This window comes from Gigantopelta aegis, chromosome 13, assembly GCF_016097555.1.
Source record: "Gigantopelta aegis isolate Gae_Host chromosome 13, Gae_host_genome, whole genome shotgun sequence".
In the NCBI taxonomy this organism is placed as follows: domain Eukaryota; kingdom Metazoa; phylum Mollusca; class Gastropoda; order Neomphalida; family Peltospiridae; genus Gigantopelta; species Gigantopelta aegis.
The window spans coordinates 7,286,265-7,430,443 of record NC_054711.1 but is presented as its reverse complement, the minus strand read 5'-3'; the positions used below and the strand labels follow the sequence as shown (position 1 = coordinate 7,430,443).

Below are 144,179 nucleotides of genomic sequence, written 5' to 3'. Positions count from 1 at the left end.
CAAGCACTTTACCACTGGACTACATCCCGCCCCGTTAGATTAAAATGCTCAAGCGTTTATCAAAAATACATACTACACTGTTCTTCTATGTTCCAGTAGGCACAAGTTAAAAAATATTTTGGTTTTCCTGCCAACGATAGGCACGACTCAGTCATGAATGGACAGACCAGGTCATTCATGTTAACAGCACGACCGTTGCTTCCGTAGACCATTGCGTTCTTGACGTGTGATAAAATACAAAAGACCAAGCAGACGTAATCTGTATGGTCCATCTGAGCCGTTTCTATGGCAATGCTGAACATCTCCGTGTCTGTCGCATTCTTGTGAAAATTCACAATCCAGTTGTTTTCATTAAAGATTCCAGCCAGCTCATCTGCAATAAACATAAATAAATGTTCATATAGACTTAAAAATAAATAAATCGAAATACATTAGTTTCAATGCGAGCGTTTATAATCCGTTACATATCATTCTATAAAAATATTTCCATGCGAGCGTTTATGATCCGTTACATATCATTCTATAAAAATATTTCAATGAGAGCGTTTATGATCCGTTACATATCATTCTATAAAAATATTTCAATGAGAGCGTTTATAATCCATTACATATCATTCTATAAAAATATTTCAATGCGAGCGTTTATAATCCGTTACATATCATTCTATAAAAATATTTCAGTGCGAGCGTTTATAATCCGTTACATATCATTCTATAAAAATATTTTTTGTAAATAATTTCAGTTTGGTCTGACGTAAGAAGACAAGTAAAAGTGTTTTGAAAATAACTAAAAAAATACAATTTTTGTGTTCATTTAGAAAAAGAATCGGATCTGGAATAAATAAGTTGTAGTAAATATTATAGCATGAGAAAAGCCGTTCAAGGTGGAGCGGTCTATTCCCGATATGCGAAGTTATCAGTAATGATTAGAGTATCATTCCTTGGCAACAGGTATAGAGACAACTTATTGTGAAAGTGGTAAACTTTATATACGAAACAGAGTTAATACACTTTCCACAAAAACGACTGTGGAGGACATTTTAATCCTTAAAAGAAAGAAGAAATGCAGCTTTCTAATTAATTAAAAACCGCAGGTGGTATGGTACAAGACATACGATCACCTTTTATTATAAAAAAAAAAATTTTTTTCTTTCTATTTTCTTTTTTAAAAATTCTTTTCTTTTCTTTTCTTTTATTCTTTGTCTTCTTTTCGTTCGCTTAACAACTACTTGTTGAGGACAGCTGTGACTATGAATGATGTTGTCCTCAGTAGATCACTCTTGGTACTGTACAGCTTCTTCTGGAGTGTTGTGGTAGTTGTCCAGGTGTCCCTCAGTAGCTGTAGATTGTTGCAGTCTTGGATGACATGTTCGGTTGTCTGTTCCGCTTCTCCACAGGGACATGTAGCTAAAAATCTTTCTTAGTGCATTCTCTAACAGTGTGCCAAAGCTCATGCTTGTATCATCAAAGGCACAATTCATTCACATATCTGCCTCACTATTATGCATATGCTGGTTTAGCCTGCTGTGTCCAGTCCTAAGTCGGAATATAATCACCTGTTCATGCCGAGTTAGCTGGAAATAACCATCAATTAGTTTGGGAGATCTGTAGAGTGATTTAATATTGGATTTCATCTCTTCATATGTTACCCAGTTATCCTCCTGTTCTTTAGCTGCACCCAGTTTTGCTAGTCTGTCTGCATTCTCATTTCCAGGTAGGCCTATGCCACAGTGAGTAGGGATCCATTGCAGTATGACTTGATTGACACTGCTGATAGGCTGTAGGGCTTCTGAAAGTTTATCAAGCTTGCTGTTTTCAAGAGCCTGGAGGACAGGAAGGGCATCTGTCATGAAGACAACCTGTTGACAGGTTTCCTCTCTGGTGCTGATGATGTTGGCAGCATGGATGAGAGCCTCAAACTCTGTAGCATAGTTTGTCCAGTGTTTCCCTATAGGTTGCATTATATCAAACAAGAGAGATCAGTATCAAAGTTCGAGGTGCACCGTCAAATATTTACGGAGTAAAAGCAGCTGTGGGTGTGATTGGTAGTAATATGTGACATTGATTATTTGTGCAAATACTATTATCCATTGACAATAAATAAATACACTTTTATTTGTTATACAGTTGTTATGCAGTACACACCAAAGGTTGAAACTAATGCGGGGTACTCCCCAAAATGAGTGCGAGTGCGAATAATTTTTACATGCTCATATACCACTAGAGTTTCGAGCATGTCCGTCCCGGGGTCTGTCTCTGGATAGCCAGGGGCTTGTTCCGGGACAGAAAAAAATGAAGGGGACAATTTTCAAATTTACCTCCAAAAATTAAATAGTGGGCCTTTAAAATTTTGATGCGCATCTCTTATTAATATAATTAATAAAGAAAATTCTACTCATTAAATTTTGTCGCTAGATTAGATCGGGCGGTCAAAAAGAAATTAGATAAGATCGGTGGCCTGACTCGGGATGGGGGAGGGGGAGTGGGGTAGATTTGAAAATGGGCAGAATTTTGAAAATAGCGATTAGTAAAATTTAAAAAAAAAAGAAAAAAAAAAGAAAAAAAGTTACAAGCCAAAAATAAAAAGAATTGACTACTCGGTCGAATATTTATATAATTTGGAGCATTTTAGAAGGACAGTCCAAAAATAAATAAGAGAAAGAAGAGAGGATCGGACTATTTAATAATATTTAAAAAAAAGAAAGTAATTTCGACATAAACTTTTGAACGAAGGTCTAAAAGTTTAAAGTCCGATCTATATGTCCACGTGAGTGGCCTCGTTAAGGCCGTTAGGGTGCACAGCTTGTAGGGACAAGATGGGTTGCATCCCGTCAAGAAAACCCCTAGACTGACAGTCAATAGACGTTGAAGGTGTAGTGCTGCGCTGAAATACAGATCTTGAGAAGCCGGATCCGTCTGAACGAGAGAATCAGACTAGGGTATAGTCCAGTCGTCATGGGTTGGTATAGTGGTGCGGACGGGCCCGACTCCGGAGGATACGAGATGGTATCACAATAAAACAAAGTAAAAGAAAGAAGTGTTTTATTTAACGACGCACTCAACACATTTTATTTACGGTTATATGGCGTCAGACATATGGTTCAGGACCACACAGATTTTGAGAGGAAACCTGCTGTCGCCACTACATGGGCTACTCTTCCGATTGGCAGCAAGGGATCTTTTATTTGCGCTTCCCACAGGCAGAATAGCACAAACCATGGCCTTTGTTGAACCAGTTATGGATCACTGGTCGGTGCAAGTGGTTTACACCTACTCATTGAGCCTTGCGGAGCACTCACTCAGGGTTTGGAGTCGGTATCTGGATTAAAAATCCCATGCCTCAACTGGGATCCGAACCCAGTACCTACCAGCCTGTAGACCGATGGCCTGCCACGACGCCACCGAGGCCGGTAAAAAAACTAAGTAAAGTCTTGAAAAGAGTAGTAGGGGCCGACCCCGCTTCCTATTTCTTCTTAGAGTGGGGCGGTCAATCTTCCAGTGCTGCTAGGACAGGATCGGACATGTAGAGACTAAACACGAACAGCCGTGGCGTTTTGCAGAATGGCCGTCATTCGAGTCACGAAAAAAACAAGTCGACATAGTCAGCCGGAGAAATAACATGAAGGCAAGGAATCTCGCTAAAAAAGAATCCAACCTGGTGGTGCAGACTGTCGAAACGAGAAGCGTTCCAGTGTCCAATCAGTTCCAATGGCTGCATACACCCCAGTAGAAACCTTCACTTCGCTGACAAAAACAACGAAGTGAAGGATACCCAAGTCGAGCACACGAAAGCACGTGCAGTGTGCACACGCGAAACAAACACGTCTTACCGCGTCGAGCGCCAGACTGGGAATGAACTCCATTGGTAGCATTTTTTCTGTCATTTGATCATGGCTGCCATTTTGAAATCCTAAATAGCCATCATATGTTAGGATATTTTACATGTATCTTTACTCCCAGTTAACATAGAAACACAATTTTTGTGTAGATTTACAATTTTGAGGACAATGATAACATTTTGTTTAGTCATTTGGACATGACCGCCATCTTGAAATTCAAAATGGCCGTCATTTAAATATATTTATGTATATCTTTACTCTCAATTGACCCACAACAACAATTTAGGTATTTCTTTACATTTATAAGCTCATAAGCTCAGCAAATGAATTTGTGCAAAAAGAAAATTGTTGTGTGTCCTAGACAGCCATCTTGGAATTAAAAATGGCCACCATTTTAACATATTTTTCCATATATTGCAAATCCCGTTTAACATAGAAACACAGTATTTTTTGTCTATATACATTTTTGCAGTCATGAATTTATTGGTAACATTTTTATAGTTATCCAATAATGACAACCATCTTGAAATTCAAAAAGGCTACTATTTTAATGGTTTTGGGAGTTTTGTTTTGTATATCTTAACTCCAGGTTGACGTAGAAGCACAATTAGTTTTGTCTATGTACATACGTAGGAACAATGAATTAATTGGTGACATTTTTATAACCTCCAGTCATAGCAACAACCTTGACATTGAAAATGGCAGCCATATAGAAATTCAAAATGGCCACCAATTTAATCATTTGGCAAACAATTTTCCTCCTTGTCCACATGCATTTTATATCAAATGATTATACTATTATATTGGTGGGGCTCAGATATTTTCTTAGGGTTTGTGCTCTTTGGGTATGATGTTTTCATATCTCAGAGATATGTGGCAGTGTTTCCACACTTTGGTTTGGTGATGGCTTCTTAAACTTCTTTCCTCTCAGAATAACTGCATCAATTGTACAAATGACCCTTGAGCTCAATACCATGCAGTAACTTTTTCACATTTTTACTGACCTCTTTGTACAGTTCATCACCAATTCCAAACTGGTTAAGATTTTCAGATACAGGTTTGGTATTTGGTATAACAGTAAAATAACTATTGACCACAAACCTATATATTATGAAAACTATATTAAAACTGGAGTCATATTTATTCAAGATTTACTGGATGAACAGGGTAGTTTTTTTTAACTTATGAAACATTTAGATTTAAATTTCACATACAATCGAACTTCTTAGAATATGCATCTTTAATCAAAGCAGTTAAAACGTTTATAAATTGGACTTTGTCAAGTATCAACAATCAACAGGTTAACATCTTAAATCCTATAGTTCCTTTTAAATTGGAGTTATTTTTAAATACTACTAAAGAATGCAAAGAAATGTATACTATTTTAAACAAATCGACAATAGTGCCAACCTCCAAACAAAAATATTACAATTTAGGTTTCATACTATCGTTACAGGAGTGGGAAAGGGTGTATAATTTACCATTTCTATGTTTAAAAGATACAACTTTACAGTGGTTTCAATATAGAATTCTACATTGAATAATCACGACAAACACGTTTTTATATAAAATAAAATACATAGAATCAAAAATCAGCGATTTTTGCCATAGACAACCAGAAAACTGGAGCATTTGTTCTATGACTGCTCTAAAGTCTTTCTTTTATGGAAGAAATTGAACGATGGATCCAGGACAAAGATGAACATACACAACTCGATAAACAGACAGGCTCATTATTAATGTTAAATACTATCTATATATATATATATATATATATATATATATATATATATATATATATATATATATATATATACATATGTATATGTATATGTATATGTATATGTATATGTATATGTATATGTATATGTATATATATATGTATATATATATATATATATATATAAAATCTAAAATGCAGAAACATGAACCTAACATATGCTTTTTAATTGAAATTGAAAAATATATACTTTTCAAAAATTGTCTATTTCAAGAATATGAGGAATATTGGGCACTTTGGTCCAGATACCTAGAAACAAGACATGACAATACAATGTTCTAGAGGTATTTCAATACAAATATGATTTCTCTTTCGAAATTAAAACATTCAATTCACTCTTTCTTTCCTTCTTCCTTCCTTATATTCTCTTTTCTCCATTTACCATTCTTTTTAAATCTTTCCTCTATCTCTATCTTCACTTCTTCCTTCCCTGCCTACTCTTTTCTCCCTTTACCATTCCCTTTAAATATTTCCTCTATCTCTATCTTCACTTCTTCCTTCCCTGCCTTCTCTTTTCTCCATTTACCATTCCCTTTAAATCTTTCCTCTATCTCTATCTTCACTTCTTCCTTCCTTGCCTTCTCTTTTCTCCCTTTACCATTCACTTAAAATCTTTCCTCTATCTCTATCTTCACTTCTTCCTTCCTTGCCTTCTCTTTTCTCCCTTTACCATTCCCTTAAAATCTTTCCTCTATCTCTATCTTCACTTCTTCCTTCCTTGCCTTCTCTTTTCTCCCTTTACCATTCCCTTAAAATCTTTCCTCTATCTTCACTTCTTCCTTCCTTGCCTTCTCTTTTCTCCCTTTACCATTCCCTTTAAATCTTTCCTCTATCTCTATCACCACTCCCTTCCTTGCCTTCTCTTTTCTCCCTTTACCATTCCCTTTAAATCTTTCCTCTATCTTCACTTCTTCCTTCCTTGCCTTCTCTTTTCTCCCTTTACAATTCCCTTTAAATCTTTCCTCTATCTCTATCTTCACTTCTCCCTTCCTTGCCTTCTCTTTTCTCCCTTTACCATTCCCTTTAAATCTTTCCTCTATCTCTATCACCACTTCATTCCTTGCCTTCTCTTTTCTCCCTTTACCATTCCCTTAAAATCTTTCCTCTATCTCTATCTTCACTTCTTCCTTCCTTGCCTTCTCTTTTCTCCCTTTACCATTCCCTTAAAATCTTTCCTCTATCTCTATCTTCACTTCTTCCTTCCTTGCCTTCTCTTTTCTCCCTTTACCATTCCCTTTAAATCTTTCCTCTATCTCTATCTTCACTTCTCCCTTCCTTGCCTTCTCTTTTCTCCCTTTACCATTCCCTTTAAATCTTTCCTCTATCTCTATCACCACTTCATTCCTTGCCTTCTCTTTTCTCCCTTTACCATTCCCTTAAAATCTTTTCTCTATCTCTATCTTCACTTCTTCCTTCCTTGCCTTCTCTTTTCTCCCTTTACCATTCCCTTAAAATCTTTCCTCTATCTCTATCTTCACTTCTTCCTTCCTTGCCTTCTCTTTTCTCCCTTTACCATTCCCTTTAAATCTTTCCTCTATCTCTATCTTCACTTCTCCCTTCCTTGCCTTCTCTTTTCTCCCTTTACCATTCCCTTCAAATCTTTCCTCTATCTCTATCACCACTTCATTCCTTGCCTTCTCTTTTCTCCCTTTACCATTCCCTTAAAATCTTTTCTCTATCTCTATCTTCACTTCTTCCTTCCTTGCCTTCTCTTTTCTCCCTTTACCATTCCCTTAAAATCTTTCCTCTATCTCTATCTTCACTTCTTCCTTCCTTGCCTTCTCTTTTCTCCCTTTACCATTCCCTTTAAATCTTTCCTCTATCTCTATCTTCACTTCTCCCTTCCTTGCCTTCTCTTTTCTCCCTTTACCATTCCCTTCAAATCTTTCCTCTATCTCTATCACCACTTCATTCCTTGCCTTCTCTTTTCTCCCTTTACCATTCCCTTTAAATCTTTCCTCTATCTCTATCACCACTTCATTCCTTGCCTTCTCTTTTCTCCCTTTACCATTCCCTTAAAATCTTTTCTCTATCTCTATCTTCACTTCTTCCTTCCTTGCCTTCTCTTTTCTCCCTTTACCATTCCCCTTTATCTTTCTCATCTTCACTTCTTCCTTCCTTGCCTTCTCTTTTCTCCCTTTACCATTCCCTTTAAATCTTTCCTCTATCTCTATCTTCACTTCTTCCTTCCTTGCCTTCTCTTTTCTCCCTTTACCATTCCCTTAAAATCTTTCCTCTATCTCTATCTTCACTTCTCCCTTCCTTGCCTTCTCTTTTCTCCCTTTACCATTCCCTTTAAATCTTTCCTCTATCTCCATCTTCACTTCTTCCTTCTTTGCCTTCTCTTTTCTCCCTTTACCATTCCCTTTAAATCTTTCCTCTATCTCCATCTTCACTTCTTCCTTCCTTGCCTTCTCTTTTCTCCCTTTACCATTCCCTTAAAATCTTTCCTCTATCTCTATCTTCACTTCTTCCTTCCTTGCCTTCTCTTTTCTCCCTTTACCATTCCCTTAAAATCTTTCCTCTATCTCCATCTTCACTTCTTCCTTCCTTGCCTTCTCTTTTCTCCCTTTGCCATTCCCTTTAAATCTTTCCTCTATCTCCATCTTCACTTCTTCCTTCTTTGCCTTCTCTTTTCTCCCTTTACCATTCCCTTTAAATCTTTCCTCTATCTCTATCACCACTTCATTCCTTGCCTTCTCTTTTCTCCCTTTACCATTCCCTTGAAATCTTTCCTCTATCTCTATCACCACGTCATTCCTTGCCTTCTCTTTTCGCCCTTTGCCATTCCCTTTAAATCTTTCCTCTATCTCTATCTTCACTTCTTCCTTCCTCGCCTTCTCTTTTCTCCCTTTACCATTCCCTTTAAATCTTTCTTCTATCGCTATTTTCACTGTTAACCCCACATATTAGAGAACTCCATGTGTTCATGCTTATTAATATTATTACATGTATATTGATTCTAATTACACTATATTATATATATATATATATATATATATATATATGTTACAGTCAATGTATAAAACCAGGCAATCTGTAGAATGCCTGAAAATTTCAGGCAATCTGTAAAGTAACTGATTCACTCAGGCAATCTGTATATTGCCTAAATAGTTCAGGCAATATACACATTGCCTGACTTTTCAAGGTAATTTCTAGACACATTGCCTGAAATAAAAGATCCACCATTCACTGACAGCAACTGTTGTAAAGGTAAACACACCTAATATTAGTTAAAATGATGTAATTTATTTCGAATAAAAATCTCCACAAAGATATTCTCCAAAAACAAAACACTGACAAAAAGCTTCACATCAAAGTAATTAAGATTCAAAATATTGCTTTTAATCTCACACTGTCTTAATCTGTTAATTCTACCCTTTGAAAGAATAATCGTAACGGTTAATTACCTTAAAATAGATTGGTTTTTTCCAATGAATTAGAAGCCTGTTGAACATGCATTCATGATAACTTTTGATGTCAACCTGTCTTAATCTATTAATTCTATACTTTGAAAGAATAATCTTTTAATGTTCGCATGTCTTTTAATGTTTTAATGATGTATGTGATGTATGTTTTAATGCATTTATCTCAAATCCGTAGCAAACATATTCAAATTGTTTTAATGATTTGCATCTATGTATGTTTTAATGTATTTATCTCAAATCTGTAGCAAAAATATTCATGTATGTTTTAATGTATTTATCTTAAAACCGTAGCAAAAATATTCAAATTGTTTTAATGATTTGCATCTATGTATGTTTTAATGTATTTATCTCAAATCTGTAGAAAATATATTCATGTATGTTTTAATGTATTTATCTCAAATATGTAGCAAAAATATTCAAATTGTTTTAATGATGTGTATCTTGTGATTAATTATCAATTATGTGTTTGGTTTAGATTTTTACTTGTTTTAATGTCTTCATTTCAAATCCGTAGCGAATTAAATAATATTGCATTTTGTCACTAGTTGTATTTACCTTTATTACAATTGCTGTCAATGAATGGTGGATCGTTCATTTCAGGCAATGTGTCTAGAAATTATCTTGAAAAGTCAGGCAATGTGTATATTGCCTGAAATATTTAGGCAATATACAGATTGCCTGAGTGAATCAGTTACTTTACAGATTGCCTGCAATTTTCAGGCATTCTACAGATTGCCTGATTTTAAACATTGACTGTAACATATATATATATATATATATATATATATATATATATATATATATATAGTGTCAGGGTTGGGGGCCCTGATTTCACTACCTTACATCCATGTTTTAAGTACATATGAACATTTTATATATACATGTATATAACATGTTTATATGTACTTAAACATGGATGTAAGGTAGTGAAATCAGGGACCCCAACCCTCACACTACCATATTTGTCTCTTGGGTCAAAAAAAGAAAAAAAAAGAAAAAAGCTTCAGATATAGCTGGTGGATCATTCCTGAATACATCCAATAATATATTTTGCCAATGCCACCAATTTGTCTTTTGTGTCATATCCAGTTACTGCATGAAAGCCTTCTAATGTTGAGGTTCTTTCTGAACCCAGTTTATCATAAATTAGTTCAATGTTGATCTGTACCTATAATTATGTATTGGGACCCATTTGTGTAACTTTCCCAGGATGAGAACCCAACAGTCTGTGTCTGGTGTAGAAATTCACTTCATATCTGTTAGATATGTCGTCAGTTGTCAGAAGCATTTCCTCAATTCATTGATTCACTATTAGATGGAAGATTTATCTTTACAACAGAGCAATATTTATGGTATTTCCACTAACTAGGCTACAGATTTTCGAAGTTATCTTAGCACTACGATATCATATAACTATCAAAGGCCACGACGTGACAGTGACATGCACCACTATGCCATTATGAATTATAATTTACAAAAAGTATGTTCCTTTATTTCATTAGTTTAAAATATCAAACATAAAAGTAATAGGTATTGCAACATTTTAATTATTTCACCCAAAAATATACATAGGAACACAAAATTGGATTTGTATGTGGACTAAGAGAAACTTTATTTGCCAAATGATTAAATTGATGGCCATTTTAAATTGCCATATGGCTGCCATTTTAAAGTTTAAGATGTTTGCCTTGACTAGTTGGCTATAAATCTAAACAATTAAGATTTATTAACTACTGAAATGTACATAGACAACAAAATTGTGCTTCTATGTTAACCAGGAGTTTAGATATAAGAAACTTAATAATATTATATTAAAATGGTGGCCATTTTGAATTTCAAGATAGTTGACATGATTGAATGACTAAAAATGAAACCAACCAACTGACGGACTACAGAAATGTACATGATCAAAAACAATTGTGCTCCACCGGGAGTTTGACAAATATATATTAAAATGGTAGCCATTTTGAGTTTCAAGATGGTTGCCAAGATCAGACAACAATTTTTTTTTTTTTTTACAAAATAATCAACTGAGCACATAAAGGTAAACTGCCAGCCGCAATGAAATAATCTTATAGGGTGTATATGTCCAAAACGCAGGCCGCAGATACATCAGTCGGAGCGCACGCACGTGCCAGTCTATATGAGTCGCAAATTTTCCGAGGGCGAGCATAATGCTAGTTTAAAACTACCAATTGTCACGATGAAGTTGCCCAACTCGACGATTGCTTTTTAATTTCCACAATATACGACGGGTGCGCTCAGATTAACAAATAAATTGGTTATACGACGAGAATCGAGTTGTAAGAGAGCTAAGAGAGATCGGCGAGTTGGCCTACTTCATCGTGACAGTTGGTAGTCTGAGCCTAGCATTCGGCTGTTAAAAAATTTGTTTTGTTTAACGACACCACTAGAGTAAATTGATCAATTAATCATCGGCTATTGGGTAGCAAACATTTGACAATTGTGACTCGTAGTCATTAGACGAAACACGCTACATTTTTAGGAGCAAGGGATCTTTTATATGCACTTTTCCACAGACAGGAAAGCAAATACCACGGCCTTTGACCCGTTGTGATGCACTGTTTGGAATACGAAATAGTCCAATGGGCCCACCGACGGGGATCAATTCCAGACCGATTGTGCATCAAGCGAGCACTTTACCAGTGGGCTACGTCCCGTCCCACACCATCCTTAAAGGCATACAGTCACAGATCATTGTCTTTTGTATTAAAGCGACATACCCTAGTTTTTAAACACTACGATGTATGTTTTCATTACTAAAGCTGTTTATGATATTTTAAATCAGTAGTTCCATTTTATTGTTGAGAATATTCATTTTCATAATACCTGAAGTGGCTCTGGTCATTCAGGTTTTTGTAATACCCCAAAATGCACTTTTCATAATTTTAAAAACGCACATTCATCTGAGAAGTAATGGTTATGGAGACGAGCTCTAGTTATTGTTAGACAGTATTTCCTCATTTAAACATCACATACTTTAATTTGACTCTGTTACGACTTTATACAAATGGGTTGCAGGTTTGTATATAGATTTACTAAACTTAGTGTCCATTTTCACGGGATGAAACTGGGGTCTGCGCTTTTGATAAGCAATATACATGTTGTCCAGAATAAAAATAGCATAGCATACCAATTTCAGCAGCAGCTTCATTCCTGGTAGGAAGTTCAACTGCCTCTGGATCATTCTTGTCTTTTTTAAAATATTTGTTGCTAATTATTACACACACACCTAAAAGAAAGAACATATTAAACTAGCTTCAATGTCCTCTAGCAATGGTCTATATTTTGACCACAGATAGAGGACAAAGTATAGACCACAGATAGAACGACAAAGTATAGACCACAGCTAGAGGACAAAGTATAGACCACAGATAGAGGGACACATTATAGACCACAGCTATAGGACAAAATATAGAGTGCAGATAGAGGGACGAAGTACAGACCACAGCTAGAGGACAAAGTATAGACCGCAGACAGAGGACAAAGTATAGACTACAGATAGAGGATAAAGTATAGACCGCAGACAGGGGACAAAGTATAGACCGCAGACAGAGGACAAAGTATAGACTACAGATAGAGGACAAAGTATAGACCGCAGACAGAGGACAAAGTATAGACTACAGATAGAGGATAAAGTATAGACCGCAGACAGAGGACAAAGTATAGACCACAGCGAGAGGACAAAGTATAGACCGCAGACAGAGGACAAAGTATAGACTACAGATAGAGGATAAAGTATAGAGCGCTAAGAGCACAGCTAGAGGACAATTAAAAGTATAGACCACAGATAGGACAACGTATAGACCACAGATAGAGGACAAAGTATAGACCACAGACAGAGGACAAAGTATAGACCACAGATAGAGGACAAAGTATAGACCACAGATAGAGGGACAAATTATAGACAACAGCTATAGGACAAAGTATAGACCACAGATAGAGGGACAAATTATAGACCACAGATAGAGGGACAAATTATAGATCACAGCTATAGGATAAAGTATAGACCACAGATAGAGGGACAAAGTACACCACTAGTATCACTTTGCAGGAGGAGTGACTATGTTATCTTGCAAGGCAGGACGTAGCCCAGTGGTAAAGCGCTCGCTTGATGCGCGGTCAGTTTAGGATCGATCTCCGTCGGTGGGCCCATTTGCTATTTCTCGTTCCAGCCAGTGCTCCACAACTGGTGTAACAAAGGCCGTGGTATGTACTATCCTGTCTGTGGGATGGTGCATATAAAATATCCCTTGCTGCTAATCATATAGAGTAGCTCATGAAGTGTCGACAGTGGGTTTTCTCTCTCAATATCTGTGTGGTCCTTAACCATATGTCTGACGCCATATAACCGTAAATAAAATGTGTTGAGTGCGTCGTTAAATAAAACATTTCCTTCCTTCTATGTTATCTTACTTGTAAAGTCAAACCAACCTTTCATGGCTTGTGTAGCTTGGTCAAATATCTTGTAATTCAGTTGATGATTAAGCCATTGATCAGCTTGTGTACGTCCGTCCACCTTTGGCTGTCTTTAGAAGCAACTGGTAAGATAATCTGCAGTGATTATATAAAGGGTTGGTGAATTATAAGTAAGCAACATGATCAGAACTAGAACAAAACGTTTTACTGATATGAAATCGATTCTGAGAAAAATATAACCTTCATTGGCGTCGGAGATGGGTGTAGAACGAGAATCATTGCCCCTCCCTCCAAGTCTAAACATTAGGCATAATCCGGCCCTCCCCCCCCCCCCCCCCCCACACACTCCTCGTCGGTCCAAGGACTGATATATAATACAGCACAGTGGCGTAGGAAGGTGCCAAAAAGTGTGAGGGGGTGGCACACTTTTATATTTACACACTTTTACACTATTATAAAGCAAAATATCTTAAAAGTGGGGCACATGCCCCCTTGCCGCCCCCCCCCCCTTTCCTACGCCAGTGCAGCAGACCTACCCCAACTCACAACGCCACCCTGCTGCTGGCATATTCCAACATCTATAAAATTGTATATATGTTACAGTCAATGTGTCACGGAACATGCGCTTAAAATTGTTTCGCCTGTGGCGATTTTAATTGTGTTTAGAGGGCCGTGTGCAGTTTATTGCCCGTAGCCCAGATGGGCAACTTGTTACGTAAGACTTCTGCGCGACCGTCCTCGATCGGTACGCCTAAAACACACTTAGTCCAGCTGTGGAGGCCATGTGGCGAGTAGTTACGTAATATCTCCGGTAGTGCTGTTTATGGCCAGGAGATTGCTCGCGGTTGGCGACAACCAGACTGACGATCAGAGAGAAATATACCGACTCTAGTAAAGTTAGAATATGAGATGATACGTGAGGTACCGCCTTGTACCCCCAGGCAAAATCCTGAATTTTGAATAAATAGCTAGGATTTAGAGAGATCTAGGAGAACGAATTAGGAAGCTTCCTGGGAACGTTAGTCCGTTTGGACTTTGGTAAATATCATTTCTGCTCTGTGTATAACCTTGATGTGATTGATGTGACTTTAAATATTTTAATACTGTATTATATCAATATTCTTTAGACAGTGTCTTCGGTCATCTGACGAAGTAAATCGTAGACTTTTTGTTCTAACATTATATGAGTATTTGGTAATATAAAGCTTAGCCAGTCATCCTAGAAGACCCTAGGTACACTGTAGGTTATTGTCTTTATTGTGATAAGTATTAATTCTGTGTTACAAGATTACTGAATGAGTAGTTAGGGTTAATTAAAAATTAACCCGTTAGGAATAGAGCTGTAATTCCTTTATTAATTAAGTTCCCCAAGAAGCGTTCTAAGTTATCACACGTTACTGAACGAGTAGTAAGGGTTAATTAAAAATTAACCAGTTAGGAATGGTGTTGTAATTCCTTTATTAATTAACTTCTCCTGTAAGCGTTTCTCAATTATCACACGTGTGGGTGTGGTGTAACGGTGAAGTGATTCGCATATTGTGTAACTAGACACCTAGAGATTAACTAATTAAGTGATCAGTTCTGGGTTGTTGTTATTATTGTTGTTATTAATTAACTACTACGGCTGTACATTTGTCAGCGTAGATTAATACAGATTCCAAAGTGTATTGTGTTTTTGTTGTGTTTTCTAGAGAACTAACGTGCTATAATAATATATACTTTATATAAGATCGTTTCTCTGATCATACCTAGGGACGAGCCACACTAGGATTAACCACCTGTTACAGAGAGAACTAATAGATATACAGTTAGGAGAGATATTTTGATAATCGTGTTTTATTCAGTTACGGGAATTATAGAATCCCCGTGACAGGAGTAGAAAATTGGGGCGCTCGTCCCGGATCTGAAACGGGACATGCATATTTAAAAAAGTATTGTTTGTAAATGGGGGCTTTATAAATTATTTTTACAATTTACCAGAAGTAGCACGTTGTTCACTAGAAAATTAATTAATAATAAGTGCGTCATATCTAAACATGGATAAGAATTTGCTGGATAGGCCTACGCTCAGTGTAGTGGAGATTAAGCGAGCACGTAAGGCCGAGTTAGTTGAAATCGCGGGTGAGCGAGAAATTGATTTAACATCAGCTAAAACCTTAGGTGATATAAAGACAATTATTATCCAGGAAGTTTTTGGTGATAGGCCTGTTATGGAAGACAGTGAGATTGTTCCAGAGATAGAGATAAATGAGTTAAGTGTGGAACAACAATTAACTTTTAAAAAGCTTGAGTACGAAAGAGAGGAACGTGCATTAGATAGAGAGAGAGAAGAGAGAGATAGAGAGAGAGAGGGATAGAGAGAGAGAGAGAAAAAGAAGATAGATATAGAGAAGATAGAGATAGAGATAGGGAAGATAGAGGGATAGAGAAGATAGAGAGAGGGATAGAGAAAAGAGAGAGAGAGAGAGAGAGAAGAGAGAGATAGGGATAGAGAATTCCAGTTAGAAAAATTAAAAGTGGAACATGAGTTAAAGTTGAATACTGAAGAAGTCAGACGAGAAGCCGGAAATGGGTTTAACATGTCGGAGGCTTATAGATCAGTGCCGGTATTTGATGACCAGGAGGTAGATATGTTCTTTCAACTTTTTGAACGGGCCGCTAAGCAGCTAAATTGGCTGCAGTCTAAGTGGACATTGTTAGCCGTGTCTAAGTTTAAGGGGAAGGCTAGTATAGCTTATAATTCAATGAGTGATGAGCGAGCAAGTCAGTACGACTTAGTTAAGGCTGCAGTGTTGAGGGCGTATGAATTACGACCTGAGGATTATCGTTTACGGTATAGCGAGTTGAGAAAAACGCAGGGTCAGTCTTATAGTGAGTTTGTAGCTAAGAAGGCAGGGATGTTTGATAAATGGGTGGTGTCTCATCAGGTAGAGTCATATACCGAGTTACTGGAGTTGTTGATCTTACAGGACATTAAAAATGGATTACCAGTTAGTTTACGTATTCATTTAGAGGATCGTGAAGTCAAAAAGATAGAGGAGGCAGGCATAGTGGCAGATGATTACGTGTTAATACACAAAGCTCAGGCAGTACCGGGTAGCTCTTTACAACAGGGTGATAAGTAGAAATTTCAGCCAGGTTTTTCCCGGGAAAGTAACTATCGGGGAGAGTCATCTAGTTGGTCAGCTAGTCAGGCAAGGAATGCACCTGGTGGGCAAAGTAAGGATAGACCTGCATTATCAGCCAATGCACGAACCTTTCGTCCACATTGCAGTTACTGTAAAAAGGATAACCATCTTATCGGGGACTGTTTTAAAAGGAAACGCGATAATGCGCAAGTGGTCGGTTTAGTGAGGTCAGCTCCGTTAGCGAGAGAGTTAATGGTTATTAATCCCATGGCAGAGAAAGTAAATCCGTATGTGTCCACTGGCATGGTTTGTGATGTGAAACAAGAGTTGTGTCCTAAGGCAATATCAATCTATAGAGATACCGGGTGTAGTCAGAGTCTGATAACGCAAAAGTGTTTAGCTGGTATTGAAAATTCAGATACAGGACATAGTTTGGCTTTAAGCTCGGTTACTGGAGAAAAAATGGTTGTCAGGTTACATAAGGTTTTCTTGTGTTCGAAGTTTGTGACGGGACCAGTTGTTATGGGTGTTGTGAAGGACTTGCCTGTTGAAAACATAGGCGTTTTGTTGGGTAATGATTTGACTAGTCAGTGTTGTCAGCCGAAATGTGACCAATTGTTAATTAAAGACAGCACGTTACCAATAGAAGAGTGTGAGGTTGATGAGATTAAATATCCTGCGTGTGTAATGACTAGGGATATGACCAGTAGGTTAGCACAAGACGCAGAGGATATTTGTGATTTGTGTGATACGTGTGTGAGCCATGACATTGGAGTGGATGAGGTTATCAGTAAAATGGTAGATAAGTCAACTGAGGAATTAAATGTGGTGGAACCTGTTGATCTCCCGCAGAGGGTAAATGAACCAGTTGTGTTTGATAGAGGGGACTTACCTTGTAATAGACAAGAGTTAGTTCTAGAGCAGGGGGCTGATCCAAAATTGTTGGCAGTTCGCACTACATTGTTAACTGAGAGAGTATTGATGAATAAAAGAGTTAGGGATAGGAGGATGCCGGCGACCGAACTAGCTAGGAAGCAACTGAGCCATGCTCAGAGCAAAATAAAATCAGTGTTTGATAGGAAGACTAAGAGTCGGGAATTTAAACCAGGGGATAAGGTGCTGCTGTACCTTCCCATTAAACGGGGTTCTGTGCAGAACAGGTATTTCGGGCCCTATGTTGTGCACAAACGGGTTAATGAGACAGGGTATGTGATAAACACTCCTGATAGGGTTAGGAAAAGTAGGTATTGTCACATCAATTTGCTAAAAGGTTATTTTGACAGACTGCCGATAGTTCCAGAGAGACCGGTCCAAATTGAGAGACACTCAATTTCCTGTGATGACGTCAAGACTGCAGAGGTCAAGTTGGCCAACGGCCAGATTCTAGCAGACTTGAACCCCCAGCGAGCAAAGCTGACTACATTGACACAAGACAATGTTTCCATTTGTCAGAACCTTCCAACGGTTACCAACACCTTAAGCCAAGATGTGCGCTTGGAACCCAACGCTACACCGCGTCGACAGCATGCCTATCGGAGAAAACCTGGAAAACGTGCGACGCTGAGAAAGAAGGAAACGTGGTTCCATTGGTCAGGTGAATGCGAGAAGTCATTCAACCGTATCAAGCAGATGCGCTACTCGTCTCCCGGGATGGCAGCACCAGACTACCGAATGCCGTTCAAGCTAGCTGTGGGTGCCAGTGACGTGGGTGCTGGAGCTGTGCTGTTCCCAGAAGACGAAGACGGACTGGACCATCCTAATGAAAGCCTCCAACCAGAGAGTTTTGAGATGGAGTCTTCTTCTGCAAGAATACCCAATTACCATTGAACATGTCAAGGGCACATCCAATGTAATCGCTGATGCCCTGTCCCGAAGTTGAACGTTATGATAATGTGTTGACATTCTTTATTTCTGTTTTGTTTATATATAGTTTATTTGTATACCAGGGACTCAGAGACTCAGTGTGATTACTGGTAGTCACCTTATTATTACATGTGTTATAAATGTCCGTATGCGTCGGTTAACGCACCTTTTTGTTTTAATGTAGTATATTTCCCTATTCCTAGAGTAGAGGAAATATCCTTTTTGAGGTGGGGGTGTGTCACGGAACATGCGCTTAAAATTGTTTCGCCTGTGGCGATTTTAATTGTGTTTAGAGGGCCGTGTGCAGTTTATTGCCCGTAGCCCAGATGGGCAACTTGTTACGTAAGACTTCTGCACGACCGTCCTCGATCGATACGCCTAATACACACTTAGTCCAGCTGTGGAGGCCATGTGGCGAGTAGTTACGTAATATCTCCGGTAGTGCTGTTTATGGCCAGGAGATTGCTCGCGGTTGGCGACAACCAGACTGACGATCAGTGAGAAATATACCGACTCTAGTAAAGTTAGAATATGAGATGATACGTGAGGTACCGCCTTGTACCCCCAGGCAAAATCCTGAATTTTGAATAAATAGCTAGGATTTAGAGAGATCTAGGAGAACGAATTAGGAAGCTTCCTGAGAAGGTTAGTCCGTTTGGACTTTGGTAAATATCATTTCTGCTCTGTGTATAACCTTGATGTGATTGATGTGACTTTAAATATTTTAATACTGTATTATACCAATATTCTTTAGACAGTGTCTTCGGTCATCTGACGAAGTAAATCGTAGACTTTTTGTTCTAACATTATATGAGTATTTGGTAATATAAAGCTTAGCCAGTCATCCTAGAAGACCCTAGGTACACTGTAGGTTATTGTCTTTATTGTGATAAGTATTAATTCTGTGTTACAAGATTACTGAATGAGTAGTTAGGGTTAATTAAAAATTAACCCGTTAGGAATAGAGCTGTAATTCCTTTATTAATTAAGTTCCCCAAGAAGCGTTCTAAATTATCACACGTTACTGAACGAGTAGTAAGGGTTAATTAAAAATTAACCAGTTAGGAATGGTGTTGTAATTCCTTTATTAATTAACTTCTCCTGTAAGCGTTTCTCAATTATCACACGTGTGGGTGTGGTGTAACGGTGAAGTGATTCGCATATTGTGTAACTAGACACCTAGAGATTAACTAATTAAGTTATCAGTTCTGGGTTGTTGTTATTATTGTTGTTATTAATTAACTACTACGGCTGTACATTTGTCAGCGTAGATTAATACAGATTCCAAAGTGTATTGTGTTTTTGTTGTGTTTTCTAGAGAACTAACGTGCTATAATAATATATACGTTATACAAGATCTTATCTCTGATCATACCTAGACGAGCCACGCGGGTTGAACCACCCGTTACGGAGAGATCTAATAGATATACAGTTAGGAGAGATATTTTGATAACCGTGTTTTATTCAGTTACGGGTATTATAGAATCCCCGTGACACAATGTGTAAAACCAGGCAATCTGTAAAGTAACTGATTCACTCAGGCAATCTGTATATTGCCTAAATATTTCAGGCAATATACACATTGCCTGACTTGTCAAGGTAATTTCTAGACACATTGCCTGAAATGAAAGATCCACCATTCATTGACAGCAATTGTTGTAATGGTAAACACACCTAGTGACAAAAGACATTCTCCAAAAACAAAACACTGACGAAAAGCGTGACATCAAAGTAATTAAGATTCAAAATATTGCTTTTAATCTCACACTGTCTTAATCTGTTAATTCTGTACTTTGAAAGAATAATCGTAACGGTTAATTACCTTAAAATAGATTGGGTTTTTTCAGTGGATTAGAAGCCCGTTGAACATGCATTCATGATAACTTTTGATGTTAACCTGTCTTAATCTATTAATTCTATACTTTGAACCCAGGAGACAACGTGACCATATAGACCGTGGTAGACCGTGGTAAAGAGGATCCTCGTAACATCATGGGTGTGATTGTTGATCGAGATCAAAATGACTTTTACTGCAGTTCACGCAGGACTACTTAAAGGATGATATAGCAGGAACCAGTTTGATTTATGTAACCAAAAGTTATATACTTTAAGTGACATGTGTACTGACATTGAGGTGGGACTCAGACATGCAGTGAAAAACGAGTCATTGGATGGAGGTCAAGGCTACGCAAAATGTAATTGTGCTATTAGTGGCAAACGATGCTCATCAAACCGCTGCAAGTGCTACAAGGCAGGTGTAAAGTGCAATAGCAGATGCCACTCCAGTCTGACCTTAAAATCCTTAAAAGAAAGAAGAAATGCAGCTTTCTAATTAATTAAAAACCGCAGGTGGTATGGTACAAGACATACGATCACGTTTTATTAATTTTTATATATTTTTTTTCTTTCTATTTTCTTTTAAAAAAATTATTTTCTTTTATTTTCTTTTATTCATTGTCTTCTTTTCGTTCGCTTAACAACTACATGTTGAGGACAGCTGTGACTATGAATGATGTTGTCCTCTGTAGATCACTCTTGGTACTGTACAGTCCTTAGTCGGAACATGATCACCTGTTCATGCCGAGTTAGCTGGAAATAACCATTAGTTAGTTTGGGAGATCTGTAGAGTGATTTAATATTGGATTTCATCTCTTCATATGTTCCTCTCGGGCAGCATGGAAGAGAGCCTCAACCTCTGTAGCATAGTTAGTCCAGTGTTTCCCTATAGGTTGCATTATACCAAAGAAGAGAGTTCAGTGCCAAAGTTTGATGTGCACCGTCAAATATTTACGGAGTAAAAGCAGCTGTGGGTGTGATTTGTAGTAATATGTGACATTGATTATTTGTGCAAATACTATTATCCATTGACAATAAATAAATACACTTTTATTTGTTATACAGTTGTTATGCAGTATACACCAGAGGTTGAAACTAATGCGGGGTACCCCCAAAAATGGAACTGCAATTTTCAGCAAAAATGATGGTTGCTATTTACAACATTAATTAAATCTCTTAAATGGCATGTAACCCCCCTCCCCCCAATTTTCTTGCAAGTAGGTTAGATGTGAGGTGCCACACTTTTTATTGCTGTACTTCCTGGGTGTGTTGATACGTTGCTTATATCAGTTTTATTAGTAAATGTTAACATTATCGGCAATAGGAATTGATTTGGTCTATTAGAACCTGTAGGAAAATATGCCTCCTCCCAATGTCCAGTAGGGTCTTGATGTATATCCCAGCCCTAAATTTTCCACAGCATCTGTTTCAGAACCGTTGGTGTATACCTGTGTCCATAATGTCTGAGAGAGAGAGAGAGAGAGAGAGAGAGAGAGAGAGAGAGAGAGAGAGAGAGAGAGAGAGAGAGAGAGAGAGAGAGAGAGAGAGAGAGAGAGAGAGAGAGAACTAAACATGATTGCAGTTATTACTCTTATAAAATGGTAGGTTTTTGTTGAATGTAGTAGTCCAGGGAATAAATTTACACTATCCAGAATTAGAAATCCATTGGTAGCATTTGTTCGGTCATTTAATTACGGCTGCCATCTTGACATCAAAAATAGCCATCATGTTAGGGTATCTTACATGTATCTTACTCCCAGTTAACATAGAAACACAATTTTGGGGGAGATTTACAATTTTGAGGACAATGATAACATTTTGTTTAGTCATTTGGACATGACCGCCATCTTGAAATTCAAAATGCCACCAATTTGTCAATGTGTCACATCCAGTTGCTGCATGAAAGCCTTGTACGATTGAGATAGTTGTAAAGATAGTTGACATGATTGAATGACTATAAAAATTAAACCAACCAATTGACGGACTACAGAAATGTACATGGACAAAAACAATTGTGCTCCACCGGCAATTTGACAAATATATATTAAAATGGTAGCCATTTTGAATTTCAAGATGACTGCCAAGATCAGACAACAATTTTCTTTTGTTTTACAAAACAATCAACTGAGCACATAAATGAAAACTGCCAGCCGCAGTGAAATAATCTTATAGGGTGTATATGACCAAAACGCAGGCCGCAGATGCATCAGTCGGAGCGCACGCAAGCGCCAGTCTATATGAGTCGTACATTTTCCGAGGGCGTGCATAATGCTAGTTTAAAACTACCAATTGTCACGATGAAGTTGCCCAACTCGACGATTGCTTTTTAATTTCCACAACACATGTGCGCTCAAATTAACAAATACCCCGGTAAATGGCTTATACGATGAGAATCGAGTTGTAAGAGAGCTCAGAGAGATCGGCGAGTTGGCCAACTTCATCGTGACATTTGGTAGTCTGAGCCTAGCATTAAGCTGTTAAAAAGTTTGTTTTGTTTAACGACACCACTAGAGTAAATTGATCAATTAATCATCGGCTATTGGGTAGCAAACATTTGTCGATTATGATGCGTAGTCATTAGACGAAACTCGCTACATTTTTCCATAAGCAGCAAGGGATCTTTTATATGCACTTTTCCACAACCAGGAAAGCACATACCATGTCCTTTGACCCGTTGTGATGCACTGTTTGGAATACGAAATAGTCCAATGGGCCCACCGACGGGGATCAATCCCAGATCGATTGTGCATCAAGCGAGCACTTTACCAGTGGGCTATGTCCCCTCCCACACCAATCTTAAAGGCATACAGTCACAGATCATTGTCTTTTGTATTAAAGCGACAGACCCTAGGTTTTAAACACTACGATGTATGTTTTCATTACCAAAGCCGTTTATGATATTTTAAATCAGTAGTTCCATTTTATTGTTGAGAATATTCATTTTCATACACCTGAAGTGGCTCTGGTCATTCAGGTTTTTGTAATACCCCAAAATGCACTTTTCATAATTTTAAAAACGCACATTCATCTGAGAAGTAATGGTTATGGAGACGAGCTCTAGTTATTGTTAGACAGTATTTCCCCATTTAAACATCACATACTTTAATTTGACTCTGTTACGACTTTATACAAATGGGTTGCAGGTTTGTATATAGATTTACTAAACTTAGTGTCCATTTTCACGGGATGAAACTAGGGTTTGCGCCTTTAATAAGCAATATACATGTTGTCCAGAATACAAATAGCATAGCATACCAATTTCAGCAGCAGCTTCATTCCTGGTAGGAAGTTCAATTGCCTCTGGATTATTCTTGTCTTTTTAAAAATATTTGTTGCTAATTATTACACACACACCTAAAAGAAAGAACATATTAAACTAGCTTCAGTGTCCTCTAGCTATGGTCTATACTTTGACCACAGATAGAGGACAAAGTATAGTCCACAGATATAGAATGACAAAGTATAGACCACAGCTAGAGGACAAAGTATAGACCACAGCTAGAGGGACAAAGTATAGAGCGCTAAGAGCACAGCTAGAGGACAATTAAAAGTATAGACCACAGCTAGAGGACAAAGTATAGACCACAGATAGAGGGACAAATTATAGACCACAGCTAGAGGACAAAGTATAGACCACAGCTAGAGGGACAAAGTATAGACCACAGCTAGAGGACAAAGTATAGACCACAGATAGAGGGACAAATTATAGACCACAGATATAGGACAAAGTATAGAGCGCAGATAGAGGGACGAAGTATAGACCACAGATAGAGGACAAAGTATAGACCACAGATAGAGGACAAAGTATAGACCACAGATAGAGGGACAAATTATAGACAACAGCTATAGGACAAAGTATAGACAACAGATAGAGGGACAAAGTATAGAACACAGCTAGAGGACAAATTATAGACCACAGATAGAGGGACAAATTATAGACCACAGCTATAGGACAAAGTATAGACCACAGATAGAGGGACAAAGTACACCACTAGTATCACTTTGCAGGAGGAGTGACTATGTTATCTTGCAGGGCAGGACGTAGCCTAGTGGTAAAGCGCTCGCTTGATGCGCGGTCAGTTTAGGATCGATCTCCGTCTGTGGGCCCATTTGCTATTTCTCGTTCCAGCCAGTGGTTCCACAACTGGTGTAACAAAGGCCGTGGTATGTACTATCCTGTCTGTGGGATGGTGCATATAAAAGATCCCTTGCTGCTAATCAGATAGAGTAGCTCATGAAGTGTCGACAGCGGGTTTTCTCTCTCAATATCTGTGTGGTCCTTAACCATATGTCTGACGCCATATAACCGTAAATAAAATGTGTTGAGTGCGTCGTTAAATAAAACATTTCCTTCCTTCTATGTTATCTTACTTGTAAAGTCAAACCAACCTTTCATGGCTTGTGTAGCTTGGTCAAATATCTTGTAATTCAGTTGATGATTAAGCCATTGATCAGCTTGTGTACGTCCGTCCACCTTTGGCTGTCTTTAGAAGCAACTGGTAAGATATTCTGCAGTGATTATATAAAGGGTTGGTGAATCATAAGTAAGCAACATGATCAGAACTAGAACGAAACGTTTTCTGATATCAAATCGATTCTGAGAAAAATATAACCTCCATTGGCGTCGGAGATGGGTATAGAAAGAGAATCATTGCCCCTCCCTCCAAGTCTAAACATTAGGTATAATCCGGCCCTCCCCCCCCCCCTCCCCCACACTCCCCGTCGGTCCAAGGACTGATATATAATACAGCACAGTGGCGTAGGAAGGTGCCAAAAAGTGTGAGGGGGTGGCACACTTTTATATTTACACACTTTTACACTATTATAAAGCAAAATATCTTAAAAGTGGGGCACATGCCCCCTTGCCGCCCCCCCCCCCCTTCCTACGCCAGTGCAGCAGACCTACCCCCACTCACAACGCCACCCTGCTGCTGGCTGAAAATTTCAGGCAATCTGTAAAGTAATTGATTCACTCAGGCAATCTGTATATTGCCTAAATATTTCATTCATTGACAGCAATTGTTGTAATGGTAAACACACCTAGTGACAAAAGACATTCTCCAAAAAACAAAACACTGACGAAAAGCTTGACATCAAAGTAATTAAGATTCAAAATATTGCTTTTAATCTCACAATGTCTTAATCTGTTAATTCTATACTTTGAAAGAATAATCGTAACGGCTAATTACCTTAAAAAAAAAAAAAATTCAGTGGATTAGAAGCCCGTTGAACATACATTCATGATAACTTTTGATGTTAACCTGTCTTAATCTATTAATTTCTTTCAGTGTGTCTAGAAATTACCTTGAAAAGTCAGGCAATGTGTATATTGCCTGAAATATTTAGGCAATATACAGATTGCCTGAGTGAATCAGCTACTTTACAGATTGCCTGAAAATTTCAGGCATTCTACAGATTGCCTGGTTTTACACATTGAATGTAACATATATACACATGTATATACTTAACCTAAAACGTTTAGCAATTAAATAGTTTATTATATTATGAAGTCATTTATGTTGTTTTACTTGAAAAACAACATAAATGACTTGATAGTATAATAAACTATTTAACTAAGTGTGACGGAACATGCTCTTAATTTTGTTTTCGCCTGTGGCGATATTAATTGTTTTAGAGGGCCGTGTGCAGTTCCAATATGCACTTAAGCCCAGGTGGGCACTTTGTTACGTAATACCTCTGCGCGACGGTCGTCGAGCTCTTTCTAATACACACCCAGACCAGGAGCGGAGGCCATGTGGCCAGTAGTTACGTAATACCTCCGCGAGTGCGGTTTTTACGACCGTGATTTTGGCGACTAGGCGTCAGTAAGTCTGGCCATCTAAGAAAAATATGCCGGCTTGGTCGCTGTGGAAATATCACTTGATAGGGGGAGGACCGCGTTGTACTCCCAGGCGATATTCGGATTTTTATGATAAATAGCTAGGGTTTTAGAGATATGGAAAGAAACATATTGGAAGGCTTCCAGGGAACGCGTCCGTTTGGACTTGGTAAATATTATTTCTGCTCTGTTGTATACCCTTGATGTGATTGATGTGACTTTAAATATTTTAATACTGTATTATACCAATATTATTTAGACGGTGCTGCCGGTAATCTGACGCAGTAAACTGTAGGCTCACTGTTCTAATATATATATAAAGCTTAACCAGTCATCCTAGAGGACCTAGGTAAACTGTAGGTTATTGTCTTTATTGTGAGTACCAGTATTAATTCTGTATTATAAGGTTACTGAATGAGTAGTTAAGGGTTAATTAAAAATTAACCAGTTAGGAATAGAGTTGTAATTCGTTTATTAATTAAGTTCCCCTGGAAGCGTTTTTTTAATTATCACACGTTGTGTCACGGTGTCACGGTGAAGTGATTACAATATTGTGTAAACTAGATACCTAGAGATTAACTAATTAAGTGATCAGTTCTGGATTGTTATTATTTGTTGTTGTTAATTAACTACTGCGGCAGTACATTTGTCAGCGTAGTAGTAATACAGATTCCAAAGTGTATTGTGTTTTTGTTGTGTTTTCTAGTGAACTAAACGTGCTATATTACATATACTTTATATAAGATCTTATCTCTGGTCATACCTAGACGAGCCACGCGGGTATAACTGCCCGTTACAGAGAGATCTAATAGATATACAGTTAGGAGAGATATTTGGATAATCGTGTGTTTCATTCAGTTACGGGTATTATAGGATCCCCGTGACAGGAGTGAAAATTGGGGGCTCGTCCGGGATCTGAAACGGGACATGCATATTTAAAAAAGTACTGTTTGTAAATGGGGGCTTTATAAATTAGTTTTACAAATTTACTAGAAGTAGCAACGTTGTTCACTAGAAAATTAATTAATAATAAGTGCGTCATATCTAAACATGGATAAGAATTTGCTGGATAGGCCTACGCTCAGTGTAGTGGAGATTAAGCGAGCACGTAAGGCCGAGTTAGTTGAACCCGTAAGTGAGCGGGAAATTGATTTAACATCAGCTAAAACCTTAGGTGATATAAAGACAATTATTATCCAGAGAGAAAGAGAAGAGAGGGATAGAGAGAAAGAAGATAGAGATAGAGAAGATAGAGATAGAGATAGAGAAAGACAAGAGAGAGAGAGAGAGAGAGAGCGAGAGAGAGAGAAGAGAGGGATAGAGAGAAAGAAGATAGAGATAGAGAAGATAGAGAGAGAGGGAGAGAGAGAGAGAGAGAGAGAGAGAGAGAGAGAGAGAGAGAGAAGAGAGGGATAGAGAAGATAGAGATATAGATAGAGAATTCCAGTTAGCAAATTTAAAGGTGGAACATGAGTTAAAGTTGAATACTGAAGAAGTCTAGTAAACTAAACGTGCTATATTACATATACTTTATATAAGATCTTATCTCTGATCATACCTAGACGAGCCACGCGGGTATAACTGCCCGTTACAGAGAGATCTAATGGATATACAGTTAGGAGAGATATTTGGATAATCGTGTGTTTCATTCAGTTACGGGTATTATAGGATCCCCGTGACACTAAGTATATTTCAATTTGCATCAATAGAACGAAATGGGGTTATAGTATTTTTCTCTCTTGAAAAAATCCAAAGGAAAAAAAAGCATATTATTAGGCCTATTGGTAGGGTGCATTGGAGCAAAAACGACCACACACGAAGTAAAGTTTGTTTTATTTAACGACGCCGCTAGAGCACATTGATTTTTTATCTTATCATCGGCTATTGGACGTCAAACATATGGTCATTCTGACACTGTTTTTAGAGGAAACCCGCTGTCGCCACATAGGCTACTCTTTTTACGACAGGCAGCAAGGGATCTTTTATTTGCGCTTCCCACAGGCAGGATAGCACAAACCATGGCCTTTGTTGAACCAGTTATGGATCACTGGTCGGTGCAAGTGGTTTACACCTACCCATTGAGCCTTGCGGAGCACTCACTCAGGGTTTGGAGTCGGTATCTCGATTAAAAATCCCATGCCTCGACTGGGATCCGAACCCAGTACCTACCAGCCTGTAGACCGATGGCCTGACTACTCACGATACCCAAGTTATAATTTTCTTCTTTTTTTTGGACTACGTAATTGGACAGTTTTGTAATTTTAGATGGGAAAGTCTACTTAATGAAGGGTTTTACAGACTTACAGTAACAAAGCAGGAATGCTGATAATGTCCATTACTAATTATAGGGGTGGGAGCACGGCTACCCCACAATAACCTGTGATCTTAATAAAAGAGGCACGTATGTTTAGTGTGTCTAGACACATTGAGTCTGGGGACCGTCTAAATATACACCTTTCAATCGGGAACCACAGGTACAGGCCACGGAAAGAAAATACCAATTAACTAAGAAAACACTCAGATTCCGTAGCTGGGTTAATTTATGGACAAAACATAGGCCTAATACAGTTATTTCAACATTTTGACAATGGTGGTTTATCTTGTATTGAAACATAATATATTATTATTGCTGGCTTACTGGGATGGATATTATTACAGAACCTTGCGATGCATCTGCAAAAATCAGGTACGTTTTTTGTCTTCTGTTCTAAGACTAATTCCTGACATAACACATTAAGTATTACGTAACCATTGGCTCGCCAGAGGGCGTATTCACTGGAATGGTACAAAATGGCTGCGCCCGTTATATATAATAGCCGTCACATTTAACCGTTTTATTAATTAACTATACGATTACACTTGTTGATATTAAGCAATAATATGTATTATATATCGTTGAATATGCATACCAGGCCAAATGCCTTAATTTAAATGCCCCCTCCTTTAATGCAAAATGGTTACGATTATTATTTAATCCCGTTGCCATAGAAATGAATCAACATTCGGCCATACAGTGTTAAAATAACTATCAGTACTGATTATTTTAAGCACATGACTTATGATCTCAAACGCTCTACTTATCTTGAGTGCTCGACCTATATTATCTCAAGAGTTTGACTGATTGTCCTAAGTGCTCAACTTATTATCTCGAATTTTAAGATTGGAAATAATACATTAGAAAATGTGAAAAATACACATACTTAAGAATAAATTTTACAAAATTAAACAACTTTCGAATTACTAAGAATAGACTTAAATAACAGGTTACCAAGGCCATGTACTTTGTACTCTCAAAATTAAAGGAAAACCGAATGTAAACTTAAAATGTTCGATTCAGTTGTTCTGCCAGTTTTATTATATGGATGCTAAATATAGGGATATGAAAAGGTTGATATATTTAATTCAGTACAAATAAACTTTCTAAGACACTTTCAAAACAGTTGTTTTGCATTGGGATAAGCATGCTAACTATGATGCTAACTATGAAATTTCTGGTCATAAAGTTGAAAAATGTTCAAAATCGTTGGTTTCTAGAATAATATTTTGAAAATTTACCTATTAGATATAATAATGCAATTTTTGTCTGTTTTGGAGCAGAATATAGTAGTTAGCATTATAAAAACTATTTAAGTTATTGACTTCAATAATATTTCGATTTTTGGAGGCTAAAAAGAGAGAAAAAACTATTTTTGAAAATGTACCTATTTGATATACGGAAGCAAATTTTGTCTGCTTTCATCAGAATATAAAGTATTTTACCAAACAAATATTAAAGTTATTAACTTTAATAATTTGTTTGATTGTTAGGGTAACAAATGAAACAATAAAACAAACAAAACTATTAAAATTTACCAAAATCGCTCATTTCTGTACCAACTTAAAATAATTACACAATACATAGAATGATGAAAGTGTTGTCTTTTGTTAATCGAAATACGATATTTTATTTATAAAGTTTAATGGGGTCCCCCCCCCCCCCCATTTTAGGCCATAAACAGCTCCCTAAAAATTGCTTATTTCTTGAATATGAAAAAACATTACTTATTAGACGTGATGATGCAAATTGTCTGTTTTTAATCAGAATACAGTATTTTAGTTCAACATAAGATTAAAGTTATTAACTTGAATACTTTTTCCACTCCCAATAGAAAATTAGTTGTATACATCAAAAGAAATCTCTTGACTCTTTAAATGTTCAACACATAATAGCTGTACAGTCAAGATATGTGCATACCATATGCCTAAACAGTTCATCAGTCAACATCCATTTGAGGGCGTCCAGCGTTTTCACAGCTCATCCCCCTTGCATATACAGCAAGCTGCACTACACACCAGTCCCACTTTTCTGCAACTGCACATTTTGGTTTTGCACTCTTTCTTACAAAGTGCATCTGATAACCCTCATCAGTGAATCTGGAGCTGGTGGCTTATCAGTTTTCAGTGGCTTCAAAACACCACAGACAACTTCCCATCCTCAGTCTGTTGGATCTACACCCTCCTCCTCCACTTTCCATTCCTGGATCTGTAAGTATACACGTAGGCTGTGGTACCTTGCCGCATCTGATGTTGATGGTGACTCTTTGGGGTCAACAAAACTGGAGCTTTTCGCAACCTTTTTTTGTAAACTTGCTAACCCGTAAGCTGTCCAGCCCTTCTCTCGTGTCAGCTATGTACAGACACTGTAGGGCGGACTCTCCAGCCTCTGCAATCTATTCCTTCGTCACCTCTCTAGACTTCCTGTTGAACACAGAGGCAGCATTTCTGAACACTATACTTTTATCGTACACATTGAGAACACAACCCTTCCCAAAACCAAACACCTTCGATGTGGTGTCACATCCTAGAATTGCATGGAGAAACAGGATTTTGCAGCAGACGCCTTCTCCTCGGCAAGCACATCAGTACCAGCAAATCGGTATCATCCCCAACCAAGACCATCCCTTATCGAAATAACCTATATTTTTCACTTATACGTGAAGTATAAGTAACTTACAAGTAAACGATTAGGATTTTGTATGCAAATGAGGTATCACTTATACAAAGTATATGTGACCTATAGGTGAAGTGTTAACCATATATATAAGTGAAGTGTAAGTCAAGCTTATACTTAACAGAAGTGTTAGATATATATAAGTGACTTATAAGTGAAGTATAAGTGAAATATAAGTGAAGTATGAGTGATTGATTCACTGATATTTTATGAAACAAAAAAACAAAAAAAACACGCTGTATAAGTGAAATATAAGTGATTCACTGATATATATATATATATATATATATATATATATATATAGAATACTATACGAGTTTTCGCTATATATCATTTTTACGAAACGAGTGAACTTCCCAAACTTATCTGACCGAACGAAAGTGAGGTCAGATAAGTTTGGGAAGTTCACGAGTTTCGTAAAAATTATATCTAGCGAAAACGAGTGTGGTATTTTATTTATTACCCTCCTTTAAATCATGCAAATTATGAAAAATAAATAAATCAGTCAATCAATTTTGCATTTCAAGACCGGATGTTGATTTGCATAACTAGCCGGTGCACGACTACGTACCGCCGCATTGAGAAATAGTTCGTTGTACTTCCGCTACTTCTCAGTGACGTTTTCAGGGGAGTGATGTAGACGTACTTCCCCATAAATTTCCATCGGGTTTCTTTTTTTAATTTAAAGAAAGCTGTAAGGTACATGCATAAATATATGTTTCTTTTCATATCGGGAGAAAAATGGGTAAAACTAATGCATAATTCCATATTTTAACAAAACGCCCCCAAGAAACAAATGTTCCCGTTACGCCACTGGTTATGCTAATAATGCTAACTCCGTATGACCATATATTGTAACACTTTTATGTATATTAAATAGCATCTGATACATATATTACAACAAATAAAAACATTAATTTTAAAAAATCAATGCTTTTGGGTCAATTTTAGAGGGGTTTGGCGGGTTGTTTTCTATTTTTAGCCCTCAAGATCGAAAAAATTACTAAAGTCAACAACTCAAATGTGTTATAAAATACAAAATACTTTATTCTAATTTAAAACCGACAAAAATGTCTTTATTATATGTAATAGTTAAATTAAAAAATATATTTCCAGAAATCAGCAATTTTGTTTAATTTTTGGCCCCAAAAGTCATATTTTGCATCATAATTGGAGGGAGGATTTTGAGTATGTTTTAGAGAAGCCTTAACTAAGTCCAATAAAAGTAAAACCATTTCTGTTCTAATTGTTTTGGGTTAAGCCGATTTTTTTTTATTTCTACTGGACTAACATCATACCTGTTAAGAAAGCAACACCAATATTTATGCTTTATGGAGAGTTAGGGAGAATGCCAATCAAGTTAACTATTTATAGAAAAATGGTATGTTACTGGGCGCGACTGATATCAGGAAAACAATCAAAATTGTCTACTCTTTTATACAAACTTATGTTAAATGATCACCTTACTAACGGAACTAACTATAACTGGGTTAATACTGTTAAAAACACTAAATAACTTGGGAATGGGTGATATCTGGATAAGACAATCTGTCTCTCACAACAAATTAAACAAAGACAATGCGATCAGTATTTACAAACATGGAAAAATAACATATCATAGTCATCGAGAGACAACACTTACCGATTATACAAAGAACAACTATTTTTCGAAAAACTACATTAATAAACTACCAGAAAAACTGTGGACAACACTTAAAATTTAGAACGTCTAAACATTACCTACCAGTTGAAACTGTACATTGGAATAACATACTTATAGAAGATAGAATTTGTACATTACGTAATGTAATGGACATTGGCGACGAGTTCCATTATCTTTTCATTTGCCTTTTTGCATAATTCAAAAGTCCAGTTGCTACACCTATATTATTTTACGCGACCAAGTACGTATACATTTAGAGAACTAATGGAGAATAAACGAATTAGTACCCTAAAGAAATTAGCATGTTTCATTAATATAATAATTAATTAATTCAAACGCCCTTGACTACAAACACCATCAAAACCAATACTATTTAATAAAATGTTACCATTATACACTGCACCATATACACGTTTAACAATCTATTCGTTTATAAGTACTTAGATACCCGTACATCTGTATTAAATATCTGTATTATTACATAATATATTGATTTGTATGTGTTTATGTATGTATTGTAATTAATATATTCACTGTCAACCATCTTGTCACGTGTATATAACAAAATGTTTTTGTATATATTCTTCCTATGCCGTTGTGTAACGGCCCGAGTGTAAATAAAGTCTTGTCCCGTCTTGTTAAACTTAAAAGAAAAAACAAACTTGTAGACCGATCTCGCCAGTACATTAAAACATGTTTTATTTTATAAAATAAATAATTTGTAATGCAAAATTGAATATTGATTTAGTTCTTTAAAAAATAAATTAAACACCTGGAGTTATATATTATATTGCAGTTGAGCAGTCGTCTAACCCGGGCCCATACGTACTGGTATGGTTCGCGATACGGCGGCCGATATTTTTAGAATTTGTATGCTTTCCGAATAACGTTATAAAAGGCGAAGTGTGATTGGTCGATATTTAAATTATTATTTATAGACAAAATGTCACCTGGACATGGGAGTCCACGCAATGCTAATTTTAATCAAAGACCCAGATGATTGGTAACTACGCCGTGTGACGTCACGCCGGTTCCGAGAATTCCAGACATACACCGTCTCATCAGAAGCATGAGCCGACGTTGTACCGTTGTCACCATGCAACGTCCAAAGTGCTTAGACACGTTACTGGCAATTTCCACATTTTAGTGTTAGTTTTCATCGGTTGAAACTAGGGTCTGGACCTTTTTTGTATAGGGGAGCCCGGGGCTGGTTGTCACACTTTTTAATATCGTTACATTTTTACAATTTATAAAATCTTATTGTCAGCTGATTTTCTTGTAAAATTGAAGTCATTTATATCAGCCATATAGTGTAAAGGTAAATTTTGCCCAGCTTCATTTAAATATAGAATTCGGGCCATTGAAAATATTAACATTATTGAGACAACCTGTTCCGTTATGGGGTTAGTTGTCACAGGTCCTGAGGTTGGTTGTCACTATATGTTTAATGTATGAAAATACAGTAAAACACAATAAACTGAAGTTCTTGTGATTGGATATCACAACTCAATGTTGTCAAATTTAAGACTTTTATTAATTTAAAAATAAAGAATATTTTCAACAAAATAATTATTTAATATGCCATACTTTAAACAATAACGATATGTTTTAATTTTCAAAAGTATATGTATGTATGTAAAATTATAAATGTATGAATATCTTTATATTGTATACATGTCGGATTTACCAGGCACGGGGGATAAAAATCTATTTTGGTCTCAGATTGTCTCTCATGCCGTTGCCTGAACTCAAACATATGGCACCCAATCGCACGCATCTCCTTGACCACCACGAGTACCGCTTGGTCACTGAGACATTATAAAATAGAATGTTAACCTATGATGTACATGGAGCCCACAAACATGTATATAAAATTCCTTCTGGCCTCATGTGTATGTATGTATGTATGTATGTATATATGTATGTACAGGGCAAAAAATTTAAATTTTTCAGAGAACCAATATGTCGTTCGTGTGGCTTTTGTGTTTGCACGAACGATTTTCTTCAGTAGTTGGGATACAAATGGAATGGTTATGGACAACGATATTCAAACAAGAATCTGAGATGAGCGATTTTTGTAGCTTTTCTCCTATCATAAATACGAAAACATATTTTTTGTGTTCTAGGACTAACTTAAAAGCTACCAAGCGAAAATAAAAATCAGGTTTGTTTGTCCTAACCCGACCAAGCCAATCCAAGCCAATAAGTATTTACATGTTCATACACCACTAGAGTTTCGAGCATGTCTGTCCCGGGTACGGTCTCTGGATAACCCGACCAACCTACAAAAATCAACCTGTGTCAAAATCGTTTTTGACATCTTTTGGGGATTTTTTATTATTATTTTATTTTAATATTTAACCAATTTCAAATTAGGCTTCAATAAGTATAAATTTGATCTGTTGATGATATTTTAAAACCTCGATATAATTAAACCGACATTTATTAACGTCAGTTTCGATTCGTTGGAAATTAGAAATTCTATAAAATGCTATTCATAGTGACGAGAGCACAATTTTCTCGCGACTGTGGCACGAGATCTCGCACACCGCGGTGCATGGTCGTAGTACATGGTTCCATTAGACCAAATAAATTGCTATTGACGACCATAGTAACAATTCTTAATAAAACTAACAGAAGCAACGTTTCAAACCACCGGGCCAGTATATACACTAACAGTGTGGTACCTCCCATTGATAATTATTCGAAAAAACTCTACTGTCACGTATCGTTTTAAGCACTTCCAGGAAGTTTACAGTACCCACCGTCTGGTCCGCACAAAATGCCAGTGGACATTTTTATTGTCACCCCAGTTATTGACAAGTACACAATGTCACTAGAGTAATAATTGTTCACGTAATAAAACATGTGGAACTGATGGGGCATTTGTCATACCATTTGCACAAATAACCAGTGTCACATATATCCACCAATCACGGCCATAGTTACGGTTTACTCCTTAAACATTTGACGGTGCACTTCGAACTCTGACATGACAATCACATGATTGGTACATTACAACCTATATTGAAAAATTTTAAAGTTCAACAGGTGTGCAATCACATATTTTTGAGAAGGTTATTTTCTTGTATACCCCAGTATGAAATGATATTGTCAGCAGAGTAAGTGGAACTACAGAGCAGCGTCTTCAATAGTACCTACCAAAATGGATCCACAGCATAATAAATATACATGGGAATGAGGTACATCATATTTTATCCTTGTCTGGTATGTAGTACAGCGGAATAATATAACACCCATGTGGGTTTGTATACTGTATAGGGTACATACTCCAACCTGAGCTATTCAGAATACCCCACACTAGAAGAACTTTACATGGAGATGCTATGTACTGAGTGAACCACAGAAATCAGGAAAATAATCCTCATAACATCAAAGTCGCACCCAATTAGTGACCAAACCACTGATGAGGCAGCTGTAACTAGTACCCAATTAATCACTGGAAGCAGTGAAAGACTAATGTCCATTGTGGCTAAGTGTACAATATACACAGGGAGAATGAGTCAAAAATGAAGTGACAACGTGTCGACATTACGAAATCTGGCTAATTTGGGGGGTAACAGATGTGTTTGCATGTATCAACACATGGAAATAAATTGCCTTCATTTAATATTACTATCCATGCACCAGCAAAGTTTGTCATTTAATTTCTGAACTCAGACTGACAATCATCATAGTTTTAAGCAAACCATTACACATTGATTACAATGCCAGCAGTGAAAAAATCATTACAATTTGGTTTCAAGAAAGGACATGTTTCATACCACAAGAATGGAAGACCAGTCACAAGGGGGTGGACCACAGCAAAAGTGAGAGAGAGAGTCAGACTTACAAAGTCAATGACTGAAAGGGTCTTACATATCAGTGCTCATGGTGTACAGGTGATACAAGTTCAGGCTGCGGATTCCTGTCGGCTTTTGCGTGGACTGCGGAATACCCCCAACACAGCTGGAACTGTGTTCTGTGGCTCCCGCTGGTGCAAGGTAAACAATTACCACTGCATGACACATTGATTACAGAAAATAAAATCACTCACTGAACATGCATGTAGCATATTAAAACCCTTTCAGGGCTATTTTTACCAAAAGTTAACTAAAATTATTACACAGACCACATTATCTGGCCTAAGAATAAATCGCTGAGGTTTTTCGGGCTTAACATCACCAATTTCAGATTAAATGGATAAGTGTCTGCATGAAATTTACATCTGCAAGTATCAAACTATGATAAAACATCAAAGAGTAGGAATGTTGCACTATACAAAATACACACTACAGTGTAAGGGGAGATAATCTTCATGAAAAACTACATGAGAATAAATGCATGAAAGTGTAGGGAATACAGTAACAGTGGTTACTTACTGTGACGGTACATGCTCTTAAATTTGTTTCGCCTGTGGCGATTTTAATTGTGTTAGAGGGCCGTGTGCAGTTTCATTTCCCGTAGCCCAGGTGGGCAACTTGTTACGTAATACTTCGTGCGATCGGACATTCCAATATGCACTTAGTCCAGCTGTGGAGGCCATGTGGCGAGTAGTTACGTAATACCTCTGCGAGTGCGGTTTCGACGACCGTGATTTGGCGACGATGGCGTCAGTAAGTCTGACGATCAGAGAGAAAAATACCGACTCTAGTAGGTGAAATATCAGATGATAGGGGGAGGTACCGCCTTGTACCCCCAGGCGAATTCTGATTTATAATAAATAGCTAGTTTTTTAGAGTTAGGGGGAGAACGAAAAGGAAGCTCCCAGGGAACGTAGTCCGTTGGACTTTGGTAAATATCATTTCTGCTCTGTGTATAACCTTGATGTGATTGATGTAAATATTTTAATACTGTATTATACCAATATTCTTTAGACAGTGTCTTCGGTCATCTGACGAAGTAAATCGTAGACTTTTTGTTCTAACATTATACGAGTATTTGGTAAAATAAAGCTTAGCCAGTCATCCTAGACTGTAGGTTATTGTCTTTATTGTGATAGGTACCAGTATTAATTCTGTGTTACAAGATTACTGAAAGAGTAGTTAAGGGTTAATTAAAAATTAACCCGTTAGGAATAGAGCTGTAATTCCTTTATTAATTAAGTTCCCCAAGAAGCGTTCCTAAATTATCACACGTTACTGAACGAGTAGTAAGGGTTAATTAAAAATTAACCAGTTAGGAATGGTGTTGTAATTCCTTTATTAATTAACTTCTCCTAGAAGCGTTTCTCAATTATCACACGCGTAGGTGTGGTGTAACGATGAAGTGATTCGCATATTGTGTAACTAGACACCTAGAGATTAACTAATTAAGTGATCAGTTCTGGGTTGTTATTATTGCTGTTATTAATTAAATACTACGGCTGTACATTTGTCAGCGTAGATTAATACAGATTCCAAAGTGTATTGTGTTTTTGTTGTGTTTCTAGAGAACTAACGTGCTATATTAATATATACTTTATATAAGATCGTATCTCTGATCATACCTAGAGACGAGCCATACTAGGGTTTAACAGCCTGTTACAGAGAGATCTAATAGATATACCGTTAGGAGAGATATTTTGATAATCGTGTTCTATTCAGTTACGGGAATTATAGAATCCCCGTGACACTTACACTGAAGTTAAATGAGGGTACCTTTGATTAACAGGCCTGAGGCAGACTCCTACAGGCTGATTCACATGGGCAAGCTGGAGGACATTATGAACAGAGTTTGGAGAGAACATGCCTGTGCCGTTCCCAACTGCAATTCAGATCGACTAGAATTCAACTTTGCCGCAGAAGAGCAAAGAGGTGTCTGCACCCGCCAGCAAGTCCACTGCACATCATGTATGTACAAGTCACCAACATTTAATCTGTACACCGAAACACAGACACACACACAGAGGGGCATGGGCAGACGACAAGCACAACCTAATGTCACAGTACAGGTAGGCCTCACAAATATGCTAATAAGTACGACCTATTTTCGGTTGCTGTGTACCTGCTTAAATATCCCACCACCTTCACATAAGGGCTGTCAGAAAAATAGCAATAACGAAGCTGACACAATCGCACAAGCAGATCAAGAAGACGTATGCCAAACGGGAGGAACTTAAAGTAATTAACACAGTCAAGGGTACACAATCCAACACTATCAACATTCAATGTGACGGCATGTATAACAATGCCCTGTATTCTGGCATACGCAAAACGCCGTTCCAACTTGCCACGCAAGTGGTAAATACTGCTGTAAAACACACTACAAAAGACAAAAAGGTTACAGCAATTTCCACAAAAAATAAATTATGTTCAAAACGGCACAGTATAAATGATTAGCAAAAATATGCGGAAAATATGTCATGTTCGTGTGACATTCCCATGGCAATGTTGATAGGAAATGAAAAGGAATGGGCTAAAGATTTTTTACTACAAATTAAAAGTGAGAACAATTTAGAAGTACAATACCTGACGACAGATCCGGACACGAAAAGGTTTCAAAGCTGCCACTGAACTGTATCAGGAAAATGTCACCAAAACCGAACCGCATTTTCTTCTCGACACCAGGCATCTTTCTGAAAACCAAAGAAAATTTGTCAAAAATTCTAAATCAGTAGAAACAATGATGCCAGGTAGAACAAAAACAGAGAGAGTTAAATTACAATCTAGGTTTTCCAATGACATTGCCATGAGATGTCAGGCTGAATATGATCAAGCCTTTAAAATGCATGCGGGAAATATTTCTAAATTCATGCGTGCAATATCCTACACTTGCGAGGCCATTGTATCCTGCTACCAGGGCTTACACGACAAGTGTAAAAGATACTCACATGTCTGTAGAAATATTACACACAACTGGATCTCTAAGAGTTTTTCCTAAATAATAACTTTCAAATAGACACTACAGAAGAAAACACCAACACTTTAAGAGCATGTGTCGACTACCGCCTAGGCCCAAAGATACTGCAACACACCAAATTCAACACGAATACACAAAAGTGTGAGGCAGTAAACAGATGCCTAAGACATTCTTTACCGAGACACACAACATTCTCTAGAACTTTTGCCGGCAGAGCTCACAGCGCAGTACACAGCATCAACAACGGGCCCGCTGAATCTGTAATACAGCTGTCACAGCGTATGGGTTGCAGCTTCTCACCTGGAAGTAAAGTTGTAAAATCTTTTTTAAAAATGCAAGAGTACAAATTTGGGCAGCGGCTTAAAAAGAAATCTATTGAGTATAAAAGAAAAAGATGTCAAACTAGAAAATCTCTGTATGCACTCTTTGAGATTCAGCAGGAACAACAAACATATCAGAAAGGCATTATGCTACAACAAAGCACGAAACATAAAAAAGCCGAGTATAATTACGCAATTTTTTTTTTTTTAATTAGACAAATAAAAATTAAATAGTAAAAGAAAACATTGATTTTAAAAGCAGTTCACCTCACAGAAGACAGTGTGGTACATGCTGTTGGTTACAAAAGCCTTGCAGTTTGCCTTCTTTTCTGCTGTTATTAGCAAGCCTGGATTCCAAAACCAGGTGACGTGCATTTACGCAACAGCGAACATGACATAAATGGCTTATTTCAAAAATCTCATGGTACACAGCCATGTCTGTGGGAAGTAATTTATTCTGTGCCATGTAGGCCAGCCGATGGGCCCTCTCAACTTTTGCTCCTGGGGAAGAAGGCCACACAATTCTTTGTCTTCCATACCCATCGGGTGTGACACTACCCTGCCAGACAGTGCATTTGAATTGTCCAACATTAAATTCGCTTTTTTTATCAAGCAGATATTTCAAATGGTGCCAAAAGTCATCCATTGTGAATAGTCCTGGCCCTGCAATGGAGTGCCGTATACACTTTCTTAGGCATAGACTTTGACACTTGATTTGAGTATGGGCTGCCCCAGGCATAAAAAATCTACTAGGTGAAATTCCGAAATTTGTAGCGAACACCGGAAATCGCCATTTTTCAAAATGGCCGCCATCAGGCCAGTGCGAGAAACAGAAATGTATTTAACTTTTGACCAGAACGTAGTAGATGGATGATTTTGATGTCTATTATTGGGTTTCTGTGTATTCCCGACACACTGGTGACGTCATGAAACATCTTAGATGTTGCTTAGTTACCAAAATCCAAGATGGCCGCTGCCCAAAGTCTGTCAAACATGAAAACGTGTATAACGTTTAACATAAATATAGTAGAATGATGATTTTGGTTGTTTTTATGGGGTTTTCAGGTATTCCCGACGCAGTGGTGCCTTCAAGAAACATTTTAGATGTTGCTTAGTTACCGAATTTCAAGATGGGCGCCATCCACAATCAGTTAAAAAATAAAAACGTTTATTAATGTTGACAAAAATATAATATAATGATGATGTTGGTGTCTTTTGTGGTCAGTCATGGTATGAATATTGTATAGCTATGATTTCAAGCACTAAGAATGAAAATATAGTGTACTAAGAATAATGACAATAATAATAATACTAATACGTTTATTGATAAAATTCACACAGGTACATTACAAAAAAAAAAAAAAAAAAAAAAAATGGCCTGATTTATAAATCCAATTAACACTGATCACTTAACAAGCCCATTGCTAATAAGACAAACTTAAATTCTTACTTATTTACTGTTTTCTTTGCATACTAAATTAAATCATTAATATATGAAGAAATTAAAACATTAGTAGTAAGTTATAATCATGTCCTATCTCGACATTGGATGAACAGTCCACATTTATTGCGGTGACCTATCTTTAATACCCAAGATGTCACTGACCTGTTAGGCACTCTACTTATTTTGACACACTGATTTTCGTTCCTTGTGACAAAAGATCATGCAGTTTTGCACTGCCTTTTTGCATGGACAGTGCTTCTTGTCACACTTTCCCATGCATTTACAAATGACAAGCTTCCCGTGGGGTAGTGGATTTAGACACTTTGCAGGCAGCAGGATGTCATTATCAATCACCCATCCGTAATTCCTTGGGTCTAAAGTTGAGTGGGGGTCATCGAGAAGGCACATGGCCTTACGCACAACAAAAAATGCTCTCTGGGTGTGGCCACGAATGACACTTGATGGGGGGGGGGGGTAGGGCTTCCAGTGGCTTCGGCGTTGTAGCTCGGATATGGCACTCCACTCGAAGCTGGTTGAAGGTCCGAGATTCTGACTTGGACTTTGCACCAACCCACACATGAACGAGATACTCCTCAGCCTTCTGCGCGACCTCTTCGGTTAATTGATTTGACTCTGCAAAATCGGCTAGGAACGTCTGTGGATCACATAAGAGAGATGCGTGTTCTGTGCCAATCTTACTGAGTGCATCATCGCCAGTAAGGACATGTGCCTTCACTATAACCCTGCACAGTCCCTCTCCCAACTTATCTGTGAGGACATGCAGTGGTATATGACGCCTATTCTCACTGGAGCCAAACTCGACCCACAACTCTTGAAGACCCATCAATTGCAACTGAGGGATAAAGCGAAGTAGATGCACTATTGTGTCGGTGTCATTGGATATCACAAGCAGCCGACCACACCCATGATCCACCTCCCATGCACAGTGAACAACTAGGCGTTCGTCAGCTTCTTCCATATGACATGTCAGAGCTTCGACAGATTCTGAGGTTTCAGCAGACGGTGGGGATGACGATCTGCCTGCAAGCAGCAACTGTGCTGGCACAACTTTCTCATCTGTGATGAATCCGCTGAGAACGACAGTCAGTTTGACCAGCTCATGAGTTGATGCCAGCTGGCGGGTAAGTTCCTGCAACTTAGTTTTGTTGGTCGACAATGTCCAGAACTTGTCAAGCTGCTGTGATATGGGGATATCTGCAGTGATCTCAGCAAGATCAACAGAACCCACTCCGCCAGAACGACGGAGCCTTTCACCAGCTTTAATGGAGGACTCCAGGTAGCTGTCAAATACGATGTGGAGGCTGGTACTGGAACAAATTGAACGGGCCGCAGATAGAACACAGCTAATTGCGCGATCGAATGTTCCAAAAGATGCTAACTTTGGAAATGACCTAATTTTAGACATGAAGTCTAAGATAACGGAAACGTTTCCCCCAGGAAAATGCATTTCACCATCCGTTAAATACTTCTCCAAATCGGCAATCAGTGTGCTCTTGTCGGGTTTGGAGGGGAGGTCACCTTCAAATCTGGTAGAAATGGGGATGATATCATGGACATATATAGATTCGAGTGCCATGCCCCGCTCTTTGATGATCTCAGTGTCACGCTGAGCTGCTGATATCAGCTTGGGTGACACAGTTACAGGAGCTGTAGTCGTTGCCTCTAGGACCTTTGTTGATTGTAGATAAAATGAGCCGTAGCGGAGATAATTCAGACAGTCCCTTTCCTTGAAGTTCGGAAGAGATTTTTCTACGGAGGCCATATGTAGAGGGAAGTTTCCTTCTCTATCTGATGAAACAGCATGCTTAATGATGCTAGCTATGTGTTGAAACACTTGCAAGTACTGGCACATCTCAGACTTGGCACAGCACTCCTTGAGAAAGTACTCAAATTTGTCCTGAAGCTCTGAGGCTTGATGGACAAGTTCTGCAAATGTTTCTATCGACCTCTTCTTTTCGCAGAGAGCCCTGTGCACCTCGGTCGCACATGCCATTATGTTATCATTTACTTTGCTACCACTCTGAGCCAACCACTGCCAGAACGCCTCCCACGTCAACAAGCTGATCAGGTCTGAAACCATCATTATCCCATGGAAGGAACGAACATAATGGCTGCCTTCCAAAACTGAGTTTAAGGTCAGTTTACCATACGCTTCCGTCTTAATCAGAGCATCCTCAATATCGGAACCTTGCAGATACCGCCTAGCACACTTCAGCAGGATCTTCACCCAGTGAAACATCCCCATCATGCCATGCACGTCAGAGAATTCATTCGGCTCAGCCATCATGATGTCAGCCACAGTATGAAACACCCTCATCACAAAATACAGCTGTGAGGGACTGAGATGGGGTAAGTTGCCGACGGACACTCTGGAAGTTTTGAAAACCCTTACGCACAGTAGCATAGTCAGTCACAGGGGATGGGATCACCGGCATAAACCCCACTCGCATCAAGGTCTACTGCTGCAGTAGATAAAAGAGCGTGTGAACCACCCCATGTAGGCAGAGTACCACAAGTAGCATCAACCTTCGGTAGACCACACCTGATAAAGGATATAAGAAACTCGCGCTTATCTGCTTCACGGAGGGCAGACATACAATCAAGATTAGAATTGATGCTTGTTTCCTCTATAACTTTGAAGTTAGGGGGAAGGCTTGGTTTCATCGAGGGTATGGGGTGACGGGGAACTTCTTGGCATGGTAATTTCACAGGCAAGCATGCGCTGCTCTTCTGTAAGTTCCCATGATTTGGCAGTTTTTTGGGTGGCGGTCATATTGAATTTGAATGCATAGGCAATGCCAAACGTTGTTTGTGACAGCACCTGCAGCTCGAGCATACCTGAAAACTTCATAAAAGACACCAAAATCATCATTATATTATATTTCTGTCAAAAGTTATAAAGGTTTTTATTTTTTGACGGATTCTGGGTGGCGGCCATCTTGGAATTCGGTAACTAAGCAACATCTAAAATGTTTCCTGAAGGCACCACTGTGTCGGGCATACCTGAAAACCCCATAAAAACCACCAAAATCATCATTCTACTATATTTGTGTCAAACGTTATACACGTTTCATGTTTGACGGACTTTGGGCAGTGGCCATCTTGGATTTCAGTAACTAACCAACGTCTAAAATGTTTCGTGACGTCACCAACGTGTCGGGCATACACGAAAACTCAATAATAGACATCAAAATCATCCATCTACTACATTCTGGTCAAAAGTTAAATACATTTCTGTTTCGGCACTGGCCTGATGGCGGCCATTTTGGAAAATTGCGATTTCCGGTGTTCGCTACAAATTTCGGAATTCCACCTAGTAGATTGTTTATGCCTGGGGCAGCCCATACTCAAATCAAGTGTCAAAGTCTATGCCTAAGAAAGTGTATACGGCACTCCATTGCAGGGCCTGGACTATGCTAATAGACTGGTACCAGTAATGCTAATTAACAGACAAACCTGAATATTAATGATAAATTTTATTTTTTATGGATATTGCTGTATATTGAAAAAGTTTAAATTTCAAAAGGTGTCCAATCACATATTTTTGAGAAGGTTATTTTCTTGTATACTCCAGTATGAAATGATATTGCCAGCAGAATAAGTGGAACTACAGAGCAGCGTCTTCAATAGTACCTACCAAAATGGATCCACAGCATAATAAATATACATGGGAATGAGGTACATCATATTTTATCCTTGTCTGGTATGTAGTACAGCGGAATAATATAACACCCATGTGGGTTTGTATACTGTATAGGGTACATACTCCAAACTGAGCAATTCAGAATACCCCACACTAGAAGAACTTTACATGGAGATGCTATGTACTGAGTGAACCACAGAAATCAGGAAAATAATCCTCATAACATCAAAGTCGCACCCAATTAGTGACCAAACCACTGATGAGGCAGCTGTAACTAGTACCCAATTAATCACTGGAAGCAGTGAAAGACTAATGTCCATTGTGGCTAAGTGTACAATATACACAGGGAGAATGAGTCAAAAATGAAGTGACAACGTGTCGACATTACGAAATCTGGCTAATTTGGGGGGTAACAAATGTGTTTGCATGTATCAACACATGGAAATAAATTGTCTTCTTTTAATATTACTATCCATGCACCAGCAAAGTTTGTCATTTAATTTCTGAACTCAGACAGACAATCATCCTAGTTTTAAGCAAACCATTACACATTTATTACAATGCCAGCAGTGAAAAAATCATTACAATTTGGTTTCAAGAAAGGACATGTTTCATACCACAAGAATGGAAGACCAGTCACAAGGGGGTGGACCACAGCAAAAGTGAGAGAGAGAGTCAGACTTACAAAGTCAATGACTGAAAGGGTCTTACATACCAGTGCTCATGGTGTACATGTGACACAAGTTCAGGCTGCGGATTCCTGTCGGCTTTTGCGTGGACTGCGGAATACCCCAACACAGCTGGAACTGTGTTCTGTGGCTCCCCCTGGTGCAAGGTAAACAATTACCACTGCATGACACATTGATTACAGAAAATAAAATCACTCACTGAACATGCATGTAGCATATTAAAACCCTTTGAGGGCTATTTTCACCAAAGGTTAACTAAAATTATTACACAGACCACATTATCTGGCCTAAGAATAAATCGCTGAGGTTTTTCGGGCTTAACATCACCAATTTCAGATTAAATGGATAAGTGTCTGCATGAAATTTACATCTGCAAGTATCGAACTATGATAAAACATCAAAGAGTAGGAATGTTGCACAATACAAAATACACACTACAGTGTAAGGGGAGATAATCTTCATGAAAAACTACATGAGAATAAATGCATGAAAGTGTAGGGAATACAGTAACAGTGGTTGCTTACACTGAAGTTAAATGAGGGTACCTTTGATTAACAGGCCTGAGGCAGACTCCTACAGGCTGATTCACATGGGCAAGCTGGAGGACATGATGAACAGAGTTTGGAGAGAACATGCCTGTGCCGTTCCCAACTGCAATTCAGGTCGACTAGAATTCAACTTTGCCGCAGAAGAGCAAAGAGGTGTCTGCACCCGCCAGCAAGTCCACTGCACATCATGCATGTACCAGTCACCAACATTTAATCTGTACACAGAAACACACACGGAGGGGCAGGGGCAGACCTGACAATCACACATCTGGTACATTACAACCACATGGCATGCTTTTGTGACAGGCAAAATGGGTTTTATCTAAATCAGTATAACGGTAGCTGCATAGGTACTTTCGCGTGAGCCAGATGAGGCTAATGTATTGGCATGCTCTGACAGTCACAAAGTTAATATCAGCGGTCATTTTGTCCGACACTAGGTACAGTCGATAGAATGTCATCGCGTTTGATATTAATAGACCTGATTCAGTCCGAAAGAAGCTATACAAGTGTTAACTCCGAGGAGAATCCGCAATCGGCTGACTTACTCTGATTGGCTTGGAATAGCTGTGAGAGACATTTTCATTACACCCTCCAAACGAAATTTGAAATAATTAAGTCATGGGAAATCCCGAATGTTTTTATGCGTGTAGTATTTTACATTTAAAACATGTTTAAGATAAGACATTGTTTAAAAAAAATAAAGAAAAAAATAGGACATGTTTATTTTGTTTTGGTGGGTATGTGTATGTTAGTTCATCAAGATAAACGTCTCCGGCACGATATTTATTATTGCGATGTTTATTGCTGTGCCGTAACGTTTATCCATTCGATCGAATTTTCCATTTGCAATCAGGATTTAATAAAATCAGGCATATGTGCTTTATTTAAGAGCCTCAACACATACAACCACATATTATAATACATTTTAGACTAAAATATTAATTACAATACCTTTGGTAACCTTTCCAGGATTAGATGTTTGAAGATTACACATTTTCACATTTGAAAGTTATTTTTATCCTGGCACATCGAAAATGCGGAATGAAAATATGGCGGAACGACAATTATTCGTATCAAGCATATTACGTCCATCTATTTAAAAGAAATATATCGGAACTGAATGGAATTGATTATTTATTTTGTTATTTTTGTTTCCATATCAGTGCTTTTTTCGTGGGTTGCATTACGGTATATGCATTATTAATATTTATGCTATTAAAGGTGTGTGTGTGGGGGTGGGGGGGGGGGGGGGGGGGTGGGGGGTTTGGTTAAGTTTTGGGTTTTTTAATTCTTGTTTTATTTTTTATTTTTTTACAGGTCATTACGGTACTTATTTTAAGGCTTTCATTATTTACTTTTTAAAAATATATTATTTCCTATAGTATTTTTTACAAAAAAATTAATATTATTTCAAAAGTTTTGTTTTTTTCTTTTTATCTTGTTTTTTTACTTCTTTAAAAATAAACATTCTTTGTTTAATTATCATTGCAGGTCAGTTATTTTAAGGGTTTTATTTATTTATTTATTTTTCAGTTTTTACTTATCTTTTTTGTTTTAATTATATCTTTAGTTATCATTACTGCAGGGGACAATATTTCTAAATCTAAGGTAACCGGAAGTCGGTTCACGTGGTATTTACCTAGGTAACCAATCGTTCGGTTATGTGAATTATATTTGCGTAACCTGTGGATTACCTGATCGGTTACCTCAAAGTTACGTTGAAATTATATTTTAAATACATAATTTTTAGCTCAAACATAAAGCTAAAACAAAATACAAAAGAAAACGTTTTATAAAACAGTTTCTTTAATGCTTGCAAATCGAAAGAAGTGACTTGTAGATGTTTCTTTTGTTTTCGTACCATCGTAGTGTTGTAGATTTATTATTATTATTATTATTATTATTATTATTGACCACTTGCCATCGGGATGGGCAAAAAGTGATTTTTAGTTGCCCAAATCTAAAAACTACTATCCTTGGGCATCGGGCCACAATATTCTAGAACCTCTGTGCATGATTAGACTAATAATTTTCTTTTATAAATAACAAATAAAGGTTACCATTTGTCACTATGTAAAATTTAGTATACAGCAGATTTAAAAAAAAAACCCACGAAAAACCCAAACAACAAATGTCCAGTTCATTTGAACTATAAAACAGGCTACTCATTGGTGCATGATTAGATTAATAAAAATAAATCTTATAATAACATAAAAAGAAAAACCACAATTCATGGGCGTCATTTCGGCTTTAAAAGCGGGGGGGGGGGGGGGGGGGGGGGGGGGGGGGGGGGGGGGGGGGGGGGGGGGACGTGTGTGTGTGTGTGTGTGTGTGTGTGTGTGTGTGATAAAGGAATGTCAATGAAAATCATAAAGCTACACATTAGTGGTTAAACTTTTTTTTTTTTTTTTGTTGTTGCTGTTGTTGGTGGTAGTGGTGTCGTTGTTGTTGCTTTTGGTAAACGAAAAAGTGGGGTGGGGAGGGGGACATTTATATAGATTGTCCCCCGGCGTTGGAAAGTGAGGGGGACGTGTCCCCCCTGTCCCCCACCGATCGACGCCCATGCCACAATTTGACACTGATATTTTGCAGTGGCGATGCAACTTTCACTTTATCGATGGTACTTCTATACTACAGTGACGTTCCAAATATTTGTTATTTAAAGCTTTTGTGACATTTTTGCATTTTTATTTACGTTAAAACCATTTTCAACCTTTGTAAAATTATAGGCAATCCAATAGTATGTCTACATATATTCCTTTAGTACGGAAGCGTATTAGTGCCACCAAACGCAATAAAATAGCAGCAGATAATTTAGGTGTCTTAGCGGTCCGTGCACATTTCGTTAAAACGTTTGGCTCGTCTCTATTCTGAGCCTTCGATCGCAAATTACAGCCGTTGCAATATACCGTTGTCTACTGGTTTGCCGCGCATCAAGTATCTAAAAATCAGTCTAAAACCTTTGTCAGAAAGAAAGAAAGAAAGAAATGTTTTATTTAACGACGCACTCAACACATTTTATTTACGGTTATATGGCGTCAGACATATGGTTAAGGACCACACAGATTTTGAGAGGAAACCCGCTGTCGCCACTACATGGGCTACTCTTTCCGATTAGCAGCAAGGGATCTTTTATTTGCGCTTCCCACAGGCAGGATAGCACAAACCATGGCCTTTGTTGAATCAGTTATGGATCACTGGTCAGTGCAAGTGGTTTACACCTACCCATTGAACCTTGCGGAGCACTCACTCAGGGTTTGGAGTCGGTATCTGGATTAAAAATCCCATGCCTCGACTGGGATCCGAACCCAGTACCTACCAGCCTGTAGACCGATGGCCTAACCACGACACCACCGAGGCCGGTCCTTTGTCAGAATACTAGTAGTATGTCTGCATGAATAAACTTCCTGTAATCGTGAAGTCTGCAAGTTTTAATTTCTGAACGTCTAAAGGTCACAACGTAACCGATTTGCGGTTCACGTGAATTCAATTTTGCGTAACCGACACGCGAACAGAACGCTACGATCGTACGAAAACAAAAGAAACATCTACAAGTCACTTCTTTCGAGGATTCCTACTCGAGACAGCGCAGAATGCGGTTGTGTTTAGCAAACGTCGAGGTTTCTCCCCCCCCCCCCCCCCACCCCACCCCACCCTTGGGGCTGTGCTGAACGAACTTGGCCGCTTGGCCAAGTATCGTGTTGAACACAATGGGAGCACGGCTATTGTCACCTTTTATTATGGTGACAATAAATAGAAGAGATCGGGAAGTAGGAGGAGACGTCGTCCCACGGCAGCTCAGGGGGGACCAAACCGGGCGGCTCAACCGCCAGGGGCGGTCCCTCCTGCTTCACAGAAGAAGACGAGACCGGCAGGGGCGGTTCAGGGGGAGCCAAAACCGGCAGCTCAACTGCCGGCGGCGGCCCCTTCTGCGTCGCCGTCCCCCACTACTCGGAAGCAGCAGACGCCAGGAGCGGCAAAGGGGGAGCCAAAGCTGTCGGCTAAACCGGCAGTGGCGGCCCCTCCCCCTGCAGCACCAACGCCGATGGAAACAGGAAAAGTGTCGTCCGCACCAACCAATCCACCGGCGTCTCCACGAGTTGTTGCGACAGCGGTTGCAGAGCGTGAAGCCAAGAAGAGGAAGGTGTCGGTCCAGGACTTGTCCGACACACAGCCCACGACTTGGCAGATCGCACGCAACAAGCTTCCTGGACGGTACCGCAACTGTGTGAAGGGGGAGTTCACTGCGACCTCTCAGCTGCCAGGCCCCTTCGTCACCAAGAGCTGGAGACCAACACCAACTGGTCAAGGGCGGTACCAGTTCCAGTACGTCGAGGGAAGTCGCACCTACTACCTGACGTCGGAGCGGAACGGGATGTACCGGCAAGGCTTACTGAAATCAGACATGGATAATCCAATCGTCCATCGGATTATCAAGCTGATACTTCCGGAAGACTACTCAGCAATACTTCGGGGAGAGTGCTACATCGACCTGCCTCACTTCTTCCCGAAGTTCCGAGCCGATCATCCCATCAACTCGCCATGAGTTCCACTGCGTACCCTCTCCTAGGACATGTACTTCCTTTTTTAGGGCTCAGTTGGACTTTAAAAACATTTTTGGCCGCAGTTCAAAATTTTATGTGTTTTTTTTTGGTTTTTGTTTTTTCTTTTCTTTGTAAACAGTCCGACGCAGTTTATTTTGGCAGCCCGTCTAAATTGCTCAAATCACCTCAAAACCTTTTCGGTCGAGCACTCTAATTTTATTGTTTGGACTTAAATTTTTGTAGCACATTTTGGTCTTCGTTTTGGTTTCGACCTAACTACTAAATTTGTATTCCAAATTCCCTCCCACCTCAAAAGTACCCCACCCCCCCCCCCCCCCCCCCCCCCCCCCCCCCCCCCCCCCCCCCCCCCCCCCCCCCCGCCCCCCCCCCCCCCCCACCCCCCCCCCCCCCCCCCCCCCCCCCCCCCCCCCCCCCCCCCCCCCCCCCCCCCCCCCCCCCCCCCCCCCCCCCCCCCCCCCCCCCCCCCCCTCCCCCCCCCCCCCCCCCCCCCCCCCACCCCCCCCCCCCCCCCCCCCGGCCCTGACCATATAGATCGGACTTTAAACTTTTAGACCTTCGTTCAAAATTTTATGTCGAAATTACTTCTTTTAAAAAAAAATATTATTAGATAGTCTGATCCTCTCTTCTTTCTCTTATTTATTTTTGGACTGTCCTTCTAAAATGCTCCAAATTATATAAATATTCGGCTGAGCAGTCAATTCATTTTATTTTTTGTTTGTAACTTTTTTTTTTAATCCTACTAATTTCTTTTACTAAGTGCTATTTTCAAAATTCTGTCACTGGCTATCCAGAGACAGGCCCCCTGAGGGACAGGTTTTCGAAACTCTAGTGGTAAACCACCACCCCACCCCCACATGTTAAAATTATTCCCCACTCGCACTTTTTCCAACCAGAACTGGAAACCATCGCCAGACGGATGCCACTACGAGCTCCACACACTCAGGTTGCAGGAAAACAAGACAGGACGTCATTAAGACGCCACGGGCGGTTCTAAACACAGGTTACGCAAACCCCCCCCCACGTAACCGAACGATTGGTTACCTAGGTAAAAACCATGTGAACTGACTTCCGGTTACCTTAGATTTAGACGCCATTGACACCACGGAAGGCCCCTGTTTGTCGCAGGACCGATCAGTCGCTGTTGCGAAGCGGAAGGCAACCGTTCAACAGAACGAGCAACGAGACAAGCCACGCCCTCCTCTTAGTCAACTGCCGCAACCCGACATGAGACAAGCCGAACAGTGGTCACTACAGGCCGGCAAACTTCATCAGCGCCACCAACGGCTTGTCAAGTGCAACAAAGAGGACGTCAGGCAGCTCTTCAGCGTTCCGGAACACGAGTTATACCAGCCGCTTCCAACTAACCGTGCAGAGGGGGACTTTACATTACACAAAGTATTGCTAGAGGGCGATTCACCAGCTTTGTGTATTACCGTCCGACGGTCAGGAGTCTACCATCAGGGGCTACTGCTATCCAACATGGACAACCCGATGATTCATTGGATTTTAAAAATCATTGAATATGAAGCCATGACACTTTATTTCGGCCAGAAGGCATGCCCCTTCGACCCATTTCACAATAATTACTTGCGCAAATCGCGACGAAATCGTTTCGGCCCCGCACTCTAATTATTCTCCATATTTGGGTTTAGGTATTTGACCTTTATCTAAATTATACTGCAAATTCTGCCCATATAGATCGGACATATAGATCGGACTTTAAACTTTTAGACCTTCGTTCAAAATTTTATGTCGAAATTACTTTTACTTTTTTAAAATAGTATTAAATAGTCCGATCCTTTCTTCTTTCTCTTATTCATATTTGGACTGTCCTTCTAAAATGCTCCAAATTATATAAATATTATGTCGAGCAATCAATTCTTTTTATTTTTGGGTTGTAACTTTTTTCTTCTTTTTTAAAATTCTATTAACTTTTTTACCAATTGCTATTTTAAAAATTCTGTCCATTTCAACTCTAACCCCCCCCCCCCCACCCCCGTATCCTCATCCCGAGTCAGGCCATCGATCTTAGCGGAGGTCTGACTCTTATAATGGGCGTGACGAACCCTAGTATATGAACACGTTAAACTGTCATCTATCTATCTATCGAGCTATTTGCCATTTGTTTTACCTGATTCTTTTGTTTGGGTGGACTGGCCACAGGTCGTGGCAAAGTTAATTTTTTGTTGACAGAGCGGTTTTGGAGTGTTAAGCACTACGTTGATCCTGTCATGAATGTTTTTTCTTAAATCTATACTAGCTGGTTTTGGCAGTGGTGTTATCACTGAGCTAATAAAAGTTGGGTTAGTCCCTGGTGGAATTGAAACTAAAACCAGTCTTACCATGGCTGGTTCCTCAGAGTGAGGATCAGCGTTGATTATAAACAATGTGCTGAGATTGTTTAAAGCCCCTTCCTCGCCTTTAATAAAGGTGTCTCCATTGGTAAGCCTGGTGTGGTATATGACGTCTGTGACGCTGTTTTCAGTTTGTTCTTCCAATATACTGGTTATGGCCTGCTGCCAGTAGATATACTGGTACAACGTAAGGTTCGTACCGTTGAACGGGACTTGCCTAAGGCCCGAGATGTTGTCTGCTTTAGGCGAGGGGGCTGGTTTACTGGCTAGTGCTCCATTAACGTGGGTTTTTTTTCCTAAGACCTGAAATTTGTTTCTAAGTTCTATCTCTGGGTGAACGTCGTTCACCACGTCAATCTCCTCGTCAATCTCCTCGTCTTCATCTGCGCTGATCTCTAAGTATCTTTTAGTAGCGCTTTTGGGCGTGTTACGTTTCCCTACTTCTGAAGATTGAAGACCCAATTTAATGGTTTTGTCGACCACTCGCAACTTGGGGCAAGTGGGGACAAACTCTACGTCTGGGTGAATGTTTTGGTCAGTACCCGCACCGACGGAGTACGCCTCCACGTTGGCGACCCGTGGTGTGGTGGTCGTGGTCTTAACCTGGGTGTGGATGGAAATAGGGCAACCTAGGTGACGTCGCTACCAGTAAATATCCGGACCATTTTGGCTTACCTTTCTACTCTCGGCATTTCTGCAGGGCTAGGCCCTTGGTCCCAAAAACTGGGGGTTGATCGTGATAATGTCTCCATTATGTTAACTTTCCGATGTTTATGAAATAACTACCAGAGAAAAAGAGTGTTCACCTTTGGGGGTACGCTAATCGAACTATTAGTGCCTAACACTTGTGGTTTGAGTATCCAAAATAATATAAAAACTAAATAATGTCTGAACATAGAAAGACAAAATTTGCAAAATGAAATAGCTTACAAGAATTGATAACACAAGTAATCGTTAGTCCAGAGTACAAGTACAGTACCTACCATCTCTCTGGTCCAAGTTTCAGTCGAGAGGGGTGGTAGAATACTAAGCCGGTATGTCATATATATACGATATAGCCGTGCTTAACGTGTGACTTTTTCTTGACAAACCGTGATTGGTTTCGGATATCTATTGGAGAGGGCAGGCGTGCAGTCAGGTAAGCCAGTGTGATTTTGTCTTAAAAATCTTTGGTTGATGTAAATGATTTAAAGTTTAATTATCGTAGGTGTCTTAACATGACATATTTATTAATCATCGACTATTGGATGTCATGTATGCAGGTATTAATAATTAAATAAATATCCGACGCCATCTAACGGGGAGGGGGGGGGGGGCAGGGGGCAATTCATTATCTTCAAAGTGGGGGCTGTGAAGCCATCTCTATTACAGCTTTCAACTAAAGAACTAATTTAAATTTTGAAAAACGACAATAAAATAATTTTGTGATTTATTTTCATTGTTATATCAAACAAGGATCTTAAATATCATTATCATGAGATGGAAATGTTCCCGGATGTAAAATTACATATGAAGAGTTCAGGCGCAAAAAGCGATATAAACCTTTTTTCTTTTCTTTTTTTAGTTAAAGCCATTATTGTATGTCAGTAAGGGCTAATACGTAGGCCCGCTTATTTGCCGCAAAATGCGATTGATCCTTATGAAATTGTATTGGGTAAATCCCGGGGTTTTTTGGTATCAAAACGCGATATACGCCAATTAAAAAAAATTACGTTTACTGAAAATGAAAAAATTTGATATATTGCGTTTTGCGCCTAAACTCTTCATATATATATATGAAATGAAATTTCCTGCATTCTGAAAGTAAACTAATTACGTACATGTCAAACTTTTCTATAGAAATATTTTCAAATTTAGAAAACATTACAGCCTTTTATTTTATTATTATTATTTTAAATAATGTTAGTTCAGCCAGCAGCCATTATTAGTGTTGAAGACAAGTCAAGTCAAAACCTTTAATATAGCAGGTGATTAAAAACCAACCAACAAATAAAAATAAATAAAACATAAACATTTTAAAATCTTGGAAAAAATGGGCTTAATACCCGTTAAATTGTTGGGGAAAAATAGCACGGGATCTTTTATAAGCACCATCCCACAGACAGAATAGCACATACCACGGCCGTTGATATACCAGTCGTGGTGAACTGGTTGGAACGAGAAATGGCACAATGGGCCCACCGACGGGAATCGATTCTAAATCGACCACATATCAAACGAATGTTCTACCACTTGGCTACGTTCTGCCCACTCCAATAAAAACACACCAGTTAAATTTTGTAGTTGTGAAAAGGATATAGAGAAGACAAAATAAAATATTTAATAGATTTTGTACAATTGGATGTATTCTGGTAAACAGTACCACTGGTCTAAAATATACACGGGTTAGGTAATATATAGTACTTCGTATTTTGGGGCTAAAGTAGGCCTAATAATTGTTATGCTCCCTAGCCTAAAAATTGGAGAAAGCGCCCGTTGGATTTGGTCCCCACACGGTCCGATGTTAACCCTGGGCCACTTCTGCCAGAACGAGCAGAAAAACTTATGCTAGCCTCTTTGTTGGTTGTTCGGACGCTTGCATAGTATGGCCTCAGATTACAGTTATCTTCCCATTTGGTTGTCGAAAATCCGGAAATTTGACCGCGCAAGTAGTCTGCTGTTTCATGGCAGACAGCTATGAAGTGGCAACTGTTTGACTGAAGTGACAGGGGATAGCATGTAGTTTGTAAACATGTGTAACTTGTTGACATTGAAGACTTGTTTGTGGTAATTCCGGCCCATGCAAAAGTAGTGCTTTTTGTGTAAAATGGGTGTACTCCGGCCTGGTTTAGAGGGTGTGTCTGTTTAAACCAATATGCTGGGAGAAAGAGCTGGACAACAGGGGTTGTCCTTTTCAGGGTATGTGTCCCCCATGCAGGCAAAGGTACATACAAAACTTCACGGGCCTGCTGATATTAATAAAAATGTTATAGCCACTAAGGCTATATAGAAACATATAGCGAAATTAATTGTGGTCTGAGGCCATATCGTCTGGAACCAATCAAACAGGGCTGCTTTGCTTCAGTCCACGCCTATTGGGCTATTTCTCGTACCAGCTAGTGCACCAAGACTGATGTATTAAAGGCCGTGGTATGTGCTATCGTGTCTTTGGGAATGTGCATATAATTTAATTGCTTCTAACGGAAAAATGTAGCGGATTTCTTCTCTATGACTAAAGGCTTTTTGGTACGAACTTGGGGACATTTCTTAAAAAGAAAAAGATAATTCAGGAGAAATTGGCCGAGTCGAAAACATCCGCCATCGCAAACTGCTTCAATTATTGGAAATGCTGCCAGTTTCCGTAAATAACAGTAAATAACGGCGATCGTGCTTGATTTATTATATGTACACGACTTACGTGCAGCGTTAGTTGTAACCGGAGGCACTCTTATATTTACGTCCAACTTTACACGTAACTTACGTTTTCTTTGTTTCGTGAATAGCTCTTCAGTTGTAGATTTACGTTTACGTGTAAAACTAGGCTTACGATGTTTTGTGAATATGGGTCCAGTATATTCAATGTGTTTCTGGTCGTCTTAATATTTGTAAGAAGCCCAAACTGGATTATGTCTTCAAATAATTTCGTACGTACGAAAATAAATCATATTTTAGGAAATAAAATGAAATTTAACCTATTAAAAATATTAGAACGTTCAGAAACACGTTTAATATACAGCCACTAATATTTTATGCAAAAAAATATATTTGATATCTAATTACAATCGTTAAAAAGGCTCTGTTAGTCGATAACATATTAAAAGTTGCAGCAAACTCAGGAATGTCCCTTTAAGTAATAGTTATACCCACACTTTACGAGGTGTATCGGTGAATATCCCTAGACCTTTAGTCGTGGGGCTTCCGATGCGATTTATACCCCACTTAAGGTCGAGTTAATTATTATATTAGTTCGATGGCACACACAATCAATAACTAGAACATCGTTAGCATAATACATTGTTTTTATTCCTAATATATGATACTGACGACACCGAAACACACGAGGGTAATAATATCTTTATCATATGATCTCGAGCTTAATACAACGTGTCTTTGTAAACTGTACACGAAACTTTAATTCAGTCCGCCATTACTAGATATTTAAATGAGGTAAGAATATGTGGCGGTGTCTTTTTGAATGGAAATAACGTCAAACTTGAATGACGTCATTTTGGATAACCTCACATAAAAATAAACTAGTGCTTAACAGGGTTTTTTCTTTTCTTTTTTGAACGTTGTGTAGCTTTCGGTGTAAAGTTGTCAAATATAGTACTGTCAAACTATGTTATAACTGAACGCAATTAAAACATATTTGAGGCTGGATACGAGTAAGAACATTTTCTTAGATAATCGTGATAGAAAAAAGGGTGCTTAACTAATTTCTGTGAATCGGTTCATCTTACTATCTACGTACAATGCGTTTTGACCACAGTGAATTCAGGTGTAAATGGGCAGGATCATAGTTAAAGTTTGTTTCGTTTAACAACACCACTAGACAACAATGACTTATTAATTATCGACTATTGGATGTCAAACATTTGGTAATTTTGGCATACAGTCTTAGAGAGGATATGTTTTAATTAGTAGCAAGGAATCTTTATATGCACCATTCCAGATAGGATAGCAGGATAGCATATATCACGGCCTTTGATATTCCAGTCAGAGTGCACTGTCTGTCAGAATTAGCCCAATGGGACCACCGAAGGGGATTGATCCCAAATCAACCGCGCATTAGGCGAGCGCTTTGTCACTGAGATATGTTCCAGAGTTCTATTCGGATTATTATTATTATTATTATTATTATTATTATCATTATTATTATCATTATTATTATTTTATTCACGTTCATGTACAATTATCGGAATACACACTTGTGTTATAGGGTGGTGTTGGTGGGGAGATGAACTGATCAAACAAAACTGCAGAACTTGGGTTTATTAGCCCCCCCCCCCCCACCGAACTTTCCTGACGAGCTTCTGCACCCCAAACCTAATTAATTAATTATTTCAAAATGTATTTCCCGTATTGAACGAATCGATTAAAAATACTTATTAATCAAGGTGAAAGTCCAAGTATATTGTTTTCAGTATAAAAATAAACCTACCTACCTGTCACTACAGTTAAGGTATTAAAGTAATTAGACACTCATACTACTGCTACTACGTCAAAATCAAGGAAGTATTTTGGGTTCAATACGAAACCAAACATTTCACAATCAAGGAAATATTTTAGTTTCGATACAAAATAAAATCTATATATTTAACTAGCATTTATATTAATAATCATTAAAAATATCGTTATAAATAGATGATGTTCATAACAATGATGTCTAAAGCATGTTACCAGTTAGTTGTCTTTCATATCAGAGTGTATTTCCACATTATGGGATTTTCCTAATGTTATAAGGACTGAATATTACAGGTGGACAGAGCGACCCATATAGTATTCTAAAGTTGCGTATCCAGGGCTGTACCTACAAGGTGAACGTTCAAGTATTTTGTTTTCAGTATAAAAATAAACCTACCTACCTGGCATTACAGCTAAGATATTCAGGTAATTAAACACTCGCAGTACTGCTACTAAAGTTAAAATTTGTTTTATTTAACGACACCACTAGAACATATTGATTTATTAATAATCGACTATTGGATGTCAAACTTTTAGTAATTTTGACATATAGTCTTAAAGAGGAAACCCGCTTAATATTTCCATTAGTAGCAAGGGATCGTTTATATGCACCATCCCACAGGCAGGATAGCACATACCACGGGCAGTCGTGGTCTACTGGCTGGAACGAGAAATAGCCCAATGGGCCAACCGACGGCGATCGATCCCAAACCGACTGCGCCACAGACGAGCGCTTTACCACTGGGCTACGTTTCTCCCCCTATTGCTACTAGGTCAAAATCAAGGAAATATTTGGTTTCAATACAAAACTAAATGAATATATCTACCAGCATTTACATTAATAATCATTTTAAAGAAAATCGTTGACTAAATTGATTCTATTAATAAGAATGTTTTCTAATACAATGCCTTACCTGTTCAGTTGGTTTTGACAACAACAACGTTCAAGACCACATTACGGGAATTTCCAACCGAAACTGGGCGGGACTACTAATGCTTGTCATGTAGTAGATTATAATATGTAAACCAAATGGACTCGACCAGGTTATAATGAATGAATGAATGAATGTTTAACGACACCCCAGCACGAAAAATACATCGGCTATTGGGTGTCAAACTATGGTAATGCAAATAAATAAAGTGATGATCAACATCAATATAAAAATTCAAGGTTTAAACAAAAACAGTGTAAAGAACTGTGCAAAAATACAAATACAAATATCACAGAATTTTACGGACACCGAATTTTACTGTAAACTTCAATTTGTGCTGTATTGGCCATTCTCAAAGAGAATGTTACACCCCTGCACCACGATGAGGTTACAGCACGCGCAGGGGCGACCAGGTTATAAATACTGTACATTACGGGTGGAGAGTGGAAGTATCTTGAACGAAATGACGAACATATACAGCATTCTTAAACACACTAAAAGGAATTATGTACAAGGAAATCCAGGACCGTACCTACAAGAGGCAAAGGGGGATGGGGTGGGGTGGGGGTGGGGGAGAGGTAAATACGAAAAAAAAGGTTTTGTTTTATTTAACGACACCACTAGAGCACATTGATTTATTAATCATCGGCTGTTGGATGTCGCGCCTGTGTAGACGGAGCTAATTAATACATGACCCGTTCTTTTGTTCTTGAATTTGTATCCGAAGTCCGGAATAGAAGGCGCGCGCGCGTGTGTGTGCGTGTGTGTGTGTGTGTATATATATATATATATATATATATATATATATATATATATATATATATATATATATATATATATATACACACGCACAAACTGCGTGTGCGTGCGTGTTTGTAAAATATATATATAATATATATATATATATATATATATATATATATATATACAAACTTTGTGCGTGTATATACACACGCACGCACACACAAAAAGTTTGTATTTAATTATGAAATACAAGCCCCAAATATTTTATGTTCTATAAGCTTGGTACCCTCCACTGGCGTAGGCAGGATTTTATATTGTGATTGGGGGGGGGGGGGGGGGGGGGGGGGGACAGCCCACACTATTTATAAATGATTTTATAAAATTTATTAGTTTAAAAAAAAAAAAAAGTTTGATGGGGGTGGGGGCGTGTTCCCGTGGGCCCCCTCCCTACGCCACTGCAGGGACGGCGCATGACAGTGACACTTTTCAAAGATGCACGTTTGTGGGTTATATTTGTTGTATCTGTGAAAATGTCCTTCTCAACTGAATTTGAAAGAAGAGTCTGGCAACCTCGAGCCGTACCACTATATTTTACACTGCCGCCCCTGCTCTGGTACCCTTGTGATTGTCGGTTTGTTTAAAGTTCGGAAAAACTGCTGCTTTGATACATTCAAACACTAAACAATGGTTCACCATATTTTACATTTGAAAACTATCTCCAAAAGAATATTCCATCCATACAATTCAATTCAATAGAATAAAATTTTCGCGTTTTAAAAATACACATGTTCCACCTTCCCAGTAAAATGTCTGTAAGGCTGCGAATCACACTTTCATGTTATGCCGGTTAGCGCGTCACGGGGTCACGTGACTTAGCTCTTGGATTCGACAGGCGGTTTGGCAAGCGATGGGGAAAACGCGACTTTTTATTGCGAATATATTAAAAACGGATAAAAAAAAAAAAAAAATATTTTATTGATACCGGTACTTCATATATATTATAAAAGGTATACGTAGATACCAAACAATAGTGAATTTGGCTTTTGATAAACGTGGACCTTTAATGTAATAAATGTAACTTATATCACTCATATCACTTTATTTGTCCATGATTATAATATATAAATCACACCCACCATTATTTTGCACAAATGTCTTTTGTATAACTATGTTGTATTATTTATGTTATGTATTCAGCTGATGAGTTGCAAAACTCAAGGCAAATAAAGAACTTGAACCCGTAAACCGGGCTATTGTTACTCAAAGTGACGCGGGTCGCGCTGTGGGTTCTGACACGTCTAGTGTTGTTAATCCTAGACCATATTCAGTTCAGTAATGCCAGAAAATACTAATTAATGCTTTAATTTTAACATAACGGCACATCATCAACTACTTAATATGACGTTTTTAATGAAACATACAACTGTTTTGTTTAAACTTTATTACCGGTCATACTTATTGATATACGAAGCAAAGTTGATTCTATGGCTTTTTCTCGGGTTCCCCTCCTCGTTCTCCCGCACCCGGTGAATGCTAAAATTCACGGTTTAGTGATTGAGATCTAAGAGTAACGGGCTTAAACTCTTCTAAATAATAATTTTTGGGTTATAAAACTCCAAAAGAGGAAGTGATCACTATCTGAAAATGGGTAATTTTGCTATCAAGATGTCAAGGGGGAAAAAACAACACATTTGTGGGTTATAGTAGGCCTACTATGCAAAATAATGCTTAAAATAGTTTTAAAATTATTGTTTAAAAATGGCCAAAAAAACTCCGATATATACACTAACGCATTCATATTAACTACAAATATTAAAACTTTTATTAAGATGCCCCTTTTAACGAGCCAATGTGCTCCTTTTCTCTTGCCCCCTACTCCTAAAAATATGTCCTGGATCCGCCCATGGTAAGTTTGTTTTGTTTTTCAGGTCCCACGAGTTTGAGAATTTATTAATGTAGATGATCATAGTGAATAATATTGATGACATACGAGGAATAAAAGATGGCTAAAGAAAGTAAACCGAAGGACCGAATTATTATTATTATTTTTTTTTTTTTTTTTTAAGGGGCGGGACGATGCCCAGTGGTAAAGCGCTCGCTTGATGCGCGGTCGGTCTGAGATCGATCCCCGTCGGTGGGCCCATTGGGCTGTTTCTCGTCACAGTCAGTGCACAACGACTGGTATGTGCTATCTTGTCTGTGGTATGGTGGTGCATATAAAAGATCCCTTGCTACTAATGGAAAAAAGTAGCGGGTTTCCTCTCTATGACTGTCAAAATGACAATATTTTTGACATCCAATAGCCGATAATTAATAAATCAATGTGCTCTAGTGGTGTCGTTAAACAAAACAAACAAACTTTTATCTTTTTTCAATAAGACCGTTAGTAAATTGCTCTCTATATAAAGTTAAATTGTGTTTTGTTTAACGACACCACTAGAGCACATTGATTAATTAATCATCGGTTATTGGATGTCAAACATTTGGCAATTTTAAAATCTTGGAAAGGTATGGGCTTAATCCGTTAAATTGTTCCTTTAATAGCACGGGATCTTTTATAAGCACCATCCCTGTCAAACATTTGGTAATTCTGACAAGTAGTCATCAGAGGAAACCCGCTACATTTTTCCTAATGCAGCAAGGGATCTTTTATATACATTTTCCCACAGACAGTATAGCACATACCACGGCCTTTGATATACCAGTCATGGTGCACTGGCCGGAACGAGAAATAGCCCAATGGGCCCATCGACGGGAATCGATCTGAAACCGACGGCGTATCAAGCGAGCGCTTTAGCACTGGTCTACGTGCCGTCTGCCCCGACGCCATATAACCGTAAATAAAATGTGTTGAGTGCGTCGTTAAATAAAACATTTCCTATCCCGTCTGCACTCTGAGTAGGCCTACATGGACAGAGGCTAAACATTCAAACATTTTTGTTTATAGTGCAAATTCATATTACAGGTGTCCAAGGAATGTGTAGACAGAAACGTGAGCTAAGTTCATATGTGTATTAGATGTTTTTGTCCTCCCAGCCAGTTCGCCCCCAATTTGACCAGTTCGCCCTAAGTGTCACTTCACCCTCGGTCATTTCGTCCCAGTTTGCCTCCAACGAATTGCCAGATCGCCCCAAACTATTTGTTGGTTCTTCCCTCCCTCCCCCAATATTATGTTGGGTCTCACTACGCATATGTCATCTGCCATGGAAACCCATGTTAAATTGCTCAACTTCAAATGAAGATTGCTAATAGAACGGGTTCTCGTTGGCACCATTGCGAACATACATTATATATAAGCATTTATTTTCACTGCAAAATTGAGAACATTTCTGTCGCAGTGTTTTGCTGTATGACTGCATCTGGCTGTAGTACCAGTCAGAACAGGTGGTTCATTAACCGATTCCCTCCGTCTGTCTCTTCCGCTATACACCCAAGTCCCAAAACGTCAATGCACATACAATATTACTAAATATTATGGGCAAAATCCAGCCAGGAGGCTGACGATTAAACATACATATTGTTATAATTATTCCCCAATTCCTAGAAGTAAATATGTGAACCACAACATATGTCACAAATAGGAACTATAGTGGAACTCTTACTCGGAAGTCAACTGTGAAGTGAGACCCTAGGTAATAAAGGTGATTTTGGAATGTTTTGTATAAAATTATGTGCACGCACGTGTGTGTTGTGTGTGTATGTGCACACGTGTGTGTGTGGTGTACGTGTGTTTGTTATGAGCACGTGTATTATGTGCATTTGTGTGTGGTGTGTCACTGTGTGCATGTTATGTGTGTTTGTGGTGTGTGTGGTGTGTATGTGTGTGTGATTGTTAGTGGTGTGTTTGTGGTGTGGTGTGTGTGTGTGAGTGATTATGTTTATTATCATAAATAAAGATTAATATTTATTACAATTTATATTATTCTTCAATAGTTGCCGTGTGTATGTGTGTTCGTGTGCATGGGGCGTGTGTGTGTGTGTGTGTGTGTGGTCTGTGTGTGTCGTCTGTATTCGTGTGTGTGTCTGTGGTGTGTGTATGTGATTATGTTTATTATTATAAATAAACATTGATCATTATTATAATTTATATTATTCTTCAACAGCTGCCTTGACCTGTTCACTATTTCTGAAGGACACAGATATGACTGCCTTGATTCACTTGCGACAAAATGAATGCCAACACAGAAGGTTGGTTTTAACTTGCAAACAACATTTAATGTAGCCATTTAGCATGCTATGGAAACTGTAAATGTGTATGAACTGTAAAATAGATCAATTTGTTTGTTAAACAACAACATTAGAGTACATTGATTTATTAATTATCGGCTATTGGATGTCAGACATTTGGCAATTTTGACATATAGTCTTAGAGAGGAAACCCGCTACATTTTTCCTTTAGTAGCAACATTTGGGATCTTTTATATGCACCATCCCACAGACAGGATGGCACAGAACAGTACTTGGTATATCAGTCGTGGTGCACTGGTTGGTATAAGAAATAGCCCAATAGGCGTGGACTAAATTAGAGCAGGGTTGACATTGGTCATGGAAATTTAATTTACATCATGAAAAGCTTTACCACTGGTCTATGCCCTGCCCCCATCCCATAGACAGGATAGCACATACCACAGCCTTTGGTATACACCGGTCGTGGTGCACTGGCTGGAACAAAATATAGCCCAATGGACCCACCGATGGGGATTGATCCCAGACCGACCGTGCATCAAGCGAGCGCTTTACCACTGGGATACGCCATGCCCCAGTCCCACATACATGACAGCACATACCACAGCCTTTGATATATATATATATATATATATATATATATATATATATATATATATATATATATATATATATATATACCAGTCATGGTGCACTGGCTGGAACGAGTAATAGCACAATGGACTCACCGACAGGGATTGATCCCAGACCGATCGCGCATCAAGCGAGCGCTTTACCACTCGGCTATGCCACGCCCCCATCCCACAGCCATGATAGCACATACCACAGCCTTCGATATATACCAGTCATGGTGCACTGGCTGGAACGAGAAATAGCCCACTGGACCCACTGATGGGGATCGATCCCAGACTAACTGCGTATCAAGCGAGCACTTTACCACTTTGGGGTACCTACCTATGCTTTTTTTCAAGGATGAAAACCTGAAACAAAAGTTTGTATTTAATTATGAAATACTGGCCCCATAAGGGGTATGAGATTGTATATATAAAAGATCCCTTGCTACTCATGGAAAAAAATGTAGCGGGTTTCCTCTCTAAAAAACTGTCAAAATTATGTTTTTCATCCAATAACCGATGATTCATAAACCAATGTCCTCTAGTGATGTCGCTAAACACAAACAAACTTTGACGGTCAGTGTGCATACCATAACAAATGTATTCTGCTACTTAAGACGGGCACGCGTCGGTATGTCTTTTGCAGTTCACCTGGTTTCATAAACACTCGGAGAGGCGTAATAAAATGTCTTTGTATGTGGGCTGATGAAGAGGTCTGACAAAGTACTCCTCTATTATAAAGCGAATGAATGAATGGCTAAATGACGGCAACAAAGAAAACGTCGACAATGTGCTAAAGAAATACAAGTGAATGAAAATCATCACACACGCATTTTGTCTGGCGACATGAAAGCCTCACTTTAAACCAGTCAGCAAACAGCTACAGTCCTTCCCCACGAGACATATTTTAACGGCTATTATTTTGTGTGTCTAGAATAAAACACTGTGAAAAAACATTCACGTCTATGTCCACTGTGAATACAAAAATACAACAACACAGTAGACGTTATACAATGAAGCCAAAACCAACGTCCGACTTACACCTGGCCTATACATATTGTTATTATTAATTGTTGTTGTTTCTTTGCTTTTATTTGTTTGCTGACACCAGTTTGTTTGGTAATATGCAATACATTGAATTGAATACACCATGATCGCACACCTGCACCAAGGTCATTGTCTCCTACACAAAGGTCATTGTTTCCTACCGAGACCATACACCTGCACCCACCTATACAAAGGCCATTGTTTCCTACACAAAGGCCATTGTTTCATTGTTTCCTTGACCATTGTTTCCTACCGAGGTCAGACACCTGCACCCCCCTATATAAAGGCCATTGTTTCCTACACAAAAGCCATTGTTTCCTACCAAGGTCAGACACCTGCACCCCCCTATACAAAGGCCATTGTTTCCTACACAAAGGCCATTGTGTCATCGTTTCCTACACAAAGACCATTGTGTCATTGTTTCCCACACAAAAGACCATTGTGTCATTGTTTCCTTGACCATTGTTTCCTACCGAGGTCAGACACCTGCACCCCCCTATATAAAGGCCATTGTTTCCTACACAAAAGCCATTGTTTCCTACCGAGGTCAGACACCTGCACCCCCCTATACAAAGGCCATTGTTTTCTACACAAAGCCCATTGTCTCCTACCAAGGTCACGTGATCACGGGAAAGTAGGTCATGGCACCCGGCAGGCCTCCCTACTACTGATAGATCCTCGTCGGTGGACCCATTGGGCTATTTCTAGCTTCAGCCAGTGCACCATGACTGATATATCAAAGGCTGTGGTATGTGTTATCTTGTCTGTGGGATGGCGCATATAAAAGATCCCTTGCTGCTAATCAAACTAAACATTTACATATCACATACTACGGCCTTTGATATACCAGTCGTGATGCACTGGCTGAAACAAAAAATAGTCCAATGGGTTTATCGACGGGGATTGATCCTAGACCGATCGCATATCAGGCGCACTTTACTACTGGGCTACGTCCCGCCCCTTTGTCAAATGAATATAGGTTAAAGGCGCAGACCCTAGTTTCAGCCAGTAAAAATGGACACTAAGTTTAGTTAATCTACAAACCTGCAACACACATTTGGATATGGTTATAACAGAGAGAAGCTGGAGTCTGTGATGTTTAAACCGTGAAATACCATCTAAAATAACTAGAGCTTGTCTTATTAACCACTACTTCTTAGACGAACGTGCGTTTTTAAAAACTAGGGTGTGTCGCTTTAAGACAATATTACTAGAGTCCCATAACTGTGTTTATGGGTGCCATATCTGCTAGATGTTCTCCTCTAGCAGAGATTATTTTAGGGGCGGGGTTTAGCTCAGTCAGTTGAGTGCTCGCTTGAGGTGCTTGCGTCGCAGGATCGAACCACCTTGGTGGATCCATTGAACTGACTGGGGTTTTTCTCGTTCCAACCAGTGCACCACAACTGGACAAAGGCTGTGGTATGTGCTTTCCTGTCTGTGGGAAAGTGCATATAAAACATCCCTTGCTGCTGCATTAGGAAAAATGTAGCGGGTTTCCTCTGATGACTACGTGTCAGAATTACCAAATGTTTGACTTCAGGCAAAATTAGCAGGCCTGAGACCTTTTTACCATGTAATTTCCATCGTTCTTCTCAAACTAATTTTATAGCTGTTTGGCATTTTCCTTTAATTTGAACAAAAATCAGTCAGACACCAATCGATTATATTGATTTATTAATCATCGGCTATTGAATGTCAAACATTTAGTAATTCTGACATAGTGTAAGAGAGAAAACCTGCTACATTTTGTCATTAGTAGCAGGGATCTGTTATATGCACCATCCCACAGACAAGGTAGCGCATATCACGGCCTTTGATATACCAATCATGGCGCATAGGCTAGAACGAGAAATAGCCCAATGGGCCACGGATAAGGATCGATCTTAGAACTACGGCTATTTGGCATCTAAGATATATGATTATGGTATTTTTACATTTGGTCGAGAGAGAGAGAGAGAGAGAGAGAGAGAGAGAGAGAGAGAGAGAGAGAGAGAGAGAGAGAGAGAGAGAGAGAGAGAGAGAGAGAGAGAGAGGGGGGGGGAGAGAGAGAGAGAGAGAGAGAGAGAGAGAGAAAGGGAGAGAGAGAGAGAGGGGGAGGGAGGGGGAGGGAGGGACAGACAGACAGAGTGACAGACGGAGAGAGAGAGGGGGGAGCAAGAGAGAATGAGAGAGGGTGGAGAGAGAGAGCGAGAGAGAGAGAGAGAGAGAGAGAGAGAGAGAGAGAGAGAGAGAGAGAGAGAGAGAGAGAGGAAATCTGCTTCAACCAAATAAACTACTCCCACCGATAAAAGCAATAAGGGATCCTTTGTATCTTTGTATGCACTTTACCCACAGACAGGACAGTACATACCACGGTATTTGATATACAAGTTGTGGACATTGGTTGGATCGGGGAAAGCCTGAGCCCAATGAGGCAGATCGATCAAACGACCCATCTAGCCCGAGTACTCTGCCGTTCGAGAGCTTGATGGACATTAGGCAATCTAATTAAAATTAGCTCCACTATTACATGTGGATCTAACACCAGCCAGTTGGAGCTCATGTCCACCAATCAAAACCTTACTTGCAGAATCCTGCCAGTGATTTAAAAATAATTTGAAAACATTCCGAATTATCCTGAGGGTATACGATATGTTTCATGTGAATTACGAATGCCTTATTTAGACCAGTAGAACTAATTTTAATCGGATTGCTAACAACACTGCGTAGTCCCCAATGTCCAGGTAACATTTCGTCTGTAAATAATAATTTATGGGAATGGGAATGGGAACTCTATTTACGTGCCCATATCCACAGAGGTTCAGGCACGCCCACCCCTGATTTAGCCTCTGACTTCGCCAGTGACCAATTCCGGGGCGGGAGAATAATAATTTACGGGGAACGGGAAACTCTATTTACGTGCCCATATCCACAAGGGTTCAGGCACGCCCACCCCGGATCTAGCCTCTGACTTCGCCAGTGACCACTTCCGGGGCGCGGGGGGTGGGGGGGGGGGGGGGGGGGGGGGTGGGGGAAGTGTGTAGGGGACAATTTGGAAATGTGGTATGACCACTTATTAAAAAATAAAAATAAATAAATGGGGAGCTACAATTATTTTTAATCTTATTTAAAATATTAACGATTTTTGTTGCACCGATTAAAATATATCAAGCTATTTAATTACATATATTAATTAGTAGGTGCAAGAGAAAAAAGTAATTTTCAGTCGGGCTGGCCTAAAAACCTAATACAGTGAAGAAAAATTAAACTTTTTAATTTATTAAATAATATTAACATTACTATTTATTAACCCTTAAGCCCTAGGGGGGATAAGGATTGAATAATAATTTAAATATTGACCAATCACACTTCGCCTTTTATAACGTTATTTGGGAGCATACAAATTCTAAAAATATCGGGCGAGTCTATTTTAGTGTACGCAGTACAGCGAACCATACCAATACGTACGGGGTGGGTTCTCAGTCTTCAATTTTACATTAAAAATTATTTATTTATTTATAAAAAAAAAAAACTAAATCAGTCTTCAGTTTTACATTACAAATTAGTTATTTTATAAAATAAAACATGTTTTAAGGCATTCGTAATTCACACGAAATATGTCGTATAATTCAGAATGTTTTCAAATTATTTTTAAATCACTGGTAGGATTCTGCAAGTAAGGTTTGAGCTCCAACTGGCTGGTGTTAGATCCACTAGTAATAGTGGAGCTAATTTTAATTAGATTGGACATTAGGAATGTTCTACCACTGAGCTACACCCCCCCCCCCCCTCCGAAATTGTTTAATACTTATTATTATATATATACATAGCTATGAAATATACAGAAATAAACAAAGTCCATGGTCAAGTACAAACATTTCAAACGTGCCAAAGGAACAAATGTATCATGACGTTATGTGTTTATGACAGGATAAAAGAAGGATATTAACAAAAAGCGAAAGGTATTGTCAAAAATTAGGGAAAATGCATATAATAAATAGACCATTAACTTGTATGGTGTTTTTTCGCATCAAAACCATGTTTTCTCTCATTGTTTCACACATTACGAGTTGACATAAAATTTGTATTCGATCCCCCCAAAAAACCCAAAACACAACCCCCCCAAAAAAAACCCCAACAACAACAACAACAAAAAACAACAACAACAACAACAAAACAACAATAACCCAACAGCATGAAATATAGCCTCTCACATGTATACTGCCCGATGACCTTTCAACAGTAACACTCTACAGTGGTGGATCCAGAATTATTTTTTTTTTTGGGGGGGGGGGGGGGCAATGACATGAGGCGGAATGCCAAAAGAACTTTGGGGGAGGTTTGGAGGGAGATCGTAAAACATGAAAATTAATATGTAATAAAATTATAACTGTCGCAAAATTGTGGGGGGACCCGAGCCTCTGCACCCTTCCCCTCTAGATCCGCCTCTGCTCTATGAGGTGGGTATCATGTGATGCGTTAAGGAGAGGGCAGGGGGTGTTGATCAAGAGTTACTTACTGCATATTAACGTTTTGAAAACGAACGTCTCATTCTAGTTATAAAGTAAAATACAGCCGGTCACTGCTATTTTGTTCTATAACAAATGATTTTGCTGGTGGGTGGGCTGGGAGGGGGGGGGGGGGGACGGACGTGGTGTGATTATGAACAGCTCCGTTGGAACGATATCTGGGGTGGAGTGGGGGTGGGGGTGCACAAAATCTAGTGAGGTGGCCATTTTTTTTCTTTTTTCCCCCGGTTCCTACAGTCCTATTTACTATCGGCAACAGACTTTACAAATGGTAGGCCTAAATTGTCTGGGATTTGTGTTGCATCTATTTAACTGTCTATTGATAAACTCATTTTTAGTTTAAAAAAATAAAAATAAAACAAAAACAAAACATCTAGTTAATTATATCGGTATTTGACAGTTGTAACATGGGCGTACATAGGATTTTGAAAAGGGGGTTCCAAAATAGATTGCAGAGATATTGGGCATATATTTCTATGTTGAGTAAATATAATAATGTCAGATATCAGTGTCAGATATATTAAATTATAAAAAAAAGCGATTTCAGGGGGGGGGGTTCGGTCGAACCCATCGAAACACCCACCCCCCACCCCCACCCCCCATGTGTAAAACATATCACAGGATGAGACTAAATAGGTCATTCCATATTTAGATGTAGACGTCCGCATTTTAGTTGGGATTAACACTATTTTTAATATTAGCGACGTTATTTTTCGGAATTTTCCGCCAATGCCCGGAAACAAAATCGATAACAATATGGCGTACTGATGACAACAGAACAGGTGGTGGGAAGGTACTGACAGTTATTTAGTCATTTAGTGATTATTTTTATTAGTACGAATTTATTAAAATCACAGATTGAAACCAGCTGTCATTGTTTTTTAAAATATTGCTAAGCGTACTGACGTAGTTTTTGCACGAAGGCCCATCAATCAGTTCCCTTGCATCAAAAATTACACGTCTGCGAAGCCGTTGACTGCTCATTTCGTGTTATTGAATTTTACAATATTGACGCCAACACTTCCCGCTGGTCGTCAGTACTTGCATTTTGACACTCACCGTCGACTTTTATTGTTAGCAACAAATGCATAGGCATGACAGGGAAAGACGATTTCGATTTTTGCAGTTAACCCTTCAAAGTCTGTGGCCCACTCAGTCCTGATCACATCTCAATTCATTATTCAACTAAGGTATATCACTATTATCAGGTCAGAGGGAATAAGCTGTTGTAGTGCACACCTGTCATGGGCACAGGTGCCGACCTTGGCTGGCTCATCAGTCCAGGACAGAAAAGGGGTTGGGGTGGGTGGGAGAGAGGACCACATCAGGCACATGCACTGGCAGTGCAGGAGAGCACAAGTGGGAGGGGATAGTTTTGATGCTATGGAATTTTGAAAGTCCCACAGGATTAAGCCAAAGAAAGATTGCACAGTTTTAATGAAGGAATTTGGGTGCTCTTTTTAATGGTCCACCGAAAAATAAGGGGAGCTACGTAGATTTTTTAACTTAGCTCATTAGGCCTATTGGATTTTGAAACCTAGCATATTGATGGCTGTTGTTGTAATTGTCTCCCTAGGTTGTTCCAGTAATGGGCTTTAATAGGGTCTGAACTGTTCAGATCGTGGCAGGGCAACCAGTGGGAGACTCGTTTGCAATTGTGTCGGTATATCAAAAGTGGAAATAAATTATATGCAGTTGCAGATTCCGATAGAGTGTGCAAAGGGTGTGCATGCAACCGAAATATTTTTGAAGTACCCCCAAAAAACCTGGTCAGTGAATTAATACAGATGGGGAAAAGTAAATATTTATCGATTGATTTTGTGTTTCTGGTAACAGTATATAGACATGATTCCTGTGGTGGTGGTGGGGTGTGTGTGTGGGTGGGGTGTGGGTGTGTGTGTGGGTGGGGTGTGTGTGGGTGGGTGGGGGGGGTGTATATGGGACAGCTATCCCATGAAAGAAAGCTATGCAAGAAATTTCTAGCTTACATGGGATATCATGCACTTGCATTTAACATGACGTCGTTGATAATATATGACGTCATATTAATGTGAGATTGTGACGTCAGGTCATTAGACAGTTTTAAATTAATATATTTTATTATTAAAACCTTCATTTTAAAAGATATGTTGTTAATTTGTAGTGTTAAATTTTATTTAACACATGAAACAAACACGGAACATATGATAGTGTAGTTAATTTAAGATAAAATGGTCAAATAAAAAAGTTACTTGTTCAGCCATCTTTGTCTGTTCGTGTAAAATAATGGTTTATTTACTGAATGAATTAGAGAAAAAGACACCATCATACACAGGCAAGCCTCGTCACATGGTGAAATTTCCATCACCTCAGGTGTACTTTTTCTATCCCACATGACCAAATATGATAAAGTCTTATAATCTTGATTGACTTGGTGGAACCATGTTTTCCCCATTCCAACAAGCAGATGTGTGTGTGCAGAGGGTGGGTATCCCCCCATGCTCAAATCAAGGTAAATTTTCTTTTTCTTTTTTCAATATAATTTCCAGGCAAGCATGACCCGAACCCCCTATATATTTTGCTCATTTTGGACCTTCCCCCTGCATAGTTTCCAGCACATGTGCCTGTCAAGTGACCGATAACTGGTGTATCAAAAGCCACAGTATTTACTGTCCTGTCGGTGGGCAATTAAGATCTCTTGAGCACTGCTAATAGGGAATAAATGTAGCAAGTGATCTCTGAAAAATACATCACTATTTCAGAATTATCACATGTTTAACATCCAGTCGCTTATTAATAAAACAACATGTTCTAGTGTTGTTATAAAACAAAACAAACTTTCATATGTATTATTTTAGAATTAATTACTGAAAAAGGCTTGTTTAATCTCAGGGCAACATGGTGCTGATTAAGGCAAGATGGTGTTAGACTATTGAGGCATGGTGCTGCACCATGCTAAAATAAGCTAGGGAAAACACTATATTACACATACATGAACATGTGCCATGATTTGTAATTTAATTATGATCATATTTTCATTTCCACAGGATTTTAAGAAGGTTTGTGTTGCTGTTGGTACCTAAACGGATAATCTATCACGATGTCGTAAGTATAAATTATGTCAGTTATTTTGTCTTAGAACAACAGCAATAATGTAATTTTCCCAAATTGCATGGACCCGGAAAAACATCCTCTTTGCTATCAGCACTAATTGTTATCCAGTGGCATAAACCCTGGTATGAACGAGACAGCGTACAATTTTGGAGATTTTGTTTGTGAATACAGTGGTAATTTGCATGGATTATTACATTCATGTTTACATGTTGTATGAATAGGAATTACCTATAGACGCTTACATGTACCTTTTCGTGATAGGAATCATGGAAACTATGGTGTATATATATATTTTTAAGAATCTCAGCTATATATGCATGTACATGCATGTGCTATGACAGTGTTTTGGTTAGCAATAAATAGAAGGGTGCTATGCCCTGACCCCATTTTGTGATGCCCTGCCGCGTTTTGTTCCCACTTTGCCCCTGAATATCGCCACTCTGCCCTAATTCATTGTTATACAAAAATACTGTGCGGTATTGCCGGTATACCGATATTTTTTTCTGTTCTGGTACGTACTGGTACATTGTTTACTGTACCAGTATACTTCGGGACTTTCCGTGGACGATAACTTTACAGTGTCATGAAACAAAATACATAATTTCGAGAAATTATTTTAAAAAGCATCCAATGTTAATGATTGTTTGTGTTCCATTAACAAATCTTTGAAAAAATAACGGAATTTCCCAAAGTATCTAGAATCTCAAAACGTTGCCACTAACAAAAACATGGTAGATGATGAGTTTGTTGTTCGCAACACACGTGTGATATTGGACATTTGCAGGCGAGCCCTGTTGTTTGTCAAAGTCACAAATTACGAAAAATAATAAAAATTGGCAATCGAATTTTCGATTTGGCGAAAAAAAATTGAGAAAGTTTTTTAATGTTGATTTTTAGTCACCAAACATGCTTTCAACCAATTTTGTTCGACAGATATGCCTCGCTGTATGCATAAGTGCCATTTGCATGTCCGGGTAAACAGTCTACTATTCAATAGTGAACCATTTCCCGTAAAGCTACAAAATACGAAATACTGTTCAAAACATGTTGCATTGTTGATACTGAATTTCATGTTTTATTACTAGCTACAACAAGGTGTACCTTTTATTTGTTACATTTCTAGCATTTTGTCATATCAGATAATGTTGTGAAATCTAGGTCACGTGGTTGAGTTCATTTTACTGAAGTGGGTGCATTGATGAGGATTACATATTGTTTCTGTTATATATAGCCTACAATCATTATTAGTAAAAAAATTCAAAGTTTACAGATTTAATTTTAAACATATTCAGTGGGGGAATTATAATTTATTGATGCTATGTCTACTGATATAATATTAGCACCGGCATGATATATCCATTCGCCCCTGGCAGAGAAACATACAAAAGTCTTGGATCACGTTGCAATGAATTTATGAAACTGAAAGAGCTATTTTTCCAGTTGACAGTTGTGAAAGTCTGAAAGACAGTCACACGCTAGTGTCTTAAGACCAATAACATATAATGTCGTTTTCTTTGTCTTTGTTTTGGGTGACTGGCTATAATCTTGAGATGGATACGAAAACAATTATAAACAGTATTCAGTTTAAAACATACATATAAGTTAGGAGGAGGGAGTTACATACTTTAAAAAAACCACCCACGAAAGCCCAACTATCTCATTTGTATTCATAAAATAAAATACTGTCAGTGTGGCTATTTTGTTTCTAAATTGTTTTTCTTCTATAAACATGAATTCATTGCCAAAGAGGTTAAAGATACAGGCCCATAGCACAAGCCTATATGTTATATGGCCCATTGGGCCTGTGAAATTGGCACGATATCTGGAGGGTTGGGGACGTATGCAGAGCCTCTAGTGGGGTGGCACAGGTTACATTTTTTTTTATCTTTATATAGAGCAGAACAAAAACATTGGCTACTGAATGTCAAATGTTTGGTAATTTTGATATATAGTCTTAGAGAGGAAACCCACTACATTTTCTCATTAGTAGCACATACCACGACCTTTGCTATTATAGTCGTGATGCACATACATGAATGAGAAACAGCCCAATGGGTCCAACGACTGGAATCGATCCTAGATCTACCACGCATCCAACCAAGTGTTTTACTACTGGGCTACGACCCGTCTTAGACATCAGGGGTCATTCAAATACTACGTAACGCTGGAGGGGTGGGTGGGTGTGTACATTTTGTAGCGTTACAGGTGGTGGGTGAGTGTACTGAACAGCGTTACGTAAAACACTCTTTTTTATTACTAAATTTTCGTTTTATTATTATTATTTTTTTTTTTTTTTTTGGGGGGGGTCATAAACGCTATGTCACGGCAACACTGTTTAAACTTTAACGTATTAACGTAGGTAGTAATAGCTAGTTGAAAACACAAAACAATGATTATAAACGGACTTGAAATATGTGTGCTAGTAAACCTGGCTTAAAACGTATGTCCCAAATGCCCGATTGTTACTCCGTAGGCAGTGATGGTTTGCTTGGAGTCGGACCTGTTCTCAAGTAACTAATTCCATCATAAGTGGTTAGCCCAAGAAGTCCTACTGTTCTAGAGCTAGACTAACATTTGGACAGTTACATCCGCTCTCTCAGTCAGAGATAACGAATACACAGAATTTCTGCCTACGACCAGGCAGGCAAAGATTCCCGCTATAATACCACAATGATCCTATGTTTGATGTTAAATACCATTACATTGATAATATTTCAGTTCGCGATAACAAATATTTCACATATTAATCACTAATGCACTAATGTTTCTAAACAAGAACATGAACAAAATTCAGTACGGTAATCCAGATAACAATGACTGGAATTGACACACTACATGATTTATTCAGACATTCATAGGTTTATGGAGTTTGTTTATTCTTGAAACTAAATTGATGTTAAGACGATTTAACTTGAACTAACTTGAACAATAATACATTGTAGCAAATTGAAAACATAAAGGGACCTGTTTGCCTGGGTCATCAACTGAAATAAAAGTAGCCATATAAAAGTTAATGGTAGTTAATAGCTACTGGTATAATTAAAATGGTGATAATAGAATACATTCGTTTAAACTTTGTCATTTTCATTAATTTTCCAGTTCAGAACTACAGAATTTATTCATCTGTTATGCTTATTTCATTTACATTATAAGGTCTTAAAATACAACAAGGCTCTACAACTATGTTCTACCTATAGGTATTAGCTATTGTTTAATGGTTACTCAACTTTAGAGGGAAATAGAGTGTAAACTGAATCAGTCAAAATCTCTGCTGGTAGGTATTTCATTGTAGTATGTCATATTTGTTTGGCCCTTAAGTTCAAAGGCACATAGATGACATTGTATGTTGAGCAATTATTGTATCACCGATTCGCAGTGATTAGTATGATGACATTACTAATGTGGTATACCGTGGTACATTACAAAAAACCGCGGTATACTGTGGTACTTTTTTTTTCGCGGTACCCAACCCTACTAAAATACTAACATAAAATAAAAACTTGCTTTCCATTCAAAGTGTGTTACTGGTCTGAATTCCCAACTAAGAAACAATATACATCATTTGTTCACAAGTGTGAAAGTCCGGCTTTTTTTTCTTTCTTTTCGTTTGTTAATCATTATGACTGCAAACAAGCAGCCAGCCAATCTTAAAAAGCTTAATTGAGAAGTAATCCTCACTCTGTCACAGGCATATAACCAACCACAAATCACCTAACTTTATTAAGCAGACACCCAGATGAAAGTAGACCATCAAGATCATAAACCTCAAATGTGAGGTTTATCTTCATACCTACATTTTGAAAATCAAGAAAAGATAGTAAATTAACAAGAATCATGAATAAAAAGAAAATTAATTTGTGATTTCATATCTATACATATATGTATTTTTAATGAAAGTCAAACATTGGATCATATTCAGCAATTGCCTTTAAAATTTTTGTTCTATGTACTGTACATTATGGATTTCTATATGTGTTCAGGCACCGACGGCAATTGCCATCATTCAGATATAAATTATAGTAGATCAGGAGTGTCACCAATGGCACTTTTCTGCCACTAGTTCTGCCGTTGGTAAAGCTCCTCATCAATATCAAACTGTTTATACCTGGTATATATTATCTGCTAGTATGTAACATTTGTGCTTTTGAAATGTTTCTACATGTATACAGCAAAATAACCTTTCAGCCGTGTTGATTTGCTGCAAAAGTCACTTTGAAAAAACCCTCAAAACTCAAAATTGGCATCAGTGGGCCGTTTCACCCATGGGAATTATCATGAATGTTTTAATTTTTTTTACAGTAGGCTACACATTCTTAAGTTCGAGCTTTGTGTATTTATTGTCATGTATGAACATTACAGATACATGTGTACTACAACTATTATTACATTATAGACTAATTATTTGATGATTATATATTTGTTGTTGTGTAAGGAATCACGGCTACTATGGAATGGAGTACGACCGTACGGTTGAAAACACGAACACGTCAACGCTACACAAGATGAAAGAGACGTACTGGACCACGAAGCAGGCTGTCATCAAGAAACTCGGCAAGAAGGAGGACGAACACATCGTCGCCTCGGACGCACAGCTAGACGCCAAACTCGAGGTTCACTCACAGTTTTATTTTATTTGCTGGTGTGTAACCAACACAGGGCTCGACCTTACCAGTAGCCCAGGGTGTTTTGGCTACCAAATGTTTGCTCAGGCTACCAGATGTCTAAACCTGGTAGTCCACCGGGCTACTATGTCTTTGTTTTACACATCCAGTTATTCTGCAATCGACATGTACAAGTGTGTATTTCACAGTATATTTCTCATGGTTTAAAAAAACCCAACGGTTAACATGTTTAAATAAAAAATAAATAATTTTAATATTTTCTTTCATTTTTTAAAGTATTAAAATTATGGGCTACCCATTTTTCTTGGGGGCTACCAGATTTTATAACCTGGTAGCCCAGTTGGCTACCGCTGGAAATAGTTACGGTCAAGGCCTGCAGCATAACCATGCACCCGCCAAGTTCACCAGTAGCTAATTTTAAAAGCAATTGGCGAATTTGATTTTAATTTGGCAAATAAATTTAAAGTTTAAAGTGATGATTTGGTGATTTACCCATTTTTCATGTTCCATGAACTTAGGAGATAAGAACATTCATTAGGCCCTGTAGGGGACCTGTATTGCTTTAGTAGACCCAGTGGTTTTTCATTTCATATTTGGCTAAATTCCCTTTCAGAATACAATATGTAATTAATAATTTAACTAACACAAGTTGTGACGAATTCAAGGAGAAAGTATTATTTATTCATGATTCTTCTGGTACATATTATAATTGTAATGACTTGAACGACCAACCGAATTCATAGAAAGCGATACAGTAATATATATAATGCATTGCTATTTGTTGTTAAATCAAAGTACATGTTAATAGCAAAAAATTGCATCATAAGCAAAAGTGACAATTATAACAGCTATATAAAGCATAATTGTCCAACTACTAAGTACACTGTTTTATTCAAAGCGGCTCCGTGTTGACAAAGTGTAAACATTTATTTTATCTCCACTCTTTGACAGTCTGTTAAGTATCTGCATGTCCCAGTAGAAATAAAGTAACATTGCTACGTTCAGCCAGTCGCTTTTTAGTGAATGTTTGCAAACTATTTTGACTGGTTCCCGAAGTCATGATTCAGGTTAACGTGTAGCGTAAAAAAATCGGTCTTCCAAGACCAGCGTTAGCGACAAACAGCTAACTGAACTTACTCTTAGCAAAAGGATGTCCCGTCTGCACAGGTGGAACAGACTCGAGAGAGCAGTAAACCTGGTAAATAAGACATTCCGCATTACGCGTGTGCCAACAGTACTGTACAGCGACTAATCATCTTGTAACAATAGTAAAACAGCAATAGTTTAATTAAACTTCGGTGAAAAAAAATTGTAATTCCGTTTCCAAATGTAAATCCATTTCTCAATGGGAATTCCGCAAATTCTGTCCGTTTTCAGCGATCGTGGAAAATCACTGGGTCTACTTTAGCTGTATTCTCAGAATGCTTGTTTTTTTTAGAATATATTGAATTATGTGCAGTGAGGATTATTTTTTTCTATTACATTCAGGTGTTCAAAGCTGTGCAGAAATCCTGTATGGACTTGCTAAGAGTTATAGAGCGATACCAAGACCGGCTGTGTGGTAAGTATTTACCAAGAGTTACTTTAGAACCTGAAAACAGGGCTTCTAGAATTGTTATCAACATCTACTAGCCATATGGGGATCAGTGATTTAGAACAGTTACTAGCCATGATAAAAAAATTCACTACCCGTACTTAAGTAAATACAATTTCACTAATAGGAATAATCAGATATGTGACCTAAAGAAAGAGGTAGAGCTTCAAAAACCTTAGATTTGAGGGGGAGGGGGTGGCAGGATATTCATATTTACAAAATAGACTTAAATTCAGCATTTGACCTTTTGTTTTTCACTGGCCATTGAACATAGCGATAGTTGTTATTTACTAGCCCAATACTGAATATCCCTGCTGAATAGCAAAACCAATGTTATATTTAGTTGTTTAAAGCTACTTTCCATATGTACAAATTGAGTGAAGCCGCAAACTGGTGTCTGTGTTGATCGTTTCGATACCCATGCACATACATGTACAACTGTCAATGACAGAAATTAATTTCCAAAGTTCATTCGTCAGTTTAGACTTCTTGCCCATGTTTTTTTTAATATATCCCACTGCCCCCTTTCCTTTTACTCCTTTGAATTCCATCTCAATTCTTCCCGATCTGTCAACTCCTCCTTTCTTTCAACTTCTTTTGGTGTCCACCTCCACATCCCAGTCCTTGTCTCTCCAGCTGCAACAGGTGCTTGTTTTTTGTGGCTATCCATGCCACACACCTGCCATTCCCCATCTTGCCCACATTGATGATGATGTTATTTCATGTAGGATTCAGCACGTCCATGATCCACGAATCCGTGAAAAATCACCAAATTCAATGCCAGAAATATATATTAAGACAATTTTTTTTTTTAGCACTTTGGTAAATAAAAGAAACTTTGTGACTTTCAAATTGGAATGTGATGTCCACTGGATTTAATTGATGCATCATTTGTTAGTATTTATCATGTATCAGGAGATTTTCACTAGAGAATCAGGGCTACCTCTTCCACTTGCCAGATTCACCAATTGCCAATTTTAAAAACAATCAGCTAATTTTATTTTAATTTGGTGAACAAAATTTGTATTATAATGAATGATATTTTGTTTGAAAATAGCTAGAGTTTTTGTATTTTTCTGAATATGTGACTGTCACATCATTGAAAGTACAAAGCAGTGATACCAAATTGCTAACTTTTATTGTGTTAGTAGTCAAAACTGTCCTAGCGGCCACCTGTAATCAGCAGTCACCTGCCTTAAGTGGCAACTTTTTTCCCTCCCAAACAATTTATAATGTAATGGCACCTGTAATAAGCGGTCACCTGTTTAACGTGACCAGCGGCCACCTAAATCGGATCCCAAATTGCTAAAATATCTGTATTAAGCGGCCACGGTAAATGTCTACTGTGATATAAAGGGATATTTTAACAACAGCGATAAGGTGCAGCAAATAACCAGTCTTCACATCTTCAGGAATACTAGTACCCATTGAGTCCCGACATCTCAACTGTGTATCAATTAAGAATGCATCTAATTGCCTCTGAGTAGGCTACGCTGTACATATGTAGATTCACTTACTATGACAATACACCGCTTGAAGTAGGAATTAAATAATTAAATGGAAAAATACTTTGCAGTTGCATTTTATTTTAAGGAGGCGACATATCAACAGTTGATTTATAGTCAACTGTTAAGCACACATCCATTAATTAGCAGTACAGACGGTAAAACAGGAAACAACAGTAAATGTTTTAAAGACTCTATATGCGGCAACCTGTAATCAGCGGCCACCTGTCTTTAAGCCGCCACTTTTATCTACTCCCTTGTGTGACCACTTAAAACAGGTTTGCCTATATTACACTGATGTTTTTTAATTTTGTATTGCAGCATTGTCTCAGGAAGAGAACACAATGGGTCGGTTTCTCAAGTCACAGAGCGGCCATGACAAGACTCGAGCTGGCAAGATGATGGCTGCTGTAGGAAAATCACAGAGCTTTGCAGCACAACAGAGGTAACTGATCTACAGTCATCCTGTAACAGGGCTTGAACTTAACGATAGCACCGGCGACAGTTGTAGTTGTTGAGATATAAATTGCCATAGGTAGAGAGCATCACCAACGGCACTTTGTGCGTGGCACTTTTGTGCCATCGGTAAAGCTTCTCAACAATGGTAAAATGTATACACCTGGTGTACATTAATTTGCCAATATTTAACATTTGCACGTTTGAAATGTCTACATACAACAAAATAACTACCTTTCAGTCATGTTTATTTGCTGCAAATGTCACTTTTAAACAAGATAATGCCATAGGCAGGCTTAAAATTGCCATTGGTGGGCCGTTTCACCCAAGGCAATTCTTTAAAAAAGGAAAGGATACATAACATATTTGACTGTACTGTGGTTTATTTCATAGCATATTAAGAAGACATATTTCACTGTTATGCTCCACTTAATTTTGTTTATTACTTTGTGTGTTCTTGTCCTTGTGGGGCAGGACATAGCCCAGTGGTAAAGCGTTCGCTTGATGCGCGGTCGGTCTGGGATTGATCCCCATCGGTGGACCATTGGGCTATTTCTTGTTCCAGCCAGTGCTCCATAACTGGTGTAACAAAGGCCGTGATATGTACTATCCTGTCTGTGGGATGGTGCATATAAAAGATCCCTTGCTGCTAATTGAAAAGAGTAGCCCATGAAGTGGCAACAGCTAGTTTCCTCTCTCAATACCTGTGTGGTCCTTATCCATATGTCCGATGCCATATAACTGTAAATAAAATGTGTTGAGTGTGTCGTTAAATAAAACATTCCTTTCTTTCTTATCTGCTTGTTTGCAGGTTAGCTCTACGTGTGCCCCTAGTTAGACTATATCAAGAAGTGGAAACGTTTCGCTACCGGGCAATTTCCGATACGCTAGTCACCATTAACAGAATGGAGGGTGCACGCACGGAGTACAGGGGCGCCCTCTTGTGGATGAAGAACGTATCAGAAGAGCTTGACCCGGACATGTACAACAGACTTGAAAAATTCAGAAAGGTAAACACAGTTCAATAAATCCTAATGATTAGGGGGCGTGGAACGTAGTCCAGTGGTAAAGCGCACGCCTGATACGTGGTCGGTCTTGGATCAATCCGCATTGGTGGGTCCCATTGGGCTATTTCTCGTTCCAGCCAGTCCACCATGACTGGTATATCAAAAGCCGTGGTGTGTACTACCCTGTCTGTGGGATGGTGTATATAAAAGATCTTTTGCTGCTAATCGAAAAGAGAAGCCCATGAAGTGGCGACAGTGGGTTTCCTCTTTCAATGTGTGTGTAGTCCTTAATCATGTCTGACGCCATATAACCGTAAAATAAAATGTATTGAGTGCGTCGTTAAATTAAACATTTCATCCTTTTTCCTAATGATTAGCTAGTTTTCGTTTGTGACATAAAGAGTTATTTCCCTTGCTTAATCTTCTGACTGAATTAATATTTGACAAAAACTACATTGAGTGCATACAAGTTTGTAACTTTTACTCACATATTGTCACTATTTTTTCTATTTTTTTTATAAATACATAAAACAATGTTCATAAGTGAAAAGGGTAAGTATTATTTTCATGGGTTTTTCTCATTTTTATTATATTTTAGAGTAGTTGATACATTTCAAAATTTCGTAAACAATTGAAAAAGTCGCGTTTACACTAATGGCCAGATGTCCAGTATTTACAACCATTATTCCCATTGACTGATTTACTGACCACAATATTTTCCTGATTTTCGTTGTTGGTAAAACAGTCAAATTATATTAGCTGTCACGATCAGTTATCAATTCAACAAAGTGATTGCAATATTCTACCATTATTGTCAGTCGAGAATATACTGTCTGAAAACCAGTTTTTGAACTCAAACCATTCCTCAAAAGCTATGTTGTTTTTTATTCCCAATTTTGGAGTAAAAAATTCCCAATGAATGTAAATAATTCTCATTTATTATTATATAAAGGCATATTTTGATAACAATACATAAGACTAAATATTGATTTGAATAAATACAAGTATATGTATAGAGTTAGTTTTTTGATTCTAACAAGTCTTACTTAGATATTTTTTAAATGAAACTGAAAATTCCCAAAATTTTGTAAAACAACGCTAAAATTCCCAAAGTCAAAGCCATAGGTGTCAAGTCAAAATTTAGAAATAAAACCCTGTCAAACTTCCAAGGTATTTCGCATAGAAAAACATAAAAGTAAAGCTGCGATTTTTAGTCTTGATCAGAGCTATCTCCTTTAGGTTTACATGTGCAAAACGGCAGGACATTTGAATTTTAAATGCATTGTATGCAGAATACAGCTTGCATGATGTCTGGCAAGATAGTATCCAGACTAGAGCTATCTTGGTGGTACAATATTGTAGGCTGTGACGTCACTACAACACACGCGATAGTGACATCATAGCTTAACCATATGTCTGATGCCATATAACCGTAAAATACAATGTGTTGAGTGCATCGTGAAACTAAACATTTCCTCCTTCCTAATGATTAGCTAGTTTTTGTTTGTTACATAAAGAGTTATTTCCCTTGCTTAATCTTCTGACTGGATTAATTGACAAAAACTACACTGAGTGAGTACAAGTTTGTAACTTATACTCACATATTGTCACTAATTTTTCTTATAAATATGTCCAACGCCATATAACCATAAATAAAATGTGTTGAGTGTGTCGTTAAAAAAAAAAAAAAAAATCCTTTCCACTTGATGCGCATTATCTCTAAGATCCACTTCCATCAGTGGGCCAGGCCCATTGGGTTATTTCTCGTTCCAACCAGTGCTCCACAACTAGTATATCAAAGGTGGTATGTGCTCTTCTGTCTGTACATATAAAAGAGAACCGTAAATAAAATGTGTTGAGTGTGTTGTTAAATTAAAAAACATTTCCTTTCCACTTGATGCGCGGTATCTCTAGGGTCCACTCCCATCAGTGGGCCCATGGGGCTATTTCTCGTTCCAGCCAGTGCTCCACAACTAGTATATCAAAGGCTGTGGTATGTGCTCTTCTGTCTGTGGGATGTACATATAAACTATCCTTGCTGCTAATCAAAAAGAGTAGGCGACAGTGGGTTTTCTCTCTCATTATATATGTGGTCTATAACCATATGTTTGACACCATATAACCGCAAATAAAATGTGTTGAGTGCATCGTTAAATAAAAAAACATTTCCTTCCTTCTTTTCCTTCTTCTGTATGTGGGATGATACCTATGAAAGATCTTTTGCTACTAACAGAATCATATTAATCAGTGCACTCTAGTGGTGTCGTTACACAAAACAATTTTTTTAAACATTAAACAAAACAAAAACAAATATTTTGTCTTATTTTCAGGTTCAGAGTCAGGTTCGTAAAACGAAATCGCGTTTCGACAAGCTGAAACTGGACGTGATGCAGAAGGTGGACCTGCTAGCCGCGAGTAGGTGTAACATGTTCTCTCACGTACTGGCTAACTACCAGTCCACCCTGCTACACTTCTGGGAGAAGACCTCGCGGACAATGTCTGCCGTCGCCGAGAGCTTCAAAGGATATCAGTATTACGAGTTTAACATGCTAAAGGTAATTCATTTTGTCATTTTATTTTGTGATCTTGAGAGAACGACTACTGTTTGTCGCCTAGTAGTTGATTTGTATAAAATTATTATTTGAGACAGACTAGGGGGCGGGACGTAGCCAATTGGTAAAGCATTTGCTTGATGCACGGTCAGTTTTGGATCGATTGCCATCGGTGGTCCCATTGAGCTATTTCTCATTCCAGCCAGTGTACCATGATGTATATCAAAGGCCATGGTATGTGCTATCCTGTCTCAGGGATGGTGTATATAAAACATCCCTTGCCACCAAAGAAAAATTGTAGTGTGTTCCTAACACTGTCCGAATTACCAAATGTTCGACATCCAATAACCGATGATTAATAAATCAATGTGCTCTAGTGATTTCATTAAACAAAATAAACTCAATCCATAGACCCATCCATGCATCTATCCATCCTTTCTTGTACCAGCCAGTGCACCACGACTGGTATATTAAAGGCTGTGGTATGTGCTATTCTGTCTGTGGGATCGTGCATACAAAAGATCCATTACTACTAATGAAAAATATGTAGCAGGTTTCATCTCTAAGACTATATGTCAAAATTACCAAATGTTTGATATCCAGTAGCCCATGACTAATAAATCAATGTGCTCTAGTGGTGTTGCTAAGCCAAACAAACAAACCATCCATCCATCCATCCATCCAGTCCTGTCAACAGTAAGGTGAAAAGCAAAAGCAGCTTTTGTAACTGATTATTGGAAAGCATACTGCGCGCTATGAGTGATATTTGCCGTCTGCCCCATGTCAGTTACAACAAGCCTTGCACTGTGTAACTAAGTTTGAAGTAATTATTTGTTAAACATCAAACATATAATTGAGCTATCACATGGGAAAACCTACAACTTGGTAAAAAACATACATAAAAATTATGTATTATTTATTTGCAAATAACAGGTACTAACTTCGTAAAACTAAATCTCAAATATTAGCACTCTATCTTTTTGATCTTGTGAAAACACAGCATCAGTGATGTCACTTTTGCAACATCAAAGTAAATGACGTCAAACTTTGAGCCGTGTTTACTCTGTTTCTAATGTCATTTCTCGCTCCAGCCAGTGCGCCACAACTAGTATATTAAAGGCCGTGGTATGTGTTATCCTGTCTGGGATGGTGCATATAAAAGATCCCTTGCTGCTAATCGAAAAGAGTAGCTCAGGAAGTGGCGACAGCGGGTTTCCTCTCTCAATATCTGTGTGGTCCTTAACAATTTGTCTGACGCCATATAACTGTAAATAAAATGTGTTAAGTGCGTCGTTAAATAAACCATTTTCCTTCCTTCCTGTTTCTGATGTCATACTAAGTTGTCTGACAGTTCATATAGTGTATGAATTTTGCGTCATTCATGTCCAATTTTAAGTCGATAAATTTATATATCCTTATTATTTTCATTGCAGCTATCAATGATTGTTCGCAATATTTCAGTCCTTCAGATTTCACGAAAACTATCATTTCTTGTACCGTGTCTGTAAAATTATGGAACCGAAATTTTGTTTCCAGTCATTATTATATGAGTACGAGTCTACGACTATTCGACGAAAATAATATATACACATGTACTCTTCAAAAAAAGTAGGTGAACTCTAATAAGAATTTACAATTGCCAAAATTGTAAGGTATATTAGTTGTGGGGAATGTTTATATGATAATAGTGAATTAATTGGGCAAACATTACCAACCGGTAATTCAGTATTGCAGTAGGTTTTATGACCACGAAAGATCTTGAAGGACGATTGGGGTCAAAAGTGAAATTTGAAAGTTGACGTTTTTTTATCAGTAAGTTGCAAATTCAAACAATAAAAATGACTACAAACAAAACAATATGATCAACAGAATGAAAACGATTGACAGAAATAATGTTCCACAGTGATTAATGGACCTTCCTGGAAATTGTCAAAATTGAGAATGACACGCCACGCACGTGTATAGGGCAACTGCGTGATGCATGTGCAAACTATGGAATGTGTTTCGATGTGTAGATAATCAGACCTGAACGTTCTTTACTAGGATGTCTGTGGTCAAAACGTATGTTGGTCTAATAGTTGATATTAACATTAATATTTCAGGTTCCCCTACTTTTTTTGAAGAATATATATATAATTTTTTTTCAAAAACAGTTTTCAGTGGGTTCCCATGATTGAAAAAGTGTTTCCCATGAAGTTTGAAATCCTATGCCTCTCCTGTATTTACTTGTTGCGAACATGCGCCAGCTGCATATTCATGAAAAAAACATGCTCCAGCTGCATATTCGTGAAAAAACATGCGCCAGCTGCATATTCGTGAAAAAACATGTCGTCGTATTAATCCATTTTACAGTCTTGTGGCTATATTGTAATTGTTATACTTTCAGGAGTTAGCAGAGCCCAGTAAGAAATTAGTGGAAGACGCGGCTACGAGAGAAACTCCGCAGAAAGATACTGATGATTTCGACTCTGCCAAGTAAGAGCTATTTATAGATGATACTCCAACTGCAAGATATATATAGATGTTGTTTGCAGGGGAGCAGAATTTTGCTCAGTTGTTAGATGGCTTAACTGAGGTGTGATGGGTCACAAGATCAATCCCTATCTGTGGAGTCATCGGGTTATTTACAGAACAACATGTGTTTTATGACCGGTGCATCAGTGTGGTATGTACTGTCATGCTTATTGATAACTGCACGTAAAAGATCCCTTGCTGCTGTCATAAAGACCGCAGCCTGTTTGAGTGTTTCTTATACTTTGTACCGGCCTCGGTGGCGTTGTGGCAGGCCATCGGTCTACAGGCTGGGAGGTACTGGGTTCGGATCCCAACTGGGTTCGATACCGACTCCAAACCCTGAGTGAGTGCTCCGCAAGGCTCAATGGGTAGGTGTAAACCACTTGCACCGACCAGTGATCCATAACTGGTTCAACAAAGGCCATGGTTTGTGCTATCCTGCCTGTGGGAAGCGCAAATAAAAGATCCCTTGCTGCCAATCGGAAGAGTAGCCCATGTAGTGGCGACAGGGGGTTTCCTCTCAAAATCTGTGTGGTCCTTAACCATATGTCTGACGCCATATAACCGTAAATAAAATGTGTTGAGTGCGTCGTTAAATAAAACACTTCTTTCTTTCTTCTTTATACTTTGTATGAAGTAAGACATTTGTTCTGAACAATGTACAGTCTCCATCATAATCAAAATCAAGGCGAGCTGAAGATCACTCTCATGAAATTGTACAAGGCGAATAATCTCATGGAATTTTAAAAAAAAGTAGTTTTTTTGTTTTTTCATGCGATAAATTTTCTACTTTCCTCAAACTTTCCAGGTGAGTGTGGAGTAGGGCAGAAGTGATCACTGGCCTTGTCTGGAGAAGACTGATGTGCTGGGTTGTTGTTGATGTGACAGTGGATTTCTGTTTTTGACACTGTAGACCAAGTGTTGCAATTATAAAAAATCTGGGGTGTTATTAATCCATATATCTTTTCTCCGAGGCGGGCCATAGCTCAGTGGTAAAGTGATCGCCTGTTGCATGGGCCATCTGGGATCAGTCTGCTTTGGTGGGCCCATTGAGCTATTTTTCGTTCCAGCCAGTGCATCACGACTGGTATATCAATGACCGTGGTATGTGCTGTCCTGTCTGTGTAATGATACATATAAAAGATCCCTTGCTACTTATGGTTAAATGGGTGGCTTGAATTTGTTTTGCGCAAATCATTAACAGGTTACACCAATTGTCAATTCTCGAAGGTGTGTTGTATAAACATTTGTGGGTGTGTTTTTTTTTTTGTTTTTTTTTTTACATTTATGTAAATATTTTTTGTGTTGTATTTGTGTTGTTACTGTTGTGTTTTTATAATAGTTTGTGTATTGTTGTGTTTTTATATCTCTGTGTTGTATTAGTGTTGTGACTTGTGTGTTTTTATAATAGTTTATGTGTTGTCTGTGTTGTGTTTTATATTAATTTGTATTGTGTCTGTTGTGTATTTTATATCTCTTGTTGTGTTAGTGTTGTGTTTTTATTTTGCTATACAGCGAGGACAGTCAAGAGTTGAGAGTGTCAGATAAATACAGTGCTAATAAAACTGTTGACGATCTACTTGGAGATATTCCAGAAACGAAGAGGTATGCCGGTCCAAAAAAATCAGTTAATGTTTACATAATACTTATCAGGCACTGATTTTATTTTAGGATTTCGTCATAACAGGTCAGGTCAGGTCAGGTCAGGTCATAGGGCTTAATGTGCACATTATAGCAAGCTGGTGTAGTGCACAACTGTTAACCTATGCCTGCTTATCCGCCAAGGACAGGTTTGCCAGAAACATGATTTACTATATAGATGTTTTGAAATTCAGTTTCGTAATCATATGCTTCTGACGCAAAATCTAAGATACACAGAAACGCAGAATCCTGCTAAATTCACAGCCTGCTTATAATATAACCTGAAATTGTTTTATTTTTATTTTTTATTAATTAATTTTTTTTATGGGTGGTAGTAGGTAGAGGCAGAGTACAGCTCTGAATGCTTATTATGACAAATATTTGTGTCTTATCAGAGTTTTATCACCTATGTTCCTACACTCTGATAATCGGAACCATTCCCCATCATTCCTTAAACAGCTACCGTATATCTTCGCCTGTAAGTCGATCTCGGCTATAAGTCGAGTCCCTAATTTCAAGCCCTGAAAACTTATTTTTTTTATTGACCCGTTTATAAGTCGACCCATGAAAAACAACTTATAAATATTGAAATATTTCTTATTTTCAGCACATGAGAACAATAATATACAATATTTGAACAAAAGAAAATTATTTTACAAACTTCGGTTTTCACGTTTTGTACATCGCAATACAATCAGACTATTCCAATCAAACTATCATTATTACATAGCATCAAAACGAAATATTCCCTTAGTAGAGAGTGAAAGCTGTTTGACTGTTACTGTATGGCACTGTACAGATGGTTTTGTGCACAGACAACAACTTTATTTATAAACACTGACAACAGATCATTACGATAAAACTGAAAGTATCACGTTTTGCCGCCACATTAATACATGTAAGGAGGATAACTCTGGAAAGTACACTGGTTTTTGTACCAAATGATGTGTGTCCCTGTGTCCCTATTGCTCTAGTGAACTGTAGAGATCAGTCTATTTTAAGGGAAAGCTCAGTAATATTCATGAAGTTAATCACCGAAAAAACATTGTTTGAACAACCATTAATGCCAGTGACCAGATTTCAAAATAAACTCAGACAACAGGTAGTTAGTATTGTTTACATTTTTGCTATTAGTGATGACTGTTATTTTAACTAAGTGGACTGTTCTCTTGGCATGCGAGTGAGATCGCACGCCTTTTTGCATAACCAAAACCGTTTTAATGCCAAAATAAAATAGGTTATAAAAAATAAATGTGTCAAATTAACATATTTGAATATAAATACATGGCATACTTCAACAATAAAACTTGTAAATAATCCCCAAAACAGTAATATTTTTTGGTGAAATTTTTTAACCCTCTTATAAGTCGACCCCCCTAGTTATAAAATAATTTTTGGGTGAAAAAAATTCGACTTATAGGCGAAGATATACGGTATGTCATTTTTAACACCTAATTTTGAAGTAAAAGATTCCCAATCAATGTAAATAATTTTCATTTTTTATTATTATATTATTATATAAAGGTATATTTTGAAAACAATACATAAGACTAGATATTAATTTGAATAAATACAAGTATATGTATAGTATTAGTCTTTTCGATTCTAACAAGACTTATTATAATGTTTTTAAATGAAACTGAAAATTCCCAATTTTTAAAAAAAAAAAACCCACTAAAATTCCCAGAGTCAAAGCCTTGAGTGCCAAGTCATAATTTTAGAAATAAAACTCTGATCAGAAATGGTATTTTTGCCAATTAATTTTTTTTTTAAATAAATAAAAAAAAAAAAATCCAGTCGCGATAACCGTATATATGTACCATAGTTTAAAACATGCTGGTGTGTTGTTAATGTTAAACACGTGGGGACCAAATTTACAAACATGCTGGTGTGTTGTTAATGTTAAACACGTGGGGACCGAATTTACAAACATGCTGGTGTGTTGTTAATGTTAAACACATGGGGACCGAATTTACAAACATGCTGGTGTGTTGTTAATGTTAAACACATGGGGACCGAATTTACAAACATGCTGGTGTGTTGTTAATGTTAAACACATGGGGACCGAATTTACAAACATGCTGGTGTGTTGTTAATGTTAAACACATGGGGACCGAATTTACAAACATGCTGGTGTGTTGTTAATGTAAACACATGGGGACCGAATTTACAAACATGCTGGTGTGTTGTTAATGTTAAACACATGGGGACCGAATTTACAAACATGCTGGTGTGTTGTTAATGTTAAACACATGGGGACCGAATTTACAAAACCTGTTTATGTCTTACACACATGTAACTACATATATTAATAATGCTTAAACGCCTGGGCCGCTTGTTCAAACGTTACGTTTGCTTAACCAATGATTAACAGAAGTTTTCTGAACCAAAGACTGACTCAGGTACAAATAACAACTGAAGACACAATGTTGAAACTTGATTTAGAACAATGAAAGATATCTACACATAATCAAATCTAAAGTTTATTTTGTCTTTGTGCAAAAATAATTAACAGTAAAATATTAGACTAACCCAGGGTTAAATTAACCTATGCTTTGAACAAACAGGCCCATGGTTTAAGAAAAACTGGCTTCATAAATTCGTCCCATGTTTCTTATCCTTTGCTTGTTCCGTGTGGCAGTACTGTTCCGTGTTTGGAACCGATAGTGGAGAAGGATAATTTGTCTCAAGATTCCAAAGATCTCAGCTTCCATTATCCGAGTGGGGATGCCTTGAATCACGTTCCAAACACAGAAGAAACGGCTGAACGACACAGTGTTACTAGTTCCGCTGAGAAACAAAGTGAAGTAAATGTGGAAAAACAGTCTGAGAATGAAAGTGTATCGGAGTCGAACTGTGATAAAAATGCAAAGGATAGGTAAAATGGATGAAAACTGTCCTGAAAGATTCCTTACTAACAACAGACACTGTGCTTAATGCTTATTACTAACATAGAATTATTAAGAAATAAAGTTTATTACTAATAAAATAATTATTAAAAACTATAGCTTATTACTAACATATAAATTATAATTATTAAAAACTAAATTTAAATATTACTATAAAAACTAAATGTAGATAAACTCCACAAAACATTTTGATAATCAAATTATAACTGAATTAAAGAGTCGGAGAATCTAGTGCTTTGATCATAGGATCAAAGTCTCTTGGCAGACCGATTCTCTTCTCTCTTTTTTCTGTCCCAACCATTTTTGTAGGAGGATGGGATGAACTATAGTTTAGTTTCTGAGGTGCATACTTTTTTGTTGGCATAAAATGTGTTTTGAATCTACAACAAACACAGAGATGACCAGGGACTAATGGTTATTAAATTCAAATCTCTAATGCTGCCGTATGTATGCAATTTGCATGGTGTTGCCATGACATTAAATTCTCAGACTGTGTTACTACTATTAGAGTGTTGAGTCACGTGAAATTTCTAGCATTTCTTTCCCTAAACTCTACAGCTGATTATTTCACCACTCACAGATGCCTAGAAGTACTAAAAAAAATTAGATTTAATTTTCTACCTAAAGTTTTCACACTAACATAGTCAGTACTATAATGTTTATTACGAACATGGAAATTATGAACTGAGGACAACTTAGAATGGAAAACTTACCTTTTGTGACACCCAATAGCCGATGTGTATTTTTGTGCTGGGGTGTCATTCATTCATTCATTCATTCATTTATCCATCCATTCATTCATCATTCATTCATTTATCCATCCATCCATTCATTCATTCATTCATTAAACAGGAAAAACACAAATCCTTCTTGTGTTCAAATTTAATTCTAACCAGTTGTGTAACCAATTATAACCAATGATAGATAATGAAATTTCTTAGCTGATCCCCACAGCAACTCTGATTAAACCATTTTTTGTGGAGCTATTACACAAACATTGCTTTTCTTTCCTACATTAGGAATGTCGTAAAAGCAGGTAGTAACTACAGGTTCAACAATTGACTTACTGTAAGTGTTTGATTAGAAGACTAGGCCTTGGCGCTAAAGTTTGGTTAATCTACAAACACATTTGGATAAAGTTATAACAGAGTGAAACAAGAGTCTGTCATGTGATGGGGAAATATCCTTTAAAAATAAGACTAGTGCTTGTCTCCATTTATTAACCATTACTTCTCAGGGATACGTATGTTTTTAAAAGTTTGAACATTGCATTTTGTGGTATTAGAAACACCAGGATGACCAAAAACACTTCTTATGTATGTAATAGTGTTTAGGGCCTGTACGAATCCAAAATATAGAATAATCTAAAATAAGATTAAAAACCTGAGTACTGGATGATAATGAGACCAAGGAATAAAGGAAAATAGCATTATACATCTTAATTCCAGCGCTGAAAATGGATACCAAATCATGCCATTGTACACGGGTACTTGAGTCCTTGCTAGACTTGTCCCGTGCCCAAGTACTCGAGTACTCGTGGAGACCCTAGTAGTGTTGGTATAAAGTGCTCCTACTGGCAGTAGCTAGTGGGAATTTCCCTATTAGCTCAGTTGGTAGAGCGCTTGACTTTTCATACTGAGAGTCAGTGGTTCGAATCGAATTAAAGACAGCTCTAAATACATGTATAAAAAAGATACCATGTGTTTTAAAACTAGAGTCTGTCACTTTATTACGGGGGGGAGGCGTAGCCCAGTAGTAAAGTGTTTGCTTGATGCGCAGTCGGTCTAGGATTGATCCCTGTTGGTGGACCCATTTGGTTATTTCTCTTTCCAGCCAATGCTTACATCTGGTGTAACAAAGGCCATAGTATGTACTATCATGTGTGATGGTGCATATAAAAGATCCCTTGCTGCTAATCGAAAAGAGTAGCCCATGAAGTGGCGACAGCGGGTTTCCTCTCTTAATATCTGCGTGCTCCTTAACCATATGTAGGACACCATATATACCTGTAAATAAAATGTGTTGAGTGCGTCATTAAATAAAACATTTCCTTCCTTCCTTTAATACCAGACTGCTTTTTGTGCCTAACATTAGATAGATGTGATGTGATAGAAGACGACGAAAACCAGTGGAAATGTCTGCCAGTTCCCGGCCTTCTGAACACAACACTGATATTTCACTCTTGTGATGTTATCTTTTGTTTGTTGTTAGTTAACCAATTTCACTGTCTCGCTTGCTTCTTCTTGTTTTTGTTTTTTTTTTTTTTGCTGTTGGTGTTGGCATGATATTATTAGTTTACTAACGTTACTAACAGTGCGTTATAGTGAATATTAAAAGGTCATGTGTGAGGGTAAAGGTACAAGTATAAACGTGGGAGTTTAGATTTATTGGTAGATTTCAGAAATGTGTTGATCATGCAGTTGTAAATTAGGTATGAGTAGTTGTGTAAGTATGTGTGCGTGTGTGTGTGTGTGTGTGTGTTATGTATACATGTACATACATATGTGAGAGACGGACACAGACAGGCATGGACAGAAATAGAGACAGATAGACAGACATAGCGATAGACATAGACAGATGCAGAGAGAAAGCAGCAGGAAGGGAGAGGGATAGGTACAGATAGAGGGAGAGAAAGAGAAAAGGGAGAGGTACAGAGAGAGAGAGAGAGAGGGGGGGGTACAGAGAGAGAGAGAGAGAGAGGGTGGGGAGGGAGGCAGATATATATCACTGATTTGAATCATCCCCGAATAATTCTATGGTTGTGTTTTATTACAGTATAGCCCATTGGGCTATTTCTCGGCTGGTATATCAAAAGCTGTGGTATGTACTATTCTGTCTGTGGGATGGTGCATAGAAAAGATCCCTTGCTACTAATGAAAAAATTTAGCAAGTTTATTACCAAATGTTTGACATCCAATAGCCGTTGATTAATAAATCAATGTTCTCTAGTGGTGTCGTTAAAAAAAAAAAAACCCCACTTTTGACAGTATATTTAATACTGTAGATATTAGTTTAATAGGTGGATGTACGAAGACATGTTGTGGATGTACAAACCATTGTTGTCATGTGTCAGTAAATTCAAATATTTTGATATTGTTTCAGGTTGTTGGATTTTGAAAGTGAACTGGCTGATGAAACGTCACAGGAGAAGAAAGCAACGTCAATAAGTCAAGTTACGAAAGGTGAGAAAATTGTTCAGTGAACTTGACTTCATTCATCCAGTGTTCTGTCCATCCAGCAAGTAGAATTTGCTGTGTTGAAGTTTTAAAAACAAAGGGAATCCCATTCAGATATGCAGACAACCGGCTTTTACCTCCCAATAATTTTATTCAGAAGAAAAAAATAAGATGAAAGGATTAGTATGATCAAAGGGGACCGGGATGTGGCCTAGTGGTAAAGCGCTCGCCTGATGTGCAGTCAGTCTAGGATCGATCCCCATTGGAGGGCCCATTGGGCTATTTCTCATTCCAGCCAGTGTACCACCACTGGTATATCCAAAGCTGGGGTATGTGCTATCCTGTCTTTGGGATGGTGCATATAAAAGATCCCTCGCTACTAACGGGGGGGGGAATGTAGTGGGTTTCCTCTCTAAGACTGTATGTAAAAATTATCAAATGATTTACATCCAATAGCTGATGATTAATAAATCAATGTATCGTTAAACAAAACAAAGTTTAAACAAACTTTTTATTCTTTTGTTGTTTCTTCCAGAGAAAAATGCACCACGACTGGTGTAGCAAAGGCCGTGGTATGTACTATCATGTCTGTGGGATGGTGCATATAAAAGATCCCTTGCTGCTAATTGAATAGAGTAGCCCACGAAGTGGCGACAGCCGGTTTCTTCTTTCAATATCTGTGGTCCTTAATCATATGTCTGATGCCATATAACCGTAAATTAAATGTGTTGAGTGTGTTGTTAAATAAAAACATCTCTTTCTTTCTTTCTTTTCCAGAGAAAAATGGTCAGAAAGCTGGTGAAGACGAATTCGGCCCATTCATGGATTTTGACGTTGAAGAAGATGATTCTATAAACCCAGCAAATGAGGATTTCGATTTTAGTGGAAAAATTCTCGAAGCTAGAGAAAAGAACAAAGAGATGGCCAAGAAAGGTAAGTTGTCTCCCTTGAACCTGAATATTTAGTTAGATTGGAATTCCACTGCCTTTTTTCACAGAATATATTTAATATATCTGTTTTCAGTGGTGGTGGGGGGGGGGGGGGGGGGGAGAGAGATTTAGCTCAGTCGGTTGATTGGTAACCTGAGATGCTTGTGTAGCAAGATCGAACCACCTCAGTGGATCCATTCAGCTGATTGGTTTTTTTTTTTTGTTCAAACCAGTGCACCACACATAGTCAAAGACTGTGGTTTGTACTTTCCCGTCTGTGGAAAAGTGCATATAAAAGATCCCTTCCTGCTAATGGAAAGATGAAGTTGGTTTCCTCTGATGACTACTAGTCAGAATTACCAAATATTTGACATCCAATAGCTTTTAATTAATAAATCAGTTTGCTCTAGTGGTGTTGTTAAACAAAACAAACTTTTTAGAACTACCAGACTTTTCATTAAATTAGTAAGAAGCTTGTGGTAGTTATAACTAGTTCATATGTTTGCTTTCTCTTTCTTTTATTAAATGGGAATCTGTCCCCTTAACCAGGGTACTCATACAATAGTTGTATTGTATTGTATTGTATTGTATTGTATTGTATTCTACTCTTGTCGTCAACACTGTTACCTCCTTTTCCGACACTTCAGTGTGTTCACTAAATACAGCTATCTACTTTTCTCGAACACTACAGCTTCTTACTTTTGAAGAGACTGAACCCATTAAGAACAACTAACAGCATTAAGAAGAAATATTTTTATCTTTTACTGTTGATTATGAAGTGTATACAATGATAAATGGTAGAATTAAACATTAAACATTTTAAAAAGCATCATAAAAATGAAATAATATAAAGCACGAAAATATACTAAAGTTCACTGAAAATGCACAAGTCAGATTGGTAGTGGTAAAATGGATCTGAGAAAAATTAATTAATGAATGAATTTTTAATGACACTCCAGCACCAAAATACACATCTGCTATTGGGTGTCAAAGATTAGGATTTTTTTTTTTTTGTAATAAACAGGGTTAGGTCTGGGTGAGCAGAAAATTTTGCGAAATAATCCATTAAAAAAACAAAAATTGCTGAAACCCATATTTATTTTCAAACAAAATATCAATTATTATTACATTAAATTTGTTTGCCAAATTAGATTAAAATTATCCGATTGTTTTTAAAATTTGCAATTGGCAAATTTGGCGAGTGTCAGAGGTAGCCCTGATAAATTATACCTTTAACTGATTTTATATAAATAACTGGACGTATGTTCTGGTAGGTAATATATAGCATAAAAATTGTACCTAAGGGTCAGTTTGTTTTGTTTAATAACATGACTAGAGTACATTAATTTATTAATCATCAGCTAATTGGATGTCAAACATATGGTCATTTTTGACACAGTCATAGACAGGAAACCCACTACATTTTTTCATTAGTAGCAAGGGATATTTTATATGCACCATCCCACAGACAGCATAGCACATACCATGACCTTTGATATACAGTAAAACCCCTCAAAACCGGATACCCTTGGGACCAAGACAAATGTCTGGTTTTAAGAGGGATCTGGTTTAGAGAGGTTAAGTTCTGTCCTGGTTTTTGAAAAGGGACTGGTTAAAACGTCTGGTTTTGAGGGAATTCCGGTTTCACAGAGGGTCCTGTTTTGAGAGGTTTCACTGTATCAGTTGTGGTGCACTGGCTGGAACAAGAAATAGTCCAGTGGGCTCACTGGCGGGGATCAATCCCAAACCGACCGCGCATCAGGCATGCGCTTTACCACTGGGCTACATCCCGCCCCTCCCAAGGGTCAGGGTTATTGTGTGTATTACAGCAACCTCACTCGTGAGATGGTAATAACAGGTGAAAATTGGGTGTGCATTTTCAGTGGAATTCAGTATATAATACATCTACAGCAGTGCTGTGTTCAGAATGTTTAGCGTAGGTATTTCGTAATGCTAGGCTCAGACTACCAACCATCAAGATGAAGTTGGCCAACGTTCTGCTATCACAACATCTACGACTGTCTGGTTGCTAGTCTGAGCACTCTTACAACTTGATTCTCATCGTATACAACTCCTCCGACTTTCTTGTATTAGTTGTTAATCTGAGCGCACCCATTGTAAGTTGCAAGTGGGGGAATTGTGATGCATCTGTCGTTTTGGCCAACTCTGTTGTGGCAGTTGGTAGTCTGAACCTAGTACTAGATGTTTTGCAGCACTTAATGTGTATGAAAGCAACAGTAGGAATAACACTTTTTACTCATTATTGGGAAGACAAAAGTTTTGTTTGTTTTGTTTTGTTTTGTTTTGTTTGTTTGGGGTTTTTTGTTCGGGGTGGGAGGGGAGATTGCCATCTATTTATTACCCCAGCAGGCACTCATAATGGGGAAAATAAAAATAAAAATTTCTTACTGAGAAATTATCATGCATTGGTCTAAAGTACCCTTCTATTCGACGATTTGACACTTACAAACCAATTACCTTGTTGGTAGTAAATATGACGTCATCACAATTTGGCAAACACATAATGACGTCATGTAGTTTAAAGAGTTTGCATTTACGGCTGTCTGGTTTTGGTGTTAAATTTATAACAAAATGTCATTTTAATGCAATTCATTACATATTTTGTTCCAGAATAAAGAGAGCTTTTCTTTTTGAAAATTACCTATGAACGTGATTCAATTACAAAGTCATAGCAATACTCAGAACAGTGCGTAAAGTAGTTTATATCGTTTCTATACATATACGTGCATTTGTGTTGAAAATAAAGGCGTTTAGAGGGGGAAAAAAACTTAAGTTATAAATAGAATAACTCGCTAAAGCTCGTGACAACTGAACATTATTTCACTCGTGCCATAAATTTGATAATAACTGCAGGGCTTCTAGAATGTTTATAAAATCCACTAGCCATGGAATAAGTGATTTAAAATATTTACTAGCCATGATTAAAAATTCACTAGCCCTACTTTACTATGTTAATACAATTTTATTCATTAATAGTAACAATCGGATATGTCACCTAAACAGGGAGATAGAGCTTAAAAACACTAACACTGGGAGGTAGTGGGAGGGGGAGCAGGATATTCGTATTTACAGAATAGACGTAACTGCAGCACTTGACTCGGGCATGGCAATAGCAATTATTTACTAGCCCAACACTGAATATCACTAGCCATGGGAGTGGGGCTACCATAATCTAGAAGCAATGTCGGGCATGGCAATAGCAATTATTTACTAGCCCAACACTGAATATCACTAGCCATGGGAGTGGGGCTACCATAATCTAGAAGCAATGTCGGGCATGGCAATAGCAATTATTTACTAGCCCAACACTGAATATCACTAGCCATGGGAGTGGGGCTACCATAATCTAGAAGCAATGTCGGGCATGGCAATAGCAATTATTTACTAGCCCAACACTGAATATCACTAGCCATGGGAGTGGGGCTACCATAATCTAGAAGCAATGTCGGGCATGGCAATAGCAATTATTTACTAGCCCAACACTGAATATCACTAGCCATGGGAGTGGGGCTACCATAATCTAGAAGCAATGTCGGGCATGGCAATAGCAATTATTTACTAGCCCAACACTGAATATCACTAGCCATGGGAGTGGGGCTACCATAATCTAGAAGCAATGTCGGGCATGGCAATAGCAATTATTTACTAGCCCAACACTGAATATCACTAGCCATGGGAGTGGGGCTACCATAATCTAGAAGCAATGTCGGGCATGGCAATAGCAATTATTTACTAGCCCAACACTGAATATCACTAGCCATGGGAGTGGGGCTACCATAATCTAGAAGCAATGTCGGGCATGGCAATAGCAGTTATTTACTAGCCCAACACTGAATATCACTAGCCATGGGAGTGGGGCTACCATAATCTAGAAGCAATGTCGGGCATGGCAATAGCAGTTATTTACTAGCCCAACACTGAATATCACTAGCCATGGGAGTGGGGCTACCATAATCTAGAAGCAATGTCGGGCATGGCAATAGCAATTATTTACTAGCCCAACACTGAATATCACTAGCCATGGGAGTGGGGCTACCATAATCTAGAAGCAATGTCGGGCATGGCAATAGCAGTTATTTACTAGCCCAACACTGAATATCACTAGCCATGGGAGTGGGGCTACCATAATCTAGAAGCAATGTCGGGCATGGCAATAGCAATTATTTACTAGCCCAACACTGAATATCACTAGCCATGGGAGTGGGGCTACCATAATCTAGAAGCAATGTCGGGCATGGCAATAGCAGTTATTTACTAGCCCAACACTGAATATCACTAGCCATGGGAGTGGGGCTACCATAATCTAGAAGCAATGTCGGGCATGGCAATAGCAATTATTTACTAGCCCAACACTGAATATCACTAGCCATGGGAGTGGGGCTACCATAATCTAGAAGCAATGTCGGGCATGGCAGTAGTAGTTATTTACTAGCCCAACACTGAATATCACTAGCCATGGGAGTGGGGCTACCATAATCTAGAAGCAATGTCGGGCATGGCAATAGCAGTTATTTACTAGCCCAACACTGAATATCACTAGCCATGGGAGTGGGGCTACCATAATCTAGAAGCCCTGATAACTGGTAACTTGTTTATTATCCTCTATTTAATAAATATCCACCTGACCGGATATTTTCAAAGAAATTCTTCCAAAGTGTTGATATTTTTACAATTCATAGCAACTGCCCTGAGTTATTAGAATAATAAAATATCTCCCAAAATAACATACTTGGATCAGATTCTGGATTAGAATATCAGTGTCTGTCTATTCTGATCATCCTGTTAATGTTTGTAAGTAACCCAAGCTGGATTATTTCATATATATGACAAATATATATTTTCAGTGAAATCAATACACCCTCAGGACTAACAAGAAAGTCAAGTATTAAGGGGTATCCAGTTTAGAGAGGTTAAGTTATGGACTCATTTTTAAAAAGGACTTTCGAAATGGTCAGGTTTTGAGGGGATTCCCATTTTGAGAGGGTCCGGTTTGAGGTGTATCTGTGTATATACATTAGGAAGTAAAATAAAGTTTGACCTAGTACAAAAACACATTTAATACACAACCACTGGTAAATTATGCAAGAAAATATAGAGAGGTTATTATCAGAGTGTTTTTTGATATCGTCAGTATCATATATTAGGAATTAGAATTGTATTATGCGTGCCTCTGGCGAGCATAATACATTATTTTTATTCCTAATACATGATATTGACGTTACCGAAATACACGAGGGTAATAATCTCTTTATCATATAATCTCAAGCTTAATACAACGTGTTTTTGTAAACTGTACACGCAACTTTAATTCCAGTCCGCCATTACTAGATATTCAAATGACGTAAGAATATGTGGCGCTGTGTATTTTTGAATGGAAATGATGTTAAACTCGAATGACATCATTTTGGATGTCCTTACATCAAAACAAACTAGGGCTTAACGTTTTTGGGGTTTTTAACGCTGGACAGCTTTCAGTGTAAAATTGCCATTGAAATGTTTTTATTCGATGACTATGAATGCATACGTCAATCATGGAGTGTCACCCAAGTACGTTTCTTAAATGTCAATAAACCTAGTGCTGTGACCTCGATTAATTTACATCTAATTTGCAAAGTTATCAAATTCTTAAAGTATGTGATCTTAAAAATATCACATACTTTGATTGCACTGAAAATGTAAGATATTATATGATAAATATATTTATTACCCATATGGGCAGTGAGATGCAGGTGAATATATTTTCTATCTTTCCCTAGGGAAAGATTATTGCTATCTTTCCCCGCTGGCGTCATGACATTAGTTTGGTGACGTCATCGATGATGAGATTTTACAAAACATTTAGCTCCACCAGTGTTCAGTTTTTGTTGAAATCGTTAGCAATTTGTTCTTGTTAACAATTAAACATGCTCTAAACTAATTTCTTTGTAGGTCATTCACTTCCCACTAGAAACATCAGTTCATTACAGATGTGACCTCTCTTGCTTACATTTGATTTGTGTACCTAAAGATAGCTTTTGACGTCATTGCTTTTCATTCGTGACGTTATCAGTTTCCTCAGACTTTCACGTCTTGTATATTATATAGTTTGTGTCATGTAAGAAGATTAAAGTTTAAGTTTCTAAACTATTTACACTATGGGTAATAAATACAATAACCCACTCGATACTCGGAATTACGGATTATCTGTCCCTCGTGAAATTAATGTTGTCAGTCATTCGATTTATATTTGTAGCTCGTGACTGACAACATTAATTTCACTCGCTTAAGCTCATGACTGACAACATTAATTTCACTCGGGACAGATAATCCGTATTTCCTCGTAACTCATAAGTTATTGTCTATATACTGACATCCCAAAGAAACTTTACAAGGCTTGCAATTGTATTATAAAAAACGAACAAATGGTACGGTGGGATATGAAAGTTCAACATCTAAATGTCACAATGCAGTTCGTGATACATGAAAAGTGTAAGGCTGTTTCTAAATTGGTTCTTTTCGATTAGCAACAATATTTTTTCAAATTATTAGTATTCAAATTTATGTAAAGTTTCTTTTTGACATCAGTATATTTAATATGTAAATATATTCATTAAAAAGTTGATCAGCAACATATTAACAATGTTTGCAAACTCAGGACAGTCCCTTTAATATCTGAAGGTCTTTGAAACCTTTAATTTCCCTAATTGGTTGTGTAAGGTTAATAATTTAAAATAAACCATTGAAACTGTCATTCTTGGAGTATCGGACTGATTTTGTCACCAGACATTGATAGCAGAAAGTAATATTAGCTGGTTGTGAAATGATAATAATTAAGGTAAAGTTATGACATTCATACATGTAGCAGATATAGTAATATCCTTTTATAATTGAAAGTGGACAGACCCTAGTTTTCAAACAGTACGTCATATTTTTCACTATTAAAGCCATTTTTAATAATTAAAATAAGACATTACATGTATTTATGAATGGTTAGAATGTATCCATTTCTATATATCCAAAGTGTTTATAGTCATCCTGGTGTTCGTAATGCCACAAAATGCAGTTTTTATAATTCTAAAAACACACATACCTCTGAGAAGTAACAGTTATGGAGACAAGCTCTAGGTTTTTTTTTTTTTAAAGGGTATTTCCCCGTTTCAATATCACAGACTCTTGTTTCACTCTATTGTAACTTTATCCAGATGTCTTACAGGTTTGTAGATTTTTCATACCAATGTTTGAGAAATTCGCTATATAGCCCTCACAAACCTAAGCTTTGGCTAGTGCCCTATGTACATTTTGTATCATAGTAATCCAGTTGATAATTTCCACTAAGCCCAGACCAAACATTCACCAGTGGGGACTGATCGAGGGATAGTGGATACTTAGTGTTGTATTTTCACCGGTTCAAACTGGAGTCTGTAACTTTAATTATGACCATCTGTTTCTTACCACAATGACGTCACTGTTTCAAACAGGGCTCGAAACTCACCAAAATATATGGTGGCCCAAAAACATATCTGGGCCACTAAAATTTAATTTTTAGTAGCCCAAACGTGCTTTAGGTAGCCCAAACACAAAATATTCATATTTTAGGTTTTAAGCAAGATTTTAATGTGGAATAAATATATGCAATTTACAATTAGTAATAGTGGCTCATATGTTGTAGAAAGAAGATCATTCCAAATAATACTACTTGGGCGATTAATGCCATTATTTTTTAAATATTTAAGTCGCCAAAACGGGAATTTGGTCGCATTTGGCGACATGGCCACAGGTCATTTAGAGCCATGCTGCTTTGATGTTTGTTTGTCACATGTATTTCCAAACCTTCACCTTCCCTAGTGCCTCAGCTACCACCAATTGATCATTTTTATCAATACCAATTGCTACGGGATTCCTCAGTTTGTCTCGCTTGGTGAGCAGAAAGTTTGAGAAGCGACCGTCGGGTAGCAACAGGTGTATACGACTGTTCTGATGGTCTGCTACAAAGATGTAACCATGGCGATCCACGCAGACCCCATACGGCTGCAGCACCTGACCTTGGTATGTCCCGTATGTTCCATACTGGGCGAGACATTCCCCCGTTTCGTTGAAGATTTTGATATTTGGGGCAGCATGGTCCGTGACAACAAAGTTGTCATCGTCAGTAACGGCGATGTAGTATGGGTCCACGAGGTGCTTGTTTACCTCATCTGTCCCGGAAATAGTTGACAGACATTCTCCCGTCTCTGCACTGTGTGTCGTTATCTGTAACCGGTGACAGTCGACAACTACGATATCACCTTTTCTGTTGGTGGTTATCCCTCTCGGATAACGAAAATGACCTTTTATGGACCTGATAAATTCACCAGACGGATCAAAGATTTTCACGTCTTCACTTTTGTAATCGGTGACTGCGATATTTCCATTCTTGAGAATGGTGGCGTCGAACGGAGAGCCCAGACGGTTTTCGTCTTTCCCGTTAAACTGATTCTCCAGTCGCCCGTTCTTGTCGAAGATCTTCACCATCTTGTTGTCACGGTCGACTATGATGTAATTTGTGTTGGTCACCATGAGTCCAGTCGGCCATACGTCGCTGGAATCGTTGACTCCTCTCATATCAAAACTCTGCATCAGTTCTGGTGGACTCAGCACAGTTGGCATCAGGGAAGCTACGGTCAAAGAGGTCTGTTTGGATTCTTCTTGGTTAAATGGAACCTTCTCAATGTTAAGATTTCCGAACATAATGGCAATGTTCTGCTCCGTCGCCGATCCGGGTTTAAAACTCGTCGTGAGCCTCATTTTAAGGCTGTCTGGTTTCATGTGCACGAGTTGCTTGAGACGATTCGTGATCGGTTGATGCACAACGAGAACTTCTTCTGGTTTTCCGAATTTCAGTAGATGACTGAGGAACTCTGCGTTCTTCGTGAGAGACTTGTCAGCTGTCGAGAGATCTTTACACTTACTCTGTATCACCTGCAGTTCCTGATCACAGGCTGTTGTCAAGTTATCTATTAGTCTGACCTTGTGCTCGTCAATCAGTTTATGAAGCAGTTTGGCCTGTTCGTCAATAGATTTCTCAATTTCTTCCCGTGATGTGATCATCTGCTTGCTGTGGTTGGTGAGAAAGCTGGAGTAATCAGCTACAGTTGGAATTCTTCGTTTCATGCCCTGGAGAAAGCTCTCCAGTTGCTGCTTGTATTTAGGGAACGTCTTCGTTACGGGTTTCACCTTGTGTTCTCCGTGTATGTCGGTGCATTCGTTGCACAGGAGAACGGCACACGTCAAGCAGAAGAGTTCCACCTCTCTGTTGTGTGTAAGGCAGAAAATACTCTGGTGGTTTCGGATGTCGTGGTCGTAAAGTCCTTTCTGTATCTGCTCATACGGAGCCAACTGGTGATCTCTGGTCACACGTGTTCTCTGGTGTGCCTTCACACAGCCATCACACATATCGTCATGACAACTCAGGCACAGTGTTGTTGCCGTGGTGATCTTTCCATCGAACTTGCAGTACTCGCATGTTCTTCCATTGACCTCCTTGTAGCTTCGAACATCACAGAGATGTTTTACAAACGTGTTAGCCAGTTTCAGACTTTCATTGCTTGTTTTCATCACAGCCAGACACACGGGACACTGGATCCTAATTAGTTTCACGCCATTTTCATTGGACTTGTTTGGAATATTAGGAGATGTGTCTGAAATATGTGACGGTTTTGTTTCACCTTTGGTTTTTCTTGTGCTGTTTGCTGAAGAGTCACAGGTTGAAGTAGACTCTACATCAACATCACAGTTTAGAGTCAAGAATGTCAGCAGACCTTGGTCTATGGATGAAGTATTGAAGTCCAGATCAGTTCTTTCGGTGGACATTGGCGTGGTCTGGTCTTCTGTGTTGGGAGAATTCAACTGTGCATCAGTTTTTGGTGTGCATTCACTTGTAGGAAGACTTTTTTTGTTTGTGGAATTCAGTTTTTCATCATTTCTTCGTGGAGTGGATTTAGATGTAAGCATTTGCTTTCCATCTGCATTTTTAGAATTACTAGTAGCTTGCATCTCGGTTTTTGTTTTGGAAGTAGACTTTTGACCTCCTTTCATGTTGATAGAATTCAGCGGTTCGTCAGATTTTCCTGTCATCAGTGAAGGCTTTTGATTTTTGTCCATCTTTGTAGAATTCAGTTTTCCATCAGTTCTCGAAGTAGATTTAGATGCTGGTAGATTGTTTCCATCTGTCTTTATAGAGTTCATTTGTGCATCTGTTCTTGGTGTCAGGGTGTTTTTCTTACCTTTTTTGTTCATAGAATTGAGTTGAGCATTTGTTTTTATTGTTGTGTTATCCTTTGTTGTCAGATATTGTTCATCAGCGTTTGTGGTCACAGTGGGCTTCCTAATTCCTTCTCTGTTTACAGAATTGAGCTGTGCTTCTGATGATGATGTCAGTTTTGGTTTCTGACTTTTGTCTGTGTTTATAGAAGTTGCTTGCTCTTCTGTCTTTGCTCTTGCCATGGATTCATGGCATTCATCTTTGTTTGTACAATTCAGTTGTGCTTCTGATGTTGATCTCGATTTGAGTTTCTCACTTCTGTCTGTTGTTATAGAACCAGCTTGTTCATCGGTCTTTGCTATTAGTGTGGGATCATGACTTTGATCTTTGTTCGTAATGTCTGTATCAGTTCTCTGGTTGTCAGCCTGCTCCGAGTTCTGTGAAGACATCAAACTCATGACACAGTCCTCACACAGGGTGTGTAGACAAGGCAGCAGAACAGGGTGGTCGTATCGTCTCTGACACTGGTCACAGGTGAGGAAATCTGTCATCAACAGCTCCGCTAGAGTCAGCTTTTCAAAGTCGAACAAACCAGCTTCTTTGGTTTCAGTCATTTTCTGAAAAGAAATTTAAAAAATGCATGAAATGTTTTAAAAACCTTTTTTCTACATTTATTATTTCAACTTATTTTTATGCTTATATCAGTTACGGTTTAAGCAGGCTGTCCTGGGCAGTCTGTCAAGGGCAGTGGGTTAGTTGTTAGTGAAAGAGTAGAGGGTGTACGTAGTGGTCTTACACCTACCCATGAGTCGTTAAAACTGACTCTGGGTGGGAGCCGGTACCGGGGTGTGAACCCAGTAGCTACCAGTCTTATGTCTGATGGATTAACCACGACACCACTGAGGCAGGTCATTTTCCTGACTTCTGACCTAATAATGATAAAAGCTACTGCTGCTGATCAACTGTCTATGCTTATGGCAGGTACCAGTGGTGAGTCAGCTTATGCTCATGCACCTTTTCGCGAACACTAGGATCCGTGCTTATAAAACTTTTAGAGTCCAGACTCAATCTCTAATGACGTCACACGCATACAATTGGTATGGCGTTGTCATGACATTAGTGTCTCAGACTCTTATTAGAGTCTTGAGTTTAGACTCTAAACGTTTTATAAGCACCATGGCTGATGTCATCAGTTTGGATAGTGGTTCATGAGTGCATATGAACACAACTGTTTAAATCTTCAATGAGCTCTGTCTTGTGTGGAGTAGGATTTAGCTCAGTTGGCTAAGTGTTTTCTTGAGGTGCTTGTATCGCAGGATTGAACTACCTTGGTGGATCCATTCAACTGATTGGGCTTTTTCTCATTTCCAACCAGTGCACCACAACTGGACAAAGGTCATGGTATGTGCTATCCTGTCTGTGGGAAATGAGCTATCCTGTCTGTGGGAAAGTACATATATAAGATCCCTTTCTGCGTTAGGAAAAATGTCATGATATTGTCAAAACATCCTTTTCACACTGTCTTATGCAGTGATACAATTTTAACAATGCTAATGATTTGGCATTCAGATTTGCAGTGACACTGATAACTACTGCCATGAATTTCCAGGGCTGAGTGTTTGTTTTGATGTTGTTAGATTATTTGGGCTTGTGAAAACATTTACATGAACAACATGTTCAACTCTGATTCATTAGTAGTCCATTAATTATTTAAATGACTATTAAAGTATAATTGAATTTTTATTACTAATGAGTTAATTAGTAGGCTCTATACATTTAAGCACATAGGTTTCTTATTGAAGGCCAATATTTGTTCCACTGGCAGTTACGTAATCAATATTATTAGACTGCGGACATTCGTACAAAGATTGTTCCAGGTTTTCAGTAGTTAATGTGAAACCATATAGTGTGGTATTTGAATGGAAATGGTTTATTTAACGACGCATTCAACACATTCTATTTACGGTTATATGGCGTCAGACATATGGTTAATTAAGGACTTCTTTCAACTTCTTTCGCCGTCCACCTCCACATCCCAGTCCCTGTCTCCAACCACGGCAGGTGCTTGTCTCTTGTGGCTATCTGTGCCACACACCTGTCATTTTCCATCAGCTTTTAGCTGTGGGCTTAGTCTGACCACTTCGGAGAGTGTTCAGTATTTACCTATGGCATTGTTAAGAAGCACTTATTACTACTTACTATGCTCCCCTACTAGCGGCGGTCGTTAGTTAGTGCCGTGTGTCAGACCAGCTTTGAATGACTGTTCTTGGATAATTTGAATACCACCTTCAAACTCTTGATAAATGCACTGTATTTTTGTCATTTTGAAGCAAGGACAAAACGACAAAGGACATGCATAACCTCAGCACATACAAAAACCTTCAGAACAAAACCACAACTTCTTATTTCAGTGTAGGCTTTTTGCCAGAAAATAATTAGAGGGTACTTAATAAAAACAAAACAGATCATAAGTGCCCCTACTAGGTGATTATGGGTTGGAAATGTTTTCAAACTGGATGCTACAATACAAATTTTAAACTGCTATTCTCTTACTGTCATCTGAAACGGGACGCAGCCCAGTGGTAAAGTGCATGCCTCATGCACAGTCGGTCTAGGATCGATCCCTGTCGGTGGACCCATTGAGCTATTTCTCATTCCAGCCAGTGCACCACAACTGGTATATCAAAGGTCGTGGTATGTACTATCCTGTCTGTGGGATGGTGCATATAAAAGATCCCTAGCTACTAATGGAAAAATGTAGCGGGTTTCCTCTCTATGACTTTGTCAAAATGATCATATGTTTGACATCCAGTAGCCGATGATTAATAAATCAATGTGCTTAATTTAGTGGTGTCATTAAACAAAACAAACACACTTACTGTCATCTATTTAAAAAAAAAAAATAATAATAATAATAATAATAAAATAATATTTATATATACATGTATATACATGTGTATGTGTATGTGTGTGTATATATATATATATATATATATATATATATATATATATGATGTACATGTATATATTGTATACATTATTTACTTAAAAGTTACCATTGCATGGCAACAACTTGAGGGCTATAATCAGTTACATAGCCATCAGTTCCAACAATGTTATATGTTCATGTACTGTTACTACTAACCACAAAACATTTACGTGTTGTTTTGTAATAATTTCAGTGTGAAATTGCTTTTGTTTGAAATATCGCAGCGGTAACCAAATTAGCCATAGCATTGTTCTAAATGGTAGATATATAAGCCAATTTCTATCTTCGGATGTGAACAAACAGTTACATAATGTATCCGACATCTCAGATATAATATTTTTCATGCTAGAGTGTTGTTAAACATTCATTCATTTATTCATTTGCTCAAGGGGCGAGACGTAGCCCAGTGGTAAAGCGCTCGGTTGATGCGCAGTCGGTCTGGGATCAATCCCCATCAGTGGGCCCATTGAGCTATTTCTTGTTCCAGCCAGAGTACTATGATTGGTATATCAAAGGCTGTTGTATGTACTACCCTGTCTGTGAGATGGTGCATATAAAAGATCCCTTGCTGCTAATGGAAAAGAGTAGTCCATGAACTGGTGACAGCGGTTTTCCTCTCTCAATATCTGTGTGGTCCTTAACCATATGTCTGACACCATATAACCAGAAATAAAATGTGTTGAATGCGTTGTTAAATAAAACATTTCCTTCCTTCTCAAACATAATATTTTTCATGCTAGGGTGTCGTTAAACATTCATTTTGTTTATTTACACAAACATAAACATATATTACGGTTACCAAATGTTCAGCTAGTGAGAAACAAGAATCCAATGCTAGCTTATTTGAATCCACACAGTTATTAAATTATGGCATGTGATCAACACATATGAAAACAATGATCTGAAGCTTGTTATTCAAACTTTGAAACAAAGTAAGAAAAACAGGCCGAAAATTAAACGTTTTTCACGCGGCATGTCAGTTTCAATACATATGCTCGTTTAGGGCCAATAGCAAATGTCTCAAGCTGTGAATATACATGTAGGTCACACACCATGATTAGGGTCAGGATGTAGCCCAGTGAGATCAACTCACTAACATGTCTGTATACACATTGGACTACTCAACCATTTGTCTGTCTCGCCTACAATGAATTGTTTTCTAGTTGTGCTTTATATATATATATATATATTATAATTTTAATCTGTGTTTGTTTTGTTTTAATAATGTCAAACACATAGACAAAACATGGGGCTAGGCGTAGCCCAGTGGTACAGCGCTCAGTTGATGCGAGGTCGGTTTGGGATCGATCCCGTCAGTGGGCCGATTGGGCTATTTCTCGCTCCAGCCAGTGGACTACGACTGGTATATCAAAGGCAGTGTTATATTCTATTCTGTCTATGGGATGGTGCATATAAAAGATCCCTTGCTGCTAATCAAAAAGAGTAGCCCATGAAGTGGCGACAGCGGGTTTTCTCTGTCAATATCTGTGTGGTCCTTAACCATATGTCTGATGCCATATAACCATAAATAAAATGTGTTGAGTGCGTCGTTAAATAAAACATTAATATTAATAGACAAAACATAGAAATAAATGCGTCATGTTATTAATGCGAATAACACAAACTCGCATTTTTTGCATTAATGTTATGATCGCATTAATTTCAGGATTTACGGTATTTCGCAGCACTATCAGATTGCTTGTTTGGATTTTGGCAAGATTCAGGCTCACCAAGTCTTTGTATATTTTGTTATTTTATTTTATTTTATTTATTTTATTTTATTATTATTATTATTTTATTTATTTTTTAAACTTTATTTTTTTAGTCCAAGCACACAGCCCATGTTGAGGGGATACATGAGTTGTTCAATACAGTATCATAAATACACTTTATCTACCGGTACACTTATAATGAACATGCTTAGAACGGACTATACTGCATAGAACTGATCGTAAAGTCCCCTTTTATCTCCCTATACATTAAAGGGACATTCCTTACTTTGCTGCATTGTAAGATGTTTCCGACTAATAAAATATTTCTACGATTAAACTTACATATTAAATATATTTTCTTGTTTAGAATATCAGTGTCTGTATAGTTAATGTGTTTCTGGTCGTCTTAATATTTGTAAGAAGCCCAAACTAGATTTTGTTTTCAAATAATTTTGTACGTACGAAAAAATTATATTTTAGGAAATAAAATGAAATTAACCTAGTACAATATTTGTAAGAAACCCGAACTGGATTCTGTCTTCAAATAATTTCATACGTACGAAAAAAATATATTTTAAGGAAATAAAATGAAATTAACCTAGTACAAATATTAAAATGATCAAAAACTAGTTTAATATACAGCCACTAATATTTTAGGCAGAAAAATATATTTGATATGTAATTACAATCGTTAAAAAAACTGTGTTAGTCGATAACGTCTTAAAAATTGCAGCAAACTCAGGAATGTCCCTTTAATAACCAACTTATGCAAATGTGTACAATGAACTACTGCTATAATGAACTAACTACCATGGTCCGTTCCGGTTCGTTGTAAGAGTACTTTACTGTATATACCCATAAATAAAGTCTGTCATTCAATTTTATACTATTCTATTTGTTATTCTGTTTAGAACGAAACAAAATTTATTTCATAAAAATTACATTTCTTTTCATTTGCATTTAATCAGAAATTATGTACTCGAACATAAAATAATAATATATATCATTAACTGCACCATATAATTCAAGCATGTAAATTTATGTTCATCAAAATGGAGAAAAAGGAAATAGTTTAGTATTCACTCACCTTTCTCTGCTGTTTTATATCCATATACATAAAGCATTAATTTTTATATCTTGTTCAAACAAAAAAATCTATGGTAAGATGATCGGTCAATATTAGAGAACTGCATTCACCCGCTAACCACACAGTCACACTCAGTACTGCTGTATTGAGTTGGTGATTTCTCCTGTAGCTTTGTGTTTGTGGACCAGTTCATTTTTCACTCAGGGTATGTAACTGTAAGCACCGACCATACATGAACGATGTACTTCATATTTTATGTGTGTTGTGCACAGTCTTGTATATAATATGTTTTGTTTTGTAATTCTTATGAGGATTTTCTCACTAGAATTATTCTGAAACAATAAAACAGAAAAAAAGAAAGGTAAACAAAAGCTCAATTAAATTTTATGTACTAGAGTATTAGATCTACATTTATATGACGAGCAATTGGCAAAGTGGCAGCCATTTTCAGGAGACATTTTGGTTCAAAAAGTGTGATTTAAGTATTTCTGATGTCACAATTAAAACTAAATTTAATGTTTTTAGAATTGTGTGCAAATTGCAATGCTAATACTGAACAAAATGGGCCGAAGCTCATTACACATGCAAATACATATATTTACAACAATATTTGAGAAAAATGGGCTTCGCAAATTCCTAAATTCAGCCCAATATTTGCTTGTTTGTTTATTTAATTTGGGGGGGGGGTGTGTGTAGCCCAGTGGTAAAGCGCTCGCTTGATGTGTGGTCGGTTTGGGATCGATCCCCGTCGATGGACACATTGGGCTATTTCTCGTTCCAGCCAGTACACCACGACTGGTATATCAAAGGCTGTGGTATGTGCTATCCTGCCTGTGGGATGGTGCATATAAAAGATCCCTTGCTGCATTAAGAAAAATGTAGCGGGTTTCTTTTGATGACTACGAGTCAGAATTGCCAAATATTTTACATCCAATAGCTGATGATTAATTAATCAATGTGCTCTAGTGGTGTTGTTAAACAACAATAACAAAAAAACTTTATTTAATCACACATCAAAATAAGCATAGTGTCAGCTAGGTTACCCATGGTAAAACGCTCGCTTGAGTCGGTTTGGGATCGATCCCTGTTGGTGGGCCCATTGGGCTATTTCTCGTTCCAGTGCACCGCAACTGGCATATCAAAGGTCGTGGTATGTACTACCCTGTCTGTGGATGGTGCATATAAAAGATCCCTTGCTGCTAATTGAAAAGAGTAGCCCATGAAGTGGTTTCCTCTCTCAATATCTGTGTGGTCCTTAATCATATGTCTGACACCATATAACCATAAATAAAATGTGTTGAGTGTGTAGTTAAATAAAACATTTCCTTCTTTTCTTCCCTCACAGACACACTGATACTGTGGTGTTCATGATATTCCTTATGATATAACTGTTCTCATTGTATCAGTTGATACTTATATATGTATGTTATATTTAAATAATGCAAAATTTTTATCAACATTGAAGTGTAGTTGTGTTTTTGTTTAATAAGAATTTGTTAAGAATAAATGACTGAACGAACGAACGAACAAACAAATGAATGTGTTTGAGCTTGAAATGTTTTATCATGCACCTATACCACTAAAGTTTTCAGGGATGTCCATCCCGGGTCCGGTCTCTGGCATGGTGAGTGGCCTGATCCGAGACTGACTGACTGACTGACTGACTGAATGAATGAATGTTCAATGAGAATTAATGAATGTTTAATGAAGCACACCCCAGCACAAAAGTACACCCAGTTTTCCATGTCAAACAAAGGAAATTGTTAATACTGAAGCTCCGTTCTTGACTTTATTGACTTTGTTGACATGTGGTAACCTCTTGATAACTTGAACAACCGTTCTCAACTTTATGTCGATGACTGTTCATGTTATTCCTTCTTGTCACTTCCTTCTTGATTTTTAATGTACATGTACAAGTAGGTGGAACATCTCATTGTCATATATTAGTTGCTTTTTTCTGTAGATCATATGTTTTAATTAATTACTCTATTACAGTAACAATAATAAATGTCATCATTTGGTGACTATTGCCTTAATTGCTGCATTGGTTATTTAGTAATTAAATATAACAATTATTACACAACATAAAACATAATTTATTTAATTTTTATTTACAATGTTTTGTGACAGGTACAATTTCTTTTATGTCAGGCACAAATTGATTGGTGCAGGACATTCTGTCAGGTACACCAAAATGTTTTATTTCAAGGCTTCATTGATTGTAACAATTTGCATGTACATATATGCCATTCAACTTTCTTCTTTTTTCCAGTCTGACACCTAAACAGTGTGCTGGGGTGCACTTTTTTCTTTTTTTCCCCCAATAAGCTTTTGAGATTTTATTGTCATGGCAATTGATGCATACAAATTGCATGTATGTGACACCAATGAAGTTTTTTGAGTCTAGATTCTAAACTTTGTAAGTAATGGCCCTTAAAGGTCAGGTTATTGTATATATACATGTATGTGCTGTTCTTACTATAAAAATGTGTGTATAAAATAGAGCTGGGCAGTATATACTGTATATACTGTCCGGTATCAGTATTATATGTCAATACTGATTTACTGTACTGAGCAAACATCAAAATACCGAAATTTCGGTATTGAAAAATGTTTTGCGCCATTTAGTAAAGCAGTAACAATATATATCTTATGAGGCAAAGTAGCTGAGAAGAAAGATGAGGGTCATGGTCTTGTGTATGGAATTTAATTTTATTTAGATGAAATTAGCGGGTGAGACTTAACTTGTGCATGCATTTAAAGCCGAGAATACTGAATATATTACCGGCCTCGGTAGCGTCGTGGTTAGGCCATCGGTCTACAGGCTGGTAGGTACTGGGTTCGGATCCTAGTTGAGGCATGGTATTTTTAATGCAGATACCGACTCCAAACCCTGAGTGAGTGCTCCGCAAGGCTCAATGGGTAGGTGTAAACCACTTGCACCGACCAGTGATCCATAACTGGTTCAACAAAGGCCATGGTTTGTGCTATCCTGCCTGTGGGAAGCGCAAATAAAAGATCCCTTATTGCTAATCAGAAAGAGTAGCCCATGAAGTGGCGACAGCAGGTTTCCTCTCAAAATCTGTGTGGTCCTTAACCATATGTCTGACGCCATATAACTGTAAATAAAATGTGTTGAGTGCGTCGTGAAATAAAACTTTTTTTCTTCTTTTTTTCAGTAACGGTATCGGTATTGTATCAATACAGAATACTGTACTGATACCGAGGTAAATCGCCCCAAAAATACCGATACCAAATCTGAAACTCCAATACCACCCAGCTCTAGTATAAAATATCTGGAGGATGTCACAACAATGTTTGTGGCAGCAGTGGGTTTTTCTCTAACTCGAAATAGACTCCAAATAGTCGCAGTTAAAAATATTCCGAGGTTTTATTAAACAAACGTTTTTGCATACAAAAGATAGCTGGATTACCATCATTGCAGTACACATATGGTATAGATTTTCAATTTTTAAAATCATTTAGGATTTAGTTTTATATCGTATCCCTACATTTCTTTCCTTCCTTCCCAGGTGGCATGTTGTTTGTTTTGTTTAACAACACCACTAGAGCACATTGATTCATTAATCATCGGCTACTGGATGTCAAACATTTGGTCATTTTGACATCTAGTCTTAGAGAGAAAATCCGCTACTTTTTTCCATTAACAGCAAGGGATCTTTTATATGCATCATTCCACAGATAGGATAACACATACCACAGCCTTTTATATACCAGTCGCGGTGTACTGGCTCGAACGAGAAATAGCCCGATGGGCCTACCGATGGGGATTGATCCCACACCAACCACGCATAAAGTGGGCACTTTACCACTGGGCTACATGCCTGATGCGTGGTCGGTTAAGATTGATCCCTGTCGGTGGGCCCATTAGGCTATTTCTCACTAAATATATATAGTACATCATGACTGGTCTATCAAAGACCATGGTATGTGCTACCCTGTCTGTGGAATGGTGCATACAAAAGATCCCTTTACAAATGGAAAAATGTAGTGGGTTTCCTCTTTAAGACTATATATATTGCCAAATGTCTGACGTACAATAGCCGATGATGAATAAATCAATGTGCTCTAATGGTGTCATTAAACAAAACAAACTTTAACTTTTTCTTTCCTTCCCACTGCATTAACAATTATTGAAAGTCCCCGTTTGTTAGATTTGCGTGAGAGCTCAACATTTCTTCTTTACATGTACACACCACCTACACACAATACCACAGTGTTTTTGTTGGCGGTCGGGCTTTACGGACTGCTAAATACTCTGTGTTATTGTTTGCGAATGTATGCTGTGATCATTGAATCACAACAACATGATTTCTACCTTTACAGCTAGTATATAACGCGACAATGCTAGAAACTTTAACCATTCAACCAGAAACGGAATTTTTCCAAGCCACGGTTTTCTCTTTTGAATACTTCCATGTGGTAGTGTATTAAGACTGAATGGCGGTCGCCGCTTATTATGATTAATGTTATTGATCAAGTCAGCCACAGCTTGAACAGAATACCTGTCTGGGCATGTGTGTGTGTGTATATACATGCATAAAGGTGTATATTGCATTGATGTAAATGTGTGTGTGTGTATGTACATGAATAAACGTGTATATTGCATTGTTTGCAAATAGCTATGTAATATAAATCATACATATAAATCATTCATAAAAAGTAGTTTTTTTTGTTCAGCGACACCTAGAGAACATTGATTTCTTAATCATCGGCTGTTATCGGATATCAAACATTTAATAATTCTGACGTATATAGTTTCAAAGGAAATTTGCTACATTTTTCCATTAGCAAGGGATCAAATAGCTATGTATATGTATGCATAAATCATATATATATATATCTCTATTTATCATATAATATCTTACATTTTCAGTGCAATCAAAGTATGTGATATTTTTCAGATCACATACTTTAAGAATTTGATAACTTTGCAAATTAGATGTAAATTAGTCGAGGTCTCGGCACTAGGTTTATTGACATTTAAGCAAACGTACTTGGGTGACACTCCATGATTGACGTATGCATTCATAGTCATCAAATAAAAACATTTCAATGGCAATTTGACACTGAAAGCTGTCCAGCATTCAGAAAACAAAAAACGTTAGGCATAACTTTATTTTGATGTAAGGACATCCAAAATGACGTCATTCGAGTTTGACATCATTTCCATTCAAAAATACACCGCGCCACATATTCTTACGTCATTTGAATATCTAGTAATGGCGGACTGGAATTAAAGTTGCGTGTACATGCAGTTTACAAAAACACGTTGTATTAAGCTTGAGCTTATATGATAAAGAGATTATTACCCTTGTGTATTTTGGTATCATCAATAACATATATTAGGAATAAAAATAATGTATTACCGTATAACCGGAAATTTTCTAGGATTTTTATTTTCGTGGGTTTCGAGGGTAAGTAGACAGCATCGAAAATATAAATCCTTGAAAATATTTGAAAAAATCAACAAATTCTATCTAAAATATTTATTGTGAAAACCATAACACACTTACAATTTACCGCAACATTTTATTTCCTGTCATGCGCAATCCACCGGATACGACAAGAGAATAGTATAGTCAAGACAACAAGTTAGAATTTAAAAAAAGTTATTGCGTGAATCTCACTGTTTGTAGAATATAATGAAATATTTTTAAATTTCGTATATTGTTTTTGTCAATGTCCGCCCGCCCTGCATCAGTGATTCTGGGGTGGATGAATGCAGATTTCAACATTTCCTGGCGTATTTTTAATTCTGCCATAACTTTCATAATCCACCTTGCATGAATTGGTTTTATCGCCGAAGTACGCATTTCGATCTTGATGTCTGTTACAACTTTGCCATCTTTCATAGCCAGGGAAACCTGCTTTGAATACCATGTGGTAAACTCAGACTTCATGGCATCCTTAAGTGGTTTGTTCACACATACGTCATAATTGGCTTTACACAAAATCAAAGACTGTGATCAGTTGTCTGTCGAATAGCATACCGGGTATCACAGTGGCCAATTAGGCTACAGGTGACTGTTCTATTGTTTAACTTTACACGTCGGTGGTATCGAACAACTGGCAGCCGAGGTGAAACTTTAATAAACAATAGCAAGTATTCTCGCAACTAGACTTGCTAAAACTCGAAAATAAAATCACTTTAAATTTAGATTTGGCAAACGACGAAAATAAGAAACCTTGAAATGTTTTTATACCTAAAACCACGAAAAATTAAGACCACGAAAATTTCTGGTTATACGGTATGCTCGCCAGAGGCTCGCATAATACAGTTTTTATTCCTAATATATGATATTGACGATACCGAAAAACACTGGTAATAACCTCTATATATATATATATATATATATATAGATTTTTTTTTTTGTATTGACATCACTAGAGCACATTGAATTTTTAATCATCGGCTGTTGGATGTGAAACATTTGATAATTCTGACATACATGTAGTTTCAGAGAAAACTTGATACATTTTCACATTAGCATTTTTATATGCACTTTACACAGAGATACCCAATAGCTGATATGCATTTTTGTGCTGGGGTGTTGTTAAACATTCATTCATTTTATTAAAAAAGGACAGCACATACCATGACCTTTGATATACCAGTCATTGACCTTGATATTCATACACAATTTGAATATCGAATAATTGCTTACTGCATGGAATCAAAGTTAAGTATAAAATGTAAACCCAAACACCCCCCCCCCCTCCCCCCACCCCCATATTTCGCTTGATATTTTATTACCTGTAAAGAGATAATTACAGGCTGCAAATTTATCTGGATTCATATATGCTTCTGCGAATCCCATATTTTAGGTTGGAAGCAATTAAGATTATGAAACAGAATCCAAAAGCCCAGTGGTAAAGCGCTCGCTGGATGCTGGGTCGGTTTGGGATTGATCCCCATCTGTGGGCCCATTGGGCTATTTCTCATTGCAGCCAGTGCACCACGACTGGTAATGTTGTGGTATGTGCTGTCCTGTGTTGGATGGTGCATATTAAAAATCCCTAGCTGCTACTACCGGTAAATGGAAAAATGTAACAGGTTTCCTCTCTAAGACTATATGTCAAAATTACCAAATGTTTGACTTCCAGTAGTCGGTGATTAATAAATCAATGTGCTCTAGTGGTGTTGTTAAACAAAACAAACTTTAAAACAAACTGGAATAAAAAAAATATCTGTTACATAATTTTTTTACGATTCCTGCAGAATCCTGAAAAAAATATCCACAAAATCAGTCAGTGCCTTGTTACCCTCGTGCATTTTGGTATCGTCAATGTCATATATATTAGGAATAAAAAAGACCTGACATTGACCGTACTAAAGCAGACTCTGGCAATAATCTCTTTATCTTTGAGTTGTGGGTCAAGAGGATTATTTGTTGTAGCTCGTGTTGTTGATACAGCTTTCATTTCCTGACAATTCTTCTCTCGAGAGGAATACGTCGAGTGAAATATGTCGTACCGACCGTACCTTGAACGCTCCAGCAATCAAGATTAATGAGTAGCTCTTGACAGTATAACGATTATTTGTCTTTTTGAAAAAGGCTCAGAGTATTTGTCATCGTCATAGGGAAAGTGTTCTCAAGATCATTGTCAGAATATTAAATTTTGTCATTTTTTAAGAAGATAGCCATTTTTAGTCTAGCAATCAGCTGAGCTAAATGTCAAAACTTAATGTTGGAGCTACGTGTATATGCACATTGGAGCTACGTGTATATGCACATTGGAGCTACGTGTATATGCACATTGGAGCTACGTGTACATGCACATTGGAGCTACGTGTACATGCACATTGGAGCTACGTGTACATGCACATTGGAGCTACGTGTACATGCACATTGGAGCTACGTGTACATGCACATTGGAGCTACGTGTACATGCACATTGGAGCTACGTGTACATGCACATTGGAGCTACGTGTACATGCACATTGGAGCTACGTGTACATGCACATTGGAGCTACGTGTACATGCACATTGGAGCTACGTGTACATGCACATTGGAGCTACGTGTATATGCACATTTATGCTGTCGCCGTTGCAAAAGGAAAAGTTTAAAGTTTGTTTTTGTTTAATGACACCACTAGACAACATTGATTTATTAATCATCGTTTGGGAGGGAAAAAAGTGGTCGCTTAAGGCAGGTGACCGCTGAATACAGGTGGCCGCTAGGACAGGTTTGACTGTATATATATATGAAACACAAATTATCTGTATTGGTCTGGGATCGATCCCTATCGGTGGCCCCATTGGGCTATTTCTCGTTCCAGCCAGTGCATCACGACTGGTACATCAAAGGCCATGGTATGTCCTATCTTGTCTGTGGGATGGTGCATATAAAAGATTCTTTGCTGCTAATCAAAAAGAGTAGCCCATGAATTGGCAACAGCGGGTTTTTTCTCTCAATATCTGTGTGGTCCGTAACCATATGTTCGACGCCATATAACCTTAAATAAAATGTATTGAGTGTGTTGTTTAATAAAACATTTCCTTTCTTTCTTCCTGTATTGGAATATCTACCAAGTGCTTGCAGGGTTGGTTTTTTTCAGTTGTGTGATTAATCATTTAATGACATAATTCTGTCGCTATTTACAATTATATACTGTCATGCATACCTGGCAACTAGCGCTCCACATTTTCTTATCAATTGTTTGCTTAGAAAGTTAACTTAACTTTGTCTGTAGTTGTAGGTTGCCCGCCACCATTTACTTTTGCATGCATTTCATACAATTTCTATGTCAGAATATATTCTGCAAAAAATATATATCAATGTCGGGAATCGAAAGAGGTTTTTTTGTAGGCCCTTACAAATAACCTTTTGTCCCGTAGGTTTGAATTGTCTATACTTCACAACATACATTGATTGATTCTTTTCCTGGCCCACTTAACTAAAACAACAAAACATTAATGAACTAAGGTTTGTTTATTTTTGACCCATTTGTATACACTTCAACTATAAACTCATTTAATCAAACATGAAAAAAACCCCCCAAAAACCCCATAAAAATGTCACAGCCTCACCATAAATGTAAAGCTGAACATGTTAATTTGTTACAAGATTTTAAAAACAATGAATCAACGTGAAACATGAGTTATGATGTCAGTGGCCCATACACCCAGTGTATTCAGAATAAATTATCTAGCCTAAGAGCCACACAGAATTGTCTGGCATTGTGCTAAAGCTAGACACATTGTACTAACTGAGTTCAGCTGGGAAAAAACAGAGTTAAAGTTTGTTTTGTTTAATGACACTACTACAGCACATTGATTTATTAATCATTGGCTATGGGATGTCAAACATTTGGTAATTTTTACATAGTCTTAGAGAGGAAACCTGCTACATTTTTCCATTAGTAGCAAGGGATCTTTTATGCATCATCTCATGTTTATGATAGCACATAGCATCGTCTTTGATGTACCAGTCATGGTGCACTGGTTGGAACGAGACATAGCCCAATGGGCCCACCGACGGGGATCGATCCTAGACCGATCGCGCATCAGGTTAACACTTTACCACTGGGCTACATCCCGCCCCCTTGACATCCAAAAGCTGATGATTAATTAACGCATGTGCTCTAGTGGTGTTGTTAAACAAACTTTAACTTGAACATATACAGTGATATATATATAGTCTTATTGCACTATCATGTGTAATGGAAGACTGCAGAATTGAAGACGAGAGGTTGATGGTCTACTCATGCGTGAATGTACTATTGCACATCCGGCAAGGGAAGACAATTCTGCAGTGTAGGTTATGACTCTGATTCTGTAGCATATTTCAGGGCTTGAACTTAAGAATTTGTCTCCAATGGCAATTTGTAAAAGAATTTCTGTGGGTGAAACGGCCCACCGAAGTCAATTTTTATCCTGACATTTTTAAAAAGTGACATTTGCAGCAAATCAACATGACTGAAGTGAAAGGTTATTTTTATGTATGTAGACATATTTCAAATGTTAAATATTGACAGGTAATGTACACCAGGTGTATACATTTTGCCATTGTTGACGAGCTTTACCTGTGATGCTCTCTACATATGGCAATTTACATCTCAACGACAGCAATTCTCAACAACAGCAATTGCTGTCGTTAAATTCGAGCCCTGATATTTGGTTGTGCTAGCACTTAGGTAAGTAAGACTAATACTGAAAATCAGAAACACATTTTCTAACTGTAAGTGATTTAATGAATTTTATCTTTCTGCCGTAGGCCCGACCGACCTGCTCACTGATGACCTAGAGCAGGATGATGCTGACAAGGACGACATGACGCTGCTGAATGAGATACTCAACGCACCATCCACGGGTGAGGACGAGTTCACGCAGGAGTGGCAGGCCGTGTTCGGCTTGAACCAGCCCCCCACCTCCCCTACCCTTCTCCTCGCCGAGACCGACCAGCCCAAGACCACGGCCGAGTTCATGCCATCCAGCCTGCTCGATCTGAGTTCGCAGATGTCGACTATCAACATTGGACAAGGTGAGTATTTAGTCTCTAGCTCTCAATCTGAGTTCACAGATGTCAGCCATCAACATTGGACAAGGTGAGAATTTAGTCTCAAAACTCTCGATCTGAGTTCACAGATGTCGACAATCAACATTGGACAAGGTGAGTATTTAGTCTCTAGCTCTCAATCTGAGTTCACAGATGTCAGCCATCAACATTGGACAAGGTGAGAATTTAGTCTCAAAACTCTCGATCTGAGTTCACAGATGTCGACCATCAACATTGGACAAGGTAAGTATTTAGTCTCTAGCTCTCGATCTGAGTTCACAGATGTCGACCATTAATATTTGACACAGTGAGAATATAGTCTCTAGCTCTCGATCTGAGTTCACAGATGTCGACCATTAATATTTGACACAGTGAGAATATAGTCTCAGCTCTCGGGAATTCGTGTAGCACTTTATCTGTTTTCAGAGGGCGGGATTGATGCGTGGTTGGTCTAGGATTGATCCCCATCAGTGGGCCCATTGGGCTATTTCTCCTTCCAGCCATTGCACCACGACTGGTATATCAAAGGCTGTGGCATGTGCTATCTTGTCTGTGGGATGGTGTATTAGTCTTATTCAACTTACCGTACTAGCACAACAACAATGCTATACGACCCTGAGTTAGAACCTCCACTGCAGAATTATCTCCCCTTGCCGGATGTATAACCTACACCACCGCATGGGTAGACCGTATATCCTCGTTTTTTGATTCTGCAGTCCTCCATTGCAGTCGTGTTCGAGTTCTGTAGTACAATTTTTGTCAAATTGTCAGATTGTTTATTAATTTGTAATTTTGTTTTACTCTGTCATACGAGGTCTTTTGGGTAATTTACACAGGGGGTTAATGTCTGACACGGCTTCCTCGGGCTCCAACCGGTTGGTTGTGTGTGCCGAGAGGGGTTGTTTTAAACGACTGCCCCAGTTTGATTAGTATTTGTTATGTCGTTCTTGTTGAACGCCAGTGTCATATCTGTGTAAATTGGTCCCCCTCCACGTGGGGGAAGGCTAAGAAGCTGTTAAAAGACGCCGAGCAAAAGAGGATGATTAGACGTGAACGGGACGGGCGGAGCACAGTGGCAAACTCCGGGGTCATGCTCCATACCGATTTGCCGGCGGTCGGCAAGTCGATGTCCAGTACAAAGAGCTCGCGGACAAGTGGTAGGCGCAAGGGCGCCTCCTCGTCTGTTCGCCATCTTCATGGTGATACCAGTAAACCCGAAGCGCCGCTTGGCGCGGAGGGGGCGCTGTTGCTTCCTGTTTCGGCTGAAGCAGGGAAGGTTTCTTCCAGGTCGGGCTCCGTTCGACCTGGGGATTTGCTTTTGCCTCCGTCGGTGGAGGCGGCGCCGGTTATGGTTGTAACGGGGGCGTCAGTCGGAGGGAGTGCGGTCGTGGCAGGAACGACTGTGTCTCTCAGTTCCGACTCCCATCTTGCTGATGGGGGCAGGGTTATCGGTCCTTCTGTGGAGGGGTCGATTAGCTCTAGAATGAAGTCCGCTTCGCAGCGCCTTTTGGCTCACCAGATTTCTGGTGCAGGGTTGGTCGTGGCGTCCGAGGGCGCCGTTTCGGCCAACGCGTCTTTCGTCGCTACTTCGGTGATCGAGCCACTTGGCGAAATCGCGAAGTCTTACAACGTTGTCTCGGTCACGGAGCCGGGTGGCGTTGTTTCGGGTGTGACGCCAGTAGGCGTCCCTTCTGTTGTTGGGGTGCCTGTACAGCGTCATCAACTTTTAGATCGTTCACATGTGGCTACGTCAACTGGGTTGGCTAATCCACACGTGGTACGTTGGGTTCAGAATTCGGCACAGGATTCGTACGTGTACGAATTTCCTGACGGTCCGGTTCAACCGACACCACCAGTCCCATTGTCTGTTTTGGCAGGGATCAGGGAAACTGCAGCTTTCTTGGGTGCGCCTGTGTCTACACCGATGGTCAATCCGGACCTGTCAGATCGGGGTAGAGGTTCCAGGCGTTATCTCTCGACTGCGTGGGCGAAACCTTTCGTTCAGGGTCCGATGGTTTCGGGTCGCCCTCAGGGGCGGACTCGGGGAGACTATGTTTCCCTTTTTGAGAATTTCATGGCCTGGCTAGGGGAATCGCCTCCACCAGTCCCTCCACCGCCGGGGTTTCCAGCGAGACCGGGGTTGGACCAGTTTGGCCGGTCCGCATTGTCCTGCCCATGCAGTTTCGTTTTCATTACGGTCAGCGCATGGCGCGTCGTTTGAAAAAATTTCTTCTTCGGAAGACGATTTTCCCTCCGAATCAGTGTGTGGTTTGGGGGAAGGGTTGGCACCAGGTTCGGTGCCTGATGAGATTCCCAATTTGGCCGATGGTATGCCAGACGGCGATTATGATTACCAGGCGGTTCTTGGTTTTGTACGGGAACAGGTCCGACTGGTGTGCGCGGATGCAATTCCGTCGGAGGAGGCTGTTCAGTCTTACACGGGTGTTTCGTTTGGAAACCAGCCTTTAGCGACGGACGCTCCGCGGCAGGATTTTGGCTTGCCGTTAGCGCACAAGGCGCATGAATCTCTTGCGGAGATTGATGCTTTGATTGCGGGTAGCGATAGTATTTTGGGGGCGGTGGTGGAAGAGTTTCCGACAGCGTTAGCTACCGGGAAACTGTTGTCTGTGGCGAATGGTTTTGGCCACGTCTTCGTATAAGATATTGGGAGCTTCCTTCTTTTCACATCCAGCGGTCGTTTCCACTAGGGTGAAGGCAGACTGCCACCCATCTCCTAATGTCAGTGTGCCACTCACGGATTTAGAGACTTTGGAGAGGTTATCTAAACTTCTTTTTCAAGTCAATAACCATTTAGGTACGTTCCTATTTGGGTTAGATAAAGCAGTCACGGGTCTTCCGCCGATGGCTAAGGGTTGTTTGTTGGCGGCTTCTAAAGCCTCTCATCACGTCGCTCAGCTTGCTGGGCGTGTTTTTGCCAACAGTCTACTTCTGCGTCGGGATCACTACATGGCGGGACTGAGAGCGACGGGTGTGGTTAAAACCTACTTTCGTAGTCGCTCAGTAAGGGAAACCTTACTGTTTGGGACCAATTTTAACTTGGTCATGGACCAAGAAGCGGCGAAATTCGTCCCTGCTGCTCCGTCCCGAACTGCTCGTAAGCGCCAGGTGGTGTCTACTTTTAAGCCTCCACCTGTTAAGAAATCGACTTTTCTTGACAGTTATCAGATCCCTGTGGTGTCTGATTCGGGCGTGCAGTTTGGTAATGCCCGTGGTTCATCGAAACGGGACGTTTTCGGGGGAAGTCAGCACGTTTTCGTGGTTCCGCTCGTGGCAAGGCGCCCAGGGGTGGGAAGCGGCCGGGATGAGGGTGCGTGGACAATCGACATCTGCTTACGGAGGTTCCGTTAGCAGATCTTCCTGTGGGGGGCAGATTGCGCCATTTTGTTCAAAGTTGGTGCAAACTGCCAGATCTGGACCCATGGGTTTTGTCGGTTGTCCGCAACGGATACAGAATTCCGTTTTCTTCACCCCCTCCACTGACGTCCTCCCCCCGGTTACCTGCAGTACCGCCTGTTGACAAACGAGTACTGGTGGAGAAGATGGTTGTCGAGTTTCTTGACAAGAAAGCCATCCAGGAGGTGGATTTGGGCACTCCAGGATTTTATTCCCATCTGTTCTTCGCTCAGAAGAAGAATGGCGAGTGGCGACCAATTCTAAACCTGAAGCCGCTGAATTATTTCGTCGTTATTCCATCTATGAAGATGGAGACGGTTCAGTCTGTTCGCGCTTTGCTTCAGGTGGGGGAATGGGCGGCGTCCATCGATTTGAAGGACGCTTACCTGCATGTTCCAATCCATCGGGATTTTTGGAAGTACTTGCAGTTCCTCTACGACGGCAGAGCTTATGAGTTTCAAGTTCTGCCGTTCGGATTGGCCACAAGCCCTCACATCTTTACTCGGGTAGTAAAGGCAGTGGTGGGGCATGTACATCTGTTGGGTATACGGATGCACAATTACCTGGACGATTGGTTAATTCCGGCGGCGTCACAGACGGCATGTCTCGTGGGCGTGGAGTTCGTGATCGACATGATTCTCCGATTGGGGTTTATTCCCAATTGGGTCAAGTCGGAATTAGTGCCAACGCAGGTTTTCACTTATCTCGGGGTGGTTTTCAACCTTGTGGAGGCGTCCGTTCTTCCGACCGATTCACGACTTCACAATTTCAGGACGTTGGCGCAACGTCTTCTGGTGGAGCAAAGTGCGTCGGTGCGCACGCTCCATGTGTTGATAGGTCATCTCGAATTGCTGGCTGCGCTGAATGTGCTGTTCAGACGGTTCAAGAGACCGCTTCAATGGCATTTGTCCTGAGTGTGGGATGGTCTCAGCTGGGATTTGGTGATACCATTGGGGTCTTGGTTCATTCTTCTGATCCAAGAGTGTCTAGTGGACAAGTGTATGTCCCAGGCCGTTCCTTTACACCCACTTTCTCCAGAGTTGGTCCTGTTTACCGATGCTTCCCTCGAGGGGTTCGGTGCACACCTTTTGGATCAACATCTGTCAGGGGTGTGGACTCCTTCAGAGAGGAGTCGTCACATCAACCTGTTGGAGATGGAAGCAGTGCGTCGCGCTTGTCTCCATTTCAGGACTGTGTTATTCGACATCGTCGGATTTTGTTGAGGTCGGACAACACGTCGGTTGTTGCGTACCTCAATCGGTGGGGAGGCACCAAATCCCTGTCATTGAGTCTTGCGGCTTTGGAGATTCTGGAATGGTTCGACAATTGGGGAGTGGTGTTAACGGCCAAACACATTCCTTCGTTCGTGAACGTCTTGGCGGACACTTTGAGTTGTCGTTCCCCGGTTCAGGCGGAGTGGATGTTGCACCGGACAGTGGCTTATCGAGTTCTTCAGTTGTGGGGGAGTCCTCAACTCGATATGTTTGCCACTCGCCTGAACAGTCAGTTGCCAGTGTTTGTATCGCCGGTACCAGACCCACTGGCACTGGAGTATGATGCATTGAGCATGGACTGGACGGGACTGGATTTTTACGCCTTTCCCCCTCCGGTTCTGCTTGGCAAGGTTCTGGCAAAGATCAGACAGCAACCTTGTCGTGTCACGCTCGTAGCCCCGAGTTGGGCAGCTCAAGCCTGGTTTCCTCAGCTCCTGTCAGAGACTGCGTCGGACAGAGTGGCATCCGAAGCCGGAGGTTTTCCGACTTCACGCATGGCGGTTGTCGGGGTTTCCCTCCGAAACCGAGGCTTTTCTAAACGGGTTGCTGAGCTCGTCTCCTCGTCGAAGCGCCAGTCTACGGAGAGGGTCTACCAGAGTCACTGGCACGCTTGGGTTCGTTGGGCGACTGAGAGGGACGTGGATCCCTTGTCGCCTACTGTTAATGATTTAGCTGAGTACTTTCTGGCTCTTGTCCAAGAAAGACAGCTGAAGGTTCAAACAGTGAGAAGTCACCGGTCGTCCATTTTCACTACTCTGAGGCAGTGTGGACGTCAAGATTTCTCAACGAATCTCATGTTGCATGAATTGCTTAAGTCGTTGCAAAACACGGTTGAGAAGCCTTCCATTTTGCCTAAATGGAATGTTTTTCTGGTTCTGCATGCACTCAAAGGCAAGCCCTACGAGCCTTTGAAATTCGCCAGTCTTCGTCATTTGACGTGGAAAACTTTGTTTCTGGTCTCACTAGCGGCTTGCCGTCGTATTAGTGAGATTCATGCTTTTTTGCATGATTTGGTGGATTACAATACGGACGGGTCAGTTACATTACATAATGATCCTGTTTTCGTGGCTAAGAACCAGGTGCCAGGGGAAGAGTTTCCTCCGGCCATTATTCAGTGTTTATCTCATACGCTTTCTGCGGATAATTCTGATAGACTTCTTTGTCCGGTGCGGGCTTTGAAATTCTATTTGGAGCGTACTAGAAATCTCCGGCAAAACACTAAGAGACTGTTTATCTCTTTCACACACCAACCAGGAGACATTACGAAGAATGCTTTGTCGAGATGGATTGCTGCAACCATCAAACTGGCATATGAGAAGGTAGGTGATCATGTTCTGCGGAATTTCTCCGTTCGACCTCATGAGATTTGGGTGTTTTCTGCTTCCCTTAATTTCCATGATTCTTTGGACATTTTCAAGGTCATGAGTGCGGGATTTTGGAAAGGTCGACACACGTTTGACCGGTTTTATTTCCGTGATATGGCTGTTGGTCCGGACGGAACTCGGCGGATTCAGTCAGTCATTGCAGGGCAGCAACTCATTTCGGTGCGCAGGGCCACGAGTTGGGGGCGACCCTTATTTCGTCCAGTTGCTAGCGGCAGTCTTTCTGGGAGATAGTTCTCCACCTCCTGTTTGGAGAGTGGGGGGTGGATGGTTGACTATCTGGGGCAGTCGAGTGTCTTTTACCATTAATTGGTGTGCGGGTTTCCTCACCTTGTTAACTTGGTTTACTTTTAATTGGGGTTGTAGTTCTTCAATTTAAAAGTCACTTTGACATTTTATACCTCGTATGACGAACACTACTGGTTGAATGGGTAAGTCCTCCTTGTTTTCTTACCTCCTCCCTTTAATGTTAAATTCTCATGCTTTAACGGTGTTATATCACGTCTGTTATAGCATTGTTGTTGTGCTAGTACAGTAAGTTGAATAAGACTTAGAAAATTTGTTTCTAATTTTCATTATTATTCATACTTACCTAGTACTAGCACAACAACAACCGTTACCTCCCACCTGCCCCGAGAGAGGTCTTTTTTGATTCAGTCATTCCGGACTTTGAATCGATAACGAGGATATACAGTCTACCCATGCGCGGGTGTAGGTTATACATCCAGCAAGGAGAGATAATTCTGCAGTGGAGGTTATAACTCAGGGTCGTATAGCATTGTTGTTGTGCTAGTACTAGGTAAGTATGAATAATAATGAAAATTAGAAACAAATTTTCTAAATAAAAAAGATCCCTTGCTACTAATGGAAACATATAGTGGGTTTCCTCTGATGACCATGTGTCGGAATTACCAAATGCTTGACATCTAATAGCCGATGATTAATAAATCAATGTACTCTAGTGGTATCATTAAACAAAACAGACATGGTGAGAATTTAGAAACTACATGTGTTCAGGAATTTTAGCGGGCTTCGGATGAGGCTAGTGACGTTTATGGCAGGTGTGGAGTCATGCTACCCTGGAGGTGTGGTATCTAGCTGTCAGTATATAGAGCACTTGCCCGTGGTGCTTCGAATCACCTCTGTGTTTAGGTGCATATATTGAAAAATGGTTCAGGTTTCCTCTTTAAGAAAGGGTGGAATATAGCCCAGTGGTAAAGCGCCTGCTCGATGTGCGGTTCGTCTGAGATCAATCCCCGTCGGTGGACTCATTGGGCTATTTCTCGTTCCAGTCAGTGCTCCACAACTGGTGTTACAAAGGCTGTGGTATGTACTATCCTGTCTGGGATGGTGCATATAAAAAATCCTTGCTGCTAATCGAAAAGAGTAGCCCACGAAGTGGTGACAACATTGTTGCTAATTGCCATTCACTAACCCAAAGCATATTTACTGTGTACTACCAGAGGGCATCGTTAGATTTTCATCAGTCAACAGGTTAATTAAAACATGATTGACTTCTGACCACACTGTTGGTGGTATTATCGAAGGGATTATAAAGAGTAAATGGAGTTTGGTTCAAAAAGGACTTTGGCACATGGCGAGGGTGGCAGTAAATCAAGGGAATTAAACTAGGAGAGACAAATAGTACTTGGAAAGAAGTTGGTGATAGGCGAGGTTTGCTTTAAATTGGGGGGAAGTAAAATCTAGGGTGCACTGTATATGTCATAATTACTCTCTCTTTTTTTTTGATTCCCTGAAAAATATATTGGAAAAAAAGAAGATAATTTGTCCTCAAAACTTTCCATCTTTTCAGAACAGTTTAACATTGTTTAAAATAAGCACTTGTCTATTTGTCTTGACCAGTGAAAATCTGCTCGGATAAGCAGAATATTCTTTAAAGATTATCCACCAGTGAACAAGTGAAAATCTTCAGTGCAGTTTCCTTTCAAGTGACGAGTAAGAAAATTGGTGGACTTTTAGATTTCTAGATTTGTTTGTCAGGTAGGTGGACCAGTGAAAAATTATGCTTACCGATATTTCTATTACTGTTTATTGTAAAAGTCAATGGAAATGGGATTTATATAATAATGTTGATGCTATTTGTTTTTATATTTAGGCGAGCAAGCTAAAATTCCCATTGGTGCAAAAGAGAAGTCCACACTTGCTGCAGCCGGCGGTGCTTCACAACAAAAACAAGGAAAATCAAAACAGCAGAATCCACCTAAAAAGGTAACTGTCACGGTAATTCTGAATGATAAAATAATTAGCATTTTAAAAATTGTATCTCTGCACAAGACACACCGGCCTCAGTGGCATTGTGGCAGGCCATCGGTCTACAGACTGGTAGGTACTGGATTCGGATCCCAGTCGAGGCATGGGATTTTTAATCCAGATACCGACTCCAAACCCTGAGTGAGTGCTCTGCAAGGCTCAATGGGTAGGTGTAAACCACATACACCGACCAGTGATCCATAACTGGTTCAACAAAGGCCATGGTTTGTACTATCCTGCCTGTGGGAAGCGCAAATAAATGATCCCTTGCTGCTAATCGGAAGAGTAGCTCATGTAGTGGCGACAGCGGGTTTCCTCTCAAAATCTGTGTGGTCCTTAACCATATGTCTGACGCCATATAACCGTAAATAAAATGTGTTGAGTGCGCCGTTAAAACATTTCTTTCTTTCTTTCTGCACAAGACACAGTCATAAGGATGTTTTGGAAATATGATGACTGCTTCCAGGAATCAATGACAATGTTTTGCCATTAGAATATCATGCTGAGTCTGAACTATGAGTCAGTTAGGATTTTTTTACATTCCGTAGTCAATGATTAATTAATCAATGTGCTCTAGTGGTGTCGTTAAACAAAACAAACATCAATTAGGATTTTGAAAATTGTATCTTTCATTCATTCTTTGCATAAGGTAGAGAGTCAAAAGGATGCTTTGACAATATCATCACTGCAACCATGGGTCAATGTCTGGAGTTTCTCTTTATGAGGACTGCCACTTTTCAAGATAACATCCTTTGTGTACTCACATATTCTATAAGAGGACTGCCAAGATTGGTTAAACAATATCACTGCACCCATGGGTTAATGCCTGGTGTTTCTCTTTATGAGGACTGTCACTGTTCAAGATGACATCATTTGTGTACTCATATTCTATAAGAGGACTGCCACATCCAAAGACTGGTTAAACTTAAAATAGCTTTTCAAAGAGAACCGGGGCGGAATTTACCTCAGTCGGTTGAGCTTTCACTTGAGGTACATGCGTCGCAGGATCGAACCACCTCAGTGGAACTATTCAACTGATTGTTTTTTTCTTCTCATTCCAACCAGTGCACAACAACTGGTCAAAGGCCATGGTATGTGCTTTCCTGTCTGTGGGAAAGTGCATATAAAAGATGTATTGTTGCTGATGGAAAAATGTAGCAGGTTTCCTTTAATGACTACGAGGCAGAATTACTACTTTCAAAGAGAATGATAGACTGGTCAAAATAAGCTGGTAACTGGGACATTTTGTTTGCTATGATGACTAGATTTTACAGTAAATGTTCAGAATTTATCACAGGAGACAAATATTCACTGTATGTAACCTAATCGGGTTTCATGTGTACAGTTTCATGTGTACAGTTTCATGTGTACAGTTTCATGTGTACAGTTTCATGTGGATAATTACAGTTGTGGTGAGGATTTATGGTGAGCTTGATGTCTTTGTCGACAGGTAACTCATCATAACATTAAATATTAAATAAGCCTAATTAACATTATGCTGGGATAAAACTACCAACTGCCAGCAGAAAGTTGGCCAACTTTCTGCTGTCACGACTTATACGACTGTCCAGTTGCTAGTCTGAGCGCCCTTACAACTCAATTCTCATCGTTATAACCAATTAGTTGTTAATCTGAGCACACACATCATAAGTTGGCAAGTTGGAGAAATTACGACTCAACCGTCAAGTTGGTCAACTTTCTGCTGTCAGTTGACAGTCTGACCCAAGCATGAGTCCATGTTAACCAGTTGTTTGTAAAATGATCATTGATGTCAGAAATCAGTCATTGAATGCACATGATGCGATTTACTGTGTTATCAGTCATAGGTCCAGGAAGGTAAATCCTCAAGCTTAATCATCCACATGAAACCATATTTGATGCGACATAGGTTTGTTTATACAGTGAAACCTCTCAAAACCGGACCCTTTGTAAACCGGAATTCCCCCAAACTTGGACATTTTACACGGTCCTTTTTTAAAAATCAGTACAGAACTTAAACTCTCTAAACCGGATACATCTAAAAATGGACATTTTACAGGGTCTGAGGATGTCCGGTTTAGAGGGTTTCACTGTAGTGTACCTGGGCCCATATTTTCGAAGCTATTTTAGTGCTACAATTTCGTAATGCCATCGTAGACTGGCTATCAGCACTTGTCTGTTTGTCCTGACAAGTGGAAATTTCCTTGGGCAAGCAAAAGTACCTCAATGATTTTTCATTTTATTGGTCAAAAACATTGTCCTTGCACTTGAATAAAACTAACAACTTATTTGGACAAGTTAAAATTTTGGTTGACAAGTAGATTTCTAGATGTAAAGTAAAAATATGGTTATTTCTACTGCTGTAATGACGTCACTACAGCACACACCATAGCAACAGCATAGCTTACAGATTATGGTTTTCAGATTTCCTAGTGCTAAGATAGCTTCTTAGACATGGGCCCAGGCTCATATGTATTAGTTATACATGGGTTTACCACACAATATGCTAATGGCAAAGCCTGTAAAAGGATTATTACAGATGTAATGAGAACTTTGCTCAACCAACGTTTGAAGGTTCTGTGAGTTTATGTGTAAATGTTTATCAGTGTACTATAATAGTGTTTAGCCTGGGTAATTAACAACTGTTAAACTCTAAAAAACCAACTGGGTGGTTGGGTGATATTATGAAAAACCACCTATAGGTGGTTGGTTGATATTATTGTCATGTACTGTACCATCTCCTTTTGTATTTCAGGGGCAGAAAGGTGACATGTCTGCATGGTTCAACCTCTTTGCTGACCTTGACCCCCTGTCAGATCCTGATGCAATTGGTCGAGAGGAGAAACCGGGAGCTTTGTAATCGATTCTCAGAAAAAAATATCACAGAATCTTCTTGCTGCATCGTCAAGTTATTTGTCGAATCAATTCTCAGAAAATATCACAGAATCTTTTTGCTGGGTCGTCAGTTATTTGTCAAATCGATTCTCAGAAGATATCACAGAATCTTCTTGCTGGGTCGTCAGTTATTTGTTGAATGTTTTCACAAACTCTGGAGTGCTGTGAAAAGACATCTGATCGAGTGTTATGAACATGTTAACTCGTGTTATACAAATCTCTCTGTTATAAAAAGACTTTGTCAGTATATAAGAATTGTTAACCAGTTATAGAAATCTCAGTGTATACGGTTGTTTTTTGTCTAGGGCTATTGAAATGTCAGTGTTTTTAGAACTCTGCTGGTGTTTAATGTCAATTACCAGTTATAATTATTGGAATTAATTTTGCAAAAATAAACTTCTAACCACTTTTATTTTTAAAAAAAAGAATCTCAACCAGTTCTAAAAATCTCAGCTAGTTTCAGGGAAATATCATCTGCATGTAGTTTTATCAAAATCTCGGTCAGGTATAAAAATCTCAACTAACTTTATAAAAAATATCTGTGTTAAAATCAGTTTAAAAAAAAAATTGCAACAAGTTAAAAAAAACCCCATCTCAACTGTAGTTTGGTCAAAATATGAAGGACTTATAAATTTAAACTTTATATCCAATTTTTTTTAAATCTCAAAATAATCTACCAGTGCTATAAAACTTTAATTATAAAAATATCGATCTATTTAAGATTATTTCTCTAACTAACTCAATTTAGAAAAGTAGCAGATTTTAGTATAAAATGGGGAGAGGGTGGAATAAGTAAGATGTGCAATGATGTTGACAGTGGGATAAGGGGGAGGGTAGGGTGAATTTGGGGAGGGAGATGGAGTGGAATAAATCTGGTATTATAAATGGGGGAGAGAGTGGGATATGGAAGAAGGTGGAATAAATTGTGTATAAAATGGGGAGAAATTGGGATAATGGACAAGTGGAATGACGTGTATAAATTGTGAAGAGTGGGATTAAATAAGTCTGGTATAAAATGGGGAGAAATTGGGATACGGGACAAGTGGATTGAGTTGTATAAATTGTGAAGAGTGGGATTAAATAAGTCTGGTATAAAATGGTGAGAAATTGGAAGAGTGGGATTAAGGGAGAGGGTGCAATAAGTCTGGTATTAAATGTGGATAAATTGGGATACGGGACAAGTGGAATGAGTTGTATAAATTGGGAAGATTGGGATTAAGGGAGAGGGTGCAATAAGTCTGGTATTAAATGGGGATAAATTGGGATACGGGACAAGTGGAATGAGTTGTATAAATTGGGAAGAGTGGGATTAAGGGAGAGGGTGCAATAAGTCTGGTATTACATTGGGATACGGGACAAGTGGAATAAGTTGTATAAATTGGGAAGAGTGGGATTAAGGGAGAGGGTGCAATAAGTCTGGTATTAAATTGGGATAAATTGGGATACGGGACAAGTGGAATGAGTTGTATAAATTGGAAGATGGATTAAGGAAAAGGGTGCAATAAGTCTGGTATAAAATGGGGATAAACTGGGATACGGGACAAGTGGAATGAGTTGTATAAATTGGGAAGAGTGGGATTAAGGGAGAGGGTGCAATAAGTCTGGTATTAAACGGGGAGAGATTGGGATATAAGTTAGAGGGTGGAATAACAATGATATCAGCTTTTTTGGACGAGTGTTTTTCTAGTCACATTAATTTATTAACTGGATATTGAAACAGGATACAATAATAATATGCAAACAGATAAAATGTATGAGAGTAATTAAAATTATGTGCAGCATTGTTGTGCTACTAACTGTAGCTTGAGTGACCTTTAGTTCTGTCCTGTTTATAGGTTGAGTCAGGGCTTGAAATTATTATATGTACTCTTGTGTAACAGTGTTATTTTTCAACAACCAAATTCTCGCCACCTACTGTATCTTAACGGGCATTCTAATTACCATGTGCGATTTGTCACACCGACTTGTCACATATGATTTGTCACACCGACTTGTCGCATATGATTTGTCACACCGACTTGTCGCATACGATTTGTCATGAGAAATAGCACCTGTTCTAATTGGTACGACTCAGACACAACTTGTCATTCCGATTTAGGTGTTCTCACAGTACGTACCACGGCTGGCTTATCAAAGGCCGTGGTATGTACTACCCTGTTTGTGAGATGTTGCATATAAAAGATCCCTTGCTGCTAATTGAAAAGAGTAGCCCATGAAGTGATGACAATGGGTTTCCTATCTCAATATCTGTGTGGTCCTTAACCATATGTCTGACACCATATAACTGTAAATAAAATGTGTTTTTCACAGTACGATTCGATCATATGCGACAAGTCAGTTCGACTAATCCCATAATGAGAACAACCTTTAAATGGACACATTTTCCGAAATCTGACACTACAGGCCATTATTTATAATTTAGATTTTTGTCGGATTTATTCATCATATTAAACTAACGTAACTAGTAGAAAAGCTACAAGACGAAACCAGACACCCATGTGACTGAAAGAGGAGGAATCTGTTTTGGATAGTGCTGTGGGGTTTCTTCTTGTAATGTTTGTACTAGTCACAAAAATATAAGTTTAATGTTACGAGTGAACGCCAAGATAATAAAACTAAAGGTCTCTGCCATCAGGTTTAGCAAACTGTGTATTCAGCCATGGTAATCAAGAAAATGCTCACGGCAAAAAATAAACTTTTGAAAAATAGTCTTGACCGCAGTTTTGCTGTTAATGCGTAAAGTGAGGAGTTTTAATTTGTCAGTATTACAATTTTTGAATTTTGTTTTAAAGTGATTCCGAAATTTGAATGTTCTAGGGCAAAATACATAACACAGAAAATCTTGTTTGGTATTTTTAGACACAGTACTTAATAACCATTTTGTCATGTGAAATTTCAAAATTGACTATCTTTTTATCCCTAAAGGACAGATTGTTTGATTGATTGATTTCAACTTATTTTCATGCTTAATCCAATTAAGGTTCAAGCATGCTGTCCTGGGCACACACCTCAGCTATCTGGGCTGCCTGTCCAGGACAGTGGGTTAGTTGTTAATTTGTTAGTGGTTTAGTGAGAGAGAAGAAGGTGTAGTGGCCTTACACCTACCCATTGAGCCCTTAAGAGCTCGCTCTGGGTTGGAGCCAGTACCGGGCTGCGAACCCTGTACCTACCAGCCTGTAGTCCGATGGCTTAACCACTGCGCCACCGAGGCCGGTCTAATGGATAGATAGATGGATAGATAGAATAGATGTTTAACGAAAAATACATCGGCTATTGGCACTAATGGATTCTATCTCTAACCCATCATATAAACAGGACAGTGCTAGAGGACACTCGAACTACCAGTACTGTACCATTAATGCACTGGAAAATATCAGGATTCTTAAAATTGCATAACTGTAGGTGATGCCTGCAATTTTAAGATTTTTGTAGCATGACTTTAAAAGATAATTTCATAGTGGCTTGGTTTAGGGTTTCTCTGCAGATATTCAGTTTTAAAGATAGTGGATTTGTCAAAGTCATACATTTTGTGCTTGATTTTTAAAATGATTATTATTACCGTATTTGACCGGAAATTAGCCCATGTGTTTGAATAAGCCCCCCTCCATTTTGATAGCATTTAAGAAATTAGGCCCTCATTCGTAAATAAGCCCACCCCCAACTTCGTCACCTTATAAATAACACAAAACTGCAAGTTTGCTCAAAGTTCATTTAAAAGGTCATACCTCCAGCAAATAATTAAACACACAAATGTAACACAATATTTTACCACCAGTGAGATTTAGTAGTCTAACAGTAACAGTGTGTAACATTGTTTTCAATTTCATGCCTGCAGTATTTCTTTTGAAGTACCCAAACCCAAGTCTGAACTAAAACCAATGTCTATTTTTACCACCACACTGTGTCCGCAGTTAATGCTAATTAGGCAAATACCGTATTCTGATTGGCTAAGAACAATGGCCTAGATTGACAATTCTTTGTAGTGTAAGCTGGCTGCCTGTCAGAAACGTGTGTATACACTATTGAGTTTGTTGTTTTAAGTCTTCTCAGAATTAAATTTTGAATGTAAATAAACAGCACTGGTAAGTAATTGTAACATAGAAGGTGCGTTTCTGATAATTAGATACTAGTAAAAAAAAAAATTTAATTAATAAACTATTATTTATTAATAACAAATGGAACACTAATTAATAGATGTGCTACTGGACGTTTTTCATTTTCTTCCTAGTTCATTTAATTATTATTTATTTTAATTATTAGTTTTTTTGTGTTTTTTTCAACAAAACTGGCCCCTTGTCTGGGAATAAGCCCACCCCATGCTAAGCTTACAATGAGTTGTCTTGGCCCCCTGGGCTAATTTCCGGTCAAATACGGTAATGGTTTTTTATTATTATTATTATTATTATTATTGATTTACTTCAAATTATAAAAATTTTATTATTATTATTATTATTATTATCCAAATGCTTATGGTGCGACCATTAATTAGAGGCTATATTTTGCACAGTTTATTTGAAATAATGCCATGTTATTGGGAAATGCTCACAAATGCTTTCTGATAATCGCTTTCTCAACCATTCGCTTTTCATCTGATATTTTTCACAGTATTCCACATATTTCCAGAATTCCTCATTATTCAGGGGCAGGATTTACATGTAGCCCGAGTACTCTGACTGTAAGAGAGCTAGACGGACATTTGGACATTTCGCCGAGCTTTGCAATTGTTGCGACGGAGTGTCACGAAGCGTAGCTAAATGTGGGTGCTGTCGGGTTTCTTTCTGTAGTAAGTGTATTAGTGATTAATATGTGTATTTTTTTGTATCACTTAACTCGAAAATGATTGATGTAAAGGTATTTGACGTCAAACATAGGATTGTTGTGGTATTAGAGCGGGACTCGTTGCCTACCGTTTGGTAGTCAGGAATTGCCAAAAAAAGACATAGGCTGGTCTCTGACTGTAATGAGAGCGTGTTTATGTCCAAATGTCCGTCTAGCTCTCTTACAGTCAAAGTACTCGGGCTAGATTTACATGTAGCTCAGTCGGTTGCATGCTCACTTGAGCTGTTTGCGTCGCAGGATCGAACACTATATAAGTCTAAATATAAGCCTATTTGTGAGACTACTGGATTTTCTAGAATTGGGACAGGATGTAGCCCAGTGGCAAAACACTCGCTTGATGTGCGGTCGATCTGGAGTCAATCCCAGTCAGTGGGCTATTTCTCGTTCAGCTGCTGCACCACGACTGGTATATCAAAGGCTGTGGTACGTGTATGTGCTATCCTGTCTGGGATAGTGCATATAAAAGATCCCTTGCTATTATGGAAAAATGTAGTGAGTTTCCTCTCTAAAACCATGCCAAAATTACCAAATGTCTGACATCCAAAAGCTGATGATTAATTAATCAACAAACTTCACTTCTAAAATTGCTTCTCAGTTTGTAGCATTTGCTTGCAGATTAAAATTGGAGAAGTAAAGATTGCTTCCCGCTCAACAAAATGAATGTCAGGCCTTGATCAAGTGTAATTATTTACATACAAACATATCAGTAACACCGAGACAGGTTAGATTATTATTGTCATTAAGCAGTGGCGGATCTAGGGGGAGGGACCAGGGGCCGAGGGCCCCCTAAATTTTGCCACATTTATATTATAATTTAATTTTAAATTTTTTACGTTGGATGAATCTGAGAAATCCCTTCAGGAATGTTTGTGGTCTTTGACCACATGTGAATGGTCCCTCTACATGGATATTCTGGATTCACCATTGATAAGGTAAAAAAAAAAAAAAAAAACAGCTTTGCATTCATAACATATTCATACACACAATGTCTTATTCATTTTCATTATGACTAGATTCTGATGATGTTCAGATATATACTCATTTATTTCTGGTTTTTAAAATTAATTTGTTCCTCTTTTATTTTTTCCTTCTTTTTTCACTAAATCTCTCAAAAATAGGTAATTAAAAATTGTAGTATAGCTAGGATTAGCAAGTTGAATAAACAACAGTTTATTTTGGTTCAATTTGTCTTCATTGTGAAGAAATGTGAGAAACCACTTTAATGAAAATATTGAATGTGGGGGTGGTAGGGGGTGGTGGGGGAAGAGGCAATGAAACTGAAGGTTGAAAATAAAGGGAAGTAACTCCAGTTAGAAAGTCGGAATAAAACAAAACTTAGAAATAGATGGATAGCTAAGGGAAGCAACTGCATATAGTGATTAAATGTTATAAAAACATATACATGTGTGTTAAATGTAGTTTTGAGAGAAAATTATTTTTCATTTTATAACATTTCAATTTATTTGCATTTTATTGACATACAAAACTGTTGTACATGTAACTACCAGAAATAAAAAATGTGTAGAATTGTAAAACGACCTATTCAAAACAAGAACCTTTTCAAATCGGAATTTCATAAATTATATTAAATACGTTGTATTTTTAAATGTGAAAAACAGGTTTTCCAATTTGTGTTCTTCTGAGTGACAAGTTTGGTTATTTTTTATAGTTAATTATACTATAGGCAAATTATGAATTAAACTAATGTATATTTGATGTTGATTGTACATATGAATGTGTTGTTATTGTAGAGTTAATTCTGATCATTCATTTCCAGACCTGCCCGTGGAGATTGTTTAGTTACAATGTGAAATCCATCTATATGTATATATCTAAATATGGTAGAGCAAATTAATGTGTTTTTAATACCGAGCTGAAACATTCTGAATTTTATTGTGATTTGATTGGTCCATTTTCCAGAGTGATGCCACGGCCATTGAGTTGTAATTCAGGTACCAGCAAAAACATGCTGCAAACTAAGATGAAATTTATTTATTTTATTTATTTATATACATTTATTATTATTTATTTTTTTTATAGTCCTTCTCAGCCTCCATGAACATTGTTTTTTGTAAACAATTTCAGTTTTGTTTCACAGAAAAAGAAAATTACTTGTTTTGGAAATAATAAAAAAAAACCCACTATTTTTGTGTGCAATTTAAAGAAGAAATAGTTCAGAAATAAATAAATTGTAATGCAAAACCATAATAAGAAAATGAAGGTCATTGCTGGGAAGAACTATAGGTGTTCATAATAGGCCTATATGAACAGGGGTGCAAAGGGAGGGTTGGTGATCCTATGGGAACAAACCCCCCCCCCCCAACCCCCCAACCAGTTGAGGCCCAAAATCTTTACTATTTTCGGCCTACTGTATATTATGTGGACAGCGTTTAAGAAGAACCTGGATCTTTTAGGTTGTGATTGTTATTGTTGATTTTCTTGATTATCTTTTTTTTATTATTTGGGGGGGTGGGGGTGTTTCCTGCGTAATATTGCAATATCTGTTTTATAGCCATCACATATACACCTCAGCAATAACGCAGCTGATGCTAATGAAGGTGACCAGCCCCATATTCAGCTCCATCCAATGAAATAAGCACGACTGAAATTGACTGGGCTGTGATGTTTAAGTTGATCCAGCCCAGTGTTCAGCTCCATCCAATGAAATAAGCACAACTGAAATTGACTGGTCTTTGACATATAAATTGATCCAGCCCTGTGTTAAAGAATGGCAAACAGAGCTAATGTTCACAAACTATTTGACTGGTCCACAGTGTTGTCATTAGGTTCAATGTGAAGTGCATAAATCTATCTAGCGAACGTCTCTGTTCAATCTGACTGAACTCGGCCTAGCCCTGCTTTCAACAACAGCTAGCAATTGTAACATTTGCAAACTATTTCGTTGATTCCCGATGTGGCCATTTGGTTTAACGTTCTTTCATATTAAACTGACAAGTAAATGTTTTGTAAATACCTATTTAATGATACTCTACCTAATTTAGCATTTACTTGTTTTGGCTCTCATTTATGTACATGGTGGTGTTTACTCTTGAAATTAAAATAAAGATTGTCAGTAAACAGGAGATTTATGACCTTTATTGGAACAGACTATAACACATTTTGATGATATGTGTCAATTTCATTTACCCTTAAACAAACTTTTAATTTAAAATTGCAAGTTAACTGATTATTTTGAATTGCAGCATAAATTATTAATTATGATCAGCATATTTAGCGAATATAAATTCAATATAAGTACAATAGAAATTTACACAATCTTGCAACCACTTAAAGGTGCTACATGTATATCAGAAGTTACATGTGAGCATCTGTTTGTGATAAAGATTCTCCAATAAAAATGTATTTTCTACTAGTAGATTAAATTATTTCCTATAATCATTTATGGGCATATAATTAAAGGTGTAGTTTTTAAATGTTAAAGCAAAATTTAATAAAAACATGATTTGCAATAGCTGTCATTATGCAACTTTGAGCTAGCACCTTTAATTCTGGTATAATAGATCATAAACTCAAAATGATTCTTGGCAGTTTTGCTCAAAAGTTACTTGAAAATGTCTACAAATATTTTGTTTTGGAGAGGAATAGGGGTAAACAGTCATCAGAAACAGTCCATAACATATTGTAATAGCAATGAAATTGACACGTTGACCATAATTTGTTATAGTCTGTTCCAATAAAGTGCACAAATGACCTGTTTACTGACATATTTCTTTTAATTTCAAGAGTAAACACCACCTTGTACATCAATGAGAGCTAAAACAAGTAAATGCTAAATTAGGTAGACTATCGTTAAATAGATATTTACTTGTTTGTTTAATATGTAAGAAATAATCGCCGGAAATCATTTTTATTCTATTTCCGACAATACTATAGCATTTCATCCTTCACATAATAAAACTGATATTTTAATTAAAGTAGACACCTTTTTCTCTGTTTTAACATTGCATTTAATTTTGGTTTTATTACCATAAACATTCCATCACATAGTACTGCATGATAATAGGTTGTTGTTTTTCTCTTTTTTTAAATATTAATTTGCTGTCTTTTGACTTTTTGTTTAAGAATGTCAAAGTGCAATGTTTTCCTGTTGGTTATGATGTGCTTACTGTCAAACCCGATTTAAAAGGCACCTTATACTACAACCACATGTTATTAAACACCATCTTGTATTTATAACAAGCACCAATACGCTGCACCCTAGTCTCAGCCTCTCAACATTGACGGGGGGGGGATGTAGTCCAGTGGTAAAGTGCTTGTGTCAGGTGCCGTTGGTTTAGGATCGATCCCTGTCAATGAGCTATTTCTTGTTCCAACCAGTGCCCCATGACTGGTATATCAAAGGTCATGGTATATACTGTCCTGTCTGGGGTGGTGCATATAAAAGATCCCTTGTTACTAATGGAAAAAAGTAGCTGGTTTCCTCTCTTAAGACTATATGTCAGAATTACCAAATGTTTGACATCCAATAGCCGATGATTGACAAATCAATGTGCTCTAGTGGTATTGTTGAACAAAACAAACTCACTTTTTTAACTTTAGATGGGTGAATTGTAGTGGCGTTGAACTATTTAACTACATCCCTCTCCCCATCTCTCTCTCTCTCTCTCGCTCTCATATAAATATTCAATTATTTGCATTCCTCCACCACCACCTTCACAAATGCATGGATCTTCCCTTTATTTGTGATCCCTTTAAACGTGTTTGACTGTAAGGCATTAATATGATACATTCCTGATGTTATTATTTTTGTTTTCTATTTATTGTTGAATATGTTTTATTTTTATGGTACTGTATGCTTGTTTTGCATAACATAATATATCATGTCTGTACACATGTTGAACATTATATGTCCCTAGGATGTCCCTTTAAATAAAAAATGTCCTTGGAGTCTTAACTACTCATCAGTTTAAGAGAAAAATTGGAGAGTAGGTGAATAGCATTTATTTTAATGATTATTTCTTTTATATTATACAATGTATTATGAACATAAAGGAAAATTACAATTAATTATAGTCGGAATAAAGGCCGAATCAGTGTGACTTTTTAGTTTTTGTAAGGCTGTCCTTATGGCTCAAGACATTGTTATGAATATTCATTAGATGTAGACCTTAATTTTTCTCTCAAATCA

The 144,179-nt window shown here is 38.4% G+C and overlaps 2 protein-coding genes across 2 annotated transcripts; one reads left to right on the top strand and one right to left on the bottom strand.

The window, feature by feature from the left end:
- The first annotated feature begins 71,175 nt into the window (after nt 1-71,175).
- On the top strand, nt 71,176-135,963 carry LOC121387447 (islet cell autoantigen 1-like). The gene is made up of 13 exons (XM_041518563.1): nt 71,176-71,219; nt 73,453-73,510; nt 77,952-78,129; nt 79,630-79,702; nt 81,562-81,685; nt 82,508-82,706; nt 85,034-85,258; nt 87,642-87,730; nt 95,422-95,501; nt 96,273-96,428; nt 122,695-122,961; nt 131,163-131,275; nt 134,052-135,963. Exons 2-13 carry the CDS (start codon nt 73,506-73,508, stop codon nt 134,154-134,156), a joined length of 1,614 nt encoding a protein of 537 aa, XP_041374497.1. The 5' UTR covers nt 71,176-71,219; nt 73,453-73,505; the 3' UTR covers nt 134,157-135,963.
- LOC121387446 (B-box type zinc finger protein ncl-1-like) lies at nt 103,067-112,563 on the bottom strand. Its single transcript, XM_041518562.1, has 2 exons — nt 112,453-112,563; nt 103,067-107,281 (listed from the first exon to the last, which is right to left on the bottom strand). The coding sequence occupies exons 1-2, from the start codon at nt 112,480-112,482 to the stop codon at nt 104,237-104,239; spliced, it is 3,075 nt and encodes a 1,024-aa protein (XP_041374496.1). The 5' UTR covers nt 112,483-112,563; the 3' UTR covers nt 103,067-104,236.
- Nucleotides 135,964-144,179: the final 8,216 nt, after the last annotated feature.

What these genes read in the sequence shown, in the direction of transcription:
- LOC121387447 (XM_041518563.1), top strand. An exon ending in ATACCAAGACCGGCTGTGTG is followed by an intron (nt 79,703 to 81,561) that starts GTAAGTATTTAC and finishes TTTGTATTGCAG; the next exon opens with CATTGTCTCAGGAAGAGAAC. An exon ending in AATAAGTCAAGTTACGAAAG is followed by an intron (nt 95,502 to 96,272) that starts GTGAGAAAATTG and finishes TTTCTTTTCCAG; the next exon opens with AGAAAAATGGTCAGAAAGCT.
- LOC121387446 (XM_041518562.1), bottom strand. Translation starts at nt 112,482, where the DNA reads ATGTATATGGATATAAAACAGCAGAGAAAG. An exon ending in ATATAAAACAGCAGAGAAAG is followed by an intron (nt 107,282 to 112,452) that starts GTGAGTGAATAC and finishes ATTTCTTTTCAG; the next exon opens with AAAATGACTGAAACCAAAGA.